The following is a 110,983-nucleotide window of genomic DNA, read 5'->3' as shown; positions in this document are numbered from 1 at the left end:
GGGTATCTGGCAACCCGACCCGAATTTTAACCCGACCATTATCGGCTATGTTTTTTTAATATATTTTTTTCAAATTTTAGTGAACACACTGACCTTTGTATTGTCTCTAAAATTTTAAATTAAAGAATGCAAATTGCACTCTCGGTAGTGTTCAATCTACATTTATGCACTTAAATTCTGACTTTCTATATTTGATCTATTAGTGTCTTAACTAGAAACTAGTGCATCACTATATCATTTATGACTTTCTATATTGGATCAATTAGTTTCTTAATTAGATGAATTATATGACATCCGTGCATATTTTCTGAGGAAAAATATTTAAACAGTAGAAGTACTAAGTCGGCAAACATATTTAGATGGTCTAAACACGATTTAATATGGAAATCGGATGGGGTTGAGGTAGGGTCGGGTTGGTTTAAACCCCGCGGGGTTGGAACTCGGGTTGGCCTCAACCCGGTCCAACCGACCCGAGTTGCACCCCTACTTGTGATAGCTTTTTCGAACCTTTAGCCGCTCTTTAAATAATAAAAGACAAAAAGAGTTAGTGCAAATATCAAAACACGGTTGTGCTGTTATCATTTAACTTTATATATTATTTACTTAATTGTGTTTTGAGTTCCGACGATTTTTCTTTATGAAAGTAGGCGGGGTTGGAGAAATAGAAACGATCTCCTTACCCTGCCGCTCGCTAACCCTACTTTGCAAGCATTAAAAAATGGCTAGTATTCCGGGCCCATGCATGGTGGAAAGTGGTGGGCCCCACTGTAATGCATATGTTTGCGTAGGGCCCTACCCCATCACTATCAGTGGCAAAATGGTGGGCCAAACCAAAAAATTAACACGGTATAAAACGGACAAACGATGGTTTCATCCCGTGAATAACATGAGTTGTAAAATGGTGTGTCCCACCCTATGCATGGGTTTGTATGGAGATGGTGGACCCACTACAACAAAACATGGAGTGGAAAATGGTGGGCCCCACCCATACTAGGTATGATAATAAAATGTTGGCCCCCAACTGTCATAGCATGGGGGGTTAAATAGTGGGCACTGCTATTGTACTGAGTTGCAGAGATTAGGAGTGAAAAAAATGGAAAACTCAGAAGTGGCTAAAAATTAGGAAAAAGTCATGTGATTATGAGTAGAGTTTCTTGTTTCTTGATTTTTTGCCACAGCCGGAGACACTAGTTTCTTGATTTTTAGCCACTTCACCCTCATTTCCACTTGGACACCGATTTATCATGAAAAAAATGATTCATGGTAGCCAAACGTTCCCTAAGTGCAGGGTTTTGAGTAGAGTTTCTTGTTTCCTGATTTTTTGCCACTGCTCATTACCGGAGACACTAGTTTCCTGATTATTAGCTACTTCACTCTCATTTCCACTTGGAGACACCAATTTATCATGAAAAAAAAAAAGATTCATAGTAGCCAAACGCTCCCTAAGTGCAGGGTTTTGAGTAGAGTTTCTTGTTTCCTGATTTTTTGCCACTGCTCATTACCGGAGACACTAGTTTCCTTATTATTAGCTACTTCACTCTCATTTCCACTTGGAGACACCAATTTATCATGAAAAAAAAAAGATTCATAGTAGCCAAACGTTTCCTAAGTGCGGGGAGAGAGAGAGAGAGAGAGAGAGAGAGAGAGAGAGAGAGAGAGAGAGAGAGAGAGAGAGAGAGAGAGAGTACCTTAGAAGCTTTATAGAGGAAAAACATATATGGAAAAGGCGAAATAAGTTACCAGTTTCTAGAGGAAAAAGTTTTCCAATAATTTTTTTTTCCCGGGAAAGAAAGCGAATGACAATGGAAAGAAACATGCTTAGTATATATTACTAGTATTCTAGTAAAATGATGACCCCTGCACCATCAAACATGAGGTGTTAAACAGTGGGGCCCACCCTATGCATAGGTTTGGGTAGAGATGGTGGCCTGGCCCATCAAAACTTGTGGTGTAAAATGGCAGGCCACATCCCCATCCCATAAAGAACATGGGGTGTAAAATGGTGGCCCCATCCCATCAATCAATGACATGAGATGTAAAATGGTAGATCCCACCAAATGCATGGGTTTGGGTAGAGATGGTGGGTCCACTACATCAATTCATGAGATGTAGAATGGTGAGCCCCAACCATGCTAGGGAGGCTTATAAAATGTTTGACCCTACCTATCATGAGGTGTAAAAGAGCGGGCCCACCAGAACAAGTGCAAAATAGTGTCCTCCACCCATGCTATGCTTGGCCTAAACCTCACCTTATCAAAACAAAACATGAGGTAAAAAGAAAAAGTTTTCCAATAATTTTTTTCTTGGAAGGAGAGCGAATGACAATGGAAAGAGAGATGCTTAGATTGATAGATGGATGGGATTTGCTAGGAACCATGGCAGAAGGCGTTTCGTGTGCCAGCTGTTGCATGAGAGAGCCACCACCTCAAATGAATCAAATGAATAAGACAATCTTTTGAAAAGTGAGCCTATGTGGCTGCTTTTGAATGCAACAGCCGGCCCGCGAAATGCATTCTGCGATGGTCCCTAGGAAATCCCATTACAGAGAGAGAGAGAGAGAGAAGTTACATAGCCACTCCTTTTATACGTCTTTTTCTTCAAAATGAAAGGGTGTGGAGATATCATTTTCGTTGTATCTTTTAGTCCCCAAAACCCTACTTTTGCTTGTTTAATGGCAATGAACCAACATGAATTCATCTTTGAGAATGTGGGCCCTAAAGGGGATAGTTCAAAATTTGCAAGAAATTAAATGTTGTGGGCAATTTGATTGCCTCAATAAATGGAAATCAACCCACAAAAATCATAGAATAAAATGTAAAGCTATCCACATTATCATGAGAACTCCATGATATGGCCCACCAAAAAGATTGCCTGTTAACCCAACGAAAGATCGGATGACCTAAATTGGATTCATACACATAGGACCAACGTTGAGTTGGTGATGGAAAAAGGAAAAAACATTGATAAATAATACTCTCTAATACTTTAAATAAAATGCATCCCTAGCAATACTCTCTAATACCTTGTATAAAATGCAGCTCTAGCAATATTAATTACCAGAGCATCGTTGCATTGCATCCTTCGTATGTGTCAATCTAATTACATTGTTTCGATGACATCCCTCATTTACTCAGAAATTTGAATATGTGGATAATCCTATCAATGACAAAATGGGATAGCATAAATGCCTGTAGAATCCCATTCAAGTGGGAAACAAATAGACCATGAGTCTAATGTCAACGACAAATTGCCGATATAAGTGGGGGGAACAAATGTGTTATTCAGGCTTAGAGGACATTTGAAATGACAGTCCATGGAGGTAGCCACATATCAATGGAGGAAATAGATTTTCACAGAGATCAACCCATCCAAACATTCTTTGAAGTTTGAACCTATTTCATATGATGGAACTATTTCTATTGTAAGTAAGTCCTCACTGTCTAACAATCGTAACCATCCATTTTACACCCGAGCAATATGAATGTTTAGAATCATTGAAGATGTTGTCCACACCATTACTGTTAACGTGGTCCTCACCAGTAATGTTTTTTTTTTTTTTGAGTGGTCGAAAATTTCATTAAGGAAGAAAGACAGAGATGGTCATATACAGGTAAGAAAGGGAAAAGATAGAATATACAGAGGAAGTACACAAGGAAGCAAAAAACCGCAAAGAAAGAAAATTATCTTAAGGCGGAAGAAAGTTGAACTGCTCAAAACCTTCCATCCGAACCTCGGCCCTAGCAAGCCTCACCAGTACTATTAACCTCTCTCTCTCTCTCTCTCTCTCTCTCTCTCTCTCTCTCTCTCTCTCTCTCTCTCCGACTTGATATATTCACACTCATGTATATGATGAAGGCGCTCCTCTCTTCAGTTTGTATATAATTGCATTTAGAGGCAGTTAGCTACCAACATCCGATCGTAAGTGTATAACAAAGTGAGTAGTGCGATTATAAAAACTGGCAGATATCATCTTTCTAGGAAAACACTTTGAAAACGGAATCCCGTCTTCAAAATAAAGACAACAGTTGAAATGATCGTGGATTTGGTCATTTTCACATGGGGATTCGAGCTCTATTCATTGCCCTTTTTTGTGAATGTGCACCCAATAATTGATCCCCATTTTTTTTAACAAAACGGATTCCCGTTTAGCTCGTTTTGCTAGCAGTGCTCATTTTTCTATATATATAATATATGTGAATGAATTGCAAGGAAACAAATTTAAGACAAGGGACATCTACCTTATGTAGATAATATATCATTTCCCTATGTATAATATGTGAATTGTATGGAAATAAGTTTAAGGGATACACACATTATGAAGATAATATATATGTACAAATATTTTCTATATCTGGACGATGTGTTATACATATTATAATGCGAATTTGTTTGCAAATGTGCCAGATCCAAACCAATTTACAGTATTACAATGAACTGGTTAGTTCAGGAAGTCTACATACCCACAACCGACGCTTAAACAAATTTTTATTACAATCCAAAGTTTCCACATCATTTTGTTTATAACATTTTATTTGCATTACCATAGTAATTAGATTGCATTGTAATTAATTTTCCAATAGATAGAAGAAAGCCTAAAGAAGTAGGAATTGAAAGGGAAAAAGAAATCCGAATTCCGATACATGAAACACATATAAAATCAGGGCATGCTTAAAGTAATACCATTTGCTTAACGCCTTCCTGATGCGACTGAATCAGAAGAGAACAGGTACTTGACTCTGGAAAGAACAGAGTCGTGTGTTGGATCGTAAGGGTGATCCTTGGAAGGAATTTCCAAAATTGCAGGAATTGGCTTGTTGTAGCTATCAACTAGAAACCTTATCATATTTGCAACCTAAATTACAACATGAAGAGCAGTTAGCAGATTCATGGTGTAATGCCAAAGGAAGAAAGAATCAAATAATGGTAGTTAAGTCATTTGAAAAATAGTCACAAATTGTTAGGCCATCCTTTTTGGCCATCACAATACTCAAGAAACATTGATCAATTTATGAAAGACACCATCCAAGTTCCCAGCCCTTGCTGAAAAGATTTTATATCGTAGCAAAAGACCTTAGTTTAAATAAACTATTGAAAGAAAAATGGAAGAAGTGAAGATAAATTTGAATAGGAAAAATTAGTGCTTTAAAAGCTTGAACATCTGTGTATAGGTACCATGGTAGTGTCGACAGAAATGCCTCGAGGTGCAAGGAACTTAAACAACTAGCGTGGGAGTGAACGATTTTGCTGCAGGTTTGAAAAAAGATACAGATCATAGGTTTCTTGCCAATTGTGGGAGTGAAGGTTTATAGGATTTTTGGGTAAGGATGGGGTAAGGTTGGTCGAAAGTTGCAACGGTGAAGGTTGTGGTGGCCGATCATTTAAATGGGAAAAAGGTATGTTGCAAATAATGGTGATTAAAAGAAAATAAAAAAGAATGGTGGAGAAGGGGAGGAGAAGAGGAGAAGAAAGTAAAGAGACGGGAATAGAAGGCTAACTCGGAATCACACAAGGGTTTCCCAGGCATCACACCCAAGGAAATAAGGCATCAGACCTTATGGAGAGGGGGCATCACAGCAGCTCAAAGCAACAGAGAGTTCAACATTCATTCATCATCATCATCATAAGAAAAAACGCCAGAGGTCCTCACATTTATAGTAGAGTAGTCCCACAAAAATCAGGACGACTTACCAAAACTCCCCTGTCCTGGGTAAAATTAAACTCCTAACCTATTTGATGTAAATAAACAACTTCTAGGAGGATCAAAAGGAGACCTTACCAAACTCAGTGGTGGAAACGATGGGGTTGGAGCTGTTGTAGGTAGGCTTGAACCATAAAAAAGAGTATCTGTTGGGAGGATCAGTTGTATGTGGTAAGGAAAATTTGAAGGACAGGAACTGCAATCTAATTCATTCATGCTAGTGGGAGTAGGAGCATAAGGGTTGTTAAGGCAGTGAATCTCTCAAGTGTGCTTAGAAAGGACGGTTGAATCAAGAGCATTGCTAGCCCTCTTTATATGAGATTTTTCTCTGTCTGTATCTATCAAAACAGCGAGTATTGCTAGCCCTCATTGGGAGCAAATATGGATGCTTGCTGGGAAGGTGGGTTTCTGATAATCACTTCAAGAAAAAAGGATTGACCGTGTGGCGTGACATTTTGAAAATGTCACATGCTTTTAACAAGTGTGTTAGGTTTAGAGTTTATTCGGGGGATAGGATTAAATTTTGGAGTGATGTGTGGTGTGGGGATGATCCTCTTATGGTTGTGTTCCCGGATCTATATAGTGTAGCTTCCGATAAAGAGGCTTTTGTTTGTGATTGTTTTGTCCGCGATGGGGGTAGTTTAGTTTTGTCTCCGATCTTCAGGAGGAATTTCTTTGATAGGGAGTTAGAGTCGGTATCCCAATTTCTTAAGCTTCTAGATGGGTGCTATATTAAGAGGACCGGTTTGGATAAAAGAGTATGGACTGCGGAATCTTCTGGTTTCTTCACTGTCAAATCTTTTTTATTTATTCTTGATGCCTTGCAATGTATCTTCTATCTCAGCCAAGGTATGGAAATTTCATTGTCCATCTAGAGTTTGTATCTTCGGATGGGCGGTTTGTCGCAATCGGATTCAAACGATTAACTTCCTTGGAAAGCGAGGTATGTTGCTTGTGGATCATTGCCCCCTATGCTTGGATGATGGTGAATCTGTGGGTCATCTCTTCGTGCATTGTTCCTTTTCTCGTCAGATATGGAGCTATATATTTCTGAGGTTTGGCATAGCTTGGGTTTTTCCTTTATCTATTCCGGATTTGATGCATCAATGAGAGTTAGTGCCGTGGAGAAAGAAAGGAAAATTGTTGTGAAAAATTTGTTTGCTTGAACATGGTGGGTGATTTGGAAAGAGAGAAATTCTAGAGTTTTTGAGGGGGTTGCTAAATCTCCTTACTGGTTATATATGAAAATTATTGCCCTCTCTATATCGTGGGCAAGATGTCTTCCAGCATTCTGATTCGTTTCCGCCTTTGACTTATGGGAGGGGTGGAGAGAAGTTTGCTTTAGTAGGGAGGCTAGGTCTCAAGTTGCTCAGCAGTGGGTGGCTCCTCCTATTGGGATGTTCAAAATTATCTTCGATGGGTTGAGTTTTGGGAACCCGGGCCCAGCCGCGGTAGGCGGGTTATGTCGAGATGATTGTAGCGAAGTTGTGTGGGCTTATTCTGGCCCTCTTGGGGTATGTGATGCGTCGGAGGCCGAGGTAAAGGCGGTATATCATGGTATTAAAAGACTTGATAGAGAGAGCATGGATCACATTATTGTGGAGGGTGATTCACTCAATGTAATTCAATGGTTGAAGGGGGCAGTGTTGCCTCCTTGGAGATTTTCGTCTATCTTTGATGAAATAGATGATCTAATCTCGGGCTCTGCTATTGTTTTCAATCATGTGCGGAGATCTGCCAATGGGGAGGCGGATTATTTGGCTAGGAGTGGGGTTAGTCGTATGACATTGGAGTGGTTTGACTTCCTCCCTCCTTGAGAGTTTTTTTTGTATCTTTATTTTTATTGTTTCTCTTGTACTTTCGGGAGTGGTCCTCCTCAACCCACTCCCTTTTCTACTGAAATCATTCTACCATTTCAAAAAAAAAAAAAAAAAACAGCGAGTATTGCAGTATTTGTGTGTGCGCGCGCGCGCTTGTGTGTGTGTTGGTGGTGGTGCATGGGTGCGAGCGTGTGTGTGGCGCGGGGGGTGGGGTGGGGTGGGGTGGGGTGGGTGCTATGTCACAAATGTCCTTGTCGAGAATTTCTCGGCAAGGGAAAAGCTCGGGATATATATATATATATATATATATATATATATATATATATATATATATATATATATATATATATATATATATATTCGGGTTTATATCAGGAAAAAAACAGTAAAAATAAAATGATTTAAAAAATATATACAATTATTAAATTTAAGAAAAATATATATAAATAAAAATATCGGGATAATATCGGGATATTATTGGGATATATTATGATAAAAATGAAAATATCGCTATATTTTTTAAATCTCGGGATTAGTTCGGGATTTTGTTGTTTTCTCATAATGTACGGATAAAAACGCGATATTTTGAAAATATCGGAGATATTTGTGAGATATCGTGGGTGAGTGGGTGGGTGAGTGTTGTGTGTGTGTGTTGGGGGGGGGGGGGACAATTTCGGGGTTTTTGCTGTATTTCTATGCATTGGCGGGATGCGTTGTCCCAGTTGATGTAATCTTCCTTACATCAATCATATAGTCGCTAAAACTTCTAATTTCTAACACTAGTTTTGTGACACTTGTCACTTCAAACTTCCAAGATAAAAATTCCTATTCTAAAACTACATGGACTCAATTTCCTACTACAAGCAAACTATTAAGTTTCCCAATCTAGAAATCTTGGACCAAAAAAAATCCAACGAAAAATCTCCGGGGAATCTTGGGAATCGAAGGCTCCCGGGGATAGTTGGAAGCAAGAATCGTGAAGTCGCCGGAGAGTTGGGAATCGCTGGGGAATCTCCGGGGAATCGCATTTCACATAACATTAAACCGTGGTTTGCAAAAGTGGGAATCACATTTCCGACGAATCATAAACAACGATTCCAGAAAGTGGAAATCGTGTTTCCGGTGAACCCGAACCCCGATTCCCAATTTTTGGGGGTTTGAAACAATTCCCGTTTCAGAATCGCGTACTAGGGAATCCCGATTCCCTAGTCCAAGGTGCGATTCCAGCTTCCTTGGTCAAAAAGTTGGAGTCAATAATGATTTTAATACTCCATCAGTTATGATGCCATCAAATGATAACGCCACCCCTTTTGTGATAATGACTTTTCAAACTCCATTTGTTATGATGCCATCAAATGATATTGACACCCTTTTGTGATAATGATATCCTAATGAAAATATTAACCTGAAATGATATTTACTCCCTGACGCTTGAGAAATTTAGGGAACCTGGGACACCCCCCCCCCCCCTCCCTCTATCTCCTAATCATACTCACCCGCTTAAAATGAGTCGACCCCTTCGGGTATAGCTATCAACAATACTCGTGGAAGATCATCTGTCGTAAACTTCACGCGGGTCGAAAATGACTGCTCTTTCCAACAAACTAGGTATTTCCAACGTACGAGTAGCATTGGGCAATCATTTCATCGGATCAATGTAATATGATCATAAGGTGCGCTTTCGATGTACTCTATGTACCTTGTCCACTTTGACAATCACGTAGGAAAAATGTACGCTCATCTCTTTCAGAACCTTCCTTCGTTGCAATTCCAATATCTTCTGATAAGGGATGATTTTTGCAACGAACTAGATATTTCCAACATAACAGGCACGCTAGGTAGTTGTCCTTTCTAGCAAGCACATAATCTGATAAGGGATGATCTTTCCACCGAACTAAATATCTCCAACATAGCAGGCACGCTAGGTGGCTGTCCTTACTAGCAAGCACATAATTTGGATATCAAGCTCAAGTTCAGCATATTCTCTTAGCTTTCTGATCTTCGATGTAATAAAAGGTATGGAGTTCATTTCTGCCACACGATCTGCGCCCTTTAGTGTTATTTGAAGCTCCTGCGGACATGGTCGAATGATTCTTATCTTCCAAGAATCTAGGATATCTATTGTGAATTCTTAATCCTCGTATAAGTATGTGCCAAGTATCGTAAGAACCAACTCAAAATGATGATAGTCGTCTTGTTTGTCAATTCAAGTCGAGCAGTCTTCACACAGTCAACCTTTGTATACAAGTTCGGATTTGAGTAGATGAAGTAACTAATCTCTTGCATGCTTGCATGGGTATAATCGCGAATTTTTAGGATTTGCGCATGTGGAAAACTTCAGCGCACATTATTAGCTTTCCCCTCTAATCCTTCCGAAATGTATCCTTTCGCATCTCAGAAGAATCTACGATGCAAATCTTTCCAACAACTGCTCCCTCACGTCGCTCCAACGAATGATGGCTGGTTTTCTCATTAGGCTTCGTTTCTACTCCAATGTCGTCCACCACCATGGCACGTCCAACCAAAGTCATCCTAGCAACTCTGATCATTTGCTCACGGTTCATGTTGCACCTCACAAAATGCTCTTCAAGTGCTTCTACCCAATCAAGAGTCAAGACATGGTTGTTCATCATTGAGCCCATGAAACGTAGGCACTTCCACGTTTCTTGTGGCATTTCTCCTGCGATTCATAGATTCAAATCTTCCCAATTGCATTTCAATATTGTTCATTTTGTCGGCTATTTTTAAAAGCATGTCTAGCAACTCTTGGTTGGGATTCCTTCGCTGGCACGCTCCTATCACGGTGGATCCACTTGTATCCCATGAAAAGCGGGAAAGTAGAATGAAAATCGGCGGTTTTCTCGTGAAACATCGTTGAATGCACAATCGGTTAACAATGAAAGTGGAATTTCGATTTCATCAATACTCCTTGTCGATCTCCTATCAGCCAACGAGGCAGTCGATTTTCTCAGTCTTATTTTCATCGTCTATTGAGATGAAAAGAGGACGAAATCACATCCCTCTCTCCCTCCCTCTCGCTTAAATCGTCTGTCGAAGTCGGAACATAACTGGTTGCAGGAAATCATCAACACAATCTAGATACACGGCGGCTGGCTTCTTAACTACAATCAGATCCCATTCTCGCATCGTAGAAACTAGCTCAAAATTGTAGAAACCAGCTCATCTATAGCGTCAAGAAACGCCGACAAATCTGCAGAGTCCCACTATATCAGTGTGTTGGGGGTGACGAATCGCGAGATCCGATGGTCGAGGGACCTTATAGCTTGCTTGAGGTTCACAGCCTCTCTGCAAGGTGAAATATGTTCCTGTGAGAGTCTTTAGGAAGGTGTCTAGAAATGGTAACAAGTCTATAAAGGTTTGGAAGGGTGTGGAATTTTTTTTTCTTTTAATAAAGAGGAAGGGTGTGGGAAATGACAACTATATAGGAAGTGTTTAGGGCTTGTAGGCTTCAGTTAGCAATGTCCATAATAGGAAAAGGATGTGGTTTTTAGAGGTCAGGTCTGGATCTAGGTTAACACAAGCCGGACCTTGGAATGAGAATTGTTTGTGTGGGGGATTTTGGGAGCTTAAGGGTTAGGACTTAGGATATTGATAGGGAAGGGTTCTACATTGTCAGGGTTAAAGAAGAAAGGTTTGGAGTAAAGTTTTGGTTGAGTGATTTAAGGGAAAAGAAAGATTTGGCTTCAGGTTTGAAAAAAATTACAGATTGGAACATAGTTTCAAAACTCCTCTGGGTCATCGTGGACTCCCCTGAGTCGACACCCTTTTACCATGACCACAGTCTTGTGATCTTGTCTGATTCTGTGTTTTGCCCTCTAAAGTCAATCAAAACTCATTTGACAGCCTCGAGTTATGACCGCATCGTGCCGAGTCAACTAGGATATGTTTTGCCACCTGTATCTGCATTTTAAAACACTAGATTGGAAGTTTCTTAATAGTCGTGGGAGTGAAGGTTTATGGGAATTCTGGGTAAGTACAGGATGGGGTAAGGTTAGTCGAAGGATGAAAGGGCAAGGTTTTAAATTTCAGTTTCGGTTTCGGTCATTAATGAAAAGAAAACATTACGGTTTCAATACAAAATGTTGACCGAAATCTTGTAAAATCACAGAATCATTTCGGTGAGAAATCACAAACGAAATCCACGTAAGATTCTTCACCACTGGTTTTTATTTATATTTTTTGTCGTTATTTTAGAAATATCTTAAAGGAATCCCATAGTTCTTCTCTTTTTTACGAGTGGAGTTGATTTTTGTCACGGTTTCTATCGAAATGCCGACATTTCAACAAATACTTCAAATTTTTTTTCTGAAAAGCTGCAAGTTTCGCATATTTCGACCAAAACATTAATGAAATCCCAAAATTTCAAGCAAAATCTTGTACTTTTCCGAATTTAGGTGTATTTTGTTTCGTCAAAATATTTCGACCGAAATGAAATGTTTTGGCCGGAATTTAAAACCATGTGTAAGGATGAAAGCTAAGGTGATCGATGGTTTAGTGGGAACAAGGTATGTTGCATAATCATGTAGATTAAAAGAAAATGAAAAGAATGCTGGAGAAGGGAAGAACACGAGAAGAAAAAAGTAAAGAGAAGGCTAACTTGGAATCACACAAAGGTTTCCCCGGCATCACACCCAAGGAACTAAGGCATCACACCCAAGGTACTAAGGCATCACACCAACTCAGAGGAAAGAGTTAAATACTCGTTCATCATCATCATAAGAAATAAGGCCTGAGACCCTTACATTTATAGAAGAGCGGTCCCATGAAAAATCAATGGGAGACCTTGCCAAGACTCCTTATCCTATTTAAAATCAATCTCCTAACCTATTTGAGGTAAATAAGCAATTTCTAATTTTTACCAATAGTCTTGTGACACTTGTAATGTAAGGAGGGATGAGGATGTAGTAAATATGACTGAACAGGAGGTACCTAAGAGGGATATCTTTCGCTATCTTGGTTCAATTCTACATAACTGTTAACCATAGAATAAGAGCAAGTTGGTTGAAGTGGAAGCTTGCCTCAGGAGTTCTGTGCGACCGTAAAATCCCTATCAAGTTGAAGGGAAAGTTCTATAAGACAGCTGTGAGGCCAGCCATGCTGTACGGCTCAAAATGTTGGGCCACCAAGAAGCAGCATGTGCATAAGATGAGTGTAGCGGAGATGCCAATGCTTAAGATGGATGTGCAGCCACACAAGGTTAGATAGAATTAAAAATGAAGACATTCGTAAAAAGGTGGGGGTGGCACCAATTGAGGAGAAGATGAGAAAGCACCGCTTAAGATGGTTTGGACATATCCAACGTAGGCCTTTGGATGCTCCGGTGAGAAGAGGCAATTCGTGCCAAATTGATGGAGTAAAAAGAAGAAGGGGCATACCAAAAACAACTTGGGTAGAAACACTGAAGAAAGACTTGATAGCTAGGAACATAACAGAGCACATGACCTTGGATAGGATAGAATGGAAGAAAATGATCCACGTAGAAGAACCCAACTAGAGCCAGGATTAGAGACGGGTAGATTCCTTTCACCTACTTCATGAAACTTTTCTAAAGGATTCATTTAGCCGACCCCAACTAGTCTGGGACAAAGGCTTTGTTGAGTTGAGTTGAGTTGAGTTGAGTCTTGTGACACTTGTCACTTGACTCCTTCAAAATTCCTAGAAAAAAAATTATATTCTAAAACTACATGGACTCCTTGAGTTCCTCCAAACTATTAAGTTTCCCAATCTAGAACTCTTGGAATAAATCAAAGCCAATGAAAATCTCAAGTGACCTACTTGCAACTTAAGTGACATGATGTCAGCGTATGCCATGTGTCAAAAGATTTGGTGAATAATGATAATGAGTTAATGACCCTATCAATTACCATGCCATCAAATGATAACAAAACCCTTTTGTGATATTGACACCCTAACCTTGAGCAATTTGAGGAACTTGTGAGGGTCTGCCATCAGTCATCACATCATGTGGTTAATATGCCATTAGTGTGGCTATTATATCATTTATGTGGACCGTTGTACCTTTTCGCACCTTCTTGGTGTGAACTACTGTTGTGTGATGATTCTCTTCGTTGGAAGTAGTGATGTGTGTGGATTCCTAACATTTGATATTTACTTAGAATGAAGTATCCAAATCAGTTTGAAAGTATTTGTTCCAAGCTAGACATGATGTTATTTATGCTCTAGGTTGAGAAGCTAGAGAGTTAAATTAGTGTGGGCCCCATCATATTTATGTTTTAGTGTCTCTTTAAGTGTTTAGTTTATGTTAGGGGTGCAACTCGGGTCGGGTTGGGTCCGACCCAACCAGACCCGACCCAAGGAACCCTTTTTTCCAACCCGAACCCGACCCGACCTGACCCGATTTCCAACCCGACCAACCAGAGGAACCCTTTTTTCCAAACCCGGATCGGGTTGGGTCCGACCCAACACAACCCGACCCAAGGAACCCTTTTTCCAACCCGAACCCGACCTGACCCGATTTCCAACCCAACCAACCAGAGGAACCCTTTTTTCCAAACCCAATCCAACCCGAATTTTTAAGCTTACAAAAAAAAAATCATAAAAAATGTCGGCTTGAACTCTAGTCGGATTGCCCAAACCCTCAACCCGAACTCAACCGGGGTTGGGAAAACTTGACCCAAACCCGAACCCGACCCAACCTGGCTTCTTTTCGGGTTGAACCCAACCCGAGTTGCACCCCTAGTTTATGTGCTTTTGTTTGATAGCATATCATGCAATTTCTGTCAAGATAATAAAGGAATAGGTGAGATGCGGGGTTAGAGAATTCACTCTTCACGATTTACATTGTTTCGTTTTTTTAATAGCAACGAAAAATTATTAAAAGGAATGAATCGAATGGACAGTGATTATGTCAAAACTCCCTCCCTCCCTCCCTCTCTCGATCTCGATCTCTCTCTCGAAGTGTGTTCCGAGTGATCTGTCCTACACTTTAATATATATTATAGGATTAGGTTATGGGAGAAATGCAATAGTGTTTCATCTTTTCATTAACAATTAGCAGTTACTGGTAAGGACTAGTAAGGTTCACTTATCAGAATTAATCTTGTTATCTGCAATCAAAATATGCCGTATTCTTGAAGACACATCCAAGAGGTATATTAAAAGAATAAACAAGGTATAGATACCCAAAAATAAGGAAGAAACATACATATTGGCTAATCAATACAATAGCAATGTCCTCCTTTGTGGTGAAGTCTTTAAAAGCATCTTCAATGGCTTTTACTGTTGTTTCTGAAACACACAAATGAAAATCTGTCATTAACCATGGATATGAGCACCAACAAAGTTCATATCAGAAATGGGAATAAGAACATATTTCAATAATGAAAATCTTTTGCTGCCACCTGAAATCAACAGATGATAATCATTGCCATGTAATGCATCATAGTATGCGAAATGCAGAATCCAGTTATATGCATGAACAGAACCAACAATTAGGATTGTTACATAAGCTGTTCTACATTATTATTGGTATAGTAAGGGTAGTTTGGTCATTGTATTAAAGAACATTAGACAAGTGATTTAGCTTTCAGGTTACTAGTACCATTTAACAGTCATTTAATATAATTCAATTGAGTCATCCAATGGAATTAACCATTTCTTAAGGCTGCCTGCACAATCAAAGTTATCAAGATTGAAGGTCTTCTATCCCTCATAGATGAGATGAAGTCAGAGAAAGAACTTTAATTTACTGGTCCAAAATTCGAAGTGTTTGCATTTTTATTTTTTTTTGTGAATCACTGAGACATCTATGAGGAGCTCTAGTCACATCACATATGCCAGAGAGGGTATGAGGAGCTTTGTAGAAATTGATTTATGTAATTTATGGTGACTGTTGTTGGAAGTTTTGGAACAGTTTGATGTCAGTTTCATTCTTTGCTAACTGTAGCTTTCAGAAAATATGTTTTGGATCCAGAGTATAGATCAAGAGAGCAGGTTGGTGATCCAATTCGGTGATTTAAGGTTATCAAAGCCGCATTTTGTCATTAATTAAAGAGTCATCTTGTTTGATTTGGTCAGGGTTAATACTTTTAACACAAAAAAAAACCTGCATCGCCCTTATAACTCTGTTGGAATTGTGCTTGGTGCTGTTAATTAATCCTTGGCTGCAGTGTTTCATATGTACCGCTGATTGAATTTGGGATCTTATCATTCCTGTAACTTGTAACGTGGTGGGAAATCCTTTTGGTCAGCGACGCAATAATTCCCAAAAACATTTACCAAGATGAGAGTTTGATTAAAGACTGAGCTTCATTTGGGGATAAATGGACGACAGATCCATCTCCCAGCTTCCTGAACACTGGAGTGGCATCCCAAGAGTTTGACACAAACTTACCTACCATTACAATGCCTGCAGAAAAGGATAAATCGTGACTACTCTGATGAAAAACGTGGGGATGCCGAAGGCCCAGAGCTTTAACCAGGGCTCCCACAACAACTCAAACATAGTTAGATGAGATGGGGAAACAGATTCAATGTCACCAATCAAGAGAACTCATATTACAGGCAAGAGGAAGAAAGGAAGAACTCAGAACTCGTAAGCAATGACTAATGACACTGTACATGTCACCCCGCGACCTCTCCTCACCCAACCCCGCCCCCCCCACCCCCCCCTCCCACCCACGACCCCCTCCTCCCCACCCGCGACCCCCCTCCCCAACCTCTCCCCACCCGCGACCCCTCCTCACCCGCGAGCCCCTCCCACCCTTTTGATTTAGTGCATTCCGATGTATGGGGTCCCTCACGGACAACCTCTGTTTTTGGACATCGTTATTTTGTCATTTTTATTGATGATTATTCACATATGTGTTGGCTTTATTTATTTAAAGATTGCTCAAAAGTGTTCTTTGTTTTTCGTACTTTTCATTCATAAGTTACTAACAAATTTAATTGCACTCTTAAATGCCTTCGCTTCGCACTGATAATGCCAGGGAATACTTCTCAAAATCCAATGGTTTTGAGGAATTTCTTTCCACTCGTGGTATCTTTCATCAATCTTCCTATGCTCACACCTCTCAACAGAACGGTGTTGCCGAACGGAAAATGTGATCCTTATTGGATGGAGCTCGCACTCTTCTCTTCCAGATGCGAGTTCCCAAGTCATATTGGGGTGATGTAGTTCTGACTGCTAACTATCTGGCCAATAGACTTCCTTCTTAGGTTCTAGGTGGCTCCTCCCCCTTCTCCATTTTACGTCCTCAACATGAGCCATTTCCTCTTACTCCTCGGATATTCGGGTGTGTTTGCTTTGTCCACAACCTTGGGCCTGGATTGGATAAATTAGATCATAAGTCTGAACAATGCCTTTTTCTGGGTTACTCACGGACCCAGAAAGGTTACCGCAGTTATAACCCTCGGTTACGTCGATCCTTACCATCTTCGAGACTGAGCCCTTCTTTCTGAGCTCTTCAGATATGACCTCTCAATCTCATTCTTCTGATCTTCCTCTACCGATTCTTGTTCTTCCTGACCCGGTAGACCGCCATCTCCATCGTCTCTCTTACCTTCCCCTTCTGTGGTTCCTGTTCTAGAGACCTCTCTTTCCTTACAGGTACCTACTCGACCTCCAGCTCCAGTCATTAAGAAGACCTATCAGCGTCGCCATACTTCTACAGCTCATCCATCTCCAGCAGTGCCCTCGTCGGCCCATCAAGAGCTCATTCCTTCCACATCAGAGGTATCTATCGACTCTCCTACTGCCTCCTGCACTCGTTCTCATAGTACTGCTCATCATATTTTGCCTGTTCTTTCATATGATGCTCTCACGCCTCCTTTCAACAGTTTTGTATCCTCTTTATCTTCTATTTCTTTGCCAGAGTCCTTGGCTGCAGCACTTGATCATCCGGGGTGGCGCGCTGTTATGGACCTTAAGATGGATGCACTTCAGGCCAATCAGACTTGGGATTACTTGGGATTTAGTTCCTCTGCCTTCTGGTGGACGCCTTGTTGGGTGTCGTTGGGTCTATATGATCAAATATTTGCCTGATGGATCTGTTGAGCACCTCAAGGCGCGCTTGGTTGCCAAAGGGTACACTCAGACGTTTGGGGTGGACTATGGTGAGACATTTTCTCCTGTGGAGGAGATTCCATTAGTGCGTGTTCTACTTTCTCTTGCTGTCAATCAGGGCTAGCCTCTACATCAGTTGGATGTCAAAAATGCATTTCTACATTGTGAGCTCACAGAGGAAGTTTACATGGAGCAACCTCCTGGGTATGTTGCTCAGGGGGAGATGTCATCCTCTATGTGTAGATTGAAGAAATCCATTTACGGTCTCAAGCAGTCTCCTAGAGCATCGTTTGGAAGGTTTAGTGATGCCATTATGCGCTTTGGTATGAAGCAGTGTGCAGTTGATCATTCTGTCTTCAGCTGTCAGTCTACAGTTGGGTGTGTACTCTTAATAGTCTATGTCGATGACATCAACATCACTGGCAGTGATACAGCTGGGATTCAGAAATTGAAGACCTTCTTGCAAAATGAGTTCTCTACCAAAGATTTGGGTCGTCTTAGATACTTCTTGGGTATTGAAGTTGCATATTCGACAAAGGGGATTTCTCTCTCACAGAGAAAATATGTCTTAGACTTGAGGAGACAGGTTACATGGACTCAAATGTGAAGTTACTCCCTGAAAATGGAGACTTGTTAGATGACCCAGGCAGATACATGAGGCTGGTTGGTAAACTTATCTACCTTACAGTCACACGCCCAGATATCACCTTTGTTGTTGGTGTTGTCAGCCAACATATGAGTTCACCTCGTACTTCACACTAGGTGGCAATTCTTCAGATTCTTCGGTATTCTAGGTAGAGGGTTGTTATTCAAGAAACATTGACATCAGAAGATTGAAGGGTACACATATGCAGATTGGGACGGATCTCCAGCTGATAGGAGATCTACCACAGGATACTGCACATTTGTGGGAGGTAACCATGTGTCATGGCGGAGTAAGAAACAGGATGTTATCTCCAAATCTAGTGCAGAGGCGGAATATAGAGCTATGGCACACACAAGTGGAGAGCTGGGAATACGGGGTGCCTTAAGCTAGGAATACGACTCTAGCTTAGGCAACCCCAGTCCGTCAGGGATTGGTGGCCACCTTAGAGACGAGTTGGGAATACGGTTTGGGTTTTCTCTGGCCCGATAGGAGTGGCGGATTCAAATGAGGCAGAGATCAAAGTGGCCTTACAGGGTATCAGACTAGCTGAGTCTATTGACTTGGCAAAGGTGATTCAGTGATTGTGGAGCATGATTCATTTAATGTCATATGGTGGTTGAAGGGTAATAAGCCCAAGCCTTGGAGATTTGCCAGGTGGATCAACGAGATTAGAGGTCGGTTGGGAGATTTGGAAGTAGGCTTTCATCATGTCAAGAGGTCTGCTAACACTAAGGCAGACCAACTTGCTAGAGTTGGAGTGGGAAGACAAGAGCTTCGGCACTTTGACTTTTTGCCTCCCTAATGGCCGTGTTTGTAGCGATGCTTTTCTTATTTTCATTGTATCTTGCCATCTTGGTTGACCTTCTCTGGCCCTGTATATTGTTACTCTTCTTTTATTTAAAATATATTACCATTCAAAAAAAAATAAAGAGGGATGCCAGACACGTAGAGCATGACCACGAGTTGAGTTCTGGGCTATACGCATTGGTTCACACAAATAAAATATCTGCATTCGAGGGTAAAGTTGATCCATGTAAAATCATGACTCCAGGAATATTGTGTCAAACCTAGATCTAAATATAGAAATGCCCAAGTTTTTCTGTCCAATCTGTATTTTAAGTTACAGAAGCACGTTTACATTTTGGTATTATGCACTACATCATTGCTCAAAAAATATTATAATGCATTACATCATCCTAAAACTATAAGTTGTTAATTTGTTATATGGTACAGATAAGTGCATTCATGATAGTAAATTTATAAAGACGAGAAATAAGCCCACATGTACCATTCCAAAAAAAATAAAATAGGCCCAAATGCATGCACCTGGCATGCTTCCAAGATCCAAACAATATCCTGGTCACAAATGCCATTATGTATGCAATTGCATATCTGAGAAACGAAGTGAGGAACTATCAATTTATCAAAACATGACAAAATCTGGGGATCATAACAGAGATTTGATGAATGTAATGGAAATCAATGCGAAATGTAATTGGAAAACACACTTGGAAAAAGGTGGGAAACCACCCAAGTAACCACCAAAAAATCATGACCCAACAAACATAAAAGTGAAGCAAAAGGTGAGTGAGTGCAAATGCTTGGGAACACATTTAGTGGCAATAGAATTCTGCAAGCCATTTTACACAAATCCGTTGAGACAATAAAATGTATTGAATTTGATTGCAGAGTTAATTTAAAACAAAAATATCTAATATCCTTCTGCATATGGTAATCTCTTTAGTCTGTAAATATGCATATGTGATGGGAATTATCAAATATAAGAGCCCTAATGGAGGATACCCAAATGCTTGTAAAAAAATATTTGGCCATGAAAAATCACTTATGGAGAAATGTATGATTTTGCAATGAACTGCCAAGCTGGGAAAATAAAGTGGCTAATTCTCACCAGAAAACAAAATTGAGGGAAATGTGGAAAGGGTGGGGCAAATATAAGGGCAGTAATAACAAACATGAAGAGGATATGATTTTAAATTTCCACTGAAACCAGCACAAAATGACTGAAAATACTCGCTTTCCATCCCCACAAAAAATGCTTACTAAAACCAAAACACATCTCAAAACAAAAACCATAAGTGTATTAGTGGTATACTATATCTATATATTACCAGGTCGGGAAACGGATACGGGAAGAGAACGTGAAGTGCGTGAAAAAAATTAAAGGGGAAACAAGAAACGGGAAATGATAGAGAAATATCTTGGGAACGCATTGAGAAACATCTTGGGAAATGTTTGTGAAATGCGAGGGAGACGTTTCGAATACAAGATGGAAATGCGAGTGAAAAATTCATGTAGCGAGGAAGGTGGAAAACGCTAAGAAGGTGGGAAAACGCACGGGAAACAGGAGTGAAACGTTTCCTACGCTTTTCCTGAACGTTTCCCGTACATTTTCCACGCATTTCCGAAAAGTTTCCCGCTTGTTTCCCTCACGTTTCCCACGCGTTTCCGAAATGTTCCCCATATTTTTAACAGGCGTTTTGTTTCCGTTTCGAAAACACGTTTCCGTGGAAACAAGTTCCCCACAATCCCACCTTCCTATGACATTTCCGGCTGATATGATATATAGTAATCCCATATATTGATAATCCCTTCGCATATAGCAATCCCTTTAGTGTGTAAATATGCATATGGAATGGGAAATACCAAATATAAGAGCCCTAATGTAGGTTACCCAAATGCTTGTAAAAAATATTTTGGCCATGAAAAATCACTTATAGAGAAACGTATTATGTTGCAAAGAACTACCATGCTGGGAAAATAAAGTGGCTAATACCCACCGGAAAACAAAAATGAGGGAATTGTGGAAAAGGTGGGGCAAATATAAGGGAAGGTATAACAAACATGTGGAAGCCATGAAGTGTTCTCGGGGAAGTGCTCAGAGGTCGCATGGTCGCCCATGAAGATTCTTTCTTGGAATGTAAATGGGTTGGGGTCTTTGGAGAAGAAGACACAGGTCAAGGACTTAGTGAATCGTCATAAGCCGAATATAGTGTGTATTCAAGAAACAAAAACGGAGGTGGTAAACAGTGTTTTGATCAGAAGTCTAGGCGGCAATTCCAATTGGGAGTGGATATCTTTGGCAGCTGAAGGGGCAGCAGGAGGTATTTTAGTAATGTGGGATCAATCCAAGTGGGAGATTCAGGATTCTTGGGTAGGCCAGTTTTCAGTTTCAATAGTGCTTGGACAGGTGGGTACACCTGAAGTTATTACCTTTTCCGGCATCTATGGTCCTACCCTTAGGTCCGCGAAGCAACAGTTGTGGGCAGAACTTATCTTGATAAGGAATAAATGGGGGTATCCGTGGTGTTTAGGGGGAGATTTCAATGAAATCAGAAGGGTAGAAGAAAGACTAGGGTGTAGCAGAATTTCCCAGCATATGCTTCAGTTTTCCGATTTCATTGCTGAATCTGAACTCATTGATATTCCGCTATTGGGGGCTCAATTCTCTTGGTCCCGCAACTCCAGAAAAAGTCGGTTAGATCGCTTCTTATTCTGTCCTGGATGGCTTTCCTTGTTCCCCGAAGTGTGTCAGAAGGCGATCGTACATTCGGTGTCTGATCATTGTCCGATAGTGTTGGATCCAAGACTGGATTCATGGGGTCCCTCGCCTTTTAGATTTCAGGTAGCATGGCTAGAAATTCCTCACATGGTTGAGCGGATGGGCGGATGGTGGACATCACTTGAAGTGGAAGGGGCAGCAGACTGGATCATAGGGGCCAAATTGCGTTTCGTGAAAAAAAAACTCAAAGAGTGGAATTTTCTCAGACAAGAGGCTCTCCGCGAAAGGCAATTATGGCTTCAAAATCGGATTCGGGTCTTGTCCTTGGCCGATGAGGTAGGGTCCGCTACCGAGTCAGAGTTGATTGAGTTGGGAAAAATTAAGGAAGAACATAAAGGATGCCTCCTTCAGGAAGAAATTTCATGGCGGCAGAAGTCCCGAGTTAATTGGCTAAAGCACGGAGACAAAAATACAGCTTATTTTCATAATATGGCCAGTGTTCGGCGTCGGAATAATCAGATCGAGGTGTTGGAAGTGAAGGGCTCCCTCTCTGGTAGCAAAGAGGTGATTATACAGGAAATTCTTGAATTCTACCAGATGTTATATAAAGCGGACAATATTCCTCGGCCTACACTGGATGCGGTGACTTTCAGTTCCCTCGATGCTACTAGTCAATCGGGGCTGGAAGGTCCATTTTTGGTCGACGAGGTGGAGAAAGGGCTGTTTTCCATGAATCGCGACAAAGCTCCGGGGCCGGATGGTTTCTGTCTTGCTTTTTTTCAGGATTGTTGGGAGTATGTTAAGGGAGACGTCATGGCCTTCTTTCGAGCATTCCATGCTGGGATGGCGTTGGATCGTGGAACCGGTGCCACTTTTCTTGCTCTCATACCCAAAGTTAAAGGAGCAGTGAAAATATCCGAGTTTCGGCCTATCAGCTTGGTAGGATGTTTATATAAGCTCTTGTCTAAAGTTTTGGCGGAACGGATCAAGAGGGTACTCCCTTCTATCATTTCCGAGAATCAATGCGCTTTTGTTGCCAAGCGGCAAATTTTAGACTGCTCGATGGTGGCCAATGAAACGGTGGATTGGATGGCTAAGTCAGGCAAGCAAGGTATTATTTGTAAGTTAGATATGGAAAAAGCGTATGACCGTGTGGATTGGAAATGTCTGGACTACCTTTTACACCGAATGGGATTCGGAAGGAAATGGCGAGGGTGGATCTGGAGTTGCTTATCTTCAGCTTACTTTTCCATTCTGGTCAATGGCTCTGCACATGGGTTCTTTCCATCGTCTCGAGGCTTGAGGCAAGGGGATCCTTTATCTCCCTTTCTATTCGTCATTATAGCGGAAGCCCTCAGTGTACTGTTGCTGAAAGGTCGAGTGGCGGGACTGATCTCCGGGGTCAATGGCAGTGAGACTGGGTGTCAGGTCTCGCATTTGCAATTCGCAGATGATACTTTACTCTTTAGCTCTCCCAAGGCCTCAGAGATTCTTAATCTTAAGGCTATTATCAGGTGTTATGAGTTAGTAACTGGGCTTCGATCTAACTTCTCAAAATCCCGTCTCTACGCTGTGAATATGTCCGATGAAGACGCTTCTGCTCTAGCCATCATTATGGGATGCTCCTTGGAAAGTCTGCCGGCATCTTACCTGGGATTGCCCCTGGGGATAGGACGACCTCGAAAATGTGCATGGGATCCCATTGTGGAAAGAATTGAGAGGAGGCTTGATACATGGAAGAGGAACTTAGTATCTAAAGGGGGCAGATTAACCCTGATCAAAGCTGCATTGGCCAATATACCCATCTATCAGCTCTCATTATTCAAATGCCCGGTGTCTGTGGTTAAGCGTATCGAACAGATTCAGCGTCGCTTTTTGTGGGGGGGTTCAGAGTCGAAACGGGCGATGGCCCTAGTGAGGTGGGAACGGGTGTGCTTGCCACTTCAAGGGGGAGGTCTCGGCATTAGAAGGATTAAGCAGGTTAATCAAGCCCTGATGGGTCAATGGCTATGGCGGTTTGGTGAAGAGACGGCAAGGTTATGGGCAAGAGTAATATCAGACAAATATGGTGCTTCTCCAGGTGCTTGGACCACTCTGAATAATTTTAATAAATCTGGGGTGACAATTTGGAGGGATATTCTAAGCCTATCACCGCTTTTTGATCAAGGAGTCAGGTTTCGGGTGTACTCTGGTGCGCGGATCTCTTTCTGGTCCATGCGATGGTGTTCGAGTATTCCGCTTCAAGCTCTATTCCCGGATCTTTTTCTAGTTGCCGCTGATAAGTCTGTCTTAGTGAAAGATTGCTTGGTCTGTGTTGCAGGAAAGGTCATCTGGCAGCCTCTTTTCCGCCGGAATTTCTTTGACCGCGAATTGCCCCCGGTAACCAACTTATTTCAGATTCTGGAACAGAATTATGTCAGTCTCTCCGGGGAAGATAAAAGGTTGTGGGTAGCAACATCTTCAGGATGTTTTTCGGTAAAGTCTCTCTATAATAGTCTGGTGCCTTTTGAGGTAAATCATCGGTTAGCAAAGGTGTGGAAAACAAAGGCGCCCCCTAGAGTTTGTTTCTTTGGTTGGTCAGCTTTAAGAAATAGTATTCAAACAGTGGACTTCCTGCGAAAGAGGCATATGCTGATTATTGATCACTGTGCTATGTGCATTGCATCAGGGGAGTCGGTAGACCATCTTTTCATCCACTGTAGAGTAGCCCGGGAGATCTGGGGGCGGATTCTAGAGCGATTCGGCATCTTCTGGGTGTTCCCCTCCTGTTTGCAAGATCTGTTTGCCGGCTGGGAATGTATTCCTTGGGGTAGAAAGGGCAAGCGGTTGTGGTGGCTTTCTTTAATGGCGTTTTTATGGGTTATATGGACAGAAAGGAATTCCAGAGTCTTTGAAGGGAAAGCTAAATCTCCTTACTTTTTGTTCATAAAGGTCATCTCTCTTACTATCTCCTGGGTTCGAGCACTACCGTTATTCCGTTTTGTTTCGGCCTTCGAACTGTGGGAAGGGTGGAGGGTGGTGTGTAATAGCAAGGAGGTTCAGAAGGTATCTAATCAGCAATGGAGTCCTCCTCCAACAGAGTCAGTTAAATTTAATTTTGATGGGTCAAGTCTGGGCAACCCTGGCCCTGCGGGGATTGGTGGAGTTTTACGAGATAGTAATGGTGTGGTAATCAAGGCTTTTTCTGGTTCAATCGGCAAAGCTGATTCGAATGAGGCCGAGGTAAGGGCAGCGCATCAAGGCATTTTGAGCCTAGTAAGGGGACTACCAGGCAGATGTGTTGTGGAGGGTGACTCGCTGAATGTTATAAGATGGCTTAGAGGCCCTCGGAGGCCTCCGTGGCGTTTTCTTAAATTCTTCGACGAGATTCATGATATATTACAGGGGCTTTCGGTTTCTTTTAACCATGTGCGAAGATCTGCCAACGAAGTAGCAGATAAGCTAGCAAAAGATGGCGTATCGCTTCAAGATTTAGAACTTTATGATTTTCTTCCGCCTTAAATGTATTCCTTTGGGTCTGTTTTGTTCTTTCCGTTTGTAAGGGGGACCCCCTCAGTCTTCTCTTAATATATTCTGCTACCATTCAAAAAAAAAAAAAAGCCATGATTTTAAATTTCCACCCAAACCGGCACGAAATGACCGAAAAGTTTCGGTTTCCATCCCCACTGAAATCCATACCGAAACCAAAACCGCAAGTGTATTAATGGTATATATATATATATATATATATATATATATATATATATATATATACTATACTTGCATGTTTTACATAACCATATTTATATGAATTGTATGTGAAATGTTGTGTATGTATTATGTAAGTATTTATATGAAAGTGAAATGAGGTAAAACTAAATTATTAGACGTGTGTGACAACGTATGCCACTAGGTATTCAATATAGTTAAATCATTATGGGTTTTTTTTTTTTTTTTTGCCAATGTGATGATTTTTTAGCATGTATTTTTGCTTATTCTAGCACTTCCTGAAGAATCTCATGGGAATAGTCGACTTCAGAGAATCGGTTCCAATTCATTACCAGTGGCGTCCAAAAGTGTATCTTGTTGGACATAACAATTCTAATCTTCTTTCTATGCTTGACCGGTAAAATATATAATTCAGAAAATTTCCAAATAATTTCTACATGACAAAATTAGGTAGTGTTGACAATTGTACAAAATGGAATAATATATATCTCCATTGCTTCTGTACCTATGTTTGGTAGACTTCTGAATAAAATTTGGAGAGCGGCCATGTTCATATGTGTTGAAACAGTGCAATCGTAAGAAAAGCAAAACAACGATGTTTGGATAAAAATAGCATAAGCATAGGTGCCATGAAGAAATGCCAATTTCATAAATGATTCAAACAATCTCTAAATGAAGGCTGACAATGTGAATGACGTGCAAACTAAATACAAAACCAATGGTTAACAGATGGCAGTTAATGCAATTGGGTGATGAGTCTCAACGCAAAATGAAGAAAAATAGCCATCAAATTATTCTGCTCAAGGGCATACTTGAGTCCACAATAAGGTAGTTTGTCTTTCTCCGCAGATCAACATTGCCTACTCCAGCCAACAAAAATCCAGTTACAGTATCCTACAACAACAGTACGGAAATCTGTCAAATAAGCTCCACAGATAATTTAAAAAGGCATCACTACATGAAAACAAATCAATCAGTGTTGCAAGTGGTTCTACCCAGCTTAAGGGTCCATCGTCAGAACTTCGTTATACAATTTATACAGGTATCTTGGTGATTATATTGGATTTTCCATCTAGATTTTCTAGTCAAGAGACTCCAAAACCAAAGAACGGAAGTGCACAACCTAAAGGAAGGTTAGTTTGCAACCCATGTGTGAGACTCCAAACTTTCCCTTACATGGCTACATTTTCATTGTAAGGAAGTTCTGAAAGGATATCCAAGCAAAAATTATTAAGCCGGTCCAAAGGTGTAGTCGTCACCATCATTCAAAAAATAAATATACAGGACAAGAACATGGTCACGACTGACGAGAACAGAGGTCCATCATATATATGACAGTAAAATTGTCAAATACAAGATGATGCGTGGTAGACAAGATAGCGTGATTGGTTAAGAATAGGAGCCTTCTAAGGTAGACAAGATAGTGTGATTGGTTAGGAAGGTAGACAAATGAAAACTCACTAAATTGAGAAAGCAGGACAAAGACCTTGTAAATTCTTAAAATCATATGACACGACAGAGTAAAACATTAATTTCATCATTTTAAAAAGGGTACATAACAGATATGATCTATATTGCTGAAAAATAACTAAAGCATACGTATATGTTGTCCCAGCAAAAACCATATGCATACCTCATCAGCAATCATAGCAATGAGAGCTGAGTTCCTGGTAGGAATCTGAGCTTTATTAGCCATTAAAAGTTGAATAGTTCACCTGTTGGGGAAAAAACAACATCAAGCAACCAGAGAATAGCAAATCAGCATGAAAAAACCCATCACAAATTCGGAGAAAGAACCTGAATACAATTGCATAAAACAATTGGTAACTATCGCATTTAATAGTGCCACAAACCATTTTAGAATATCCATAGATCATTTCATGTATTTATAGGTAACAGTTCAGTTCATAAACGCTTCAAAATGCACCATGTATGAGTGATAAATCTACTCTATCAGCTTTTAAAACGTACTATAGTTTTACAACATCCCCACCTTCCATTTTTAACATCCCCATATGTTTGCTACTTCTGCAACTCTTGAGACCCGAGACAAGCAATGCAAAGTTTAGCTTTATCACTAGTTGGATCAATGAAAGATTATTTGCTAGAAACAGTGTGTGGTCAATACCCTAGACTAAGTCCATGTAAGAATTGAAGTTAACTAAAGAAAACATTCCATAGCTCAGATATCAGAGAATCCTCATTCATTTATGCCTTGTTATAACTAGGAGAAGCAACTTTGAAATTTTTCTATAAAAAGCAATATAGAGTAGGAATTTTTTTCGGAAGAAACTGCTAGGCTAAACTCTAAAGTGATTGATAGTCATGTTACAACTGAAAAAATGCCTCATTTCAGAAAAACAATAGAAGCTAGAACCCACCCAGAGGTCAAACTTGCAATTATTAGATAAATGGATATTTCCTTCAAATGTAGCATCCTAGTATGGTACCATCATAGTGGCGTCTATATGATGGTTGTAAAATATTAATAAGCATATATAGAACTATAGAAGATGTATGGGATTGATTGAGCCTATACAATTTCTCTAGGATGAATGTTCTTCCATGGGGCTTTATCATTATTAACAAACCCGGCCGACCTTATTTTTCAAGGGTGAATCAATGTTGATATCTGTAGGAACTAATGAGATAAATGCCAGATCGTTTGGTAGGGAAGCGTTGACGTACAAAGCGTCATTGAAGGTGTTGTCAGAAACTTGAGCAGCGATCCCTTGTGCTCCATTGCTTCAATTGGAAAAATCTTAGGCTTACTATGTCCTTGATAAGTGGAAGCTTGCAACATCGGTTGTGATATAAAAAGAAATCAGGTCCATCCAACTTGTTATAGGGCTTGGGGTGGCTCTATAACGACAAAATAAGATTTTTCTTATACTGTGTTTGCCAAATTGCTTTTGCAAAATGGAAAAGAGAATATGGACAAATACTCCCAAATGCTATCTATACTTCATGAATCATGTACATGACTATCCAGTATCCAGATCTCAGTAATAAGAGTGAATGTCTTCAATTTCAACCTGTGGGACGCGTAACTCTATCCAGTTCCATCCTAAAAGATAGATAATTTACTAGAAAAATCCAAATTTGGATTTACAATAGGGCTTGTAGAAATTTAGGATGCACAAAGTAAAACCAGTGGAGTGGAGTCACATACACGAAACAAACCAAATGGAATGGAGTGTTCTTTATGTGGGCAATCATTGATCTTAGATCACTGGTTTGTCCTGTAAGATATTATGTGGGCAGTCACTGATCTTAGATCAACGGTCTAGATTGATGAATGAGATTAATTGTTAAATTACTAGATTTACCCATTGACCAAAGTGATCAATAAGGGGTATAATGGTAATCGGTGTATCTTATCTTATTAACACAAGGATGCTTAGTGTAGCCCTAAATTAACTACATCAGGCTTAGTAGTTAATTAAATTGATTAAACTAATTAGTATTCCATTATGGCTGGAACCCTAGAAAGGTCTTTTTCTATAAGTAAAAGGGTAACTATAAGCAAGGTTTAAAATTTCGGTTTCGGTACCGGTTTCGGACCCTGAAATTTCGAAATTTCGGTCGAAATCTGGTACAAAAATCGAAACCAATATTTTATTTAGGTGAAATATTAAATTATTTTTTTTAAAAAAAAAAACAGATTTTTTGGCTCAAATTTCGGAAAAACCGAAATTTCGACCGAAATTCCCAAATAAATGACCGTTACGGTTTTCGGTGTCGGTCTCCACCGATTTCGGTCGAAATTTAAAACCATGACTATAAGATCATGGAATTCTAGATCTATGATATGTGATCATGGAATTCTAGATCTATGTTTTGTATGAGATTTGAATGTCATGATACAAATTATAATAAACAAGTCTAGAGAAATGAAGCGATAGAAAAGATCTTAAATAGATAGCATCAAGCAGATAAAAAAGTAAAGAGAAGTGAGAATTAATCAAAAGGAAAAGAAGAATGAGAATATCTAGGGTTCCATTTACCAGCAGTGCGTTTGGATCGCCTCAAGCGAACTTACGATTTTCAGCTGAGGATTTTGGAAGGAAGATTCGGAAAAAACTCGATGTATTTCCGATGAATTTCAGAGGCCGAGAAAGAGATGAGGAGGAAAACCCAAACGTTGGAAGTTTGGAAAGAAGATTACAGCGGATTACAAAGGGTTGGTAAAAAGACTTGTACGCCCCTGACAAAATGCCTAAAATGCCCTCTAAATTTTTTTTCGGATGACACAAGGCATCCGAATAGAACTTTGGCTCCAGACCGGTCACGAGGAAGTTCCTCAACCCCTCTAATGGCAAGGGCGTAGAGGAACGGAAAGTTCCTCTACGCGTGGGCCGTGACTTTAAGCCAAAGAGCCACACCCGTATGGGTTGCCCTCTAAAACTAGAGTTGCAACTCGAGTCTGGCGGGACGGCTTTTCTAGAACCCTACCCTACCCCAGTTATTATCCCGGTTTGGGTTTTCTCTGCAAAAACTCCTATATTCATCAAGCCGACCCTACCTAAGATAGTTTCTCGAGTTGGTTCAGGTAAGGTAAGGTCGGGTCGGGTCGAATTTTTATTATTTAGCGTAGGATAGTGACTAACTTCAAATATTGTAGAAAACAACAACATTTCACGTAAATAATCACTAGATTTATATCATCAGGAAACGACAATAGTAGTACCGCCCAGTCGCCCACACTTGACTTCATGGAGAGGGGCACCATATAAATTCTATATCATAAATGCTAAAATTAAAAGAGACCCTTAGGCTCCTTCCAAAACTTTCTTATTTGTCCCACTTTTGCCTGATCGTATCTGTTGAACTAAGAAATAACAATAGTTCTGGCAAGATTTTGTTGAGAACAACTTGATTGGATCATCTAAGCCCTTGGTCTGTCTAGTCTTGTTAAGCATCCCTCCAAGAAAAGCTAAACCGTTCATTTTGTTTTGAAAGATGACTTTTATTAATGGTTACAAAGATGATAGGGACAAGTTTCTCCGATTCACCTATATTCGATAATTACAATTCAGTGATCCTCCCCATCAGGTGCAGTAAGACACTCGTGACCTCCAGGAAAACACTTTCTTTGGCCAGGCAATCTACCATCTAATTTGCTGACCTGCTCCTATGTTCAATCAACGGTCTGATTTCATGAACGAGGTCCTTCATTTCCGAAATCATATTCTTCGTATGCTATGGACCTTTGGAATTGCTTGATGCCCATGTGATTGTGTTGGATGAGTCGCCCTCTATAATGAGATTGGATGAGTCGCCTTCTATAATGAGAGGTCCAAGGTTGTTCATTGAGTACCATCTTAGACTAAAGAGGAGTGCCTTCACTTCTGCCTCATTAGCATTGCATACACCCCCTGGTCTGGAGTACAACATCAGTATCCCCTTCTTTGAATCGCGGACGACTCCGCCTATGCCAGCTCTTCAGGGATTCCCGATTGCACTTCCATCAGAATTAAGTTTACACCAACCTTCCGGTGGATTTCGTATTGAATTTGCGTCCTTGATTTGGCCCAGGATATCAAATCTATTTTGATTTGCAGCGACACCCATCGTCTATTCCTCGTCTTTTCTTTGAAAATCCACCCATTCCTTTCTCTCTAGATGTTCCACATAACGGCGTATGGTAGTAGTTTATGACCGAATGCCCCTCCGATCCATCCTGTTATTACCCTTCTGATGCTCTGTTGGAATACCCATGTTACACCAAATGACCTCAAAGCATCCATCCAAATGTGGTTAGAGAACGGGCAATGTTAAAACAGGTGATCGATTGTCTCCTCCTCTTGCCTAACATAAGAGGCACCAGCTGGCTAGTTGAAACTTTCTCCTTTTAAGTCTGTCGCACGTGTTGATGCATTTGAATATGGTTGTCCATGGAAAGCTTTAAACTCTTGGTGGTGCTTTAGATTACCAGACTATGGCACAGTGCTTCGTTTTCTTTTCTCCATTATTAAGAGCTACGGAAAAAGACTTCACCGGAAAACTTCTGTCCGAATTTGGCCTCCAAATTCGGTCACCTTCGTTGGCGTTGAACAGTAGCATGAATTGAGGATCTGAAGCATTTCTGTGAGAGCTTGTATTTCTTCATCTTTTAGATCTCTTCTTAGTCTAATGTCCCAAAATCTCTTCCCATTTTCCGCTTCTCATCAAATAATCTGAGACTCTTACATCACCATTAGTAGCTGTTAGGCCCAAAATCGGTAACATATGAGGCAGTGACAAAGGAACTGATCTGGCGGGTCCAAACTGCTGAACTGATTGAGGATTATGTCCCGCACAGAACACAAGGTCAGAAGACCAACCCGGAGTCGTAGCTCCGAACGGGCCCTTCGACAGTCAAGTCAGTAATGGGCACAAAATTGGGAAAACCAAAGTTAAAGATGGTCTTTTTCCTTAGGAATTCGGTCCTCTCTGCCTTTGAGCCTTAGGAGGCTATTTATAGCAAAAGCTCTGGGGTAGTTGAATTACCTAGCCCAAGATAGGTGTCATCCCATGTGTGAGCCTAATTTTACTTGCCCTTGGTAGATTACCTGGCTACTCCTGGGGCTGATGCCAACTTCTTAGTGGGCCCTCCGAAGGCCACGTGTCGACAGCTAATTGGGGGTGACTTTTCATACCCCATCATTTGCCCCCCGGTTCTCCAGGTCATTTTTGATGACTTGGGGAAGCATGAGAGGTTACGCTCCTGAGCGGTTGAATGAGTCGAGGCTCGGAATGAAGTGCATGGGCCGGCTTCTGGTACCCTACCTGGTTCGGGACGACCAGAGATAAGAGGTGAAATATTCTGGTCGGCCAAGCCCTTTGCACGGCCTGGGACGACCAGAAATATGAAGTGATTCATTCCAGTCAGCCAAGCCCTCTGCACGGCCTAGGACGACCAGAAACATGAAGTGAAATATTCTGCCCGGCCAAGCCCTCTGCACGGCCTGAGATGACTAGAAATATGAAGTAAAATATTATGCCCGGCCAAGCCCTCTGCACAGCCTGGGACGACCAGAAATATGAAGTGAAATATTCTGCCCGGCCAAGCCCTCTCCACGGCCTAGGACGACCAGAAACATGAAGTGTTTTATTCTGCCCGGCCAAGTCCTCTGCACGGCCTGGGACGACCAGAAACATGAAGTTAAATATTTTGCCCGGCCAAGCCCTGTCCACGGCCTAGGACGACCTGATTTTTGTCATTTTGTGCACGCGCCACATCCTGCCCGGCTTGGGACGTTCTGAACGGCTTGAAGAACTGGATTTTGAGGCCAAATATTCTGGTTGGTCGGAGATATTCTGAACGGCTTTAAGAACCGGATTTTGAGGCCAAATATCCTGGTCGGCCGGAGATGTTCTGAACGGCTTGAAGAACTGGATTTTGAGGCCAAATATCTTGTTCGACCATACTTGTTCTGCACGGGCGGATGAACTGGATTTAAAAGCCAAATATTCTGTTCAGCCTAAGACATTCTAGTCGTCTTGATGAATTGGATTTGGAAGCCAAACACCATGTTCGGCCGTACTTGCTCTGAACGGCTTAAAGAACTGGATTTTGAGGCCAAATATTCTGGTTGGCCGGAGACGTTCTGAACAGCTTGAAGAACTGGATTTTGAGGCCAAATATCATGTTCGGTTTAAGACGTTCTAGTCGTCTTGATGAACTAGATTTTGAGGCCAAATATCCTGTTCGGCCATACTTGTTCGAACGGCCGGATGAACTGGATTTGCAAGCCAAATATTATGGTCAGCCTAAGAGACATTCTGGTCGTCTTGATGAACTGGATTTGGAAGCCAACCACCCTGTTCGGACATACTTGCTCTAAACGGCTTGAAGAACTGGATTTTAAGGCAAAATATTCTGGTCGGCCGGAGATGTTCTGAACGGCTTGAAGAACTGGATTTTGAGGCCAAATATCTTGTTCGGCCTAAGACGTTCTGGTCGTCTTGATGAACTGGATTTTGAGGCCAAATATCCTGTTCGGCCATACTTGTTTTGAACGGCCGGATGAACTGGATTTGCAAGCCAAATATTCTGGTCGGCTTGAGATGGCCAGATTTTTGTCACGTTATATCCTGGTCGGCTTGAGAAGACCTAATTTTCTGGTCGGCCTGAGATGACCAGAGATTTATCGCGTTGTATCCTAGTCGGCTTGAGATGACCAAAAATCTGTCGCGCTATATCCTGATCGGCTTGAGATGACCTGATTTTCTGGTCGACCTGAGATGACCAGAGATTTGTCACGCTGTATCCTGGTCGGCTTGAGAAGACCTGATTTTCTGGTCGGCCTGAGATGACCGGATATTTGTCGCGTTGTATCCTGGTCGGCTTGAGAAGACCTGATTTTTTGGTCGGCCTGAGATGACCAGAGATTTGTCGCGTTGTATCCTGGTCGGCTTGAGATGACTAGATTTTTGTCTTACTATATCCTGGTCGGCTTGAGAAGACCTGATTTTCTGGTCGGCCTGAGATGACCAGAGATTTGTCCTGCTGTATCCTGGTCGGATTGAGATGACCTGATTTTCTGGTCGGCCTGAGATGACCAGAGATTTGTCGCACTATATCCTGGTCGGCTTCAGATGACCAGAATTTTGTCTTGTAGCACATCGCGCTATATCTTAATCCGCTTGAGCTAATCGGGATTTTGTCTTATAGCGCATCGCGTTATATCCTAGTCAGCTTGAGATGACCAGGATTTTGTCTTGTAGCAAATCATGATATATCCTGGTCGGCTTGAGATGATCAGGATATATCGCAATCTGCTAAAATATAAAATTGAATTTTGTCTTGTAGCGAATCACACCATGTCCTGGTCGGCTTCAGATGACCAGAATTTTGTCCCGTAGCGTATCACGCTATATCCTGATCGGCTTCAGATGACCAGAATTTTTGTCCCGTAGCGTATCACGCTATATCCTGATCGGCTTCAGATGACCAGAATTTTGTCCTGTAGCGAATCGCGCTATATCCTGGTCGGCCTCAGATGACCAGAATTTTGTCCTGTAGATAATCGCGCTATATCCTGGTCAACTTGAGGAACAGATGAACTAGAAACTAGTTCAGGTCGTCCGTCTCAGGTCGGCCGAAAAACATATGAGCTACAACTCAGCCTTCTTCAGGTTAAGTTTTACCACGTGTTATATCCAGTTCGGCTGGAGATGTTCTAAACGGCTTCAAGAACTGGATTTTGAAGTGAAATATCTTGTTTGGCCGTATATGCTTTGAACGACTTAGGACGACCAGGATTTTGAAGTGAAATATCTTGTCCGGCCATGTGTGCTCTGAACGGCTGGACGAACTGGATTTTGGAATGAAATATCATGTTCGGCCATATACACTCTGAACGGCTTTGGATGACCAGGATTTTGACGTGAGATATCATGTCCGACCATGTGTGCTCTGAACAGCTTTGGATGACCAGGATTTTGAAGTAAAATATCATGTTCGGCCACATACGCTCTGAACGGCTTCGGATGACCAGGATTTTGAAGGGAAATATCCTGTTCGGCCATATACGCTCTGAACGGCTTCGGATGACCAGGATTTTGAATTGAAATATCCTGTCCGGCCATGTGTGCTCTAAACGGCTGGACAAACTGGATTTTGGAATGAAATATCCTGTTTGGCCATATACGCTCCGAACGACTTCAGATGACCAGGATTTTGAAGTGAAATATCCTGTCCGGCCATGTGTGCTCTGAACGGCTGGACGAACTGGATTTTGGAATGAAATATCATGTTCGGCCATATACGCTCTGAACGGCTTCGGATGACCAGGATTTTGAATGAGCTGCCACTTGCTCTCTGTGAGCAAGTCTGAAAGGTTGTGTTGTATCCTGGTCGGCCAAATTCTGGTCGAACTGGTCATCATGGCGAGCTTCAACTAATCCTTTTTGGATAGGTATATTCGTTGCATTAGTAATGACTCGATCTTCGACCTAGCTCGAGGCAGGCTTTTGGTCCGTAGCGAGCACGTTCAAATTGAGTTAAAAATTAGCATTTTACAGTTTCAACCGAACGGATCAGTTTCAAGCCCAACCCGAGGTGGACCTCAGGTTTTTAGACTTAGGTTTATTCTAACCGAGCATGTCAGTCTTAGGCCCAACCCAAGGTGGACCTCAAGCGTTAGGCATGTCCAACCCGAGCTGGGACTTGGGTTTTTGGACTCATGTTTATTATAACCGAGCAGGTCGGTCTTAGGCCCAACCCGAGGTGGACCTCAGGCTTTAGGCATGTCCAACCTGAGCTGGGACTCAGGTTTTTGGACATGTTTATTCTAACCGAGCAAGTCGATCATAGGCCCAACCCGAGGTGGACCTCAGGATTTAGGCATGTCCAACCCGAGCTGGGACTCAGGTTTCTGGACTTATGTTTATTCTAACCGAGCAGGTCGGTCTTAGGCCCAACTCGAGGTGGACCTCAGGCTTCAGGCATGTCCAACCCGAGCTGGGACTCAAGTTTTTGGACATGTTTATTCTAACCGAGCAGGTCGATCTTAAGCCCAACCCGAGGTGGACCTCAGGCTTTATGCATGTCCAACCTGAGCTGGGACTCAGGTTTTTGGACTTATGTTTATTCTAACCGAGCAGGTCGGTCTTAGGCCCAACCCGAGGTGGACCTCAGGCTTTAGGCATGTCTAACCCGAGCTGGGACTCAAGTTTTTGGGCATGTTTATTCTAACCGAGCAGGTCGATCTTAGGCCCAACCCGAGGTAGACCTCAGTCTTTAGGCATGTCCAACCCGAGCTGGGACTCAGGTTTTTGGACTTATCCCTCTTGTTTCCTTTGGAAAGCATTTTCGCCAACCACCTAACAAAATCTTCTTCTCTGATCGCAGCCAAGATGCGGATTCTGGACGTGTTGAGGGACGTGTAACTCTCTTCCCTTCTCTGAGGGCTCCTTTCTCTTCTTGGAGACTTATCCTCCCTACGTTGCTTCGTAGGGTTTCTCTTTCGAAGTTCTCCTCCGGTTCGAATGCAGTGTAGCTAGCATCTCTTCTACGGATATATATTCTTCGGCTCCAATCATGAGATCCGCCAAGGAGTGCGGATTTTGGCTACTGATCGCCGGAAGTCATTGGATTGGGCGCCTGTGAGGAGGGCGTTCGTAGCAGCGGAAGGATCAAGGTTGGGCACTTGAAGAGTTTCTAAGTTTCTCTATTGAACCGTCACACGAATGCTTTCAGAGACTCGTTATCTCCTTGTCTCAATGTCATTAGCAACGCCGCAGTTTTTTTTGGGCCGCCGACTGCTCATGAAGTGCCAGGCCAGGTCATCTCCGAAATCCTCGAAGTTATCAATAGAATTCGGCTTAAGCCGCGTATACTAGTCTCTCGCAGCCCCTGTCAAGGTAGTGGGGAAGGCCCTGCAAAGAAACTCGTCCAAAGCGCCGCGGAGGAGCACCATAGTTCTAAATGTCTCTAAATGGTCCACGGGATCGGTGGTTCGATCATATTGTGGGACTTGCGGCATCTTGAATCCTCTAGGTGCCGGTGCGCGCAGCACTTTGTCCGTGAAAGGTGGTCTGCTTGAGAATGTCCTCAAGATAGGCCGGCCCTGATCCTTTGCCAGCTCCTCGATTCGGTGGTCTATATCCTCGAATCTTTGCAGCATCGGATCAGCTCTTCTTTCTGCTTGGCCCGTCGGCCTGTTTCTCTCATCAGCGGTTGGACTCACGGCCGAGTCGGAGTGGCTTTCTAAGCTCCTTCGGCGATGCAGGGATTTCTCCTGAGGTGTGCAATCCTCCTTGGCTGGGCCCCTTTGCGCCGATCGAGACCGTGACCGGTGACAGCGGTGAGGCTCCGTTTGCGCATGCCTAGTTCGGGAGTGATGGACTCGCCTTGAGGAGTGGTGGGTCTGATCTCGACGGGGAGGTATAGGCTCCCTCCTGGGGGCACTCGACCTTTTCTGCACAGGTCGGGAGGCTTCTGAGGGATGTTGCGGAGACGCTTGTTGGATCAGGTTTTTGTACTGATCAACAAGAGTTGTCATCTGTTGAAAGAGAGTTTGGATTTGTTCGGGAGTAGGAGCAGGATTCAAGTGCTCCGAGTGAACTAGGCTTTGTTCCGCTATTGCAGAGGAAGCTACCACTTGTGAGGCGATTCGCTCGCTTCGAGTCCTACGGTGCGTTTTAGGTCTGGTTATCCTCGCAGGGGGTACCTGAGCAGTCCTCCGTCCTGCCATTTTATGAATGGGAATTGAACAGCTTTTAGTTCAGGGTCCCACGGATGGCGCCAATCTGTTAGGCCCAAAATCAGTAACATATGAGGCAGTGACGAAGGAGCTGATCTGGCGGGCCTGAACTGCTGAACTGATTGAGGATTATGTCCTGCACAGAACACAAGGTCAGAAGATCAACCCAGAGTCGTAGCTTCGGACGGGCCCTTCGACAATCAAGTCAGTAATGAGCACAAAATTGGGAAAACCAAAGTTAAAGATGGTCTTTTTCCTTAGGAATTCGGTCCTCTCTACCTTTGAGCCTTAGGAGGCTATTTATAGCAAGAGCTCTGGGGTAGTTGAATTACCTACGCTAGGACAGTTGTCATCCCATGTGTGGGCCTAATTTTACCTGCCCTTGGTAGATTACCGGGCTACCCCTGGGGCCGGTGCCAACTTCTTAGTGGGCCATCTGAGGGCCACGTGTCGACTGCTAATTGGGGGGACTTTTCATACCCCCATCATTTGTCCCCCGGTTCTCCAGGTCATTTTTGATGACTTGAGGAAGCATGAGAGGTTGCGCTCCTGAGCGGTTGAATGAGTCGAGGCTCGGAATGAAGTGCATAGGCCGGCTTCTGGTACCCTACCGGGTTCGGGACGACCAGAGATAAGAGGTGAAATATCCTGGTCGACCAATTCCCATGTGAAACCTTGCAGTCCATATCATATGGTTGGAATACTCTAAACCACCCATTTGATGGGCACACTCTAGGATGATCCAAACCGTCCAAGTAGTAGAAACGATGTCAAAAGTTTCTAATAAACTAAAAATATGAAAACCGGGAAACTATCAATCTAAATGAGAAGTACCATTTAAAAAATCGATCTAAATGAAAAGTGAAAGCATTAGGCAACAAACAGAAATCACGGATGAAGGTCCCACTTTTTATATCCTCTAAGAGGGTGCTAGGAGATGATTTCAACACCACCTGTAGCCGACAAGATCAACGGTCATCCACATTGTGTAGCCAACAAGATCAACGGTCCAGATCATCACATACCAAAGCATAACAGCACTCAGCCACTATAGTGTTCATAACAGCACACCTCATCTCCAATAATGAATAAATAAATAACAAACACTCAAAAACCAAACAATTGTGAGAAAAGTAAAACCCAGGATTAGAAACTTTTCTTTCTTCCCCTTTTTATTACCTTTTTGTCCCTCCTTTTTTACAACAAAAAAAAAGAAAAGAAGAAAAAAGCAGCTCTGAATTTTAGAGCCATAACCATATATCTCCAACAAGAAATTTTAAATTCCCATTTTACCCTCGACAGCCTTCTTCTCCTCCTTCCCTTTCTCTTCCTCCTCAATCCCTAACCCTAACTGAATTTCGCCCAAATCTCCACCCAAATTGAACGATCCGAACTTAGGCGTGGTTTCAATAGGACAAATTTTCGTATCAAACGAGAAAGAAAATGATAGATCTCGATTCGAAGGCGATTTATCTAGAGCCGCGGGGCAAATTTTTCGCCTTTTTGTCTCTCTGAAAATCTCAACCTCTCTTTCTTTTTCTTCTTCTACTTCTTCTTTTCTTTCTACTTTTGTTTCTTCTATTTTTCCTCCGGCGAGGGTTTCTTGGCCGGAATCTGACTTTTCTTCATCGGAATTGGCCGGATCTAGACCGGAATCTGAATTCTCGCCGGAAATGGCGTCGGATTTGGCCGGAATTTCTTCTCCTTTGTCTCCCATTTTCGTCGCCGAATAATCAGTGATTGTTTTTTATCGAGAGATTTTTTTTGATCGAGAGATATGAGTTGTGTTTTTATTAGCAAAAATTACGAGAATATCCTTGTCCTTTTGAGTAGATTTTTTTTAATGAGAATGTAACTATAATGACGAAAATATCCTTCTTAAGTTTGTTGGATTGGTTGACAAAATGTAAATGCAGAGGGGCACTTTAGTCTAACCAAGGGGAGTGAATTATCCAAAAGGGGTGCGAATTTATCATATCCCTTTACTATATTTTAGTTCAGACTCGACTAAACACTGACGCTCTTTGGAGCGTCCACTACAAGATTCTTCGAGTTTTAATGACGAATTTACCCCGTTCTTTTCTTGAAGTGCCATGGTAGTCCTCTTTTTACGTAAAAGGGCCACTTGCTTCGATGTTGATACGTTTTCAGTTCAAGTGCGAGTCAAAACAACGGGAAGACACATTCTTTGAGTCATAAATAATGATCAACATTGGGTCCCACACGAAACATATGTAATCAAGACCGTTGATCTGGTGAATATCAGAAAATCTACGAGGAATGGGAGCATCCATTCTATATGATTAAGGCCTCACTTATGTCTGCAACCCCAATCAATGGATCAGATTGCATTCATGGGGCGCAAGTGGGGCCTAGTATTAAGTGTAGGGAAGTGGTATACTCATCCCCCTTTTCTTCCCTCAGCCGCCCCCCTATGGTTTATTTATGACCATGGTTTCAAATTTTGGAATGCATTTTGGTCCTCATCGAAACTGATATCTCAAAATTTCGGTCGAAATCCTACGAAATATAAAAAAACTAATATTTCATCTCATACAAAATTTTGGCTGAAATTTCGGCTGAAATTTCTGGAATTTCAGTGATTTCGGCTGAAATTTTGGAAAAATAGTAAATAATGAATAAAAGGTAGATTTTTTCATAAAATTCCTTAAATTTCAGACTGAAATTTTGGTCGAAATAATGTGCCCGTTTGGATGACGAGAAGATTTTGATTTGGATTTCTCACATTTGCAGCCCCTTTTGCATTGTAATTTGGATCGGTTCAAATTCTTGGATTTCTAATTCAGCAGCTGACAGTGAAACAAATCAGCTTCTAAGTTTGCTGTGAAAATAAGAAATTGGAAATCCACAGATCTGGGAGTTTCCTTCACCCTCTTTGCTCCTCAACCTCTCCCTTCCACTAGGAAGTAACCCCTTACCTCTCTCTCTCTCTCCCTCCCTCTACATAAGCTGCCGGATCTATTTAATTTGTATTCAAAACTCAATTCCAAATCCAAATACAAAATGGGAGGTGTTCAAACGGGCCCTAAAGTTTCGGGTATTACCGATTTCGATTTCGGTATTGACCAATGGTAAAAGGCATTTTTTTGACCTCATATGAATATACATACATGAAATCAACACCGTTGATCTTGTACAGCATTATTAGGTGACTCACATGGTGTTATTCTCACCCAGAACGGACACAAGACAAAAGTGGAACCCTAAAAGTGTCTTTTAGAAAGTAACATAACAAACCCTTTCTTTTCAGCATTTGTTTCATGTGCAAAGGGTCCCTATGGCTATCAGCTCTCTCATATTACACCATTCAGTCCAAACACACGTGAATGACCACGTTTTCATTACAAATATGTATACCTTTTTTCAGGGATCTGCTAGCGTCCATCGCATAAGGCATTTCGCGGAAGGTGCCACCTCGTGAATGAAGACAAAATTGCTGTGAGATGCAACAGACCATCCGCAAAATGCCTTCTGCGATGGATGCTTGCAAGTGCCCATTTTCTCATAAAATGAGAAAGTGATTAATGTCTTTTGTCGAATGTCTTAAGCACCTTAACTTATGGCGATAATCAAGATCCCAATTAATCAAAATAGACCATTGCCTCAATTGCCCCAATGGGCTGGATGTGACTCAAACCTCGACAAATGAGTCTTTATGGGCCAATTTTATATACCTATAGGACCAATACCTCAATGGGCAAGTTATCATCGGTCATTTTTAGGGACCAAACCTCATGGAAGCTAAAAATTGAGAGAGACCAATAAGAAAATATAGGAAACCATGGAAGTTAACACGTCTCATGTTACGTGCCTAATCGGCCGTAACACAAATAAACAAATGAAAAATAAAAAAAGAGTGGGAGAGAGGTTGATTCGAGACAACCAGACCTCCTAATGGCTCAAATTGAGAGGAACCATGACTCTCCTAGAACAAAGTTTCCTTTGTGTTGTAAAGTTCTTCTTCACTTCTAATTTCATTAAAATACTATGCTTAAATACAAGAATAAAAGTAGTTGCCACATTCCTACCCACTAACCCAATTACGTCACACATAGACACTAACTACCACCCATAACTCTAAAACACATAACCACAAACCTAAATGCAAATCCCTACGATAACTACCTTGCAACTCCTCCCTAACACCATAACATAAACGTATCAGCTCAATGTGGAATTCAACTCTTAGTAGCCCTACAGCAAGAAGCTCAACACATCATTAGTACTGCTAGAAGTGGGAAAGGAAGAGGCTGAGATGGAGATCACCCAATATCCGAATTTCATAAAAAAGTTGCAAAAAGCAGTGGTGATTTGGGCTCAAATGTTAAGCGTCTCAAACAAGAAACTGAGGCAAAGATCCATCACCTGAAATCTAGGGGTGCAACTCGGGTCGGGTTGTGTTGAAGCCAACCCGAAACTCTAAACCGTCAACCCGAACCCGACTCTCAGCCCGATGAAAGCTAAACCGACCCAACCCGAAAAATTAATATTTCAACCAGATTTGCCAATTAGGGTCGGGTTGACACAGTTATGGTGAAAACTTTCCCCTTTATGTTTTTATGGTCTAAAAAACAAAACAGAAAAATGGCAATTTTTTTTTTTTAAATGTTGGATTTTGATGTGGGTCGGGTCAACCCGAACCCGAACCGACTCAAACACAACCCAACTCCTGATTTTTTGGGGCTGAACCCGACCCGAGTTGCAACCCTGTGAAATCTGAGGCAGCTATGACATGCTCAGTGTTATACAAGCTATAGTATGCTGAAAATCTCTCCTACTTGTTCCCGTGTATGTATCTACTTCTCACTCAACATGTATTTAGAGATTTGTGAAGGTTCTAATAAAAGATTTTCTAAATACAACCAATGACAATACGAGAGTAGCAAATTGGCCAAGGCCCTGTTTGTTTTGGATTTTGAGGATAAGCCAAAAACTGATTATTGAACTCAAATTAGCATAAGGGAATCAAAGAAGCCCACCCATAACGAACCGAGTTCTTATAGAAGTTGTAAACTGCCAACAACTATGAACTAAGTAACATAGCTCAGACTTAAGAGTATAAAAACATAGCCAAAAGAGAACTAATCGAGAATATCATACCAACCCCTTCCAGCTTTTACCACCATTAGTAATAGGAAAAGTAGAATCATAGCTGTGAAACTCATTTGCATGATATTGTGCTACAGTCCAATTTACATGGACGAGTTTTTATATGATGTGTGCGCGTGAAATCCATTATTTTTCAAAAAGTACAGTTGGGTCCACTTTATAGGATAATCCAAACGGTTCATCTCCATAGGATTTCCATAGGGTTCAATAATCATCTTTTGGGAAAGAGAAAACGGTTTCTACACACTAGTGTGGATAAGTTATCTACACACTAGCTTAAAAATACAGTGGGGGCCACATTGTTTGGGTGATCCAAAGCACTCATTTGATGGGCCCTCACATAACTAGGGTGTGCCCAAAAAATCAGCTTAATAAGATCATCCTAACCCTTCGAGCCGTGGAGACAAAAAATGGACAGATTTGTGAAGGTTTATACACGCCCATTTTACCTCCACAAATCGTAGGGTTGGGATGATCCTATGGAGCTGATTTTTTAGGCACACCCTATCTATGTGAGGGCCCATCAAATGAATGCTTTGGATCACCCAAACAATGTGGCCCCCACTGTGTTTTAAGCTAGTGTGTAGATAACTTATCTACACTAGTGTGTAGAAACCGTTTTCTCTTTGGGAAGAATAACAATTCGACGGTGGGGCGGATATATACCAAATTATTCAGGGTTTAAAGTGAGTAGTGTATACCAATCTAAAACATAGTGAAAATCAGCCAATATTTTCGAACAACGGTTGTAGCTAATATACAGCGACATATTTTCGAAAAAAAAGAGACAACTTCCTATGCAACAATATGATGCAAGCGATATTTTATATTTTATTTATTTTTTCCATTAAAAAAAATATGAGGCAAGTGGAGAACAACTGATATTTTATATTTTATTTATTTATTTCCATTAAAAGAAACAATATGAGGCAAGTGGAGAACAACTACAGCAGAAAAAAAATAAAGATATTGAATTTTACTATGGTGTCAGAATCAGTGTTGCAGTTCAGGTTCTTTGAGTGAACTGTCCAGAAAAAATAATCACAAGACAGCACCTCTGGTTTCTTGACTGAGTTCTAATGTTGGTGAAATAATTGGAGTTATTCACTACTCAGAAAGCGACCGAGTTTCCTTGTTTTTCCTGCATTAGATCCCAACTGATCAAAACTTATGAAAATTGGTTATGAAAGATAGCAACTTGTTAGTGGCGCACATGGAGATGAGGAGCTTAAATGATAAATTCCTACAGACCCGGATCCATCAACACGCCCATAGACAAACATATGCAAAACAATCAAAACACAGAAAAAGGTAGATTGCATTTTTGTTTCGTTGCATGAAAGACAGCACTTCCAATCTCCTATTGACTATGGCAGACAATTATCAGAAGCTTTGGCCTCGTGTGGGTGCTACAAAGAACTATAAAAAAAATCTTGCTAAGTTGGAGTGGTGGATCATTTGGAAAATGGGACAGGCAATATGGAGACTTGTTCCTTTTGCACTAACTTTGGTACATTTGGAAGGAATAATCGTATTTTCAAAGAGAAAAAGATTGGGGAAAAATCCGAGTAGACATTAAAATTGACCTTTTATTGTGGAAAAGAAATGATAAGTGCGGCCATTCAAAAAAAAAAAATGATAAGTGCACGTCTAACTATGTTGAAGAAGTTCTTAGAATGTATCAAACGGTGACGAGAAAAAGGAAATGAAGATCAAAGTTGGCTGCCTCCACTAGCATGATGGATGAAACTAAGCTTTGATGAGGGTTCCTAACGCAATCTAGGACATGCTGGAATTGGAGGCATTTTTCATGAATTGAGTGGCAGATCAGTGATATCCTAGTCAGGATCAGTGGGAGTTTGTGATTCCAACGAGGCGGAAGTAAAATCACTTTTATGGGGATTGAGATGGTATGCAAATGCAAGACTCGGTTCAGGGGATTTGACAAACGTATTAGCTTGGGTATGGAACAAGGTAAATGGACCTTGGAAGACAGTTCAAATCATTTCAGAAATCAGGGATTATTGTAATGATACAGTATTAGTGAAATTTTTACTCAAAAAAAAAATTGAATGCCACCATTTGGGGTACTTTCAGTCAACTTGGGTCTGGGTTCTTAAGCATGAGGCTTGAAATCAAAATTGAATAGAAAGGAATGGGAACAAAGGTAATGGGGGTCCTCACCTTTTTACAGCTTCCATACCATGCAATGTAGCAAGATGAGCGAGTTGATATATTCTATCAAAATTACTTTGCCTCATTGCCTCTTTGTCAAATATAGCATCAGACAAAACAACTGCTGACGCTCCTTGAGTAATGTATGCCCCTATTGAATCTGTGAAAAGTAAAATAATAATTTAGACTTGCATGGAAGAAGTGCTAGAAAAGCTATGCATTCCTCTGAGCCTGTAAAAACATTGAGACATAAAGAGGTAACAAATGTTTAGCCAATAATCTAAAGCTTGGATGAGTAGCATGCACTGAAATCAAGATTTGATCAGTAACATGAACTTCTAAGGTCGATGATTAAGGTAGAAGAACCAAAATGCAAGATTGTATTATTCATTTGATAGTACTTCAAATAAATAGCAGACGTACGGGCCACTGAGTCTTCAACCATGAGTTCAAGTCTCTCATTTTGGATTGTGGAAGGTTTACTAAACGTTATCTGGTAGCTCATAGAGGATTGCAGTATCCTGCGAATCTATTTCGATTTAGTAGGCCTTTGTGATCCTAGGTAGCAATTCTCCTTTTGTTCCCGTGATATTGTAACTTTACAAAAAAGAAGGCAATAAATTCTAACAAAATTCAAACTAAAAAGGAAAATGATAGAACAGTATGATAGAAAAAAAATAAATCAATAAGATCACCAATCAAAATACGTACTAAAATTTTACTTGGTAGAAATTTCAAGAGTTCATAGAAGCTTTAAATGCTATTAATAATATCAAGACACCAGTTGAGTTGCTTCAATGGGTGACTTGAAAGAAGATGAACAATATGGATGGTGAAAACTTGCAAAATTAAAAGCAAAATATCAAGATCATCACCTTAAGTGAAGCATAACCACTCATTCAGGGTTTCTAATTAAGCTTTGCAATGGGAAGCTAAGGGGATGCATGAATTGACTGTGCCAGGCCAAAATGACTAAGGTCTATTGCCTAATATTGGCCCAGTCTTTATCTTATATAACTTAATGGACATACAGTTGGTGTACAACTGCTAGCTGCTAAATACAGGACTCAATTTCTTATGGGTAAAATCATGCCTATGGGAAAAGTAAAGAGCTTGTAAAGCATAGTTACACAGAAAAAATAGTAATTTACCAGGATACAATATCAGAAAGGCATAGAAATTCAGAAATAAACAAAACTAATTTAGCAATTGAAAATAATGGCAGGACTGTTCATTCCATGCTAAATTTTTATATAGACATGATTAACAAGAGCATGTAAGTTGCACCATCAACCTATTGTTATTCCTTGGGAAGCAACCATTGGAATATGGGAAAATGGTTTCTTGAGCGTCGATATATACTGAGCACCACCTAATGCTGAGACTGGATATACCTGAAGGAAAGAAATTTTGAGAAAAACAATTAGTTAAGGATGTCTTCACTCCTGGATCCGTGCCAAGGGATAAAAAACTGTGAGTATATTTTCCAACATCAACAGTAAAAAAATATTCTCTCAAAGAATTACATTAAAGTCACCAAAAATCCTCAACATATTTAAGCCACATCATAGAGATAAGAACCAACATTTTTTTGTACATCATACCTAAAGAAGATTTCAGAAAAAAAAAAGTTAAGAAAATATATCTCATAATCTCTTCTCTTTTACGATTAGGGGCCGCAAAATGGTCCTAAATTCATATTGGAATCTGCTCCTAGTTAGCTTGAGATAAAAGTTACTCAACAGAGACTTCAAACATAGAAATAGATTTATTTAACAAGAACATACATGGATGCTCAAAAGGTTGGAATGCCACAAACAGGACAAAGGTGGCTGACAAGAGCCACAGTAATAAATTCTCCAAGGATTGACAACACCACAGTTGTCAATTCTGTTCCTTTTTTTTGGCAGAATTTCTAGACTGTAATGTTCAAGGAAAAAGGAAGAGAGGGGTTGAGCATCTAGCTCAGCTGGTAAAGACTTTGTTCTTTCACCCCGAGGTCAGGTGTTCGATCCCAGATTACCCACAAGAAAAAAAGGAAACAGGAAGCGAATCTGCACCTGAAACATGAGGGCCTGTATTCCTGTTTGTTCTGGTCATTCTGGTCGACTCCAATCAGTTCTGATTACTTTTTATATTTTTTAACCACAATGCCCAGAAAAGTTGACCCTTCAAGGGCATATTTGGAGGAAAAACCAATCCCCAATCAGACCCGGAATTTAAAAATAGCATAACCCTCTGTTTACGTGGATTACGTCGGAGGGCACTTAGATTACGTTGATTCTATGGATATCATAATGATAGTATGTCAAGTAAATTGTATGCTTATGTGTTGCTTCAAGTTTTTTCTTGTGCTTCTTCTTATGGCTCTTTTTTTTCTAAGTTTTTCTGCCTCATTAATTCTATATGGATAACATAATGATAGTAGGTCAAGTAAATTGCATGTTTATGTGTTGCCTTGGGTTTTTTCTTGTGTTTCTTATGTTTTTTTTTTCTATATTTTTCTAACTGATTAAGTCATTTAATTTCTAATATTGTTTTGTTGTGTATTTTCCAGAAAAGAACATCAACCCCAAAATGTTTTAGGGAGATGATTCCACCCCACCCCCGCGGGCGCCCTGTAGGATTATGCGCCCCCCTTTTAACGGAATTGTGGGCAGACTTTAACGCTTTTTGACGTCAAATCATGTTAAAAGAGAAGGGGGTGGGGGTTGAAAAAATCATCTCACAAGCGGCACCGAGAGGGGACTGAGAACTCGGGACAACACTTACAAAACCAGGCATATTACATCATTCATATGACGATATCAAACAAGAAAAAAAGAAGAAGAAAGGCTTCGCATGTATCCTTTTATCAATATGCAAAAAATATCAGTAGAGAGGCAGTGAGGGACTCTACAAAGTGTGTAAACAATATGAGATGGTGACGTACAGATCTCTCTGTCATCACCTAGTTTTTTGCATATTAACTCACTTTACGCATTAAAAAATAAAGTGAAGATATCATTCAAAACAAAAGGTGATGATGATGCTGACCTTGACTATTCTTGCACCTGCATTATATGCATTCAATACCTGTAGAATCATGAAAATAATGAATTGAGAATATGATTTCGGTTGGAAACAGGTCCTTGCTCCAAGACCAGAACAACATGATAGCTATTGGAAGAAAAGCCATCCAATTTCCAGAATTACCATTATAAAAACAGCAAGGATATTAAAGGCATACAAAAACAGAGGAACCACAATTTACATAGCAAAAGTACAAAGAAGTAAAGAAACAGTACAAAACCTTACTTCTGTTGGTGTCATTACTCCAGGGATGTAGAGAACTTCGCCACCTTGGACATCGTCCAAGATTTCCTGATGATTACAAAGCAATAGAATCCATCATTAACTGTAACATCTCGTAAGAATTATCCCTACTATTCTGTTAAAAGAAAGATATAAATGTTAAAGTATAAAAGATAAATAACGCCTTTCTCCAACAGCTTAAGCTTTTGGAGAAGTTGGTAAGTTAACATGGTATCAGAGCCAAAGGTCTCGAGTTCAAACCTCCTAGATAGCAAAAATCCACATGCAATGGTCGGCCCAAAGTGGGACCACATGTGCCACGTGTTTGCAAAGTGGGCTACACGTGCAGGGGAGTGTTAAAGTATAAAAGATAAATAACGCCTTTCTCCAACAGCTTGAGCTTTTGGAGAAGTTGGTAAGTTAACAATACAAAAAAGCTATCTCAAGTTCCCAACCAATATCAGAAGCATCATACATGCAATATGTGAAAGAAAGTTGTAGTAACGGATCCTTTTGTCTAATGGCTTCATAAATAATCTGACTTATCATTAAAAGTTACTGCAGCCTAATACTTCTCGACAGGTTTTACCCTTCTCATCAGTAGTCACTGAAAACCCCATATCCAGTAGGATTCAAGTCAAAACCACACGTAATTAGGGACATCTCAGGATATCTTTCTTTCATCAAATATAGCCTCACAGTACAAGGCCAGGGCATGGAAAGAATGAACATATGAGAAAATGAAGAAGAATAGAGGAGGAGAAACAAGTTGAGACGGAGAATATAGTCCATGCTTCATTCAATCTATTCAAATGTAAGAGTTCCAAATGACTTAGATAGTCGCATATACAATCTACAAAAATACCCATAATGAGGTTATTTCAACCCTTTCAAGCGTTCCCATCCAAGTTGCTGTTTTTCTCCGAACATTCTCTATTTCATAATCTAACGGTTGCACTGATTTGTACAGTCCTTTGGTGAACACATCGTGTAACGACCCGATTCCGTCAAGTCGCTACGAGCAAAAGAATAACAAAAAAATCATGGAAATTTTTTTTTTTTAGATAATCAATAACCACGACAAAAATCTTCTTCCAAATTAAATAAGTCTACCATAACAAGAGGTCCTTTCAATACTCATACTCCAAATGAAAAGTAAAGTTCTAATCACTAAAGTTCAAACTAAAGAAAGTCCCGACAAAATAAGAATAGAAAATGACGCAAGACGTCATAGCGCAATAATCCAAGAAGCGAACTCTCCGATCACACGATCCCTTATCCCATGGTTTCTTCGTTTGCAAACGCTCCGCCTTCTAACGCCTCAACCCCTGTGGTGGAGAAAACAACGTTAGAGCAGGGTCCTCCAGAGACCGAGCGGAGTAAAATGAACAATATAAAAGGGCATGCAATAATAATTCAGATCCTTAGCAATCATCTAGAAGCAATAATAAATAACTGGAGAATAAAACTACGCCATCTATACCAGTATAAACAGGAATGAATGACAATAATAAATGATATGTTATGTGTGCAGCGAATATGTAAAATGAGACAGCACTTTCCCCAGGTACATCCGGCTTTTCCCCAATTTACTTTTCTGTCAGTTCTTTTCTGACTTTCTCCTTTTTGCCGGTGTCCTTGCCGCACGACTACGCACTACCCCTGTCCAAAGGTAGTGGCGTTATGGACTCGGATTTCGGTCTCGCATTTAATGCCGAGCCGTTTCGGGGATACTATCCCTTTGGATGGTTTGCCAACGAAAGGTTGTACACGCTTCTCGCGTTGGCCTTTGGACCTTAGGTCCCAGGATGATACCACCACACCCTTAATTTTTCCTTCACTCTCCCCCATGTAGGATATGCAATTAGGGATTTTAAGGTACGTTACCTTTACCTACTTTTCCTGCATCCTTTCACATAAATGTTAGAAACAGTTTATTATTTATTTCATTTCAAGTAAACAAGTATAATGAGCTATACAGTTATCACAAAGAAAATAGTATCTGTAAGATTACTTTGCATGAAACAAGTTATATTGAAACCATTACAACACAAGGTCTAGCTGTCACCTGCCTTTAACTTACAAACAAGGTGAATAGATCAGTCCCTGCTAGAAGGAGAAGGGAAGCGGTCCTGAAGGCAAATCAATAAGTGCAATAGAGTCAACTTATTTCGGTCTAGGTTCTTTTAATCATTTTCATATTTTCTTTATCAGGAGGAGCCCCTGACTTTGGGGTCAACAGGGTACCTGCAACGATACAACTGCTGCCCTGTCTAAGGTATAAATACAACACAGGCAGCACTATAGCTGTCCAGGTTTAGGTATTAAAAGCAGCAAGTAACCCAGTACAGATCCTACACATGATTTTGAACACTCAAGGAAGAATTTATTTTGAGGGCCTAAAGGGCTGCTGAAAATCTGGACATATAGGAAATCGTTTAAATCGTGTTATTCAAGCAGACCCTGCTAGGATACGATGGTGTATAAAAAGAAACAGATCTATGAAAGAACATGAATATATATATATATATATATATATATATATATATATATATAAGTGTGGTAGCATAGTATTAGAGATGGAAAACTTACACTAAATCATTTAGTGTACAGAACTGGTGACATTTTAAAATACACGCTAAGATCATTTAAAAAAAAAAATATATATATATATATATATATATATATATATATATCGAATTGATGAGAAATAAGGTTAGACACAAGATTCATTTTAAATGCTTTTGTAACTAGAACAGATAAGGTGAGAAATTGTGTACAAAAGTAAATAAATGTACTTGTATGAATATACATTGTGAGATAAGAATTTGTCCCAAAAAGAAAATTATTTTGTAAGTCTATGCTTAATTAAATATACTTATCTATATCTGCCTGTGATCAGAATATGAATGATTACACTTATTTATCATGTATGAAATCTGTTTGTGATGAAAACATGAACAAACACATATTTAGCACGCATATGATACGTCTGTGAATGAAAATATGAATAAATAAATTTCATTTAGGTATGCACATAATCTGCTTGTGAATAACTATGAAGGAATACACTTATTTATCAGGTGCGAAATCTGTTTGTGATGAAAACATGAACAAACACATATTTAGCACGCATATGATACGTCTGTGAATGAAAATATGAATAAATAAATTTCATTTAGGTATGCACATAATCTGCTTGTGAATAACTATGAAGGAATACACTTATTTATCAGGTGCGAAATCTGTTTGTGATGAAAACATGGACAAACGCATTATTACCAAGCACATAATCTGTCTGCGAATGAAAATATGCGTGAATATAATTATTTGCATGCGAAAAATCTGCCTAAGAGGAAAAATCTGAATTAATACATTATTTCCATATACAAGGATATATATAGAATCGATCCAAACCAGAAGTTTGTATGTCAAAAATCCCTTGTGTCTAGGGAAGCGCGAACTTGACAAAAATCCCATTGGATCTTTCAGTACCAAAAATACAAGGGTACTTACTTGGGGATCAAGGTTGAAGATTGAAGTAGAAAAGGCCAATGATCTTCTTTCTCTATTCCATTACTTCTCTTTTCTCTCCTTTTTTTTTTTTTTTTTTTGGCAAGCTACTGTTGCTGTGAGAGCTTTGGGCGTGACTAGGGAGAAAAGTCACACAATGGCTTCTTCTTTCTTAAAAGAAAACCCTACTTTCTATGTTGTGGGATTGATTCCTAAACAAATCTAATTAGATTTGCAAGTTTCCATTCTTTGTAGGTTTCTTTAGTCTCTACCTTAATACTTAAAATAACTAATAAAAGAAACACCATCTAATTTATTTTTCTTTAGATCTCTTTCCTGCATCGTCTCCTTAGATCTGTCATTCCCTTCTATGATTATTGGTTTTCACATTCCTAAATTATCTACAAGTCTATCTTTTAAGATATGCAGGTATTTTAAAGTCCTCTAATTAAACCTAAGTGGACCCACACCATGCACGTTTCCCCATACAAGGGAAAACGTGGGTTTCTTCCCATCATTTTTAATACAAAAAATTTTTCACGTTTGAAGTGATATTTTCTACGGAAATTATTTTTACAACAAGACTTGTTTTCTTCTCTCAATTAGAGAATTTAGTTATAACTTTCAATAGCCATAGATTCTAAGATCTATGGATCCAAGCAAATCAAAGGGAAAGGAGTGATTAAAAAACTAAGATCAAGGGTTGATCAACGATGGATCGTTGATCCCCACCCTTGAAAATAGATCCACTGATCCAATGGCCCAAATCTTAGGGTTTTGAAAGAAGGAGTTAATCACAGTCATTACAATCTACCCCCCTTAAAAGAATTTCGTCCTCGAAATTCCTCTCTCCGATCTATGGTAAGAGTAATAACATTAGGGGTTACACAACAATTCTCGATGTGGAAATATATAACACTGATTGCATCACAATGGAAGCACAATTTAACCAAGGGCGTACCTCCAAATAACTCTGGAAAGTTCTTTTGAACATCGGATTCCCGTTCCCAAGTAGCCTCCTCGACGCCATGGTGACGCCAAATTACTCTGACAAGGGGAATCGACTTGTTCCGCAAAACTCTTTCCTTGCGCTCTAGAATGCGCACGGGTCCCTCCGAAAAGGACCAATCACCCTGAAGCTCCACCTCGTCCTCCTTCAGCACATGAGAAGAGTCGGGATGATATAGACGGAGCATGGATACATGAAATACATTATGCATCCGCTCAAGGTTTGGAGGTAATTCCAACTCATAAGCTCAAGATCCAACTCGCCTAGAGATCCGATAAGGCCCGATGTAACGAGGGCTCAATTTACCCGAACCGCATAACCGCCTTGAAAGGCGAGATTTTAACAAACACCTTATCTCCCTCAGCGAATTCGAGCTCTCTACGCCGCTGATCGGCATAGTTCTTCTGCCTACTCTGAGCTGCCTTTAACCGCTCTCTGATCAAGGTTACTTTCTCAGAAGTTTCTTCCACCAATTTTGGCCCAAGCAACTGCCTCTCACCAACTTCAACCCAACACAATGGTGATCTGCAAGCACGACCATAAAGAGCCTCGAAGGGAGCCATTTGAATACTCTGCTGATAGCTGTTATTGTATGCAAATTCGACTACGGGCAAGTGTCGCTCCCAGTCTCCCCCAAAATCGAGAATACAGGCTCTCAATAGGTCCTCCACAATCTGGTTAACCCTCTCGGTCTGACCATCCGTCTGAGGATGATAGGCAGTACTAAAATTTAGCTTCGATCCTAAAGCCTCTTACAACCCACGCCAAAACCCAGAAGTGAACCTGGTGTCCCTGTCTGATACTATAGAAGCAGGTACTCCATGCAATCTGATAATTTGTGCCACATACACCTCAGCCAACTTGTCCAAAGTCCAAGTCTTTTTCATGGCAATAAAATGTGCAGACTTGGTGAGACGATCAACAATCACCCAGATGCTATCACAACCGTTCTTGGTTTTGGGCAAACCCATGATGAAGTCCATAGAAATGCTATCCCACTTCCACATGGGTATCTCCAAAGGCTCTAGAGTGCCTCCAGGTTTCTGATGCTCAATCTTTATTTTCTGACAAGTCAAGCATTTCGAAACATAGCTAGCCACTTCTCTTTTCATTCCGCTCCACCAGAAGTTTCTTTTCAACTAATGATACATCTTGGTGCTACCCGGGTAAATGGTGTAGCGAGACTTATGGGCCTCATCCAAGATACTCCTTCTGAGATCTTCTTTAGCTGGCACACATATCCTGCCTTTAAAGTACAAGTAACCGCCTGCCCCAATTGAAAAGTCTGGTCTGGAATCTACCTCTTTCTTCAACCTGACCAACTCTGCATCATCTGCTTGAGCCGCCTTTATCGACTCGAAAAATTCTGACTGAACTCGAAAATTTGCTAAGACTAATTTTTCACCCACTTTACAAACACCCAATGTCAAATCTCTAAACTGCTCAAGGAGTTTCCACTCTTCCATCATCAAGCATGCAAGTCTAGCACCTCCTTGCCTACTGAGGGCATCGACAACCACACTGGCTTTACCCGGATGGTAGCTCAATGTAAAATCGTAGTCCTTTAAGAACTCAAGCCACCTCCTCTGGCGCATATTTAATTCCTTCTGATCAAACAGGTATTTGAGGCTTTTGTGGTCCGTAAAAACCTCAAACTTCACACCATACAAATAATGACGCCAGATTCTGAGTGCAAAAACCACAGCTGCCAATTCTAAGTCATGGGTGGGGTAGTTCACCTCATGCCGCTTCAACTGCCATGAGCCATATGCAATCACCTTCCCATCCTGCATAAGTACACAACCTAACCCCTTTATGGAAGCATCGCTATAAATAACAAAATCCCCTCCTTCAGAAGGGAGGACAAGTACAGGCGACGAAGTCAACCTCTTCTTCAATTCCTGGAAACTGAGCTCACACTCCTCCGCCCAAATAAATTTGACATTCTTTCTAGTCAACTTGGTCAGAGGACCAGCCAATGTAGAAAACCCCTCAACAAATTTTCGGTAATAACCGGCTAGCCCCAAGAAACTCCTGACCTCAGTTGCGTTAGTAGACTGTTTCCACTGCAACACTGCCTCTACTTTAACTGGGTCAACTGAGATGCCTTCCCAAGAGACCACGAGACCTAAGAATGTCACGCTCTCTAACCAAAACTCGCACTTGGAAAACTTGGCAAACAAATGATTCTGCCTCAAAGTTTCAAGTGCTCTCCTCAGATGCTCTGCATGATCTTCCTTGGACTTAGAATAAATGAGTATATCATCAATAAATACTACAATGAACTGATCTAAGAAGGGTTTGAAGATCCTGTTCATTACATCGATAAAGATGGCTGGAGCATTAGTCAGCCCAAATGGCATTACCACGAATTCAAAATGATCGTATCGGGTCCTGAAAGCTGTCTTGGATATGTCCTCATCTCTGACACGCAACTGATAATACCCTGATCTGAGGTCAATCTTAGAAAAGTGACAAGCTCCCTGCAACTGGTCAAAAAGATCGTCGATCCTAGGCAAAGGATAACGATTTTTTACAGTAACCTTATTCAGTTGCCGATAATCGATGCACAAACGGAGGCTGCCATCCTTCTTTTTAACAAATAAAACAGGAGCACCCCACGGCGAAGAACTTGGCCTGATGAATCCTTTCTCAAGCAACTCAGACAACTGCTCCTTCAATTCTTTCAACTCGCCAGGGGCCATCCGATAAGGTGCTTTGGAAATGGGTAAGGTACCTGGCTTGAGGTCAATGGTAAAGTCGATCTCCCTGTGGGGAGGCAACTCAGTGAGATCCTCTGGGAAAACATCAAGGAACTCACTCACCACGGGAATATCAGTTGCTGATAACCCTACTCCATCATCCTCTTTCTTCACATATGCCAAGAAACTTTCACATCCTCTACTTAACATTTTCTGGGCCCTTAATGCAGCAATAATTTTGATTTTGCCAGGGCGCTTCACACCTTCAAACATGAACTCTTCCTCTCCGGGTATTCTGAACACCACCACCTTATGGAAACAATCCACACTGGCGTGGTAAGACGCCAACCAGTTCATACATAATATGACCTTGAAGTCATTCATATTCAACAATACAAGGTCTCCCAAAAGCTCACGGTCCCTAATTTTAATTATACAACCCTTACATATCATGTCAGTAACTACCAAATCGCCTACTGGTGTGACCACTCTCAATGGATGTAGTAAGGGTACAGGAGATAAAGCTAATTCTCGAACAAAATCAGGCGATATAAATGATAATGTAGAGCCAGAATCAAATAGAACATGAACAGATATACCATTAACGAGAAGTTGACCTTCGATAACTGCATCAAATGCTTCAGCGTCGCGCTGACTCAAGGCAAAGACCCGATTGATAGGAGCTGAGGGTGCATTTCTTCCTTGGACCAGTATGTGATTTGGGTTTCCCCTCCACTGATTTTGCTGCTGTGGCTGGGGTGGAGGTCTAGGAGGAGCCTATTGCTGATATGGCTGCCTGGCATACTGCTGACGCTTCTTCTTAGGGCAATCCTTCTGCTTATGGTTCGGATCCCCACAATTGAAACAGACGTTCATTGTTTTCCAGCACTGGCCTGAATGGAATTTTCCGCAAAGAGGGCACAAGGTCTTGGATTGCGAACCATCTGTTCTCTGGTTTTTGAGTGGAGGTCCCTGATTCTTGCTAGCAATTGATTAAGATCTAGCTGCTTGTACTGATTTCTCACAGTCTTCTGCCACTTCGGCCTTCTCACAGGCCTCTGCCAAGGTCCTAGAACCAAGGTTAACGATACTCGCCTTAATGGAAGGGCGAAGACCGCTAACAAATTTTTGAACCCGATCTGACTCCGTAGCTGCGTATCCAGGTGCAAAACGTGAAAGCTCTCTGAACTTGGCTCCATACTGAGCCACAGTCAATGCCCCCTGCTTTAGTTCTGCGAACTGCCCCGCCAACTGATCTTTTATGCACTCCGGAAAGAACTGCTCATTGAAGCGGGACTTGAACTGTCTCCAAGTTCCAGACAAGACTGCGGGATAGTTCTGAACCACAGTCCGCCACCAGACACCAGCCTCTCCCTTTAGTAGGAAGGAAGCAAGACGAATCTTTTGAACGCTAGTGCACTCCATCACGACAAAGATCCCCTCTACCTCTGTAAGCCAATGATCTGCCGCTAAGGGGTCACCTGAACCAGTAAACTCAGATGGATGGTAGTCTCGGAACTGACGGTGTACCTAAGGGGCATCCTCACGAAGCCTCGACTCCTGACGAGCCCCGAGATTGGCTGCGATGGCCTGGAGGGCGGTCTGATTAGCTACCTGATTTTGTCTAAGAATCTCTGCCAACATTTGCAGATCATCTTGATTTTGGGGTTGAGCTGGGTCAGGTCCATCCTGGCCATGCGCACCGGGCTGAGCTGGTTCATGTCCATCATTATTATGAACATTAGCCTGGTTAGCAGCTCCCCTCCTCTGATACATCTGCAAAATGAACAATACATATTCATATGTATATATATATCAATGTATATATATATCAATGACATAATCTTTTTATTACTAGGAAGTATCATACTACTAGAAGACTTTGTTTGCCCTTGATTGAGTAGTATTAAAAATTTAGTACTGTGTCTTCCCTTTAAGGGTATAAAAATCAGAGTGCATATATTTTGGTCGTCAAGTCTTAATTGTCTACCCCAATCCTATAACCTACCCACACTCACGCAGTCCAAGTCTTTCACAAAAACTCAGAGCTCTGATACCACAACTGTAACGACCCGATTCCGTCAAGTCGCTACGAGCAAAAGAACAACGCAAAAATCATGGAAAAAATTTTTGTATTAAAAATTCTTTTAAGGGGGGTAGATTGTAATGACTGTGATTAACTCCTTCTTTCAAAACCCTAAGATTTGGGCCATTGGATCAGTGGATCTATTTTCAAGGGTGGGGATCAACGATCCATCGTTGATCAACCCTTGATCTTAGTTTTTTAATCACTCTTTTCCCTTTGATTTGCTTGGATCCATAGATCTTAGAATCTATGGCTATTGAAAGTTATAACTAAATTCTCTAATTGAGAGAAGAAAATAAGTCATCGGCAAGATGATCATGACTACTAGGTACATGAAGAGGAACCACCACCATTCTCCTCCTCTAGAATAAAGCGATGGTCAATGAAAAAGCTCTGAATATGATTGCTTCCAGCGTGAAATTGCCACAGGATTTTATAACTTTAATGCTTTCTGATTATCACATAGCAAGATATGTGTATCAGATATGAGGTGCAGCTCCTGCAAAAGGTTTCTCATCCATGTTAGTATGATATGGTGGAGGCCATCACCCTTTACTCAGTTTTTGCACTTGATCTAGCCATAGTGCATTGATTTATAATGCTCCGTGATACTAAGCAATAATTGATAAATGTAAGATACAGCAGTATGCTAGAATGTATTAGATCAGATCTAGAAAGATCTGACCGTCGGATCATTGTAGTTGTAAATTTTTGAAAATGCATTGTAGTGGTAGATTAGGAAGTTATTCTAGTTATATATTTGAAATTCAAACACAAGTAGTTACACGGCAGTTAAGCACATGTTTATCATGGTTTTCATGTAAACTAATTGTAAATCTCTCTATAAATATAATGCAAATGCAGCCCGGAATGTAATCAGGTTTTCTCTGCATTTACCAGTTATTTTAGACATTTTCACAATGCACCTACATATCAAAAGCACCCTTAGCAAAGATCTTAGTTGTTGTGACAAGCATCCTTAGCAAAGAAAGTGCCTGATTGGATATCCTCCATAAGAACATATGAGGGTGTGAAAAAAAAGTAACATGAAAATCTTGACATAAACAGCAGGGCAAAAAAAAGTATGATAAATGCTGGAAACTAAATACAAATCAGGAATGTGAAAGGAACCAAAAAAAGATGGAATTGAAGCACCACCGACATGGATGAGGGGTAAGGATGACCCATACAGAATGGTGATAGGCGAATACCTAGAATAAGGAACTATGAAAGACAAATTACCTCCGTCATCGGTCAAATGATAGGTGGCACCTGTACTTGTTTATTTTTTGAACAAGGCGGCTCCTGTAAAAACTGCCCAGGAAGATTCAGATGGAGTGATGAGAGAAAAATCTCCAATTTGATGTGCATGGTTTGTCTAAGGAAACTGGTGGTACTCAGAATTGTATCAATGATAGCATTCAACATTAGTGGTTAGGACCATTCAAAAAAAAAACATTAGTATGGTTACGATAACCACAACTCTAGCAGCTCATTGAAGATGGATGCTTGACACGATATGAAGGAATAAATCCAGAATCTTGAGGAAACTTAGGAGACTAAGAAGCGTGTCTAAGAGTAGGTAGGGCTGGGTAACAGACCATCGTGAGGTCTACCATATTTACGGTGAGGAGGTCTAAGACTTAGAAGCAGGAATCTTCCATCGGGGTGCCGCTCCCACCTCGGATCCTCGATTCGGCGCTCCATAGGAAGGAGCTTCTAGGGAGCACGACCCCAAAGAGCAGGAACTACTCCCATGACGCTCCCAGCCTACCTCTATTACTCCATAAGTCCCACCATCACCAACTTCCTTGCATCAAACTCCTCCAACTCTTCAAATTACTTCATTGGAGTAAGCACAAAGGCTTGTGCATCTTCAGAAGGCACAAGGAAATAGGCGCACCCAAACTTAGATGGTTAGAAATTAATCTTCAAAGATGGTTAGAAATTACTGGTTTTTATGTACTTAACTTTTGAAAGATACATATGAAAATGATTAGAAGCTATTATTTTTTATGCACTTGAATTTTGAAAGATATATAAAGAAAATATTACATTAAACGCTCCCATCACGCTCCCAAACTTAGAATCTTCTAGACCCCACGCTTCCCCGCCCCCACTCCCGCCTCCGCCCCCGCATCCGCTTCGTGCTTCTAAGTCTAGGAGGATACTCTTTGGGTCGAGGAGTAGGAAACCCCTGATTCTTATAATAAGGGATGCGACGACCATGTCTTCCTCCACGACCAAGAGGATAGGACGAGCCAGAGGAATATGGAGTCTCAAAGGTGTCCTGAGATGTAATATGAGACATTGGCACCTTGACATGTGCCTTAGAGGACTGGTGGCCATCATACTAAATGAATAGTGCTCGTAGGTCAGAGAATGACGAGAACTTTGACAAGTGCTAAAATTGGGGTGGTCATCTCCTAGTCCATTCAACGTGTAACAAATGCTATTACGGTCATTAAAGAGTTAATTGATCACAGCAAATTGATCAAACAAATTCTTCATCTTCAGTAGATACTCATGGCTGGACATGGAGCCTTTCGGTACGTTTGAATCTCTAGTCAAAGTTGCATGATGCTTGCCTCAAATTGTTAGAATGAAGGAATCCTTAAGTGCTTTCCATAGAGCACGGGAATTTGTGACTCGAGTTATGACTTTCAGATAGAGAGCAGAGTTTATCCAAGCAATGATATATTGATCCTTCGCAAGACATGCCTCAGGCTAGATTTTTCTCTCAATGGCAAGTTTTTGTTTTGTCAAGAGTGCTCAGCACCCCTCCTTTCACATATTAATTGGGTTTTAGAGCCAAGCTTTTAAGATGATCTAAAATACCCTGAGCAGGGGAAATGGGAAGGAATTGATCTTTCCAAGGAGGTAGTTTCCACTATTGTGTTGGATGTGAGAAGATAGGATAAAATAGGGGAAGGGGTGTTTGAAGAGGAAGATGGAAAAGAGGGAAGGGACAGAAGTTGAATGGAATATGGTAGAGTGAAGTTTTGAAAGAAGACATGAATGTGCCATTATTGTGTTGGATGTGAGAAGATGGGATAAAATAGGGGAAGGGGTGTTTGAAGAGGAAGATGGAAAAGAGGGAAGGGATAAAAGTTGAATGGAATATGGTAGAGTGAAGTTTTGAAAGAAGACATGAATGTGCAGAAAAGCTATGGAAACAAATAAAAGAGAAGGGGTGTTTTGCAATGGTTTGAGAAGAGAGCTAGGGTTTCACAAATGGGAGGAAGGATTTTGGGTTTTGCAAAGTTTCAAAGGGTTTGAGGGTTTAGAGATGAATTTCGTGGAGATGGTGATAGCTTTCACATTTGTTACAAATTGGATGCCAAAATGCCCCAAACTAAAGAGGGGGCCTATATCTTATGTTTTTATTCATGTGAGGTGAACATTAGCAAGGAAAAGAAGACAAGAAAAATATGGAGGCAATTTGAAGGGTAGGAGTAGGGTATGCTAACATGGAAGATTAAAGCAATAAATTCCTTACGAAATTCATAGAAGAAAATTTGTTCGCTTTTTTATTTTAATATTTCGAGGTGAATGAATGACCAAAAAGCTAGACGAAATACATCTCATGTCTTCAAATAATGCAGTTAGACTGAACTTTAGACTAAGGTATAACAAGGCAAAGTAGATAGTAAAGTCGGGATAAAAAAATACCTGTGAAGCTTATTTAGACAACCATGGTAATTTAAAATATGCACATCTTCAATGACATAAAATGAGCTCCACATTTTGCCATATTATATGGTAATCTAACATGAATAAATCAGTAATTAATGAACCATAATAGCCTTAGGTTAAACAATGTGAAGCAACACTGAATTGCTGTAATGGAACTGGACAGATAGTAGTTAATGAACCACAATGCTGTCCAGTAGTTAATGAACCACAATAGCCCTAGGTTAAACAATGGGCAGCAACACCAAATTATTGTAGTGGAACTGGACAATCAGTAATTAATTATGAAATTGCAAATGGAAACTTGCATAATCATCCAGAATGTATGAATCTCCAAGCATGACTGCCCCATGTAAAGGCGTAACAAAATTTATATCTTTTGAAGGGTGGAAATAACAAAATAATTTGAAAGTGCCAAACACACACCTTGACAGTTGCAGGACTCATGAGGAACTTGGCCCCAGCTTCTACGGCACTTCTCGCGTCCTTAGAATTTAAGACAGTCCCACCCTGCACGATAGGTAGCTATTTCTAAGGGGGAGTGTTAGAAAGTTCGTTTATTATCTCTGTCTTTGTACATGATTGTATGTATGTTAGTGTAATAATATCTTTCTTTTTGACTTAATGAAATCAAACCTCACAAATTCTCTCTCCCATCAACTTCTCAGATCATTGGATCAAGTTCTATTAGATCATCAGAATATGATCAACAGACACAACATCTTACATCACTACCAGCATGATCTATTGCCTGCAAAGTGTCATCATCACCATCCATTCCAAAATGATGAAGATGTTTGATCAACATCGATCGTAGAGTTGATGCTCATTCGATCATTAGATCAACAAAGGCCCATCAGCCCTATCAGATTTATGATCTGTAATCTGCGAGGCATCATCACCATTGTCATTTCCAAGATGGAAGATCAAGTGGTTAAGATGGATGATTAACCTCATCATATCTATGATCGATGGGCCCATCAGCACTAGATCTACATGATTTACAAGACATCATTAGAAACATTAATTTCAAATATATGATCGCAAGGATGGCTGGATCAGTGGCAAAAGAGGAGCCTGAAAAACTCAAATAGTTGGATATGGTTGAGTGCAGTGATGAACAAAAGATGGGAGTTGAGAGTGGCAGGGTGCCACAACCAACTACCACAAACATGTGAAGAAGGGCATGGAAGGAGTGAGGATACAGTTTGGATTGCCAAAACATGAGAAGAAGGGAACCTCTCCTTAATCACTAATCTCCAATCCTCTCTCAAGTTGTTTCCTTCCTCTTTGGATCACACCGTTCTCTAGGAGAGTTTATCTCCCCTTTGTATCTATGGAAAACTCCTGCTCAATGTGGTACTATGAAAATTATCCCCATGTTCTTTCTTAGAGGTGCTTAGAGGAAGCTTCATGACATCAAGTTGAAAACTTTCATGGTTGGAAATATTGCTGGTTGCTAGCAGATCACCTCCGCATTGACAAGAACATGAAGCTTTCTTTATGGAGGAGTTCAATAGGCACATAACTACAAACCTAAATACAAATTTGAAATAACCAAGGTTCCTGCCTAGAATGCCCTTCTATCGAAGGTCTTAGAGGAATTTAAAACTAGCATTCTAACTTTTAGTGTAAACTAGTATTCTAACTTATAGTCTAAAAGGCTTGGGGAAAGAAAGAGAAGAGAAGAGAAACAAGATGCGAATTCATAGGGTTTGGACGGCATACAGAACAAACCAAATAATGTGCTCACAAACATAGGGGGGCCACATTATTTGGATGATCCAAAGCATTCATTTGATAGGCCATCATATAGATAGGGTGTGCCCAAAAAATCAGCTCCATGGGATCATCTAAACCCTACGATTTGTGGAGGCAAAATACGGACAAATTTGTGAAGGTTTATACACGTCCATTTTTAACTCCACAAATCGTAGGGTTGGTATGATCCCATGGAGCTCATTTTTTGGGCACACCCTATCTATATGAGGGTCTATCAAATGAATGCTTTGGATCATCCAAATAATGTGCCCCCCCCCCATGTTTGTGAGCTCTATCTGAGCAGCTGCTCACAAACCATTTCCTCATAGATATATATATATATATATATATATATATATATATATATATATATATATATATATATATTACGATGGGCCCCATCCTAAATACAAAACTAACATATAAATATAAACATCTCTTAACACTTCCATTGACGTTGAAGCATAACGCCATCCATGCCCATCTTGGAACAAATAGTATGAAATCTCTCATGACTAATAATGCGATTGCATCGAAGAAAGCAATCGTGATATTACCATGAAATTATTCGGCTCTCACTTATCATATTTCAGATCAACTGACTTAGGTTCCTACATCAGGCCAGTAACGTTGCCAAGATGGCCTCGTCCACTGATGTGCAGACTTGGCCCATTCCATATAGTTAGTGCCATCCAGTTTTACTGTGGTTATTTCACATTTGATTTTTCCCGTAAGGACTCGTCGGAGGGCTAAAACCAGTTCTCAGAGTCCAGACAGCCGAGGAGTGCACTTCAAATCCACCCGAAGAGTCCATCTTTTTATTGTGAAATATCTCAAACCAACCGAAGGGGAAGATTTTCAACCCATGAATGTCAGTAGTGTGAAAACACAGATTTCAGAAGAAACAGCCAAAAAAATGAAGAATGCCGAAGTAATATTGCCACAAAAGTTGTTGTGGAGGCTTAGGTATTAGGAAAATCAAAGAGGAGGCGTAGGTATTTGAAAAATCAAGGAGGTGAATATTGCTCTTCTTGGGAAATGGTTGTGGAGATTTAGAAAGGAGGAATCTCATCTTTGGGTGAAAGTTATTGTGAGCAAATAAGGTGGTGCCTCTACGGGTAAGTGGCAGTCCGAGTACAGATTTAGATATTCTAGGGCAACGGTTTGGAGAGATATTTTGCGATTTCGCCATTGCTTCATCGAAAGCAATCGCTTCAAAGTATATTTTGGGGAGAGGATAAGGTTATGGTTCAATCCAAGCGCCACCGAGTGTATGTAATTTTGATTGGGCGGCTGCTCTTGAGAGGATCTAGACAGTTGATTTCTTGAGAAAGCGCGAGATCTTGATCATAGAGCATTGTGCTTTATGCTTAAAGGCAGGGGAATCAGTGGACCATATCTTCTTCCATTGTAAAGTTGCTCGTGAGATATGGGCAATTTATTAAGCAGATTTAGCATTGCTTGAGTGTTCCCAGCAAGGCTTAGTGACCTATTCCTCGGCTAGCTTGCAGTTCCTAGGAGGAAGAAAGGGAAAATATTGTGGAATATGACTTTCTTGGCTACCATTTGGGTTCTTTAAAGTAGTGGCCTTGACTATCTCTTGTGTGAAGTTTCCACCTTCATATTCATCTCGTTCTATGACATATGGCATGGGGTGGAAGGAGGTGTGCTAGAGTGTTGAGATTAAACCCAAGATATCCCGAGTGTGGGAGCCCTCGGCTCCGGGTTGCCTTAAGCTTAACTTTGATGGTTCAAGCCTTGAGAATCTTGGACCCTCGGGTATTGGCGGCATGTTGAGGAATGAGAGAGGAGAGGTGATTTGGGCTTTTGCGAGGCTAATTAGTACTGCAGACGCAACAGAGACGGATGTGCGTATGGTACATCAAAGATTTAAGTTGTTGGCTAAAGGTATTTTGGACTCAGTGGTGGTGGAGGGGGACTCTCTTAACGTCATCCGATGGCTTAAGGGTCCCCTCAACCACCCTTCGAGGTTCGATAGATTATTTGATGAGATAAATGACCTATACGGCTCTTCCCCCATTGTCTTCAAGAATGTTCGGAGATCCGCCAATGAGGTGCCCGATCTCCTAGCTACAGAGGGTGTTTCCAAAGAAGCTCTAGTGTTGTTTGATTCCCTTCCCCTTTGAGTCTTTTTTGCTCTCTTTTTCTTCTTCATCCTGTATTTAATCATGTGAAGAAAAGGAGGGTGTTGTTTGCACGTTTTTAATGCCATGTCTAGTGACTTATCTTTTTTGCAGATTTCTATTGGAAGTGAAATAAATGTTTGGAAAAAGATAAATACGCCTCTTTTTATCTGACACAACCACTTTAAGTGTACGAGGCTATCATGACCATTGAACACGTCCTCAATAGTGACGAATGGCCATAGATATGTTGTTAATAGGGTGTCCCAAGGAATAAAAAGAAGTGGATATTTCACATTCCTAAATTGTTAGAGCTCTTTTATATACTAAAAGGCAAGATTCCTTAATTAGAAACTTTGAACATGTTAGTGCAGATATCATTTCCCTAACACAATTTTAGAACTACTATTCATCAAATAAAATGGAAATTGACGTCCTGTACAACGAAGCAAGCAATGACCTCATAATCGGGTGTTAATTTCACAGAAATGTAAGATTAAGTAAGTGTCACAAGCCTTGAAAGAGGAAAAGGAAGAGAAAATGCAACCAATTCGACGCGTAAAGAAGGAAAGTATTTTTCCTTAAATCACTAAAATACAAAATTAGGATTCGACAGCACCGCGATTAAAACAGAATTAACCCAATTAAATCTAATAAGATAAATAGGGTGGTTAGAATGGTAGTTATAATACATTGTAAGGTGACTTTTGATTTGTACAGACCGTCTTCTCTGCAACTTATAGAGACTTTTCCTACCATCACCGTTCACACAAAAGGAATCAAGGCAAGTGATAATAGTTCTGTTTGGTAGCGGTAGCAAGAGTGTTGTTAATTTCTAACTACTATGCCGATTGAAACGATGGATTTGTTATTATCATTTTTATTCTCAAATAATGATGAAATCAGTTGCTTGTTTTATGTTCAAGATAATTCATGTCTGGTAGTTGTTCAATTTGATTGGAAGTGAACTGCTCATGCATATTAGTAGTTAAGAACAATTAAGTAATTTATTTCTACTCTTAATAATGGAATGTTGATGATAACATGAAATAAGTACATGTGGAGATTCCAATATAAGTTGGAAGACTTAGGGAAAGGCATTTCCAACCGGAAAAATGGTTAAGGTACGTAAATCACATGGCATTGTGCCATGATCTAGGATGGAGATGGGGGTAGGGAGGACTAAGGAGACCCCTTAGATCAAACCTTGGGCACTCGATACTAAAAGCCATTTAGACAGAGAGCGTACGACATCTATTTGGCGATGCATGTTGGGGTGGACCTATAAGGCAACCCAAGCGGAATCCTAGAAGGTAGAGCGTCCGATTAGGGGGGTCTACTTGATGGTCAGTGATTGACGGCTAGGCTCTTAAGCTACCGAATAAGAAAAGAAAAGACCAAACTCGTATGATCATTGGGGATCGAGTGCCATAATTGCCTAATATGGATCATCCATTGCACTTGAAATCTGTTACTGTAATTAAATGCTTTAAACCAAATGATAGCCTGAATCTAAACTGTTCAAATTCTCTTCTCATGATGTATATAGTTAAAATAGACAGTACTGTTGTTTCCTTTACCTTGCAGAACTGTTAGATGAACTTGCTCTAACGCATTTTCTCCCTACAGGATTTGTAAGAGAAGGGGAGGGAGCATTTGCAAATGAAGACATTTAGGAGCTCATGGGCAGGGGACATATGCAATAGGATTAACAGAACGACAATATAGTCATATACGTAGTTGTTTTAAGTTTTTAAGAATTTATTTCTATTTTTGTTGGGTTTAAGTTACTAAGACCGTGGTTTGGAATTTAAGGTTTTGGATAGTTTAATGATGGTGGTTTTTGGTTCAACTCTTTATTTGATGATAGAGTAAATATTTAAGTTGCTAAACGTTTTATCGCTTCCGCATTGTTTTGAAAGGAAAAAAAATGACTTGTGTTTTTCCTGCTTTCTTTTGGTGGCGACTTGGAGATATGGTAAAAATCTCGGGTCGTTACAAATAGCCCCCAAATACAATCTAATTACTATACAAGAAATAACCCTTATTTCTTCTAACAACCTAAGAACATTGCTTTATATGGCATAATTTCAACCACTTCTAAATTTTTAAGCTTTTAAGATAAAATGTTTTCCCCTAGTTTGGGACAAAGGCTTACTTGAGTTGAGTTGAGTTGAGAAGATAAAGTGTTTTCCCCTTGCCTACTTAAGTCCTCTTGTTGGGATCCAAATTTGATGTGTCACTCCTAATTACAGATCTTTTGAAGACTCTCCACAAGAATCCCATGGAAAGAGGTGTGTGTGTGTGGTTGAGGTGGTGGTGGTGGTGGGGTTTGATGTCTTGTTCCTTGGATTTCAAGCGTCGTGGCTCCTTTTCATCCAACAAATTTGATTGGACGGACATCTAAAACATTGATATAGCACAATCTTCGGAATGCTAGTCCCTTATTTAATTGTATATTTAAATGTATGCAATCTTCCATTACCAATGCCGACCCCAAATAGTTTTGGACGAAGGCTGAGTTGAGTTGAGTTGAGTTGAATCTTCCATTAGCAATAATATTTAACTGTATCTTTCAATTTCACGAGTCTTGATAAATCAGGCATCCAAAATACGAAAGGGTCATTCTATGATCTTAAGGAACTTTCCTATTTTACATATTTACGTGTTGTAGATAACTTTATCCATGAGATTTTCCTTGTTCTAATAAACAACCACAACATAAATTACATAATAATGGACAAGAACAACTTGAAAAACCAAATGAGTTTGCAAATAATTACTCCTATAGTCAAGGTAGGATGATCACAAACAAGTCCTTGTATAACCTGCATCAGAGAAAGAACATCATATCTCATGTGTGTTCCCTACTGCATCCAAATAGTGACAAAGAATGCATGGGTTAAACAAACCTCAAACACACCAGGAGTGGACATCACAATCTCTAGCTACAGATTAAGAAAAATAACCCACTTAGAAATGGTCAAAAAAAAAAAAAAAAACTATAAATGTAAAATCAAAACTAGCATGACAGGATGAAGCATCAGTGTAACGAAATTCCATACTTCCCTTGTCTGGACAAGACATTTATGTGTAAGGAAACTCACAACTGAGATGCCACCTTTAAGTGCAGCTTGTGCAGCTTCCATAGCCTGTTCTCCACTATAAAAAGGTATTAGCAAACATAAACTCTGGTCTATGACACTTCGAACTTGAAGAGCATGATTATAAGTTACCCAAATACTTTTTTATTTTGTTTTTGAATGGTAATTGCCCAAATACTATTACACATGGTATTCCTTCAGAAACACCACCACCACGGATACACACGCACACACACATACACATAAAAGGAATTGGTATTGACATTCATAATTTAGATATTTTCACCATGTCAATTTCTAATTAGATTTGCTTTGCCCTTTTTACATACAGGACAAAATTGATATGGGCTTTATGCCTAAGTTTATATGTATATGTGTGTCCTGCCTAATTATAAGTGTGTCCCCCCCCCTCCCCCCCCCCCCCCCCCCCCCCACACACACACACACATGAGGAATGATAGAATGAAGGGCGCCCTTGCAAAAATCAGGTCCAAGGGCACCCCTATTGGTTGATTAATGCAAAGTCAACAAGCTTTCCACTTTTTTGGGCGCATTTCCACTTTTTAAGTCACATTCCACTTTTTTAGGCGCCACACTTTGCATTAATCAACCAATACGGGTGCCCTTGGACCTGGTTTTTGCAAGGGCGCCCTTCATTCTATCATTGCTCATATATATATATATATATATATATATATATATATATATATATATATGAGGAAACGGTTTCTACACATAACACACTAGTGTAGATAAGTTATCTACACACTAGCTTAAAATACAGTGGAGGGCATACTGTTTGGGTGATCCAAACCATTCATTTGATTGGCCCTCACATAGATAGGGTGTCGACAAAAAATCAGCTCCATAAGATCATCCCAACCCTACGATTTGTGGAGGTAAAATGGACGTGTATAAACAAACCTTCACAAATCTGTCCATTTTTTGCCTCCATAGTTTGAAGGGTTAGGATGATCCTATGAAGCTGATTTTTTGGGCACACCCTATCTATGTGAGGGCCCATCAAATGAATGCTTTGGATCACCCAAACAATGTGGGCCCCCACTGTATTTTAAGCTAATGTGTAGATAACTTATCTACACTAGTGTGTAGAAGCCGTTTTCTCAGTATATATATATATATATATATATATATATATATATATATATATATATAGGGCTTACTACCCTAAGAGATCCAATGGAACTGATTTTTGGTACACTATCTATGATAGGGCCCATCAAATGAATGCTTTGGATCCCCCTAAAAATGTGGGCCCACCCCTGTTTTCTGCACTTGAGCACAGATAAGCTATCTGCGCTCGAGCGCAGAACAATTTTCTGATATATGGGGAAAATGTTTGTGAGCTCTCACAATCATAGGCGACCCACATTGTTTGGATGATCCACATCATTCATTTGATATGCCCTCATATAGATAGGGTGTGCCCAGAAAATCGGGTTCATAGGATCATCCTAACCCTTCCATTCGTGGAGGTTAATAAAAATGGGCAGCTTTAAGGAGGTTTATACCCTTCCATTTTAACCTCCCACAAATGGAAGGGTTAGGATGATCTTATGAAGCTGATTTTTTTAGCACACCCTATCTATATGAGGGCCCATCAAATGAATGCTTTGGATCATCCCAGAAACATATATGGGAAAATTGTTTCTTCGCACAAGCGCAGATAAGCTTATCTTCGCTCGAGCTTAAAAAAAATCATGTAGGCCCACATTTTTATTTTATTTTTTTGAAATGGCAAGATGAATTCATTAAAAAGGAAGGGGACCGAGGTGGGCCTCAACCAAAATTACAAGAAAATAAAACAACAATAACAAGAAAGACAAATCTCAGGGAGGAAGGAAGTCAAACCACTCCAACTCCAACCTCCTAACCCCACTTCTAGCCAAGGAGTCCGCCTCCCCATTAGCAGATCGCCGAACATGATTGAAAACAATAGATGAGCCCTCAATTAAATCATCTATTTCATCAAAAATAGAAGAAAATCTCCAAGGAGGCGACACCAACCCCCTCAACCATTTAATCACATTCAAAGAATCTCCCTCCACAATAGTGATATCCATGCTATCTCTCTCAAGCCTTTTTATGTAAGCTCCCTCCACAGTAGGTGAGCTCCAGCCTCTCACAGGCCGCCACCTGTCCTGGAGTAGGTGAGCTCCAGCCTCTCACAGGCCGCCACCTGTCCTGGAGTAGGTGAACTCCAGCCTCTCACAGATTGCCCCCTGTCCTTGACACCTCACCAAGTTTTCCCCTATAAATAGGGGTTCAAAGCTCAAACCAACGGGTAATAAAAAAAAACCCTCTCCACCCAAAACTCTTAGACTAGCTCTGCACTCCTGCTCATACTGACTTGAGTGTCGAAGGGCCTGTCCGGAGTAAAACCCGGGTTGGTCTTCTGACCTCGCTTGCCTTTGTGCAGGACTCAGCCCTCATAGCAGGACTCAGCCACTTCGCTCCCCTTCACTCCGGTCCCTCAGGACTCAGCTCCTCTGGTCATCCAGCTCAGATCTTACGTCACTGTCGTACCTGTTACCGATTTCCGGTCTAACAATCTACATCCCTCATCACTATCTTAAATATGATATAAGTTACATAAATTATAAGATTGCCATCAATACACAACAATATACTAGTGTAGTGCACCATACACAAACTGCGTGACTTACATTATTGCTAACACTTTCCCTCAAGAAGTACTGTATATGTGGGGTCCGGCCCGACCCATTTGTAACTCTAACTTTGGTCTGCCTTAACAAACTTTTAGTTGAAAAAATGAAGTAGTACTAGAATAAGTCCCTTGAGTGATGTGATATCAAATAGAGTATCTGTGATAGGTCTAAAATTGGTAACAAGTTATGGTAGGGCCGGAAGGGCTGATCTGGCAAGCCACAGCTGAAGGGCTAATGGAGTCATGTGCTACACAAGGGCACAGACAAGGATACAAAGGGTTAGAAGACCAACCCGGAGTGGTGCTCCGGACGGGCGCTTCGACACTCAAGTCAGTATGAGCAGGAGTGCAGAGCAGAAAGCTTAGGGTTTTGATCTCAGATCCCTCACCTTAGCACAAGTGAAGGCTATTTATAGTGATCCTGAGCCACCTGTCCTGGACAGGTGGTACCCCCTGTATGGACCAGGTTTCATACCTAGGAGGGGCAGATGGAAGTCCCCGATTGGTCCAGGTGTCATACCTAGCAAGGACAAGTGTTGGCTTTGCAGTGGTCTGTGAGGGCCACGTGTCAACAGCCGATTGGTTGCAGATTTTGGACCCCATCAATCTGTAATCCCCTGTTTTGATATTGGCACTCTCTATATCATTTAAAGAGAGGGTTAGGGTTTTGGGTTTTCTTACCTTTGAGCACGAAGACACGCGATGACTCCAGATTCCTTGATTTGGGTTAGGGTTTTGGAAAGAGTAGAAGGCTGAGAGGAGCGCGTACGGTAGCAAGAAACGCTAATGTGCGCCGGGGGTGAACTAGAAAGCCATAACGTGCGTGGGAATGGTGTAGGGGAGATGAATAGGGAAGAAGAGAGTGCAGTTACCATTTTCTTACTTCCTATTTTGGAGTTTTGAGAGCGAGAGCGAGAGCGAGAGCAATAAAAATTCGATATGAGAAAAAATTGCCCAGAAACAGATAGAATTAAAAAGAAACACGACACCCCCCAATCTAATATTTCCACCCCCTGTTGTTTTATGTCTTTTCATTTTCAGGAACGGACAAACAAATGTGGCTGGAACTGATTTCAGTTTACGGCCGGTTTGCAAAAAGGGTCTCCTACTTTGCCTTTTTTGCAAAAGTAGCTTCTAGTTTCACAATTTACAAATTAGTTATTACATTAATACATTTGCGTGAATTTTGAAAATTCAGTCTTGCCATCAATGTGTGACCAAATTACCCAAAGTAGATTTTTTACTCATAAATGACTCAAATATAATCTTTTAAATGCTTTGTTTGGTTCTCTTATTTTGAGAGAAATATCAGGGAATGTAATTCTAGTAATTCGCCCGAGGGTGTTTCGTAGGAAATTTAGACGTGTCAACCTCAAAATTCGCCTCAAGAATTTCTCCGATTCGAAGAAAAATGGGGAGAAATTCTCGGCAAAATTTAATTTTTCTGTAATTGTAATAATTTTATAGCTTTCATGGTTAGTTTTTTTTAGTAATTGTCATATGTCGACAGACACATATTTCAATTTTTTTTTGTAATTTTCCTTTTTTGTTACCATTTTTAGGTAATTTTTCATTTAAAACTTACGGTAGATCTAATAAACCGTAATGATTACTACTTTTTTTCTACTTTTGCTAGCTACCTTTGCACCCATTTACTTCTTCCAATCTTTGCATAGGACGGGCCACAAGCCGAGCAATTGGAATCGGCGAAGGTGGGTAGCAAATTCCTGTAAAAAGAGAAAAAGGAAATGCTATCAGCACTACTGTATTTCGATGAGGGCACTCATACTTTATTAAAAGTACGGTATGGACCGCACCATAGGATGATCTAAACCGTCCATTAGATGGGCCACAACCCATATAGGTTGTGCCCCAAAAAATCATTTCCGTAAGTTGATCCTAACCCTCCGATCTGAATGTTAGAGGGTTGATCCTAACCCTCTATAGATTGGAACGGTTAGGATCAACCTATGGAAATAATTTTTGGAGCACAACCTATTTAGGTTGTGGCCCATCTAATGGGCAGTTTGGATCATCCAATGGTGCGGGCCATACTATACTTTTAATAAAGTGAGAGTGCCCTCATCAAAATACAGTAGTGCTGATAACATTTTCCAAAAAAAAATCTCCCAACCCAACCAAACACCGTCTGGGAGATTTGCTCTCAATCTCCCCGTTGACTGACTCCCTTTTGATTTGCTTTCAATCTGCCTTTGACTTCTTCTTCTCCAAATCCTCCCAACATCTACCGGCATCCAAACAGAGCATTTATGTGAACACTCTCTCTCTCTCTCTCTCTCTCTCTCTCTCTCTCTCTCTACGCACAGGACTATTTGGATTAGGGGTCCAACTTGGGTAGGGTCGTGTGAAGTTTTGCTAAAAATTGAATTGGAGTCAACCTGAATTCGACCCGATTTTAAGGTAAAAGCTCAACCCGAATTCCAAAAAATTGACCTGAGTTGCACCCCTAATTTGGATCAAGGTGTTGAAGTATAAATGATTAAAAATAACACGAACTCTAACAGCTTAAGCTTTTAGAGTAATTGAGCTACCGGTCTTGACTCTTGAATTCAAAACCCAATAACTCAGTCTCATACGACCAACCCAAAAAAAGGGCCCACACAAGAGCGAGAGTATTGAAGTATAAATGATTAAATAACACCAACTCTAACAGCTTAAGCTGTTGGCGTACTTGACACAAGGTCTTCTCAATCATCCGATCATGGTGTTCTCAAAGGATCTGATACCGGCCATTTGGCACACATTGCCCAAAAAGAAGCTTCTAGGAGAAAGCTTAGTATTTTTCTAATATAAAATACGTGCTTATTTTTTCTTTTTAATATATAGTGTTCCAATTGCAATGTAAACTGTGCTGATTAGCCATCACCACCATTATACATTATGCACATCAGTTAGGGTTGTAAACGCTGCTCGTTAAGCTCAAAAGCGAACTAGGCTCGAGCTCGGCTCGGCCGGGCTCGCGAGCCTTACCGAGCTTGGGTTATATTAAGGTCAATGATACATTCACACCCCTATCTTCCCTGGACAACCCTATCTAGTGTAATTTGACTACTCTTTTTAAGGGTGTCAATTTTGGCTCGAGCTCGGCTCGAATCCTTAACGAGCCGAGCCGAGCCGGCTCGCCAGGCTCGTTAAGCTTAGCGAGCCGAGCTTGATTTAGGCCAGGCTCGGCTTGGCTCGTTAAGGCTCGTTAAGAATTTAATATATTTAAATATATATATTATATATTAATATATACACTAAAAGGGTTGTCCAGGGAGTGAAAGGGGGAGGCAAAATATGTCACTTCATTTTAGGAACCCCATTTGTTACTTGGACCACCCCCCATAGTGTAAAAAAAGTAGTCAAATTACACTATATAGGGCTGTCTAGGGAAGATGAGGGGTGTGAACTTAATATAACCCAAGCTCGGTAAGGCTCACGAGCTTGGCCGAACCGAGCCCGAGCCTGGTTCGAGCCCGAGCCGAGCTTTTGAGCTTAACGAGCCGAGCCGAGCCGAGCCTGGCCAAGCTCGGCTCGGCTCCTTTACACCCCTAACTCTTTTTACACCGGGGGGGGGTCCAAGTAACAAATGAGGTACCAAAAAAGAAGTGACACATTTTGCCTCCCCCTTTCATTCCCTGGACAACCCTTTTAGTATGTAAATTAATATATAATATATATTTAAAAATATTAAATCCTTAACGAGCCTTAACGAGCTGAGCCGAGCCTGGCCTAGCTCGGGCTCGGCTCGTTAAGGATTCGAGCCGAGCTTTTACCGAGCGAGCTTCCGACCCCGAGCCAAAATTGACACCCTTAACATCAATAGTACAAAAATGCAAGTGGGATGATCCTAACCGTAGGATGGATAGTTTAAATTTGGTGCATTCTTTCCCATGTGGACCAGCATGGTGGGGTCAAAGACGTGTGGGTTTATTATATGTGCATAAATTCTTTCTCCTCTTTTCTTTGTAGTATATATTCCTTTTCTGTGATTAAAGAAGAAGAGTCCATGTAAAGAGAGCATAATGAAAGGTAAAATGATGTTCGTAGTAGCCAAGCCTTTTTCATTACTGTAAAATTCTGAGATTTTCTATTAATCTGATGTATTACAATAAACTCCTAAACCAAGCTTATATAAAGCACTTAGGACTGAGAAGGATACATAAGGATAAGGATCCAAGCTATCTAATCTTAACTAAACTAATCTACCAAATCAAGCTTACTAATCTCACGGCAAGATCTTATCACAAATCTTAATAATTACAGCAAATTGATTGTATGATAGGTACAATTAGAAGTGAGATTGGATTAGTATGTTGTAGATTTTATTTGTGGGAGTAAATTGATATTAGGTAAGCAATTTCATTCGTCTCCAATGTACACGACACAAAATTAGTGTGATCGGGCCGGTTGATTGAAGAGCCATGGATATAAGATGTTGGCAATTTGACTATCTTAACAATCCAATTAATGGCCTTCAAAATAGACAGTTAGGAAAAAAAAAACAGGAGCAAGTATGGGATAACATTCTACCCACAAGAATTCATAGAATTTGTTATGCATATAATAAAAATGGTCATAAAACATTAGGAGTGCAACTCGAGCCGGGTTGGATCGGGTTGAGGGGTTGAGTCCAACCCTAACCCAACTCAAGATAGCATTCCGTCAACCCTAACCCACCTGCCTCTAAATCTCTCACCAACCCATCTGACCAGAAATCGGGTTGGGTTGGTTCGGGTTCTCCTTGGACCAAACAGAAACATACAATAACCTAAAGAAAATCAAGATAACATTAGAGGACAAAGGTTGGGTACCTCGAACCTAACCCAACCTGAAATTAAATCCGGTTGGCTTTTCCCAACCCAACCCGAGCCAAAATCAGGTTGAACCCATCGGGTTCTGGTTAAGCCCGACCCAAGTTGCACCCCTATAAAACATGCATTTTCCACTTAAAATTCACACGTTGCACTTGAGTCTTTCTTACACACACACACAGAGAGAGAGAGAGAGAGAGAGAGAGAGGGAGAGAGAGAGAGAGAGAGAGAGAGAGAGAGAGAGAGAGAGAGAGTTTTCACATATAAGGATACTTTGGTAATTCTACGAGTGAAAAAAAAATCTATTGCTCTGTATGGTTGGCCGGTTTTTTTTGTTCCTGGGAGTTATGTGGGAGAAAAAAATACCCCGGGAGATAGGTGGGAAAAGAAGTCCTAGAAGTATTATGGTAAAATAAAAATCCCATGTTTGGTTATGTAGGAGAAAAAAATACCCTGGGAGATATGGTGGGAAAAAAAAAACCTTTGTTTGGTTGCTTGAACTGTTGGGTAGAAAAAAAATTCTTCCCAAGCTTATTTTTGGTTCCTGAGTTTATTTTTGTTCCTAGGATTATCTTGGGATGGGATGAAAAGGCAATCATTACAAAAGTGGGATTAAAAGATTCACCCCACAAGTAATCATTACAAGAGTGGGATTAAAATAAACCTAGTGCTAAAAGGCAACCAAACATGGGATGGGACCAAAATTTAACTTACTCTCCCACAAAACTCCCAAGAACAAAAAAAACCCGGCAACCAAACATAGCATTAAGGGTAATTTGGTCAGAAATTGATGGCATGACTGAATTTGCAAAATTCACTCAAATATGAATACTCATTTGTAAATTATCAAACTCAAACTGCTTTTGCAAATAAGGCAAAGTAAAAGACTTCTTTATAAAAAAAAACCCCTACTTTTTAAAAGAGGACAAACAGAAGGTTGTGGAAATATGACTTTTGCTTTTTGACGGTGGTACTTTTAGATACATGAAATAAAGAAAGAGAAGCATTCCCTTCCCTCCCAAGTTGCAACCCCACCACAATTTTAAAAAAACTTAAGAACCCAACAAATCGCATAGGGCAGATTAAATACTCCCAATCATTTTCATTCCTTTTATATTATTATATTCATGTCAGAGTTTGTCCTTTCTACGTGGCTTTCAATGTTTTTTTTTCCTTGCGTTTCTCTAAGGCGACTATATACCAACTTTTTCATTCACTTCACTTCCAAATAACATCTGCAGTAGGGTAGGTTTTTCTTTGAATTCTTTCTTTAGTTTCATATTTATTTTTCTTGGGTTTTCTTGGCACTGGCTGTGGAATTAATCCATTTTTGGCATAGTTTGTTGGTTTTTTTTTAGTCTTGTTCCATTGATTCTTGTGTTTATATGAAATAAGTTTGATTCCATTTTAATCTGAATGAGTTTTTGTTTTTATTTTTCTCATCTTCTTTTCTTTTTGGGCATGTTATATCCCCTGTTCAAGCAGAGATTGTGATTTATAGTTTCATTCCTATATAGATTATTTTTTTTGTAATTATCTTTCTTTCATTGTTTCTTGAGTTTTTATGACTAGGGTTTACTTCCATTTCTTTGGATTATGTTAATTTACTTGGGGTTCTTCAATTTTTGTTGTCTATGAATGCTTTATAATATGGGTTTCCATCCATTTTTGGATTAATATGGAATATATTTGTTACCTTCTTTTCCTTGGAATTGTAGTAGTTCTCTTGTGTTCCTTTCCTTTCTCCCGTTCTTGGTAGAATTTCAGCTTCTCTCTTGTGTTATGCCAATCATAATTGAAATTTTCTTTTGAAATCAATTGTGTTTGATGGACTTATTGTTATGTTCAGTGGTTTAAATTTTCTAGGAAATTTATCTGATGACCCACAATTGCAGATATTTGTTTTAGGTTCTTTTTTAATCCACACACACATAATCATATACATATGTATTTAAACTTGAAATTTGACCTTTATCATGTCTGTTTTTTTTTCTCCATCAGTGGCCTTTGGTTTTTGGCATCCACATAATATGGCAGTTAGATTGTGGTGTATGCTCATTGAGATGTGCAAAATATTCTGCTATAAAATCTTTATCTATTATGCATATGTTTCCATCGTATTGGTTTTTCCTTCCATGAAGAGGAGTAATGACTAATGAGTGATACGAAGACATGCTAAGTGTATCAAATCAGGGATATGTTTGCCATTTTATCAAAAAGATAGGGGTAATTTTGTCATATAAAAGTTGTAATTTGAAAACAGAATAGGGAGGGCCATCAGGAACATCCCTGACACGGGCGTGTCTTCGTAGATCTCCCTTCCTTGTTTGAGAAAGTGTATGCATCGGTGTTTTTTTGGTACACATCATTCATTGGCTTGATATTTAGTAGAAAGTATTTATTTTACTTGATCCACTACTTGATTTTGTTAGAAAAGTCATAGCTCACTAGAGTTGCGGGCACTTTTAGCTGGATGGATATTTAGAGCACTGAGGATGTTTTATATCTCCTTGTTGTAGAAGTACAAAATCCTATCTTGTTATTTCTTCTGATTGTGTATTATGTATGATGCTCCAACATGTTTGCTGAGAGAAATACATGGAAAATAAGTTTACTGATTCACAAAATAAACCAAAATTAGAACAAACTATTGGGAAGGTATCCCTTCAAAACACAAACTAGAGAGGTAAGAGTTGAGTCCACATCTTATGGATACAAATACAAATTCGTAATTCAAATCCATTGATCTCTTTGCATGATCCTGAAATAAATACAATTGTTGTGCAAACAATGTGCGGACTTCATCACTTTTAAGTTTAACCACTTGGGAATTGATAACAGATTGGTTACACATCATTATTAATGACTAATTTTGTAATTAAAGTGATATAAAATCTAACAGTTACAACTAACTTGTTCTACTTGAATCATCTAAATGGATCATTTGTAATCATCATTATTGGTCAATGTCCATTAGTCTCATTGTTAATGTAATTAGAAACCTGAATAAAAGCTTTCTATCTAAACAATACACTTCAATTGTATAATTCTTTTTCCTTTTTTTTTTTTGGGGGTGGGGGGGTGTTGGTGAAGGGGATGCTGTATGTTTCTTTTTGGTATATGACTCGGTTTTGAGCGAACTTTTTTTGCAGTCGCTGCCTAAGTTTTTCTCTTTTTTTTGGGGGAAAAAATCACTAAAATAGGAATAGTAGAATCTGTTATATAAGCTTGAAAAACATTTTATTTAAGATGCCCAAGTTGATCTATTAATAGGAAACATTATATTTAACATGTTCAAGTTGTTCTCCTAGTGATCGTTAGGGTCCGCTTGGTTTCTTGTATACAATATTCATTAGAACTTAGGGTTGTTTGACGCGACTTGGTTTCAAGTGAAACATTTGGAGTCATTCCCTAAGTTGATTTTTTGTTGAAAGATCATTAAAAATAGGAAAAATAGAATCTATCGCATAAACTTGAAAAACATTATATTAACACAAGTTGTTCTTCTTGTAAAGAAACATTTTATCTAACATGCTTAATTTGACCTTCTAGTGATCATTAAGGTGTGCTTGGTTCCTTGTATACAATATTCATTAGAACTTAGTGTTGTTTGATAGGATTCGGATTTGAGTGAAAATTTTTGGACTCGTTCCCTAATTTAATTTTTTGTTGTTGAAAATAATCATTAAAAATAGTGAGTGACAAATTTTGGACTCATTCCATAAGTTAATTTTTTGTTGTTGAAAATAACCACTAAAAATAGGAAAAATAGAATACATTACATAAACTTAAAAGCATTAGCTTTAACATGCTTAAGTTGATCTTCTGCTGATCATTAGGGTGTGTTTGCCTCCTTGTATACAATATTCATTACAACTTAGCGTTGTTTTAGTTTATACCGACTTTCAACTTAAGTTTCTTGAGTCAAACGTCGTTACCATTGTTAAATGTCACTCAAGTCAGACTCAATTATTAAATACAACTATCATCATTATAAAGAGTAGCATGTTAGTGTATGAAAATATTTACAAAAAATAAAAATAGCAATTATTGAAGATATTGCTAATCTATCACCAATCTACCACTAATTTCATTGTAGATACATGGATCAGGTGCCCAGCCCATATATCTGTGATATTATTATTTATATAGCTCAGAAATTGCTATGTACATGCCTATTCGTCTAAAATACATACCTCAAGAGCAAAATCCCTGAAATGATTGTTGGCGAAGCGTTCAATTTGTTGATCAATGCTCTAATACGAGTTTTACATGATTTATTTCTCTGGTTTTGAACAAAATTTATGCTAAAATGGATGTAGTTTGTTTCTTTGATTTTGAAAAAAATACACACTCAAAAAGCATCACATAAGTAAAAAACCATCCATAATGATTTAACAACATCAAACACCTGTGTTGTCGACTTGTCGCACATGTCTGATGATTCATTACATACCACATTTCACATTTGATTCATAAAAATGTTCATACACAATACACAATATTTCACTTGTAATTCATATAAACATAATTATGTAACACATATAGGTATATTATACCACTAATACACTTACGCTTTTGGTTTTGGTATCCGTCTCGGTTTCGGTATGCATATTGGTAGAGATGGAAACCAAAACATCTTGGTCATTTCATGTTGGTTTTGGTGAAAAATTAAAACCATGGAGGAGATAAGAGAGCTCTTTGGACAAAAGCAATACTTGGGAGTTGGTGATGCTTCCAAACGGAAAGTAGACACTGGGTGCAAATGGTTGTTCACAGTGAAACAAAATGCCGATGGCTCTGTGGAAAGACATAATGCAAGGCTAGTAGCTAAAAGCTCCACTCAGACTTACGGTATTGATTATCAGGAAACTTTTGCCCTAGTAGCTGAATGAATTCCATTGAGGTTCTTACCTTAGCAACAAATCTAGGATGGTCACTTCAGCCATTTGACGGCACGAATGCTTTCCTCCACGGGGACTTAGATGAGGAGGGTTGATGGATGTCCCTCTAGTATTATCGTCTCCATCTACAGAAGGTAAGGTGTGCAAGTTGAAGAAGGTCCTATATGATCTAAAGCAGTCACCAAGGGTATGGTTTGGGAGATTTCAGAGGGCCATGTTGTAGTGTGGATACAAGAAGAGTCAAGCTAACCATACTCTGTTCATAAAGTATTTCCTCAGGAAAACTACTGCTCTTATTGTTTATGTAGATGATATTGTATTGACTGGGAATTGTACTAAAGAAATGCAGAATTTTGGAGGCTCATTTGGCCAAGGGGTTTGAGATTAAGGAACTAGTGAACTTGAAGTCCTTACTTGGACTTGAAGTTGCGAGGTCAGAAAAGGGCATTTTTGCGTCAGAGGAAATATGTCCTCAACCTCCTTAAAGAGACAGGAATGCTTGTATGCAAACCTGCAAACACAACTATATATCCTTTCACAACCTCGGGCAAGACAGTGAAGGGTGATCTGATGGATACTGGAACATATCAGAGATTAGTAGGGAAAAAAGTAGGGGGACTTATTTATTTGACTTATATTCGTCTAGACCTTGACTATGCAGATTGGGCCAATTCAGTTGGTGATAGGAGATCTACTTCAGGATATACCTTTGTTGGTTACAATTTAGTGACATGGTAGAGTAAAAGGCAGCCCGCAGTTGCTCGGTCGAGTGTAGAGGTCGAATTTGGAGGCATGCCACATGGGGTTTGTGAGTGACTATGTTGAATATCATCATTCAAGAGTTGGGTGTTAATCATTTGGGTCCTATGAGACTTTATTGCGAGCAACCATCAACATTGCTCATAATTCAGTAGGACAAAGAATATTGAGAATGACAAACATTTCATTCAGTAGAAGCTGCTTGCTGGTCTTATCTGTACTCCATTCGTGAAAATTGGAGATCAAATCGCAAATATCTTGACCGAAAGGGTCAATATAAAAAGTTTTCATACAATCTTGTCCTAGCTGGTCAGGTGTCATATTTATGCCCCAACTTGAGGGGGTGCTGATTATGTTGGCTTAGAGGATTTTTTTTTGGTAATTTTTCGTTCATGTGAATATCATATAAATATAATTAGATAGAGAGAAATCCTAAGCTCTCTCTTCTTTTTCTCTCCTTAATCTTCTTCTCTTTTGTCTTTCTTCTTTTCTCCACATCAGATCTCTAATCAAAGAAATCAATTCTACTAAAACTAAATGGCTTCAGTAGATGGATGAGTGGCACCATTCAAAAAAAGTTGGATGAGTGGCCACAATCTGGTCCATGCCCTCAATAGTAGGAGACTAGGAGTGACCTGATAAGCATTATGGTGTGGAGTGGCCCCTCCTCTAGGTGGTTCATGTCCTTACTGCCTACTCTCGAATTACATCCACTTGCCTCAAGTCGTCAGAGACACCCAAATGCAATGTGAATACAATCTCGACATCTGAAAGTTTTGACATAGCCAACTATAAATCTGTCAGTTGTCCTCTGCTAATGATACTAGCATGTATGGTATGTGTTTTTGAAGTCTTTTCAAGAGAGATCATATCATGCTATGTCCATAAGGCATTGAATCTGGAGTAATATGACCAAATATCCCTACTATTATGGGAGTACTGAGGGATGTGATACTCCACAAGGAAGAGTCTGGCCTGATTAACCTACCGAGAGATCTTCTTTAGATAGCCCACATCTCCTTACACATCTAATATGGTTGGATATTTAGTGCTTTGTGAGCCTCGAAGAAATTTAGTATCAATGTAACTACCCTTTTATTATTCATCTTCCACTGAGCCATTTCCTTATTGGAAGATGGTTGTTTGTTAAGTCCATCTAACATCCTCAACAATCATTTCCCTCAACAAACATTTGGAAATGGAATTCCCACTGGATTTGTTGGTCTCATCAAACTTAATTGAGATGGAATCAAATATATCACTAGAGGTAGCCGTGATAGATCACTAAAAATAATGAAAATGGGAGTGGCAGTTGTTGATCACAAATCCTGACAAAATGAATACAAACAATCACTTATTTTTGAAAATTTAACATATTTAGAGTGATGATCATAAATCCATCACAAGGAAACTCAGAGTCTCAAAATCTTATCATAAAGGCTCCTAACATCACAAATCAACTCGGTTTCAATCACAAATAATTGTATGACAGGATCTTCTTGATTTCGTAAAGAATCCACGTGGAGGACTTCAAATCAGATCACACCCTAGGTATGAAGTAAATATACGGAATGTGGGTCTTCTCAACAATCTTTTGAACAACTTTCAAGATGGAAACCAAACTCCTTGATGCAAGCCCACGATAATTATGAGGGATTCCATCAACAAAGCCCACAAATATTATAGTGGATGTGAATCGCACAACAATAACTTCTTAATTAAACACCACGAAGAGGCTTAGGTATCCATCCCACCACCAAAAGGCTTTGGCATCCCTTTGAAAAAAAAACTGGAGAAGAGTTGTAGGGGAATCCTCAAGGATCATGGAAGTCATTCGAGGGCCAGTGGAGGGAAACAAAGGGAACGGAAATCATGGGGCCAGAAAAAAACCATGAGCAAAGAACAACACTCACTAAGACCCTTCATTTGACCCACCTTAAGCCATGCAGAAAAAGGAAAGGAATACAGCAAGAAGCGATTATACAAAGACTGCAAACGTGCTTTGAATGTAGATCTATTATAGTGGCTAAAGAAACGCATGGAAGTGGGGGATTTCATTACCAAGTAGGGATATACACAGGGCAAACTTTTACCCCTTTGAAATACAACATAAAGTGTACAAACTTCTACTATCTACATTTTTTTCTTTTGTTTTCAATTATTGATGGCATTCTTGTAATATCAACAATTTATTATTGAATATATACAAGGAGAACAGTTGTGCAGTGTGATATGCTCTGTTCCAACCTTACTTTCTTCTCCACTCTAACTTCTCTTCTTCTCTTCTTCTCTGCCGTTCCTCTCTTAGTCTTGCAATTTTCCTGACATACTTAAACCATGCTCATGAAACATTTCCTTAATGCAACATAGGGTGCTGGAGAATTAGACTTGGCTTTACTTGTATAGGCTGCTTATTTAGCGCAAATCACAATATGCTCAAAAGTTGTTATTAAAGAATCTTTAGCCCATCATAAGTTTTCGATGGTTTTGTGAAAGTAACATAAGAGCAGTTGTTAAATTTGTAGTTGCAAAATAAATATTGTTTTAATCCCTCATACATCTAGCTTTTCTCTTCTGCTCTATAATTTTGTTTCCCAGATTTACTAATGCTATGGTTTTCAAATTTTGTGCTTTTGACAGATTTTAAATGGATGAGCCATGCATAAACGAGAGCCGCCGCTCTGACAGAGCATTATTATCACTCTATAGACTGGGGAAGACCCTTGGCTTTGGATCATTTGGTAAAGTGAAACTTGCACATCATGTTTTGACCGGGCATAAGGTTGCTATTAAGATCCTGAATCGTCAAATGCTAAATGACTCCGAAATAGAGAGAGGTAATCCACAATATCAGAAGGAATATAGTAAATTTTTTAAGATAAGTACAATTTCACATGTATTCCTTGGGCATTTAGTTACATGATTCAAAATGGGTATTTGTCATTTATTCATATTTTTATATATTCCTTGGGCATTTCTTTACATGAGTCAAAATGGGTATTTGTCAATTATTCATATTTTTTGGTTCAGCCTAGATTTACTATCATTAAAAAAGTAGTGATTGCATTATCTGACATCTTGCTTGACAGTTAGTTGCTTACAAGAACAAAAAAGAGTGCCAATCACTTATTCATTCTTTTTTTGCTGGTTAGTCTAGATTTAATGTGAAATTTCAATAATAGCTATCACACAGATTTGAGAAACTTGTTACACTGTTGTGGTGTTGATCCAGCAATGAATATCTGGTTTCTCGCTATGAGTTGTTCAAAGATTTCTTCTTGGAGAATTGAGTGAGGTGACTTCTTATTCAAGAGGGAGGAATGTAACATTCAGTTAGCATTGCATTGCATTTTGTTAGAAGTGTGTTCTGTGTGTGTAATATGCCTAAGGGCATTCTAGTCTTTGTATCTCTTTCTCCTTATTTAAATACATAAGTGAGGGGGAGCTATCTCCAACTCACCATTTTCTTCTTCACTCTCTTCTCATCTCTTCTCTCATCCTCAACATGGTATCAGAGCCCTAGGGCCTTGATCCCTTAGGGACCCCATTGCTACCCCCGTTCCCTTTTCTCCCTTTACCTTCTCCTAACCCTAACCCACGCATCCCTATCCTCCATTCTCACCCCTCCACACCGCCCTAAGCCTCTCCAATCTTGCCCTCCACTCTCACCCCTTTCCTCCACTCTCGCCCCTCCCCTCTACGATGCCTCTCCGCTCTCATCCCTTCTCTCCAACACCACACCCACCGCCCCCTCCTTCTCCCTTGCCGTAAACCCATTTCCCCACCTTCCGACCCCCATCAACCCTCCCCAACCTCTCCTCTCCACCACCTCCTCCTCCACCTCCACCATCCTTTTTTCCTTGCCCTGACCCAATCCCCACCACTTCTTGCCTTTTATCCCTCTTCCTCTCATCTAAAGGGTCTTCCACCCTTTTTCTCCTTTCTCCCCCATGGTCTAAATCCTTATTGAGGGCTCTCCTCTTATTTCCGTGACCCGTGGCCCCGAGTTTCCTTCCTCTTTTCTCCTAGCTTTTCCATCTTCTCATTGGCTAGTCTCCCTATGGCTTTTTTGGTTCTAGATCTTCCTCGGGGCCGCGCATCATGGCGGGATCCGCTCTGTGATTTGATATCTCCATTTGTCTTTTGTCTCTTCTCTGTCTCTTGGTTGCTGATGTGGTTGCGTCTCTATCTTTATTTCTATTGTTATGAATCCTCCTACGAATACGTATCCTCCTATCAGCCCGTTTCCTGCTGGCAGCATCACTGCTCTACCACCAGCTCCCTCCTTGAGTTACTCTCCTTCCACCTACTCTCCCTATGTGGAGAACTCTTACCTTCAGATGACTTCGGAGAAATTGGATGGATCCAATTATCTCCACTGGCGGATGGTCGTTCATACCTACCTCGTCGTTGGAGGTAAGGTGTCTCTTATTGAGCGTGATCCTCGTCCCTCCACGGATCCGTCATATGACAGGTGGCGCCAGGATGATGCATTGATCCGCACTCTTCTGTGGCAGGACCACATAGTGCTTCTTTACCTCTGGGGTTGATAACCTCACATGCATTTTCTCCACCTATTCCGAGTGGATCTGTTTTGAGCGCGGTGATACCCTCTCTACTCATTACAGCAGCTTTGTCTCTCTATGCCAGCAGCTGAATGCCTTCATGTAGGGCTGTGCATTCGGTTATAACCGAACCGATTTTGCCAAAAATAACCGATCCGAAAAATTTCGGTTATCTAAAAAGGGTAACCGAAACCGTAATCTAAATATACATTAGCCGTACCTAACCGAAACCGAAATAAGAATTCTGTTGTTCGGTTAGAACCGAATTATATGATTAAGCAATCAATTAACCAAAAAATGCACAAATGTGAAGAGAAACAAATAGAGATTAATCACCTAATATGAAGCAAAGATAAAGAGGAAGATAGAACTATAGAAGTGATACATTCCATGTGTTTGCCTGATCCCTTCTCCTTTTCCTTCTCCTTCGGATCCAAGCCGAGCTGTAATCGCGGCTTTTTCGAATCCAAGCCGTATTGGGTTTTGATGGAGCCATGGAGGATGAATGTGGGATTCGATGGTGGCCTTTGGGGTTTTTGGTGACTGTAATGGACGAGTGCCGAAGTGGGTTTCTGAAATTATTGCCCTAAAATTGATCAGAACTTTGTAATGGAGGAGTGTAATCTGCGAAGATCAGTGATGAGTTTGTAATGGAGGGTCTACACACAACGTTGTTAAATTTTACCGAAATAACTTTGTTAAAATTTTGTAATGGAGGAGTGTAATCTGTAATGGAGGTACAAGTCACATGGGTTGTCATAGCTTTGTTGGAGAATGTGAAAACCAGCCCATGGTTTTGAAGAAATGATGTTAGTGCTGAAAAGACAAAAGCTGCCAAAAAGGCAAAAGCATTCTTAATTTCGCTGAAAACAAATGAGCTGAATTGAGTAGTAAAAGTGACTTGCATTTATTTTTCTTGGCTATTACAATTTTAAGAGTTGTTATATGATGTATGTACATGTTTTCCAAGGAAAAATAACTGAGTAATCCGGTTAGTTCGGTTAACCCGAATTACTTTCAGAACTAACCGCTACCGAACCGAACAAGGGAGAAACCGAACCGAACCGACCAAAAAAATTCAGTTCGGTTCGGTTATTCGATTATATCCGCATAATGCACACCCCTACCTTCATGCCTCTTACCTCCGATCTGATGGATCTCACTCGGCAGTGGGACCAACTCCTCGCTGTTCATTTTCTGGAATCCTTTGGCCCATATTTTCTACCGTTCCGGTAGCAGCTTATCGGCTCTGGCTCTTTTCCATCTCTCACTGAGATTTATTCACGAGCCCATCAGGTTCTCCTGGGTGGCTTTTCCCTGTTCTCCCTATCGAGGGTTCTGCAAATACCGAGAGAGATTTTAGGGTTTTGAAACAAAAACAGAGAAATACAAGAGACAGTAGAGGAGAGAGATCTTAGGAAAGATTTGAAGAGAAACTATAGGGAGATAAAGAGAGGAAAACGAGATACGAGAGAAAGAGATGATGGCGTGGATCGAGATAGAATCTTCTTCTTTCCTTGAAGGATCAGCCCATTGGCTCTGATACCATGTTAGAAATGGAGTTAGGGTTAGAGAGATGAAGAAGAAGAGTGAAGGATGGAGAGTCTCCAGTCTCCACTAGGGAGCTCCTCATGTAAATGATGTATATATAGCCCAAACTAGGGCAACAAAGTACAGTGACTACAATACCCTTTGACTTACAAGTAATGTCTAAACTACCTCAGGCATTATTCAACAAACTGTATAGGAAACCAGATTATCCATTGTTGTACACACTTATCCCAGCACTTACAAAGAGTGATTGGCTGATGCACAATGACGCACAATGAGTAAACTTTCTGTTACCATTTCTCTACCACCACCACAATTTCCGCCTGATTAACGGCTATGCCCTCTACCAAAATTACCTTGCCCACTATTAGAATAATCTCTGCATATTGAAGATGTCAAGACAAACTCTTTCCCAACATTGAGATACAAAGAGGCCGTAGAGACCCAACACACTAAAGTCAGTGATGGGGGACAATCCTAGATGCCATGAAGAATCAAGGAGTTAAGAAGATGAGGCCCATTGTTGATATTAAAAGAGTTTTATTTAGTTTTTAGAGTGTTATTTAAGCCTTTTCAAGTTATAGGAGAGCATTAGAGTCTTTTCCCATCAAAATCAGTTAAGTTTTTTGAGTTATGAGTGTTTTAAATAGGCCCCACACATGTATTAAGGGAATTTTAAGTGGGGAACGTTTTTAATCCATTTTAGGGTTTTAAAACTTTCTAGTTATCTTTTTATTATATATTGTAAGCCTCAAGCCACTTTTCTATATAGCCATGATGAAAAGATATGATGAATGATGATTGAACAAAGATTTTGAAAGCTTCTTCTCTTGTATGGATGAGATGTATACTCCTTGCCAAGGTGTGATGCCTTGATCTTCCCTAAGGTGCGATGCTTAGGAACCCTTTGCAATGCCTTGGTTTTTGGTTGGTGACATTTTAACCTTGCTATCTATTTCTTTCATGTTTCTTTGTTTCTGATTTTTTTCGAACCCTAAACCTCCATTAATATCATCCAAAACCTCTCTTTCATTATTTTCACCTATCTTCTACGCACAACCCCTAAAATACCCATTAAAATTTTTCTAACTTTAGAAATATCATTCAAACCTGTCCATGACTTTTGCCCATTTTGTTTTTTGTCCCAAAGGTAATTGTACACCCTTTCGGCATCCTTCAACAGTTTCTGGCATATGTTTGCACCATTCCAAACCTACCCTGAACCCCGTAGAAATATTTGTCCAATCTAATCACTCATTTTATGACCTAAACCCTTAATTTTGATCCATCCTTTCACCCCCCTAAACCCTTAATTTTCACCCATCCTTTCACCCCCCTCCCCTTTCTATAGATCCATCCTGCATGAGATTTGGTATCAGAGCTCGGGTTGGAAACGTGTCTTCTAGATGCAATGTCGTTCGAGTGATTGAGTTTTGGAAGGCTTAAACTCTAAACTTGACGTGTTTCTATCCCACTTGGATTGTGTGGATCGTATTTACCAATATTTTCATGCCCGTCCTCTAGCCATGGAGACTCCAAAGGTTGCACAGAGTCAAGAGTTCATATCGGAATAATCGTTGTTGATACCTTCCATGGAGATTATGAAATTAGAGCAATGGACAAGAGCCACTCACTTTATCCAAAGCTGGTTCCGAAGATAATTATCTTATACCCATTATACGAGGATAAAGATGGCGACAATCTTTATTCAACATGCCTGGAAAAGAAGAGTCGTTCGACAGACTCTGCGAGATCTTCAATTAGTACCAAAGGATGCGGATAGTGTTGCAAAAGCACACATGATATCATTTATTTCGCCAACGTTTTTTAAGCTTAAAGATTATTTTGAACCTGAATTTGACATCTTGCGCTTAGAGGATATGATCATTTGATGTACTTACCACGATGGAAATACTTAGTTCGTAGGCCAGGACAACCGTATCCGATTTGCATGAAGATCAACATTGACTAACTCCTTACAATGAAGCTGCCAATTATACTCGACAGGGTCAAGTTCTCTAGCAGGGGAGTATGATGGGGGACCATCTAAGATTACATGAAGAATCAAGGTGTTAAGAAGATGGGTCCCATCATTAGTGTTAAAAGAGTTTTATTTAGTTTTTAGATTGTTATTTGAGTCTTTTTAAGTCATAGGGGGTATTAGTCTCTTTACATCAAAATAGTTTAAATTCTTTGAGTTATGACTGTTTTAAATAGGCCCCAAATATATATATTATGGGAATTTAATTGGGAGAGGAAGTCTTATGTCCTTAGAAAGGGGTAGTTTAGTCCTTTGGGTTTTTTTATTTGTTTGATATAAATACTTTATGTTGGGATTGGAAGAAAAAACAGTACATTCATTTGCTATATGATATTGAGAGTAATTTGCTATTTGGTATTGAGAGCTTCTTAGAGAAAAAGGCTCCATCTTCTTCTTTGGTGAGATGCGAAAGAAACTCATAGTGTGAAAGCCTTGAGATAAGTAGAATATTTCTTATTATTTTTCAATTACAGTTTCCACTATTCTTCTCTCTTCTTTATTTGTTTTTCCTATAAATCACATTCCCAAGAATCCCAAACCTCCATTAATATTACCAAAACCACTCATGCATTATTTTGTTACCTATCTTCTACCCAAAACCCTTAAATATTCATAAAAAATATTTTCCAGACCTTATCATTCAAATCCATCCCGATCGCGTGTCTCTCTCATTTTGCCCCAAAACTCATTTTGCACCTTTCCGGCATCCTTCGACACCTTCCCGACGTATGTCTTCACCACTCCAAACCTATCCTAAACCTCTTAGAAATATTTCTCCAACTAATCACCTATTTTAGGACCCAAACCCTTAATTTTCGCCCATCCATTTTACTCATGTTCTCTGCCACAACAATCTGCAACTTTCTAGCTTGTGTTTGCACTTTGCACACCTCAGAACCTACAGAAAAGCCCTCTTAGAGGTCCATAATCTTCTTCATAGGCATATTTTCTATTGTTTTGAGACCTTGTGAGATTTTGTACGTTCAGATGTGGTAACAGAGCAAAATGTTTGCCTATATCAGTCGAAAATAAATATTATTCATAGAGTGAATCTCTTTGCCAGCAAGAATCTATGCACATACTTATGGAATTCTAGATTGAATCTGGAAGGAACTTTGCAGTCCCTAAACTCTTATCGCTACCTTTTCAACAGATTTAAGTTCGATGTCAAGGTTTGAAACACATTCAACTCTTCCCTCATAGCACTAAGAATGCTATATAATACTCACTCAAGTTCATCTTTCCTTTTTGAAAAAAAGAATGTGTTTTCAAATGATTCATATACTTGGGATCTGTTTTCATATGTAGAGTAGGTTTCATGTTCTTAGTGTTGTATGTTCTTAGAATCCTAATGAAATCTTCACCCTTTCTTATATTGGATATGAGAAAGTGTCTCCTAGCTATATTTTCACACCATCATGATTACTACAATTGCTTTATTCAGGTGAAACATGATGTCGACACTGGGGTTCCTTATGCAAAATTGTAGGTTCACTATGATGAGGATTATCATATACAAAATAGGAGATACGATGTTTGGTTTTCTTGTAGACTTAAAACTATTCTTAGGTGGAAATGGGATTGGGCATCTAATTCTGATACTCCTAGTACATATTATGCCTCTATCATGTAAAGTGAACTATCTCAGTCACTGAGGTGGAAACCCATGCGGACTTGTGTGTAGAGAGTTACACACAGATCTGAATCAATGTTTGCAAAACACCCAGTAAATATTTGAAGAGAAAATTTAAATCAAGACCATTGATATCAAGCTTCCACCCACCGGGTAGATGAAAATTGATGATTGTTCCTCACCATCTAGCAATGGGGCTTCATCCACAAATACAAGTACTACGGTTATTGAAGATAGCCTTATAGACTAGAAACCTTATATCATAAAAAGTTCATAACCTTATATCATGATTTGGGTTTTCCAGAGGTAACAACCAGTAACGGAGAACATTAAAAGGAAAAAAGGAAAGAGATGAGATGAAAAATATAAAATAAGGATAAAAGGGAAATTCACAAGCCTCTATTAGGATTTGCTCTAATAAAGAACAACTCTCCCTAATCACAAATTTTATTGGCTCTCAGAAATACAATATCACCACTAACAGGTGGCAAAAGAAGGAAAAAAAAAAACAGAATACCCTTGATTAACACAATGACATTATGTCATAAACATATCCTAAAAACTCTTAACAGGTTGAAATGTATCATAATTGTGACCTGTTCATACAACACATTCGGATTGGAAATTAAGTTTTTGACATCGGAATCAGGATGAAAATAGGTTGGGTTTAGAGCGAGGTAGATGCCTATACGATTGGAAGTAATCCATAACTGTGCATGTTGGTATTTTAAAGCCATTACCAGTTTATTTCTTTTTCCTTCTCTGCAGTTGGAAATGTTACATAGATATTGCTTGTGTTTATAAGTGGTATTTTATATGTTACACTATTTTGCTGTTCTCTTTCCAATATAATTCTCTAGATTCTCCTTTTGGAAGAGCCATTATTAATCAATACATAAATGCTGCTAAAATAGACTTAATTAAACAATTTTATAGTAGATAAAAGATTTGTTATTTTGAGCAGTGATATGGCATTATGTCCTAATGAGTTGTTGATATAATCCTTTCTTGTTATTTTCCAGTGACGCGAGAGATCAAAATACTGAGGTTATTTGCACATCCTCACATCATTCGCCTATATGAGTTCATAGAGACACGATCAAATATATATGTCGTGACGGAGTATATTAATCGTGGGGAACTATTTTATTATATCTTAGAGAAGGGTAAAGTCTTGGAGGATGAGGCACGCTATTTTTTTCAGCAGGTGGTTAAGAGAATTTCATGCCAACTCATCCTTTTGAAGTTCTCAGTTCTTTTTAAACCATTATTATTATTATTATTATTTTGCAGAGAAGCAAATGCCTCCATAAACATATATATATTTCTTGTATTTAGATCCTTTTAAAGTATAAAAGATTAAATAACGTCATCTCCAACAGCTTAAGCTTTTGGAGTAATTGGTTGTTTCACATGGTATCAGAGCAAAGGCCCGGGTTCAAAACTCCTTGTTATTAATTGTTAACTTACCAACTTCTCCAAAAGCTTAAGCTGTTGGAGAAAGGAGTTATTTATCTTTTATACTTTAACACTCCCAAGCACGTGTGGCCCACTTGGCAAACACATGGCACATGTGCTCCCACTTTGGGCCAACCATCGCATGTGGATTTTTGCTATCCAGGAGGTTTGAACTCGAGACCTTTGGCTCTAATACCATGTTAACTTACCAACTTCTCCAAAAGCTTAAGCTGTTGGAGAAAGGTGTTATTTATCTTTTATACTTTAACATTAATAATCCACATGTAATGGCCAACCCAAAAGAGGGGCCACATGTGCCGCTTGTAGGCCAACCCTAAAAAGAGGGGCCACACATGAGGGGGAGTGATAAAATATAAAAGATTAAATAACGCCATCTCCAACAGCTCAACTTTTTGGAGTAATTGGTTGTTTCAAAGATCCTATTCATAGTCTTCTCTAATCTATAAATTGCCCTTTTCTTATCTTCTTTACCTCAAAACTTTGGTACACATCTATTTTCACTGGGACAGTTTACTTTTCTCCCGGGGTGAAAACTTCCTCAATGAGATATTTCTGTATTGGTTAATATCTATCTGATCCATTGCCTAACAACTGGTTAAGATCTATCTGATCCATTGCCTAATCCTTGCTTTCAGTGTACACCTAATAGTCTATTTCATTAAGTAGCAGCTTCCATTAGACCAATGCTTTCTTTTGTTGTAGAGAACAGATTATTTCTGGTGTTGAGTTCTGCCACCTCAATATGGTGGTTCATCGAGACCTCAAGCCAGAGAATTTACTTTTGGATTCTGAACACAATCTTAAAATTGCGGACTTTGGCCTAAGCAATGTCATGCGTGACGGCCATTTTCTCAAGACAAGCTGTGGAAGCCCAAACTATGCCGCTCCTGAGGTATGGATTCATTGTAACAATAGCAATGAGCATGCTGTTATAGTGCAATTGGCTTTAGGTGGATGTATGTATGAACTCTCATCATCATGGTTTTAAATTTCGTCCGAAATACCGAAATTTCGGATTTCGGCCGGGACTGACACCAAAAGTACATTGAATCAGTGTCAGTCCAGATTTCGACAGAAATTTCGGCAAAATGTTATTTTTTAAAGTTTTTTCCGAAATCTACTTTTTCCCCCAAAATTTCAGCTTAAATTTTGGAAATGTAACAAAATATGTTTTTTTTACCAAATTTCGGTATTTGGCTGAATCAGTTTCGGCTGTGGCCGAAACCGAAATTTCAAACCTTGCTCATGAATCACATAACTATATTCAAGTCTCTCCTTTGCAGGTCCTTTCAGGTGAACTATATGCTGGACCAGAGGTTGATGTTTGGAGTTGTGGTGTCATTTTATATGCTCTTCTCTGTGGAAGGCTTCCTTTTGATGTTGATAATCTTCCCAATTTGTTCAAGCTGATAAGGGTATGGGAAACGGCAAAATTTTGTTTTTTAATCATTTCCTTTTTGGGGCATATCCATCAGAGTGTACATGCCATTTTTTATTACAATAAGTTGTTTATTTCCTTTTTACCTTCTTTGTCCATCAGAGTGGAATATACACCCTCCCTAGTCATTTGTCTCCTGGAGCAAGGGATTTGATTCATCGGATGCTTGTTGTTGATCCTATGAAGCGCATAAAAATTCACGAGATCCGTCGTCATCCATGGTTTATAGATCATCTTCCACGCTACTTAGCCTTGCCTGCAATGCAAATAGCAAAACAGGCATGTTTGCTTCTTTACAATTTCATCCATTATATAATATTGAAATTTTTTCCCAATTTGTGATTGGATACTATTTGCAATAAATTGTTTTCTTGTTGGAGCATCTTTTCGAAGATAGTTCATTCTTTGTGGGGATTTGTAGTGACATCTCAACCCTTCTACTCATAAGTAGTTTCATTATTCATTATTACTAGGAATCCAACCATTTCTTCTTCCAAAATATTACTTGGTAAGCTGATGCTGGTTATGAACTTATTATTTTCGGAGCTTTATGGCATCCCTGTTTTTTTTATCCTAGACACATTTATTGTACGTATAGAAACCAGCCAAATTTTTTTGGTGAGATGGTCCTTAGCATCAGGATACATGGCTAAAGTGTTTGAAATGAATAACATTTTGCGTGCATGAATGTTCCAGTTCCGTTATATGGAATGGCCTTGCATTAACTTCTCAATCTTGGTTGCTGCACAAATTTCTTTCTTTTTTTTTTTTTTTTGAAGAAAAGAAGGGGGGTCCTGACTCACCTTGGCGCATGAGCCACCATTTTGCAGTGATCAAACTATTTGAATTGTAAAGTTTACTATGTATAGGGATCTTGGACTTTCAAAACTCAATTTTATTTCTTAATTGGTCAGTTTGGTTGCGGGCATTTGGGATATTCCCGGGAATATGTCTGGAATTTTGAAATGCCGAACCCCGTTTGGTTGCCATTTGCATTTCATTGGCATGTTTGACCACCGGGTTTCTCGGATGCTTGTCTGCCCACGTGGACGCCCAACCAAAGCCAAATGGCAATCCACATATTTTGAGTTTTTTTGCTGGAATATCAAGATCCCTAGCATGTAGAAATGACGGAGACGTGCTACTCATCTTCCCCAGAGTTTTTTCTACACATGTTCCGAACAAATTTCAGCAACCAAACGTCCAAAGTGGATCATATGCCGCCCAAATGCCTGACCAGAGCCTTGTAACCAAACAACCCTCAGACGAAGTTCCGAACATCTCCCCCTTGACTGCCGGGCTTTGGAAATGCCGTTTGACTTCTTGTCTTCTCCCATCACACCCAAGCTCCCGCAACCAAACAGGGCAAATATGATTAATCAAAGAATTCAAATAAAAAGTGAAAGTGCATACATGGTGAGTATAATTTTGTTTTAATGACCTGGGTTTGCCCCTATGGTTAGGATACTATTGCAACCGTGTTCTGGCAAATTTCAAGGTAATCGCGTAACTTTTGACAAAGAAAAGAAGAACATGAATATCTGAAATCTGCTTAAACAATGTCTACAGTTTACCTCCATGAGTTTTTTGTATTTCTTCCCATGAGATTTCTACACTGTTGCCTCGAAAGTTATATTCTACACGTACAAGATACATATGAAAGACAGAAATTCATGATACAGTTAAAGAGAAGGGATAAAAAGGAAACGAGTTGGAAAGGGATGAGGAGGGAACGAGAACGAAAAAGGAATGATGAAAAAAAGATTAGAGAGAGGATTAAAGGAAAGATGATAACTGATTCTTTAATCTACTGGAAGTTGTTTTTTCCTCATGCATTTGTGCATCCTAAAACATGTTTGAGACTGGAACATGAATCCTCGTGAATGCTGATAACAAGCAGTTGTAAGTGCCCATTACCAAGTTGGTAGCTTGTGCACATAACTTGTGAACATCGACTGAGATGAGAATTCAGTACTGAGTACTGAGTTCATATATGTACTTGCCCCCAGTACCAGCTATAAAATCTTTCCATGGAGAGGATTATTTGGAAGACCTAAGATTATCATAAGTAGAAAATTTTGAATACTAGTTAACAAGTATAATGGCTGATAAACTTTGGAGATTAACTAAGCAAGCTAAGTTGGGATGAGTGCCAAAACATAAATAGTGAAATCCAAATTATCTTAACCTAAGTTTATATAATTGTGCTGAAGCGTCAAAGTTCAGTCTACCCAGGTCACGAAAAGAGGAGTGAAAATCCTCCGCTTGTGGAGCATTAAATTCAAATCTCAAGAGTCGTCCTTCAAGACTCACAAAAGCTTTTATATGAAGCAACAAAACCCTATCAGATCCCAGATCTTAAACCATCTAGTCTCAGCTCTTTATTCTATTATATCCAGGCTTAAATTAAAGCACTAAATGGACCAAACAACCCTGTAAATGACATGCATTTAATTAGAAGCGAAACAAAATAATAAAGCAATAACGATGTAACTGTGTGTGCCCCATTTATTACAGCGCTGAATATATCCTTCAACACTAACGACATGCCATTTAAAAGCTAAGGGATGTTTTTTTTTACACTTCCGTGTGCAGTCGGGTGTTTCATTTTGGGATAGCATGGATGGTTCTTTGAAAATATGAATGGGGTCAATTTCAGAGTAACTACATCTTACTTGGTTGTTGTGAGTTGTGACACATGATTCATAGGAACTTTTGCCAATTTTTATTAACAAGTAAACAATCTCTGTTCTCTTTTTTTCCTTATTTTGTACCAGTTGAGCTCCTTTTTTTAGTTTCAAATTCCCTTTACTATTGTATTGTATCTTTTATTTCAATAGAATTCATGACCGTATTTTGTTTGAACTTCATTATTTACTCCATGAAGAACAGCCAATTGATATCTTAGCGATCCTGAAACAGATCGACGAGGAAATCCTTCAACATGTGATTGAAATAGGATTTGATCGCAACAAAGTTATCGAGTCTCTTCAAAACAGAATCCAGAATGAGGTCTTTCTTTTACCATTTTAGTTCCGTACCTCTGTTTGCATTAACACATTTCTCAGTAAAACTTATCGTGTGGCATTTGCAGGCAACAGTAACATATTATTTGCTATGGGACAACCAGTTTCGCATTTCCAGTAGTTACCTTAGAGCAGAGTTTCAAGAAGCCTCGGTGAGCCTGCCATTTATTTCTTCATGTTTCTTTATAATTCCACAGAGGGGATATTTTCACCATGAGCACACGGGTAATTTTAACCAGCCAAAATATCTTGGCTTTCCTCTTCATCTCTACTTTCCTTTTTTTGTACAGTTCTGTATATCTTCTTGTTAAGTGAAATTATCTAACTCCCCCAGAATTTCAAGAATTGATCAAGATTTCACTAAGCGCATTTATGATAGTAACACCCTTTCCCATGACCATCCAAAGTGTGACTTTCCTGGTGCTTTTAGTTGCTCTTCAAGCTCTCCTTTGTTCCATTTACACATATTTGCCTCTAAATGTACTTTTTTATTTCATTTGAACAAAATAAATTCTGGAATTAAGCTCAAGGTTCTAACCTACCCAGATACCATCTTATCTTTCACAGCCACCTTACCTTTTATTGACTAACCTCAGATTTTCCCCCCTTTCTCACTAGTTAAACTTTGGAATGATGTTCTTGTGAGTTATATTTATGGTTGCCTCTTGCCACCGTTGAATCTCTACAGTCCTGAATTACAGTCACAGGAATCACAGTTGGCATTTTAATCATTGTGGACTGTACCTTCAAGTGGTTTGAGCTGTGGTTTTTCTTAATCAATTTTTCTACAGGACACATACAGTTCCACTTCTTCAATCACCAATCACACTCTCCAGCAACAGGGTTTTACTGCTGGAAGAAAGTGGTTACTTGGACTTCAGGTCATTTGATGTCATTCTCCTCATACTTGAGCTTTTGTTGATAATTACTGTTGCATCAACTATTCAATGTCTGATCACATCTTCTTTTGATTATATCTATATTTACAGTCTCAAGCTCCTCCTATCGAAATAATGACAGAGGTCTTGAGAGCCCTCCAGACTTTAAATGTGTTCTGGAAAAAGATAGGACACTACACCATGAAATGCAGGTGGTTGCCTAGTTTTCATAGCCACTCTGGAACTGCACTTAGTATTCCTCTACACACGAATCATACCTCTGTGGATGACCGTGCGATCGTCGGAGATGGCGGAACTGGTGTCCTATCACACAATGCCGTCAAGTTTGAAATGCAGGTAATCGGTTGTGATTTCCTTCCTGCCTTTGTTTTAGTAGTCTGGTTAGGCTTAACTTAACTAATAGAAAAAAAAAGGGAAATGATATCAGCACAACCATATTTTGATATTTTTGCTAACCTATCTTGTCTTTTAGTATTTAAAGAGCTCTCAAAAGGTTATTACATTTCCCAAAAAGCTCTCACGAGCCAATTAAAGAAGAAAAGACAGATGGGTTTGTGCAAATATCAAAGTATGGTTGTGTTGATAATGTCAACTCAACTCAACTAAGCCTTTGTCCCAAACTAGTTAGGGTCGGCTAATGAATTCTTCCGAAAATTTCATGAAGAAGGTGAAAGGATCTACCTAGCTCAAATTTACTAAGTCTAATCCTGACACTAGTTTGGTTCATCTACATGGATCATTTTTTTCCATTCTCTCCAATCCAAGGTCGTTCTCTATTATGTTCCTAGTCCTCAAGTCTTTCCTTACTGTTTCTACCCAAGTTGTTTTCGGTCTGCCCCTACCTCTTTCCTACCCAAGTATGGTCTGTTATGGTTGTGCTGATAACACTTCCCAAAAAAAATACCAAAAGCACCTGGGTTTTTTACATGACTGAATCTTGTAAATCAATTTAGTTTTCTTTTATCAGGGAGTGATGATATATAAAAAACGCCACTAAAATTATTAAAGTACTTCCAAAATAGATGAAGCTCATGATTGTGTTAAAGATACGAGTTCTTTTTAATTCTTTATTAAAAATTAGGGATGATTCCTGCTGGCAAAGGGGAGCTTTTCATTCTTCATGTCTATATCTCTTGAAAATCATAGGTCAAATTATAAACATACTTTTGACCACTTTGTTCCTCGGTTTTATGGGGAAAAAAAAACTCATTTGCATCTGTCACTTCCCGGTGTCTTCTTGATTTTCGGTAGTCATTGCTGCGGAAAATTATTTTCAATGTTGAAAATGGGATGCCCGTTTTTTTTTTTTTTTGAGACAGTATTTTTTTATTATTAAAGATAGAAGAAGAAAAAAATACACAATCTGAAAGCATGTGTGTGATCACATTGAAAAATGGTGATTGACATGCCACTAGAACCACTTGGGTTGTTTGTTATGCTATCCCTTTTTAAGTTTTAGTATGTCATATGAAATTCTTATTCAAAGAGGGTAAGGAAAACAGTTAAATGTTGGAAACCTCAGTAGCTAGACTGGGAAAATCAGGGTTCTTTTTGTATGTTTAGGATAATGATTATTCATTAAACTTTGTTGACAATGGTCTTCTTGGTAATCTTTTGTTTTTACAGCTTTATAAGGCTAAGGGAGAGAGGTATCTACTGGATCTGCAGATGGTTCATGGGTCTCCCCTTCACTTCCTTGAAATCTGTGCTGCTTTTCTCACAAAACTCCAAGTTATCTGATCTGCTTCTTCTATTACATACATCAAACTTTGAACCTCTTGAGTTTTCTGTAAAATCAAAGGATATAATGATGTTCATCTGTGTATAGGAAATAACACTTGCTGGTTCAGCTTTCTTTTTTCATGTGATATGCTTCTTGTATAATGCAATTCTCAGGTTTTGCTTTTCTCCTTTTGCCCGTTGTGGGGCAGTTTAGCAATGTTTTGTAAGTTGTTCTTTTTTTTTTTGGGTGAGGGGAAAAAACCTTTTCAAATAGTGTTGATCATCTGTATATAGGAAACAGCACTTACCTACCAAAAAAATGAAACAACACTTGCTGATTCTGCTTTCTTTTTTCATGTGATATGCTTCTTGTATATAATGCAATTTTCAGGTTTTACTTTTTCCCTTTGACAGTTTTGGAGCAGTTTAACAGTGTTTTGTAAATTGTTATTTTTGTGAGGGAGAAAAACTTTTTCAATTAGTGTTGAAAGGAGGTAAGTGTCTAGGCAACCCTCCTAATTTTCCTTTCTTTTTTCTAATTAATGAAAAATTGGGGGAAAATATGGAATTTATGGAAAAAATGCATATTAGACTATGATAAAACCATCAATGATTCATAATTGATAAGAGCCATTGATCTGGTGGCCACCACCACACCAGAGGGGGCTTTGGCTCACCATAATCACTTGTCCATGCCACTTGTGTTGTCAAATTATCTCAATGACCCAAATCCCCTAAGAAAATCTGCATCATTTGCCCTTCCAAATGAGATTTCTGTCACCATAAATAAGAGGAAAAGAAAAAAGAAAAAAGAATCAAGGGAAATGATATCCATTCTACCATATTTTGATAATGGCAGTCCCCAGATTTTTAGGTACTTTTCTGATTTGCTGTTGATTTTTTTTTGTTTTTGAATTTAAGAAACTTTGATAGCTGATTAAAAAGTGTAAATTGGAGAGGAGTTGCCCTGTCAAAGTGAGAAGTTGTCCGATGTTTTTTTAGCTCATACTCTGCAACTTATTGGATAGGGGAGTATATGTTATTAAGAAGTGAATAGAATATCATCTGTCGATGAACATCAAAATAATAAAATTAGGCTATTATTATGCATGTTGATGACACAAATTTGAGTTTGTAATTCTCAATGACAGATGCAGAGAAGAGATAAACAATAATCTTAATGACAAGTCAAATTAAAAAAAAAAAACCCCTGCAACTTCAAAGATTGTTGATAAGAGTTTGTAGTTCTCAAAAACAATTTGATTTCCTTCCCCCATAAGTGGGGTGTTCTCTTTTCTCTTTTTCTTCTTTCGGCTCTGTATTTGTGGTCTTTCCTGTATGTTCTCTTGGGGTGTACTTACTCAGTCGCCCGCTTGTTAATGAAATCTGCTACCGTTAAAAAAAAAGTTCTCAAAAACAAAAATAAGATTGATAAAAGGTATAATACGTTCAGAAGATGCTTGGTGGTGACACAGCAATCAGACTAGTTCAATCCCAACTTACCTACCATAACTAGAAAAGGAAAAAATAAAAGAAATATCATGCTTGGTGTCACAATAACCTTTTTATTTGTTAGAAATATCTGTTCAATAACTCTTGGAGCCAATCATCAGACTCCCCGAGTGAACTCAGTTTTTCCTTAACTGAGTTCTCATCCATGTTCACGTTTTGCCCTATCAAGTCAATCACAAACTCCTTTGACTCGTCCGAGAATATTAACAATGATCATGTCAACTAAATTGACTCCCGTTTTTTTTTTAACCTTGGCCGAGTTGTCATTGTGAGTCTAAGTTCTTAACCATGAAATGATATGAAGATATGAACAGGGCGCTAACCGACGGGAACAATAAAAGGATATAAGGATATCAGAGATGCAATTCACAAACCCAGGATCTTTTTTCATCTAACATGCAATGATATAAATATATGCACTTTAGCAACTTTTGTACTAATCAATTCCAAGAATAGAAAAGGAAAGGTACCCACTAAACAACTTATGACATGTTGGAATTTTATAGATTATGGATCTGATCTATGGTTTATTCGAACCCAGAAAATCTGCAACTTGAAATGAAAAACTCTTTCTGTTTGGAAATCAGAAATAAAATAGAACTTATCTGTTTGGTTGAAAACCCTTTGGAAATCGGATTGAAAAAAATAAGGCTGAGTCGTGCCACTGGTCACTCTCCTTAAGAATCGTATCCGCCCCCTACCGGTGCAACCGGGATTTGCGAACCGACGGTCCAAGATAAAACAGCCGAAATTGGCCACAGTCCACGTGCACTCGCTGACTGGTCCACCCAGAATCACCAATAGAACTGTGCTAAGAAAGAACGGAACGAAGGAGGAAGAAGAATAGAAAACCTTGAGTGCAAAAACGTCTGTGTATTTTTTCTGTCTCTAAAACAATCTGTCTCGTCCCCTTTTATAGACCTGAAAGTGTCTGTTGGGAAGAGCCACCATTAAAACACACCCTTAAAGACCAGAAACGTTTTTTCTCCCAACAGTCATTTTTGTGACCGTTGAGATTCTAAAAGGTTATTTGCAATTAAGGTAGTGTGTCCATATCAAAACCAAAGGGTAAAAATCAAAATGATTTTTTTTTTTTGCAATAAAAATAACCTTTTCATCTAAACCTAAACCTAAACCCAAACCCAAACCCGGCCCCGGACCATGGACCACGGGCCACGGGCCACGGCCCGGCGAGGCGCGCGTGTGTGTTTTTTACTCATGGGCTTGTGCTCTTCTAAAAGCCCAAGACCCAACAAATTCTAAAGCCCCTTGAAGGCTCAAGCCTTTCTCCAAATCTCCATCTTACATGGATGAGAAAATTTCTCTCAAGCTCCCATGTGGGACTATTTATTTTGCCTTGGTTTTAGAGAGCACAATGTTCACACACACATCGAGGTCTTGGGTTCAAGTCCCCATTCAAGCAAAAGAATTTTGCCTTCCACATAAGAGAGGGAAAACTTTAATTTGAATCTTCCCTCTAAACTTTGATTTAAAAATACTAACAATCCCCCACAAGATTCAAAATACAGTTACAGTTTTGAAAACGGAAGTATCTGAGCACATTAGAATAATAGAGCGGATTCATACCGGTGTCTTTTGGACTTCAACCGATATTTAGGATAAACAGATTACGTTACCGAGTACGGGTAGAGTTAGACTCCTTCAACCTTTCCTCGTAGGTGTAACCGACTAACCTGTCACCCACACCCTACCATCGATTCCTTGGTGATTCAATCACGTTTTGGAACATTTTGGCCTTGTTCCCCTCTTGGTTCTCATGAATGTTCTAGAGAATTACTCGTCAAATTCTCATAGGAGGCGGCCTTACTTCCACATTCACTTAGGTCAGTCATCAAGTATGCACTGCAAGTAACATACCACCCAATATAGGTTATCAACTGATTAAGAGCATATAACTCATCCTTTCTCATTTACAGTGAACACTATCTTCCAACATTTTGCATCTAGGAGTAGGGGTGATAGTGTTAACAAACCATCCGGTGACTTGTTAGTACCCATTGAACCAAATTCCAGGGATCTCCTTTCACATTGGTTGGGTGTCCATCACTAATGGTTCATGCTACGAGTTTTAACCCCATTCCTTGCGATGCCTCATAAACCACCTTGTTTATCTGTGGCTTTGTCAGAGGATCTGCCAGATTCCTCTCCGACCTTACAAAGTCGAGTGCTATTGTTCCCTCACTCAAGTATTGCTTTACCAAATTATGCCTCAGGCGAATATGCCTTCTTTTGCCATTATAGGTCTTATTTTTGGCCTTGGCTAAAGCAGCTTGGCAGTCACAGTGTAGAAACACCGAGGGAACTGGCCTTGGCCATAAAGGCACATCTGCCATAAAATTCCTGAGCCATTCGGCTTCAGCTCCTGCTAGGGCTAAGGCTATAAATTCCGCTTCCATAGTGGAACTTGTACTACATGTTTGTTTAACCGATTTCCAAGAAATCGCACCACCACCAAGGGTGAATACATATCCACTGGTAGACACTGAATCTCTTGTATCAGAGATCCAATTCGCATCACTATAGCCTTCTAAGACAGCAGGAAACCCCCTAAAATGCAGTCCAAAGTTCATTGTACCTTTTAAGTACCTCAACAACCTAGTCAAAGCCCGCCAGTGTTCATGTCTTGGTCTATGTGTGTGTTGACTGAGTTTTTCAACTGCTAGTGCAATGTCAGGTCTAGTACAGTTCATTAAATATGACACTGAACCTATAATACTTGAGTATTCCTTTTGGGATACCAACTCACCTTTGTTTTTCTTTAGGTGAACCTGACAATCTAAAGGTGTCTTTGCAGGTGAACTATCATATTGTCCAAACTTCCTAAGAATGTTTTCCACATAGTGAGACTGAGACAATATTATTTCATTTTCTTTTCTAATGATTTTCATTCCTAGAATTATATCAGCTTCACCCATATCTTTGGTTTCAAAATTTGACATTAAAAATCTCTTAGTAGATTTAACTATGTCCAAACTAGTACCCATAATCAGTATATCATCTACATATACACACAAAATTACACCTTCATCACCATTAAACTTACTATAAACACATTTATCAGATTCATTTATCTTATAGCCATTTGTAATTAAGACACTATCAAATTTGTCATTCCACTGTTTAGGTGCTTGTTTTAAGCCATACAGTGACTTAATTAATTTACAAACTTTGTTTTCATGTCCAGTTACAATGAATCCTTCAGGTTGTTTAATGTAGATTTCTTCATCTAAATCTCCATTTAAGAAAGCTGTTTTTACATCCATTTGATGTATTACCAATTTATGAATAGAAGCTATAGCTAATAAAATCCTAATGGTGGACAACCTAGCAACAGGAGAATAACTATAAAAGTAGTCTATATCCTTCTTCTGTCTAAAGCCTTTAGCTACTAGCCTTGCTTTAAACTTATCAATTGTCCCATCAGGTCTTAGCTTCTTTTTAAATATCCACTTGCTATCTAGTGCTTTAGTTCCAGGAGGAAGGTCCACTAGTTCCCAAGTGTGATTTTCTATTATGGAGTCTAGTTCACTTTTTATAGCTTCTTTTCAGAATACAGCATCTGGAGAAGTTACAGCTTCAGAATAAGTTACAGAATCTTTATCTATTAGATAGGTGAACATCCCATCTCCTAGATTTATTTCTTTCCTTTGTCTTTTACTTCTTCTGAGTTCTTGAAACTCAGAGTCCAAATCCTTTTCAGTTTCAGTTTGATTTCTTGAAACATTACTAGGTTCTTTAGGAATTTCTTTCTTCATAGGGAAGTGATGTTCAAAGAACTCAACATCCCTAGATTCAATTATAGTGTTATATTCTAGGATATTTTCAACTGATTTCAAAACCAGAAATCTATAGGCAGTACTATTTTGAGCATATCCTATGAATACACAGTCAGTCACAAGTTTTAGGTCCTAATTTTCTTTTCTTAGGTTCAGGTATTCCAACCTTAGCCAAGCAACCCCAAACTCTTAAGTGAGATAAACTAGGCATCTTGTTATGCCATAAATCATATGGTATTTGACCCTTCTTCTTTGGAGGTATCCTGTTATATATATAACATGCCGCCAAAAGTGCTTCCCCCCACAAGTTTAAGGGTAAACCAGAACTTATTAACATAGCATTGAACATATCCTTTAAGGTTCTGTTCATCCGTTCTGCTATACCATCTGATTCAGGTTGGTATGGGGCTGTGGTTTCATGGATAATACCATTATCATCACAGAACTTAGTTATAGAGTATTCTGTTCCTCTATCTGTTCTAAGTCTTTTAATTCTTTTATCTAACTGATTTTCCACTTCATTTTTATATTTGATAAAGGCTTTTTCAGCCTCATTTTTAGATCTAAGAAGGTATACTTTAGTGTACCTAGAGTAGTCATCTATAAAGGTTACATAGTACCTTTTACCTCCTCTAGATTCAAGATTTCTAAAGTCAGCTAGATCAATATGAATCAGCTCTAATAATTCGGTTTTTCTTTCAACACTAAAGTGATGTTTCTTAGTGAATTTTGCTTCAACACAAATTTCACAATTTTCTTTACTAGGTTCAATCTTTTCATTTATTAAACCTAAGTTGCAAAGTCTTTTAATATAAGGTGCACTTCTATGACCTAGTCTACCATGCCATATATCAAAAGATTCAACTATGTAAGCAGAAGAAGATGGTTTTTCATTCATAATTTCAAGTACATTCAGTACAAACAAACCATTGGCATTATAGCCCTTTCCTACAAATACATTACTTTTACTAAGGATCGCCTTGTCTGCTTCAAAAGTGAGCTTCAGTCCATTTTTGTTGAGGAGCGCGCCAGACACCAGGTTCCGCCGTATATCCGGCACATACAGCACTTCTTGCAATGCAAGTATCTTTCCTGAAGTTAACTTCAGAAGGACCTTGCCTTTGCCCATGACTTTCGAGGTCTGTGAGTTGCCCATATAGACCTGATCTCCTCCATCAACTTTAGTGAAGTTGTAGAAGGAACTTCGGTCTCCACATATGTGCTTGGTAGCACCTGTATCCAGCACCCACTCTTTTGGATTTTCCACTAAGTTCACCTCAATCACAACTGCTGCAATCATATCTGCCTCGGTTAGATTAACCTTAGCACTGGATGAACCAGTCTTTCGGTGTCGACAATCCTTCTTGTAGTGTCCGGGTTTCCCACATTCAAAACAGACTCCTTTCTTCTTAGGTCCAGATTTCTTGAAGTTCTTATCCTTCTTCAGTTTCAGATTCTTAGATCCATCATTCTTTGTTTCAACAATGTTTGCCCTAGAGGTGTACTCTTTGGCCTTTAGTTGCTTATCCTTAAGTCTGTTTTTCTCTTCAATTTTAACCCGAACAACCACTTGGTCTAAGGTCCATTATTTTGTCTTGTGTTTCATTCCGATTTTAAAATCTTTCCAAGACAAAGGCAATTTCTCAATGAGAGAACCAGCCACGAATGTATCAGGTAATTTCATACCTTCCTTAGCTAATTCACCAATAATAAACTGATACTCATCTATTTGGGCAGAAATAGGTTTCACATCTTCCATAGTAAAGTCTAAAAAATTTCCTATCACATATTTCCTATTTCCAGCATCCTCTAATTCATATTTAGTTACTATGGCATTCCAAAGATCAGCAGCATGCTTATAGGAATAATAGATATTATACAGTTCATTTGACAAACCATTCAACAAATGATTTTTGCAGATGTAATCTGCATTATCCCATTCAGCAGTTTCTTCATTTGGTTTTGGTTGGGTAAGGACAAAAGCAAAACCAATTTGTTGCAAAGCAAACAAGATCTGTTGTTTCCACCTTTTGTAATTCAAACCAGTTAGTCGTTCGATTTTTGAAAAATCAGGAACAGTATTGAGAATTCTGTTCCCAACATGTGTTCGAACGACAGAATTTGGATTGGAATTCTCAGCAGAAATGGGAAGAACAGAAATTGGGTTTTGATGATTAGAAGCCATAAGATCAGATCTATTTTATTACGATTCTTAAGAATGTTGGAATTTTATTACGATTATGGATCTGATCTATGGTTTATTCGAACCCAGAAAATCTGCAACTTGAAATGAAAAACTCTTTCTGTTTGGAAATCAGAAATAAAATAGAACTTATCTGTTTGGTTGAAAACCCTTTGGAAATCGGATTGAAAAGAATAAGGCTGAGTCGTGCCACTAGTCACTCTCCTTAAGAATCGTATCCGCCCCCTACCGGTGCAACCGGGATTTGCGAACCGACGCTCCAAGATAAAACAGCCGAAATTGGCCACAGTCCACGTGCACTCGCTGACTGGTCCACCCAGAATCACCAATAGGACTGTGCTAAGAAAGAACGGAACGAAGGAGGAAGAAGAACAGAAAACCTTGAGTGCAAAAACGTCTGTGTATTTTTTCTGTCTCTAAAAATAGACCTGAAAGTGTCTGTTGGGGAGAGCCACCATTGACCGTTGAGATTCTAAACGGTTATTTGCAATTAAGGTGGTGTGTCCATATCAAAACCAAAGGGTAAAAATCAAAACGGTTTTTTTTTTTTGCAATAAAAATAACCTTTTCATCCAAACCCAGACCTCGGGCCACAGGCCACGGCCCGGCGAGGCGCGCGTGTGTGTGTTTTTTACTCATGGGCTTGTGCTCTTCTAAAAGCCCAAGACCCAACAAATTCTAAAGCCCCTTGAAGGCCCAAGCCTTTCTCCAAATCTCCATCTTATATGGATGAGAAAATTTCTCTCAAGCTCCCATGTGGGACTATTTATTTTGCCTTGGTTTTAGAGAGCACAATGTTCACACACACATCGAGGTCTTGGGTTCAAGTCCCCATTCAAGCAAAAGACTTTTGCCTTCCACATAAGAGAGGGAAAACTTTAATTTGAATCTTCCCTCTAAATTTTGATTTAAAAATACTAACATGACAGATTAATCAACCCCATTATAGAATGAGATTAATCAACCCCATTATTGTTGATATCTTACAAGCATCACTCTACTGCACACATACATTTCCATATCATGCTCTCAGAATGTCTAAGAGCATTATTTTGAAGAATAGCTTAATCCCTATCAGAAGTTTGATTTAGAAGATCATGACCCAGATAGTAGCAGAACCTCCCTAATCCTTTTGTTTCAACCTGTTTTCACTCATACTGCAATTTTGGTATTCGGCCACTCCTAAAATCTAAGATGGTTGTGAATCTTAGAGAGCTGCTCTGGTTCAAGTTGCTGAGATTTTCAATGGAAAGAATTCAGATCTCTTTGCCTTTATAAATTACAAAATTGACGCCACTTGGTTCTGTCCAAATCTCAGATAACTTAAATTACACAAGTGCAGAAAAATTATTTCATTTTTTAACTATAAATCGAACTGGGTGCACCAGGAACAGATCACAAAAACAAATCCAAACACACGACTATTTTTTTTTTAAATCTCAGGACACTTAAATAGTGAACAAACAGACCCAACCTAGATGTGTCTCCATGGCTCAGATTTTGGCAGTGGCTTGTGTTCTAAGTCTAGTTCTTGCTGGTGAAGTCACTTGGTCTGAGGGGAGGCATTTGGGTCTACAGGTAAGTGAAGAGTGTGCCAATGCTCCACCATCACATGAAATTGGAACGTCCGGTGTGAAGAAAATTGTTGGATATCAAAGATTTCATGTGACGAAATATTTGAATAACCTTCGTCCAACTTCGCCCGGGCATAGCCCGGGTGCTGGGCACTCTGTTCATGGTTGAATATTGTGTTCATATTTGTGAATAACTCATCTGTGTTCCTGTATCTTGATTAGTTACAAAAAAAAATGTATTGCGAATCTATAAATATAAGCTTTCTTTTTTGTACTATGATGGATGGAAGTTGTTTTCTTTTATGTTCTTTCAGATTTAATTCATGAAACCTTAATCCAACTTGGTCCTAGAGAATTATGAACTTTGACCATGGGCAATTAAGCGTAAACTTGTCAGTTTCAATCTTCTTTCCATGTAGCTGGTTTAGCAGAGGATTAGCTAACTATAACCATCTTGAGATTATTTCATTTATGGGTATACCATAGCCATGAATTGATTCCTCTCTGCTTCTTTAAATATCTTGTACAGTAGGAAAAAAAAAAAAAAAAAAAACTATGTAAGTGTTCAGATTCAGCTATACCCATTTGTAAAAATGCAGTGCAAGTTCATCAGGAATATATCCAATGCAGGGTAATCAAAGTCTGTTATTCTTGAAAGGCAGAACATAATTTTTAGTAGAATATGACTGGTTGTAAGATTTTAGGACATATTTTTAAGAGGAAGTCTAAACTGAAGGGAGCCCTTGCAAAAAAGAGGTGAAAGGGCTCTCCTATTGGCTACACATCACCATCATGCATTAATAACGGCTGAAAAGTCAGACATGATGGTGATGTGCAGCCAATGGGGGAGCCCTTTCACCTTTTTTTGCAAGGGCTACCTTCAGTCTAGAATTCCTCTATTTTTAATAGAATATATCCCACTTTATACCCATTTTAGGATAAAAAGTGGTTAGTTGCTTCAGTTATTTATTTGTAAGGTTCTTAACAGCTAGAAAGTTAAGTGGGCCTTTTGGAATGTTATTGGTTCTTATATTTGAATATGCTGCAAAATGGAACCTTGGCTTTTCTTTGGGAATATATGCATGAAATCTTCTTTGATAATGACTTGATTTTTCCTTTTTTTTTTACAAGAGAAGCTTAAGCCCTTTTGGTTGCTTCTAACAACTATTGGGTTATAATATTAATATTTTAATACTAAAATTTCAGTATAATTTTTTTTATATAGAGTTTATCTTATGAGGAATGATAAACCGAAGGGCGCCCTTGCATAAAACCAGCTACAAGGGCGCTCCCGTTGGTCCATCTCCACAAAGTGGGCACGGAAAATTATTAAATGACCCAGATAAATATAAAGTTAAAATAACAATAAATGCACTTGATTAAAGATGGACCAATGGGAATGCCTTGTAGCTGCTTTTTCACAAGGGCGCTCTTCAGTTTATCATTCCTCCTTATCTTATTTCCAGTTTCCCACTTTTTTCAAATTGTATGTTTTTCTTTTCCCAGTGAAAAATAGTCTCACTTGGAAAGAGGAATGATAGAGGCACGGGCGGCCTTGCATAAAGAGCCGGAAAAGGGCCCTTGATTGGATCCACATCATTAAGTGTAAACTGAATTTACATTTTCAACTATTTTAATAAGTAACCGAAAATGACGTGGATCCAATCACGGCCCTTTTCCCACTCTTTATGCAAGGGCGCCCTTGCCTCTATTATTCCACCACTTGGAAAAGTTAGAAAATGACTGGAGTGGAGAGGGGTTTATAAGTACGCTTCCACTCCTCTCTCTCTTGCTTTTATAAGCACCTGCCTTTTGCAAGTGGAGAGGTGGGTTGTACTACAATTGGTGGGGGCGAATATTGTCTTAAAGAAATCTAGCGACAAGTAACATGCGTTGAAGTAAATCTCCTCATATCTCACTACAATTTTCTTCAACACTACCATCACTTGCGAATGTCTCACACAAATTTTACCTGCTTGAGTCCTCATAGATTGCTCCCCAAATATTTATCCTAATAAAGGACATGAAAAATGTTATAGAACCAAATTCGGAACCGAGATGGAAAATCTTAACCGATTGTGAGCCCCAAATAGATTACTGGACTCAAAATTAAACATAGTTTGCAGTTCCTC

At 39.6% G+C, this 110,983-nt stretch overlaps 4 protein-coding genes across 7 annotated transcripts; 2 read left to right on the top strand and 2 right to left on the bottom strand.

Annotated features, from left to right (window-relative positions):
- Positions 1–4,457: 4,457 nt before the first annotated feature.
- On the bottom strand, positions 4,458–29,856 carry LOC143853316 (V-type proton ATPase subunit F-like). Of its 2 annotated transcripts, none has more exons than XM_077363037.1 (5): positions 29,480–29,856; positions 27,071–27,152; positions 26,250–26,331; positions 14,705–14,787; positions 4,458–4,852 (listed from the first exon to the last, which is right to left on the bottom strand). In XM_077363037.1, the coding sequence occupies exons 2-5, from the start codon at positions 27,131–27,133 to the stop codon at positions 4,688–4,690; spliced, it is 393 nt and encodes a 130-aa protein (XP_077219152.1). In that variant the 5' UTR covers positions 27,134–27,152; positions 29,480–29,856; the 3' UTR covers positions 4,458–4,687. The 2 variants fall into 2 exon arrangements, with proteins under 2 accessions (XP_077219152.1, XP_077219151.1); XM_077363036.1 differs by having other exon boundaries at positions 29,445–29,825.
- Positions 29,857–43,631: 13,775 nt separating this feature from the next.
- Positions 43,632–71,902, bottom strand: LOC143852890 (uncharacterized). 2 transcript variants are annotated; one of them, XM_077362529.1, is made up of 10 exons: positions 71,613–71,900; positions 68,246–68,300; positions 68,051–68,086; positions 67,922–67,966; positions 61,660–61,743; positions 48,234–48,299; positions 47,973–48,011; positions 46,231–46,330; positions 44,946–45,096; positions 43,632–43,902 (listed from the first exon to the last, which is right to left on the bottom strand). In XM_077362529.1, the coding sequence occupies exons 1-10, from the start codon at positions 71,804–71,806 to the stop codon at positions 43,869–43,871; spliced, it is 804 nt and encodes a 267-aa protein (XP_077218644.1). In that variant the 5' UTR covers positions 71,807–71,900; the 3' UTR covers positions 43,632–43,868. The 2 variants fall into 2 exon arrangements, with proteins under 2 accessions (XP_077218644.1, XP_077218645.1); XM_077362530.1 differs by lacking the exon at positions 61,660–61,743 and having other exon boundaries at positions 71,613–71,902.
- A 4,875-nt stretch (positions 71,903–76,777) lies between these two features.
- On the top strand, positions 76,778–100,113 carry LOC143852677 (SNF1-related protein kinase catalytic subunit alpha KIN10-like). 2 transcript variants are annotated; one of them, XM_077362208.1, is made up of 11 exons: positions 76,778–76,993; positions 84,052–84,248; positions 92,224–92,408; positions 93,390–93,572; positions 93,964–94,095; positions 94,221–94,397; positions 97,011–97,130; positions 97,213–97,296; positions 97,936–98,025; positions 98,134–98,379; positions 99,670–100,113. In XM_077362208.1, exons 2-11 carry the CDS (start codon positions 84,059–84,061, stop codon positions 99,781–99,783), a joined length of 1,521 nt encoding a protein of 506 aa, XP_077218323.1. In that variant the 5' UTR covers positions 76,778–76,993; positions 84,052–84,058; the 3' UTR covers positions 99,784–100,113. The 2 variants fall into 2 exon arrangements, with proteins under 2 accessions (XP_077218323.1, XP_077218324.1); XM_077362209.1 differs by having other exon boundaries at positions 76,780–76,993; positions 97,041–97,130.
- LOC143852359 (uncharacterized) lies at positions 80,428–81,390 on the top strand. The gene is made up of 3 exons (XM_077361741.1): positions 80,428–80,602; positions 80,961–81,028; positions 81,079–81,390. The coding sequence occupies exons 1-3, from the start codon at positions 80,428–80,430 to the stop codon at positions 81,388–81,390; spliced, it is 555 nt and encodes a 184-aa protein (XP_077217856.1).
- Positions 100,114–110,983: the final 10,870 nt, after the last annotated feature.

This window comes from Tasmannia lanceolata, unplaced genomic scaffold (genome assembly GCF_043159265.1).
Source record: "Tasmannia lanceolata isolate RefF3 unplaced genomic scaffold, GAP_Taslan_0.1 ptg000019l, whole genome shotgun sequence".
Taxonomy (NCBI): domain Eukaryota; kingdom Viridiplantae; phylum Streptophyta; class Magnoliopsida; order Canellales; family Winteraceae; genus Tasmannia; species Tasmannia lanceolata.
Note: the sequence above shows the minus strand (reverse complement) of the source record. Positions and strands in the feature narration are given on the sequence as shown.

What these genes read in the sequence shown, in the direction of transcription:
- LOC143853316 (XM_077363037.1), bottom strand. Translation starts at nt 27,133, where the DNA reads ATGGCTAATAAAGCTCAGATTCCTACCAGGAACTCAGCTCTCATTGCT. An exon ending in TTGCTATGATTGCTGATGAG is followed by an intron (nt 26,332 to 27,070) that starts GTATGCATATGG and finishes CTGTTGTTGTAG; the next exon opens with GATACTGTAACTGGATTTTT. An exon ending in TTGTATTGATTAGCCAATAT is followed by an intron (nt 4,853 to 14,704) that starts GTATGTTTCTTC and finishes GTTGTAATTTAG; the next exon opens with GTTGCAAATATGATAAGGTT.
- LOC143852890 (XM_077362529.1), bottom strand. Translation starts at nt 71,806, where the DNA reads ATGGTAACTGCACTCTCTTCTTCCCTATTCATCTCCCCTACACCATTC. An exon ending in TTAAAGGTGGCATCTCAGTT is followed by an intron (nt 68,087 to 68,245) that starts GTGAGTTTCCTT and finishes CTTAATCTGTAG; the next exon opens with CTAGAGATTGTGATGTCCAC. An exon ending in ATCCTACCTTGACTATAGGA is followed by an intron (nt 61,744 to 67,921) that starts GTAATTATTTGC and finishes CCTATCGTGCAG; the next exon opens with GGTGGGACTGTCTTAAATTC.
- LOC143852359 (XM_077361741.1), top strand. Translation starts at nt 80,428, where the DNA reads ATGGAGGAGATAAGAGAGCTCTTTGGACAAAAGCAATACTTGGGAGTT. An exon ending in AAGCTCCACTCAGACTTACG is followed by an intron (nt 80,603 to 80,960) that starts GTATTGATTATC and finishes TTGTTTATGTAG; the next exon opens with ATGATATTGTATTGACTGGG. An exon ending in GAGGCTCATTTGGCCAAGGG is followed by an intron (nt 81,029 to 81,078) that starts GTTTGAGATTAA and finishes TTGGACTTGAAG; the next exon opens with TTGCGAGGTCAGAAAAGGGC.
- LOC143852677 (XM_077362208.1), top strand. Translation starts at nt 84,059, where the DNA reads ATGGATGAGCCATGCATAAACGAGAGCCGCCGCTCTGACAGAGCATTA. An exon ending in TGACTCCGAAATAGAGAGAG is followed by an intron (nt 84,249 to 92,223) that starts GTAATCCACAAT and finishes GTTATTTTCCAG; the next exon opens with TGACGCGAGAGATCAAAATA. An exon ending in AGTGGTTACTTGGACTTCAG is followed by an intron (nt 98,026 to 98,133) that starts GTCATTTGATGT and finishes CTATATTTACAG; the next exon opens with TCTCAAGCTCCTCCTATCGA.